Source organism: Erpetoichthys calabaricus, chromosome 6, assembly GCF_900747795.2.
Source record: "Erpetoichthys calabaricus chromosome 6, fErpCal1.3, whole genome shotgun sequence".
NCBI lineage: Eukaryota > Metazoa > Chordata > Cladistia > Polypteriformes > Polypteridae > Erpetoichthys > Erpetoichthys calabaricus.
In genome coordinates, this window is record NC_041399.2 from 188,061,631 (window position 1) to 188,205,809 (window position 144,179).

The 144,179-nt window shown below is 37.6% G+C and overlaps 1 protein-coding gene across 1 annotated transcript; it reads left to right on the top strand.

Moving 5' to 3' along the window:
- Positions 1–53,314: 53,314 nt before the first annotated feature.
- On the top strand, positions 53,315–107,959 carry myl13 (myosin, light chain 13). The gene is made up of 7 exons (XM_028804181.2): positions 53,315–53,489; positions 69,368–69,395; positions 97,493–97,642; positions 105,768–105,941; positions 106,266–106,343; positions 107,422–107,460; positions 107,562–107,959. The coding sequence occupies exons 1-6, from the start codon at positions 53,382–53,384 to the stop codon at positions 107,448–107,450; spliced, it is 567 nt and encodes a 188-aa protein (XP_028660014.1). The 5' UTR covers positions 53,315–53,381; the 3' UTR covers positions 107,451–107,460; positions 107,562–107,959.
- The last annotated feature ends 36,220 nt before the right edge of the window (positions 107,960–144,179 follow it).

Genomic DNA, 144,179 nt, shown 5'->3' on the forward strand with positions numbered 1-144,179 from the left:
GGGCTGGATGCAGATTAACGTCATACCCAGGACAGAGTAATTGCAGGTTAAGGGCCTTGCTCAAGTCAGATAAATTGATGAGTGGCAAACAATGCAGGTATATTTTTTTATTCCTACCACAAAGAAATAAAAAATGGAGCAGGCTTCACAAAAACCACACATAAAATTGCCAGACCAAGTCTGGGCTCACATAAAAGACCTACTCCAGGTAGGCAAGCCTTAAACTAAACAGGCAGGCTTCACACTGCACCAGCCCAAAATGGGCCTTGCCTTTCAAGTCCACAAAGTGTCCTGATATGAAGAGAGGGAGAAAGTGTAAATTTCTAAGCCCAGAACAAAGTTCATTTACAGTTTAATAATTTACTCAAGAATCCCAAAAGGGCACAAGAAAGGCTATTCGTGTGAAAAAGGAACCAAATAGTCTTTCCATAAAATGCAAAAACCTAAAGCAAATATAGTATGTCCAATAGACACAAAAACAGAATTAGAACCCTACATTATAGTAGGGGCCAATAGTAGGCATAAGTGAAATGCTGCAGTTTGCTTTCCTGTGAGTTCAGCAACATTATTTAATAATAATAATAATAAAATAATAATTCATTACATTTATATAGCACTTTTCTCAGTACTCAAAGCACTATCCACACAGGGAGGAACCGGGAAGCGAACCCACAATCTTCCACAGTCTCCTTACTGCAAAGACCTGTGAGGACAATATTTAATTAACATATTAATCTTTATTATTTAATTTTATTATTACTGTTTTCATAATTTTCTCATTATGGTGAGCTAATGTACTCATTAAATGAAAATACTGCAAGGTTTTTTTTTTAAACGCATACGAGGTGCAAACCTGGCTGGAGTAATGAGCAGTGATGTAAGTGATAGAAGGGACGTTCAAAAAGTTTCCAGACTTTTTTAAACTCTATTTATTAAGAATTTCAAAAACAAATGACATAATCTCGTACACAGTCACCTTCGTTTGCAATGCAATTTGCCCAGCGTCGTACCAACTTCTTAATGCCCAATTACTAGTCCTTCCGCCTTCCAATCTTCTTATATAATACGCTACCGTGGCAGTCTGTTTGTCTGTCCAGAATTTTAAATCACCTGTAGCTCGCAAACCGTTTGAGCTATTGACCTGAAATTTGGTACACATATACTACGTGACCTCTACTGTCTGCTTTCAGGGTGATGATTTTTATTACTCTTTTTATTTTTATTTTATTGTAGAATCGACTCTCGGCAGCGGGCAGCAGTGCGGCCATGTGGCGCATGCATACAGGCACCGTTGTCATCTCTACCACCTTTGCTGTCACTTCCCCTACCTTTCCATATCTCAAATCATTTTGGAGGCAGGTAGCTAGAGGCCATCATCGCTACCACCTTTGCCATCACTTCCTGTACCTCTTCATATCTTAAAATATTCTTGAGGCAGATTGAAGACTTAAGTGCCATCTTAAGTGAAAAATTAAGAAAAATGTACTAAGTAATTACAACACAAAAACTGACTTAATCAGTTTTAATGCGAAAAGATGCCGATGGAAGAAGAGAAGAAATGGCCCGCTAGGGTGGAGAAAAGAAGAGCTGCTCAGGAAGCAGCAACCGCATCAACCTCTGAGCAAACAAATGCTAAACGTACAGAGAAAGAGTAGGAAAACTATAAGTCAAGTGTATTCACTGCATGTTATCATGCAGTGCACCGTTACTGGTGAAAATATAAAAGTGTGGAAACTTTTTGAATGTCCCTCATATGATTGCTTGTATACAGTGTAAATTATTCACACGTGTGTCAGGTAGATTGGGCAGCACTGTAAAGTGTGATGTGGAGGACTCTTACAGTATGCATGCATGAAAGTTCTGTGGATGCACGATCAGATAGTGACATTCTCTTCAAACATGGCTGCTACAGCTCTGAGATGTCACACTGCCCTTGCAAGGCATCATTGGGCACTGGAAAAAAAGTTTGCCTAAGCCAGCTGTGTGGGAAATTTTCAGGAAATATTTCACCAAACAAAGCAAATTCAGTGCCACAAACACTTTGTATTTCAGTGATCAACTTTAGTCAATAGCCAGGAAATAATAATAATAATAAGTTACATTTATTGAGCGCCTTTCACAAACCCAAGGTCGCTTTACATACAGAGTAAAAAAAAAAATCCAGGACAATCATCAATCGACAAAGCCAGGATGAGCTTCTCCATTGATACTGATGGGACTGTCCCCTCAGCTGGTGGTCCTGCAAGCTTGGCCTCTACTTTAAGGAAACAGGGGAGATAAAGTAATGAATAAACATAATATAAATAAAAAATGACAATATTTAAAGAAAAGACAGCACAATAACAGAATTCAAAAGTTAATAACAAAGATTATATTTAAATAACAACAAAAACTTGAGGCAGGGCGGCACGGTGGCGCAGTGGTAGCGCTGGTGTCTCGCAGTTAGGAGACCCGGGTTCGCTTCCCGGGTCCTCCCTGCGTGGAGTTTGCATGTTCTCCCCGTGTCTGCGTGGGTTTCCTCCGGGCGCTCCGGTTTCCTCCCACAGTCCAAAGACATGCAGGTTAGGTGGATTGGTGATTCTAACATGGCCCTAGTGTGTGCTTGGTGTTTGTGTGTGTCCTGCGGTGGGTTGGCACCCTGCCCAGGATTGGTTCCCTGCCTTGTGCCCTGTGTTGGCTGGGATTGGTTCCAGCAGACCCCTGTGACCCTGTGTTCGGATTGAGCGGGTTGGAAAATGGATGGATGGATGGAACTTGAGGCAGGGCAGCCACACCAACTGTAACATAACAGTAAGGTTGTGCCAAAATCTTTTAATCTTAAATGGATTTTAAGCAGGGTGATCCAGAAGTTGATGTCAGGGAAAATAGGAGTTAATGAACAAGTCTGGCACCCAAGATCAAGGTGGAAGGTAGAAATATGACAATATACCAGTGTGAGAATTATGAATTTATCAGGAGACTATAAAGATATATACCCACGGCACACCTAGAGCAGATGGATGAAGGTAAAGTAGTGGAAACTGTGAGCACCTTGTAGGGCAGACCAGCTTTATTTGACAAATGGGACAAGAAGACTGTCTCTAATAAGGCAGTCATCCAGGTGTCTAGACAACATGAAATCAAAGGCCACATCTGCCAAGGATTGGTAAGGGTTGAACACAAAGAAACACAGTATGTTGTAGCTGTTGGTTGTCTGATAATCAATTAACTACACAGAAAAATGAACAGAGGAAATGGCTGAGAAAAACAAAACATTTGCCAGGGAGCCATTTGGCTGGATCAAAGGATAGGACCTCTCTCAGTTGAAAAATAAAATACAAGAGTAACTAGATGATTACTGATTAACAAAATGCATATGCCCTCCAGGAGCCCAAACATGGAGGAGTTTTACTGGCCAAGAAGCAGAAACATGAACAGCCGGCAACCAAAAGTTAAGACAAGGAACACAATTCCTGCACTAATAAATACTGCAGGATCTCCAACATGAAGAAACAAATATTTTCAAAATAGGATTACATTTAAAACAACAGAGTTACATTTCTTCTTTCCCACTTCTCGTTTCAAATAGCAGAGCTCCAGAAAGTGTGCCCTTTTATTCTGGTGTCCTTGATCTAATGCAGGTGTATCACAGCATATTATAGTACCAAACAGTTTTTACATGTGTATTTCTCCACATTTTGTTCTGTGACATGCAGATTATGTTTTTGAGGATTATTTCTCATTCAGACTTACTCTGAAATAAGAGTTATTTACTCTAAAATAAGCTTCTTTTTTTACCATCTCGATTTTCATCATTTAATGAAATAGTCAGTGTACTGATGGAAAAGGAATGTTAGTGTAGGATTATAAGGGAAAGGACTGGGAGAAAAGTTGTGGCCAAAGTACAAAGCATAGGTTAATGCTGGGAGTCAAACCAGATCAATATACTAATGCCAAGAGTTTGAAAGAAATGTGCATAATCGCTAGCTGAATTCAATCTCAAATGAGACAGGATTGCATGAGGAGATCATCACACAGTTGTGCTGATGATTGTCGGACATTCCGGCTGAATCCTGGTAGGGCTTCCTATGGCAAACGGTGACACAACTTCAGAAAATAGCCAGCTCCAAAACAAAACAAAACTTCAGCTGAAAATTGAAATGAAAAGTTAATAGTTTTAGGCGGCACGGTGGCGCAGTGGGTAGCGCTGCTGCCTCGCAGTTGGGAGATCTGGGGACCTGGGTTCGCTTCCCGGGTCCTCCCTGCGTGGAGTTTGCATGTTCTCCCCGTGTCTGCGTGGGTTTCCTCCGGGTGCTCCGGTTTCCTCCCACAGTCCAAAGACATGCAGGTTAGGTGGATTGGTGATTCTGAATTGGCCCTAGTGTGTGCTTGGTATTTGTGTGTGTCCTGCGGTGGGTTGGCACCCTGCCCGGGATTGGTTCCTGCCTTGTGCCCGGTGTTGGCTGGGATTGGCTCCAGCAGACCCCCGTGACCCTGTGTTCGGATTCAGCGGGTTGGAAAATGGATGGATGGAGTTAATAGTTTTAAATAAAGCCTTCAATCAGAAAATAAATATCAGAATCCTTATTACCTGGATATGAAAACCCCAGAAGTGGTAAAAGAAAACCTAGGAAAGGCCTTTTAAATGTAGCTTATGAGGATTAAGTGTATCATTACATTCTTTTGTTTTGTATTCATGTACTTATTTAATTATTTCTTCATTTATTTATTTATTTCAGTAACACCTCATGCAACATAGCATACATGTTCAAATAAAAACTGTCATTTTTAACAATTTTATAGCCAAGTTGAGAGGATGAATCGTCAGTGAAGCATCTGTTCAAAGTTGTCGCTGTGGGAGTCTGTGGCAGATATGAATATAAGAAAAAATTGCCCAGAATTAATGTGCGATTATAATTCAAGAAGCTGTGAATTCATCATCTGCATCTAAAGTATCTGCCATAAATGCAGCTCTTGATGGCTGAAGATTTACATCCATTCTACTGCCAATTCACCAGTTAATAAACAATACTCAGTAGACCCCACCTTTTCAATTTGATGGGTGAAATGGCAGTTTTAATTTCAAGGAATATTTCACATTGCTGCAGAATCACTGAAATCAAGAAAAAAATGCACCATATTTACGAGGGCCATTCAAATATAAACAGGAATCTTTGAGCTCTGCTTTATTTATTGAATACAATGAAACGACTTACACACTGTCTTTCTATATAGTCTCCTGCCACTGCAATACACTTGTTCCAATGCTCAGGAAGCTTCTTAATCCCAGAAGAGTACAAGTCTTTTGACTGCATGTTGACCCATTCTTGCACAGCATCAGTAACCTCCTCATTCGACTTGAATTTCTTCCCTCCTAAAAATTCCTTAAATGGACTGAAGAGATGATAGTCCCTCTCTGAATGATTTACACCAATCATACACTCTAGACTGAGAGAGACACTCATCCCCAAACTGTTTTTTAAGTTTCTAATAAATTTCAGATGGAATGACTCCTTTATTTGTCAAAAATTTAATAGCAATGCGCTGCGCAACACTATTGTGTACCTTCTGTTCCGACGTATTGATCACAACTGACAGGAAGGGGGGAAAGAGCAGCTAGCACTACTAATGACAAGTTCATATATGCGTGTGTTTGTCCAATGAGTCAGGTCTACCTTGCACTCTTTATAAGAACAGAGTATGGAAATTCCTGATTATAATTGAACACCCCTCGTATTTAATTTTGTCAAAAATATTTCTCTATGTAAGTTTTCACAAACATGTTAAGGAGACGTTTTAACAAACATTTTAAGTCTCATGGAGCTTTCCATCACTAATGATGGAGACCATTTTCAGTACAACTTTTAAAATGGTCAAAGATGTTTTTAATAAAATTTCCTAGTAAAAATAAAATACCTAAGTTATTTCTTAAGTATACTATAAAATCTGTCATTCTAATCCAACTCTTAATGACACTGACCCTAAAAAGCTGGGCTGTTTTTTCTGCCACAGCAGTATAATATTAAAATATAATATTGATTATATTGTTTTAATACTGAAAATAATTCTGTTATGAAGGGAAGCTAATTCTTCTGAAATATATAAAACAAAAATGTGTAGATCTGGAAAAAATGAATGGAAAAACAGAAACAAATTCTTGTATAATTAACCAAAGCTAGCAATGACAAATCCTCCCTCTAATCTGACATTCAGCATTACCTGTGCTGGGCACAAGAGGATGATCCTGCTATTTAATGAGAGGAAACATAACAGTAGGCTGAGAAGAGAGCTGAATGTGTTCAGGAGTCCTAGGGAGGAAAGGGGATAATAGAGCACTTGAATATAGCATTGAGTCAACTTCAAAGAAGAGAAATAAACTAAGAGAGATTTGTACAACAAAAATGCATCTTTTTAGGCTGATGCATTTAATGGGTTGAATAAGGTGTACTTGCATGTCTGGTATACATTATACATTTTTCTGAAACATAATATTTCTATACCATACAGATTGAAATTATATTTTATGTAAAGTCACACAGTAACTGATGGTTCATCATTTTGAGGCATTTTCTTTAAATGAAGACTAAACTCATTCATCCGTATCAGGCAGCATCAGCAGCTTACATTTTATTGCTAATAACCACAGAAACTTCATTATATTGATTTTGTCTCTTTGCCCAATATTCACATATGTGGCTTTAAACCCAATCAACAGAAATAATTGTCATTGTGGTATTTGATTGAATAGATTATGTGCCAGGTTTAATTCCCATGACTTTATATGTTTACTATTCACTATATGCATTTATTGGAATGCACACTATAAGGGATATGAAAAGAAATGTGCTTTACATTTTATCTCTGTTTGCTGTGTACTTTATTTCTGAGTAGGTTAGGCTAATTTGTAGCAGAAAATCTTTCCAGTGTGAGTGTTTGTGCAAGTGTGAGTAAGTATGCCCAGTGATGGACTAGATCTGTTCCTATTTTGCATCTGATTCTTCTGCGATAAGTCAGCCTCTAAATTGTAATAAAACATGAATTATTTTTTAAATTCATGGCTCAGTCTTAGTACTCAGTGATATGTACATTTTACCCTTAAAAAGTTATGGTTATTTAATGGCATTTTATAGTTCTTTGTCAGGGTGTGTGTGGTTCTACGTAGAATCAGGGTGTGTGGTTCCTCATAGAACCATTGTTTGACAAAGCACCGTTTCATCGTGGGATGGGTTATCTGTGCATGAGACTGGTTCTCTGTGCTTTGAAAAACTTCCTAATATATGGTTAAAACTGAAATGTTTAATGTATGGTAGGCTACCTAGCAGGATAGCAACAGACAAAGAAAACCTCAACATAGCCTTTGTTATTGTATGGAGTAAGAGTCCTTTTAAAATCAGGAATTTCACAAATGTGTTATCATCTACGGTATTTATGGTTATTTACTGTAGGGAGCCTGTTACACATCTAATTAAATAAATGGTTCTTTATAGAACTTTTCATGTGGATTGGTCTTTTGGGAACCAAAAATGGTTCCCCTATGGCACTGCTCTGAAGAACCAAATATAGTTGATGTTCTCAAATATAAAATACAACATTTGGCCTACTGGTAAAATGGGCAATACTTATTTTGCTAAGATTGCAATATTTTTAATTTGTTAGTTACATGTGGTGCAGCTGAAAAAACCATTACACTTAATAAATGTGTAAAATCCTGTGTTCACTTTGTCATTTTGGGGTATTGAATGTTGCCCGACGAGGTAAAAATGAATTTTTATATTTTTAGAATAAGGCTGCAACATCACAAAATGTTAAAAAAATGAAGGGATCTGAATATTTTCTGAAGGTGCTGCATACATTCTGCTGAGTGTAGTTTGAGTGACATCTGTATTACTAACATGACGCTGCATCCTACTCTTGTGGATACTTTTTAAAACTTTCCACGAGTGCTTCTCTGTAGTTCTTTCTGGTTATAATGAATTCTTGGCTAGGTTCTCTTAGACTTTCATTTTGGATTAATTTTGGTCTTTGTCACGTGATTGTTTAAATCCTATCATTTACCTCTGTTTGCCTTTTGGTTTAAGAATTTATCTGCTGTTTTTTTGCCCATGTAGGCTGCCAATTACAATCTGTAAAACAGCTATACTGTATGGCCAATAGTTTGTGGACACCTGACCAAGACAGTCCTATTAAATGATATCATATACTTTTGCATTTTGCTCTGTACTTGTAATATTACTATTGTCCTATTGTATTGTATTGAGGATTACTTGTGTTCTGTTTTGTGTGTTGTATTTATCCTCTTTATTTGACACCCACTGCACACCCAACCTACCTGGAAAGGGGTCTCTTTCTGAAGTGTCTTTCCCAAGGTTTCCCCCATTTATTTTCCCTACAAGGGTTTTTTTTGGGGGGGAGTTTTTTCTTGTCTTATTAGATAGTCAAAGCTGGGGGGCTGTCAAAAGACAGGGCCTGTTAAAGCTTATTGCAGTACACCTTGTGTGATTTTGGGTTCTACAAAAATAGATTATATTGTATTGTGTATATGTCATTGTTGGACATCCTATTCAAAGACCATCAGCAATAATATGGAGTTGCTCCACACCTTTGTGGCTATAACAGACTACAATCTTCTCAGAAGGCTTTCTACAAAATTTTAGAGTGTGTCTGTCAGAATTTGTGCCCATTCAGGCAAATTAGCATTTGTAAGGTCATAAACTTAGGTCGGCAGCATGGTGGCACAGTGGTAGCACTGCTGCCTCACATTAAGGAGACCTGGGTTCGCTTCCCGGGTCCTCCCTACGTGGAGTTTGCATGTTCTCCCCGTGTCTGTGTGGGTTTTCTCCGGGTGCTCCAGTTTCCTCCCACAGTCCAAAGACATGCAGGTTAGGTGGACTGGTGATTCTAAATTGTCCCTAGTCTGTGCTTGGTGTGTGAGTGTGTGTGTGTGTGTGTCCTGCGGTTGGTTGGTGCCCTGCCCGGGATTGGTTCCTGCCTAGCGCCCTGTGTTGGCTGGGATTGGTTCCAGCATACCCCCGTGACCCTGTGTTCAGATTCAGCGAGTTGGAAAATGGATGGATGGGATGGATAAACTTAGGTTAAATGTTTCTTCTCATCCCACGGGTGTTCAGTAGGGTTGAGGCCATGCCTCTGTGCAGACCACGTGAGTTCCTTCACACCAAACTCATCAAAACATGTCATTATGGACAGGGAAATGGAATAGTGCCTTCCCCTAACTGTTGTCACAACATTGGAAGCACACAGTTCTATAAAATGTCTGTGTATGCTGTAGCATTAACAGTACCCTTCATTGGACCCAAGGGGCCTGGCCCAAATCCTGAAAAGCAGCCCCAGGCCATTATCCCTCCTCCATCAAACTTTACACTAGGCACTATGCAGTCCTGAAGTTAGCATTCTCCTGGCATCTGCCAACCCTAGATTGGTACAACAGATTGGAAGATAATGAAGTGTGATCCATCACTCCAGAGAACACGTTTCCACTGTTCAGGAGTTCAAAGGTAATGCTCTTTACACCATTCCATTGTGCATAGTGATCTTAAGCTTGTGTGCAGCTACTCAGCCATGGAAACCCATTTCTTGAAGCTCTTATCTTGTGCTGATGTTGGCAGTTTGGAACTCTTTTGTGAGTGATGCAACAGAGGATGAACAACTTTTACATGCTTTGCGCTTCAGCACTGTGTAATCCCACTCAGTGAGTTTGCATAGTCTTATCACTTCATATCTGAGCTGTTGTGGCTCCTAAAGGCTTCCAGTTCAGAATAATGGCACTTATGCTTGACCAGGCCAGATCTAGCATAGTAAAAATTTCATGTACGGACTTGTGGCAAAATTAGCATCCTCTAACAGTGCCAAGTTTAAAGTCACTGAGCTCTTCAGTGTGACCCATTATACTGCCAATGTTTGTCAATGGAGATTTCCTGGCTATGTGCTTGACTTTGTGCTCATGTTAACAATGGGTGTGGCTGAAATATTAGAACTCATTGATTTAGGGGTATGCTCAAATACTCCTGTATATAAATATAGTGTATTTGATTCTGGAATTTGATTCAGCAATAATCAACGGCTATGATAATAAAAAATGCAAATATATTTGTTTAACTAAGCAGGTATATGATTGCAAAATACACAGGAGGTCCAGTAAACAGTAAAGGTCCATCACAAAAGCAAATGCTATCTTTATCGAACTTTAGAAAAGGCCATCCCAATCTGTTACCACCTAGACGATCCTAGCCTGGGCAGCAATGACCTGCACTGAGTTAGCAAGAAAGACGGGTTTCATAAATTTCAGAACACAGATCTAAAACCACAGGACACTACTAATAATAATAGAGATGGTTTCAGGAATTGGCTTTTGGATTTCTCAAGCAGATGCATCTCGATATTATGCTGGATGAACTTAGGAATACATGATGTGTAAACCAGGATACATGAACTATTTACAAGTTGATGGAAAGTTAAATAGTTTACAAAAATACATAAAAGCAAAAACATAACAATATTCAAAAAACAGTGGTCACACAATGCTTTTATTTTTGGGAAAATATCACCAAACACCTAAAAAAATGAACAGAGAGAGAGTTCTTGAGAAGGACAGATCAAAAAGAAAAAAGAAACACACCAGTTCAAAAAATACTGCTACAAATGAAGAACTGCTCTTATCCATGCTATTGAATCACAGGTTTTGACAGTTATCAGAAATCCAGGGTGATTTCAAAGTTCTTATACTGCTTAAAATGTTAATAACTTGTTTAAAATGTTAATAGCTTTTGTTCTAAAGGAGGTAGGAAACAATCTTCAAACTTCTTCCGAATGATAATTCACATTTTACAGACTTTGACATGGCTAATCAAGGTACATAATTCGCTTTCTCATCTGCTGAAGCCACTTACTATATCAGGCAGATTAGCTGTAAAAATAGAAGGGAAAATTTTAGTATAAATTAATCTCTTTCTTCAAAAGCAAAAAGTGAAAAATTAACATCCTGAAGCAATTCACAGTTTGTTGTTATCTCTCATAGAACAGCATTTAATAATATTTCAAACTGTACTAGGACTTTACTATAACCCTGTATAATGAAAGTAATTAGTATAGTGGCTCTAAGTAATTCCTTTAAATTGAATTCTTCAAGAACACAAAGATGCAAATAGAAACATAACATGCATAGATTTTGCATAAACGTTAGAGTTTTTCCATCACAAAGAAAAATATTTTACCATAAATTACCAAGTAATATGGTAGAGAGTGGTACTTTAAGGATTTTTAAAACTCCTTTTTGGAAAGGATTAGTCAAATAGGATTAGCTAGCTTTGTTGGGTTAAATAGCTTGTTCTCATCAAAATTGCTCAACAGTTGAAAATATTCAAGTAATATTCTTAAATTTTCTTAATCCCATTCAGGGAGAGCAGTGTTGTTCTACAAGAAAGAGTGAGGCAGGAAATAATTTATGATAGGACCAGAACAATAGACATGGACAAGAAAACTGGCAAATATTTGTAAGATTTGTTGAAGTCAAACACCCAGTAATCAAGTCCTTATCGTGAGCAGTATTTCACTGGCAAGGACTTGAATATCAACAACACAATCAAGCGTACAACCTGTTAATCGCTTCGTTTTTATTCTGTAAACTCGGAACAAATACTTAGTTTTCAGTGTAACCTTTATACCCATGAACTTGTGATGTCACAGCTGCTCACTTCCAGGTCGGTAGCTACTGAAACCACTCCACAAAATAGCAGTGCCTGCAAAAAAAACAAAATGGTGCTGAAAAGGCATAAACATAATTCAGCTGAATTAAATAAATTGAACTAAGGAGAACTGTTACCTGAATTGGAATGTACCAAAACCTAAAATAAATCTGAAAACTTCTAACCATGTACTGCAAGAATGCCACAAAAAAAAAATAGAAATTAAAGAACAAATCAAAGCAAGGGCAAGGGTCCATGCCATTTGTATCAGGCACAACTCCATTGTAGGGCCAACTCATGCCCATATCTACAGGGCCAGCAGTCTAATATCAGCTAATAATCTAACATACATGTGTTTGAAGTGAGAAAGGAAACCCAGAGTACCCGGCTGAATGTGTAAACTCCATGTAGAAAAAATAACTAGGTGTGGAATTTGAGTTTAGGACAATTCTATACATCGACTCTTATTCTGTCATTAGCTCACATTATTACTTTCATTTATTTATTCATTAAAGATACACTTAATCAGATATTGACTAGGGTTCATCCTCTTACCCATCATTTTATATACTACCAACCTATGCATTCTAATCATCTTTTTTTAATTTACTATGTAGCACTAATTATGTGGTGGGAATGTGAAAGGAGTGAGAAAAGGAAAGAAGAACACATGTCTACACTGGAGCCACCTCTCCCTAGCAGAAAGCCAGCACAGATGCCAGAGACTGGTATGATGTTTCGAAAAACAAGACAGGCCACATTAAATGTTTATTAAAATTGCATTTGAATGAGCTAAACTAGTTATTGAATGGGATAGACAGAATCCATGAGGAAGCGTCCATCACAAGTATAGTAAAAGTGTTTGGGATATGAAGTGGTGTGTAAGGAAAATGGTGTAATGCCTTTAGTGGAGCCAAAAACTCTCTGTAGACAATACTAAGTCTAATAGCATAGCTGAAAATTGAAATGCAATGAAACAAAAGAAAATCAAACAAGAAAAGTGTCTGCTTTTAAGTAGCAGAATTAAGATAAAATAAGTCAATCTATTCAGGTAAAAGATTCTGCTGCATTAGAATAATCCATAGCACTTACACCAAAGAATGATCTACATGTTACATGTTGTTTTTCTATAAACTATGATTTACTGTTTACTATATACAGTACTTGCTATCCTTATTACATTGCGGTCCTGTAGCAGCCACAATACCTTTGACCAACTCAGAATTTTAGACAATGAAAAAAGCAGACACTGTATATTTAAAGCATACAGTCACATACTCTGTTTGCTTAATCCACTTGTATTCTGTAACAGTACAGTATAAATACATATCACACATGCACGTCAGAGAGTTGCGTTCCAGGCACAGCTGAGGTATGTAATACCATCCCAAAACAAGTGGGGCCTTGTCACCTGCATCCACCTCCACAGCACCAAGACTCTCTTTGCCCTTTCTGGGCCAGGTCCTATAAAGCAAGATACACCCAGAAGGAAGTACAATTCTGCAGCAATATTGAGATAAAGAGACGGCTAGCTCTGCATTTTTGTATTTTTGCAGTGCTAAGAAGACTGTGGAAGATTGTGGGTTCGCTTCCTGTTTCCTCCCTGTGTGGATAGCGCTTTGAGTACTGAGAAAAGCGCTATATAAATGTAATGAATTATTATTATTATTATTATTATTATTGTGGATTTAGTTTGGTTAATTTTTGTTAAAAGAATTGAATGAGATGACTCGGGTGGTGTGCCAACATTTCTTTATATTTATATCTTTATATAAATAAATAGTGACCACCACGGGGCATACCAGTTCCCAAGACACAATTACACAATACAGTTCTGGATTTAAATATTAAGGTGTTGTCTCCTTTTATGCCGGACTCGGTAGTACTTCCGGTGTCACAGTGTCGTACAAAGGAAGCAGTTCCAGGTGAGGCGGAAGCCTTTCAACAAGAATGTAATGTTCCAACACAGCTCTCCCTGGCAGCTCCCAAGAATCCCAACATATATATATATATATATATATATATATATATATATATATATATATATATATATATATATATATATATATATGGAAGCAAAGATATGTAATATGGCTTGATGTAATACAGGGGATTGATGAGGTGGGGTTTGGAGGGTGTTGTTGGTCATGAAGTCTTATTTATTATGTGCATGTCCTTCTTTTCAAGCCTGCATATGCTGGCTTCATGTCCAAATGTCTATTAATGGCATTTTCGTTTGATAGCCATGTTTCAGTCAGTTCACAGACACTTTTAGTATTAGCCTTGAATCCCATTTAAATGTGTGTCCGGTTGAACTTGTATGTGTGTAAATCAGAGACCATGGGTCCTTTCTTCTAACCGCATTGCACTGTTTGTGGCAAGTATTTTTGACGTTTGTCCCACATATAGTGCGGGGCATGAATCATATGGTATGCTGTAAATAGTGTTCTATGTCTCTGCTGCCGATTTCTTGCTTTTAGCAGATACAGTATATATTAATCTCAGTGCATTCAGAAAATATTCAGATCCCTTCACTTTCTACACATTTTATTGTGTTTCATTGTTAATTATAAATGGATATCTTTAAACATGAAATGGCTATATACTGTAACTATTATGTTTGCATGAGCATTACAGGGTAAATTAAAGTTTAATTTTGTTAACTCAATTTAAATTTCATATACATCCACACAAAGAGAATTGTTTTGTGATAGTAAAGATCACAGCTCAGGTACCATGAGAGCTTAGAGTCAAAGAGCACATTAAACCTCAAAGAGAGAAATGACGACATTGTAATGAATTTTAACTGTAGCACGCTAATCATTAAAATTACATCAATTACTTAAGCAGGACTCAGATGAAATAGGAAATTGCCTATTGACATTTCCCAGCAGTATAGATGGATGGCATATTTCAGTTATATTGCAAAATGCAATTAATAAAACATTTCATTTCATATGTCAATATATTGTTTTTTTGTGAATGTACATGGAAACCCCATATTGCATGATAGACAAGAATAATATATTATTAAGACTGTATATTACTTCACTCTGAATTCTATGATATTTTGCACAATACAGTTCATGTCAAAAATCCATTTCTACAAAATTTAACCCTTGTGTGCTTTGACAAATACTGAACAAGTGGAAAAAACCAATGCATTTATTGTTGTTGCAGTTTACGAAACAGTATTAATAAAAATGTTTGTATGCAACCCAATTATTTCCAAACAATTTCATTATTCCTTGTAACTTTTTATTTATAACATGCCAAAGAATTTGAATATTCATATGTGAAGATGGTTACTTCTGAAAGTATAGATTACAGGCGGTTCTAATTAGTGTTTAAAACAAAGAGGAAGACAATATTAAATAAACAAGTGTAAAGAAAAACAATTGTACCCTTATACGTTAGAATCAATGTAAATACTTTTTTTGTGCTATCACATTCAATGAGCAATTTTTTCTACTGGATAGTGTTTGCTTCAGCCAGTGTGAGCCATTTGTTTTGGCTTGCTGAGGATATGTGACTGCCATCTACTGGTCCATCAAATACACTAAAACCATTAATTTAAATTTCCACAAGATAGTTCCTTGTTAATCGTGTTACTCTTGTTTGGAGTAAGTGCATTGATTCATATTGAAAAACAGTACAAAAACAGTTTACTGTATAACTAATGTAACTTCAATTTATAGAATAACTACATTTTATTAAAACATTTACATTGCAAATGATTACGAGAATGGCTGCTTTACAGCTCCAGAAGCCTGAGTCACTCGCTGCCTGTGTAAAGTCTGCACATGTCCCTTTGTTGGTTTGGGGTTTTTTGTGCATACTCCACATTTCCTCCCGTATCTCAAAGACATTCATTTTACGTTACTTGGCAGCTCTAAATTGCTCCCATGAGAGGTCTAAATTTAAATGGAAGGCAATGGTATGCCTTAATATTTTGTTTCATATAGTAATATTTTCTAGTTCTAGTTATGATCTTTTGTGGTTGAGGTTTAAACAACTAGCGAGTGGAAAAATGAAAGCTTTAAAAAGTCTGTGGCTTAAGTATTTCTATTTGAGCTAATGAACTAACATCTCTGTGCACCACATTGAGAAACCAACTTGAATTGCCTATATGTCTAAGTTAGAACTTAATGTGGCAATGTGTGGAATAAAGGACAGTTCTGTTTCAAGGACAATGCTTCTGTTACAAACTGATTCAATAATATTATGGTGTTGCCGATGGAATTTCCACCAGTAAATAGAACTCTCTGTTTCTTCTCAGTTAAAAATAGCAATTTTCCATTTTTTTACCTCATTTAAAGGGTTTATAAAAGACACAATATATCGTATTTTATTTTTTTTTTTGATATTTTTATTTTATTAATTTTCATTGTAATCATTCCATACAAACATTTTATTAATAAGCAGAGCTGGGTGTCATCCAAATGAAAGTGATAATGGTTTTTATGTTTCCAAATCAAAATCATAAATTTTTACAGGAAAATTAATATTTGCAGTTCGGACATTATATTTCATTTCATTTAACAACAATAAAGTGCTATCTTCAGACATATTGAAAGTGATGTCCCAGGCAGAGCAATCCAACAAAGTTTTCAAACCTGTATATTGAAATGCTATGGTCAATTACATCGAGTATCTTCAACTTGATGAGAGGTTGAGTAGAATTTATATAAAGTGGGTTTCTTTTTGTAGTTTGTGATTGCTTTTGAGCCCTTCTACACAGCAGGTGCATCATTGTAAGTAAATTTTTTCTCCAGTTGTGTTTGGGCAGACCACATAGCTTTTGGTGTCTTGGAGCTCACAAGATCCCCATCATGTTAGCCTTCTTCTTAGCTCTGTGTAGAAGCTCTCAGGTCAGTGGTGTTTAACACAGTCTGTTTAACATGTATAGAATATTATTATGATCTGTTCTGTATTTTGAACCGAATGAAAAAAGTCATATTATTGTTTTGCTTTCATTATTTACACAAATGAAATTCCCAGTATTGATCACATGACCACATTTGCTGTGCTTGTGACATGATGTGACATTTGGAATAAATATGGTAAAATTTACACTTTATTCCTCAGTGGATTCAGAAACTCTTGTCTTTATATATAATATGCTACCGTGGCTGTTTGTTTGTCTGTCCAGGATTTTAAATCACCTGTAGCTCTCAAACCGTTTGACCTATTGACCTGAAATTTGGTACACATATACTACGTGACGTCTACTATCTGCTTTCAGGGTGATGATTGGCCTCCAAGGTTATTCCTCTTTTTATTTTTATTTTATTGTAGAATAAACTGTAGGCAGCGGCCAGCATAACGGCCGTGCGGCACATGCGTACGGGTTCCATTCTCATCCCTACCACCTTCACCATTACTTCCCCTACATCTTCATATCTTAAATCATTCTTGAAGCAGATTGAAGACTTTAGTGCCAGCTTAAGTGAAAAATGAAAGAAAACGTGCTAAGTAATTGCAACACAAACAATCAACTTAATCAGTTTTAACACGAAAAGATGCCGACAAAAGAAGAGAAGAAGCAGGCCGCTAGGGTGAAGAACAGAAGAGCTGCTCAGAAAGCAGCAAGCACATCAACCTCTCAGCAAACGAGTGCTGAACGTACAAAGAAATAGGATGAAAATTAGGAATGCTAAAGTCAAGTGTATTCACTGCAGGTTATCGTGCAGTGTGCCGTTACTGGTATGCTATAATGTTAGTTAGCTTTGTTCTAATTAGTCCCTAGTCCCTAGTGATAGATTTATAGCGGCTCAGTGGAACTCAGATTCGCAATATTAAAAAATGACATTGTATTTATTTTAAATGCAGAAACTACACAGCCAGGTTTGATATGCACACCTCCAACAGAGGCACCTTATACTCAGCAAGTGATTCAAAATGTATATTCACAAGAAATACTAATTACAAACATCAGACCTCCTAATAACCTCTAACGATGGTAGGCAATATATAGTTATCACACAAAAAAAACTCTCAATACACAAAACACAGTCCAGGTTACTGAATAAAGTGGACTGTGTGATAGATAGAGGTCTCCGTGACCCCTTGAACCCTCAGACTGTACGTCAGACACCAGATAAAAATCCAAATAATAGTTTTATTATTAATAATAATAATAATAATAATAATTGTGCACAAAGCACCCTCCACTCCACAATACTCATATAACTAATCAATAAACAATAAGCAATCCTCCACTCCCAGACGCGTTGCCACCCTTCCACCCAGCTCAGCTCAACGTCAGGGATTTCCCATAGTCCTTTTATAGTCCTTGATCCGGAAGTGTTTCGCCCTCTCTGTCCACGTGACTAGGAACACTTCCGGGTCATATAAAAAACTCTTCTTCACCCCGGAGGCACGTCGTTTCCTGTCATTTGATCATGACGCACCTCCGGGTTATAGGGCCACGTAAGAGTCCGACAGCCTCCCTACAGCGACTCCTGGTGGCCCCCATGGTATCCAGCAGGGCTGTGCATATCAACTACAGAGTCCATGATGCCCTGCTGGAATTCGGGGCACATCCACGCTGCTGGGAGAGCTGCTCCTGGCAGCCTGGGGGTGAGGGCCGGAGTAGAAAGCCAGCAATCCTTCACAACTGTGATACACTAAAAAAATCTCAAGCCTTTTGAAAAGAAATGATTACCTCATACTACTGTGCTGATGAAAATCCGACACTGACAACAAACAAAAACACCATGAATGAGTAGACGATGAACAAAAAACATTAAGTTCAGAAAAGAACTGTAATCCCCAAGGGTAATGATGTGGTTATAACATAAAAATGGTAAAGGGAAAATGATTTGCTGCAACTGTAAAAAAAAAAAAGACTGAAGAAAAAAAATTGAAGCAGTTTTCACAAAACCAACTTCATCTTTGAATTCTACATTATCACAGCATTCTCACAAAAGTTGAAGGAGTCGGGTAGCTCAGTAATCCCACTTAATACTGGGAGATGTAGTTTCAGTCAGGGAGGGCTGTTACATTCTCCACTCCTGAGCCATTGTGTATGGCTGAACCAAGGATTAAAGTTGGAGATGTTGACAGTATCTACTCGTTGATGAGTGGCAACCCAAATTCAATGGCATACCTTATAGGACCTTTTTATTGTAGTATGGTAGGTGGGTCGAACCATTTTGGAGCCAGTTTAAAGGTAAATTTGTCATTGGAGAAGGGATGTATCCTGATCTAGACTTTCTCCGCAACCATGAATTCAAAAGACTTGCTTTGTTTTTCTGAGCTTGAACATATCAATGTTCTACTGGTTTTTGGTTGCCTGTTTTACTTTTTCTTCCTGCTATTTTGACCATCACGTTAGCTTTTTTGACCACAATTCTTCTCATTCTAATCCTGGTCTTTCTTGCTCACAATAATTCTCAGTCACCTTTGTGTCATAACAATGTCATTGGATCATCTTCCTATTGTGTTAGCCATGCCTTACTTCAAATGTCTAATGCAAGGATCCTTATGTTTGATCCTGGAGGGTCACAGTGGATGCACATTTTTGTTCAAACTTAGAACTCAATTATTGCTGCTTAAGCAGGTATTGCTTAAGCAACATGTTTGTGCTTCATTTTAAGATTCATTTGGATGATATTCTCAGAAAGACAAAATCTACAAAATAAAAAGGACCTGATATTCGCAAGAAAACTGTACAATTACATAACAAATTCTGTTATCAGTAAGTATTTGCTTCTATACTTAAGACAATGTGGTCTTCCAACACCAAACCAATGGACTCCTGCTCTTGCAATATTGTAATGAATTTTTACTTGAACAGGGACCACCAGCTCATTTTTTCAGTGTATGGCAGGTTGGAACAGTTACTGTGCATCAGAAAGAATGCCAGCACAAAGCGTACCTGATCATAACTGCTCTTTCCTTGTTGAATTACTTTTGAAAACTTTTTCTACCTTTACCACAATAATTCACGTTGAAATATTTGCAACTACCCATAAACTCTCCACAGATGAACCATATTCAATGCTAGAAAGTTTGTTCTGCTAGTTTTGCTTCAGACCCACAATGGCAACAAAATTACCACAGCAACAACAAAAAACATTCACAACATAAATATCAATTTTATAATAAAGAAACATTTAACACAGTCAGTCTCTGTCTGAAGATAAACATTTACAGAGATGAATGCATCAGGTAGCTGTGGTGCTCTCCAGGTCCGGCTATTATCCTCTCCAGAGTATGTAGAAGTTAGGAGGGTGGAAAGTTACAAAGGGCTGAAGTTTGAAAGTCCTAGAGTTTGGCAGGTCAGTGTTTTCTCAGAAACACCTTTTCACAGCCTGACAAAAATAATAGTGAAAACAAAATTGATCATAAGTAGAAAAGATAAATAGTGTGGAAGATAGAGGGTGTCACTGAGCCCCAAATCCTGAACACAACTGACATGAACAGTCATGGGTTCAAATATAATGGTTTTTATTTTGTCCTAGTACCTTTATACAGCACTGTATGCACAGGGATTGTGAATCCTTCGTCTTTCTTCTCTTCATCCTAACTTTTCTTCCTCCCCGTAAGTGTTGTCCTCTGCTTCCTGACTCCGACTCCCCAAGTTGAGATGAAGGGCTGTCTTTAATCTAGACCCTAGAAGTACTACTTGTGTTTGAGCAAAGTCCGGAGGAGGTATTTCTGGGCTGGGTGGAAGTGTCATAAAGTAGAGATGGCCGATCACTGTAGCTCCCCCTGGCGACATCCACAACACCCAGCAGAGGTGTCCCACAGGACTACATTTCCCTTGTCAGGAAAGTGGGAGCAGTGAAACATGGATGCTTCCTTCTAGCATGTCCAGGTAAATATATACTCCAATCAGGCTATTTCTCCCGATCCTTTCATCTTTCTGGCCTCCTATTCCAAGGAACCTTGTCGGGGCTACCAGTCCATCACTGTCCTTCCATTCTGGCCTCCCTTTCTGGCAAGCAGCTGCTTTTCTTCCTGGATAAGGATGCTGGATAATCCCATATGACACTCGATAGATAGATAGATAGATAGATAGATAGATAGATAGATAGATAGATAGATAGATAGATAGATAGATAGATAGATAGATAGATAGATAGATAGATAGATAGATAGATAGATAGATAGATGAAAGAATAATATTTCATAATCAGGTTATTACCAAGCTTAGTTACACTTATTTGATTAGCAGATGCTTTTATCCAAAGTGACTTACAAAAGAGGTCAATATATTCGAGTGAACAGTCTGGGGGATGGTTTAGAAACAAGTGTTGAAAGGCAAAGGTACAAAATTAATCATCATAAGACTACTGTAGAGCACAATACAAAATACAAGCTAGGTACAGTTACTAGGTTAGAAAAAATATGACAGATGATTAAGCTTCCTGGCTGCCTACACATGGTACTGGATGGTGTTGAAGGACCCGAGGATTATTGTGAGAAAAGGAGGTGCAAAGACCAGATGATTTGTAAGGACAAAACCATAACATAATCAAAAGGAAAAAGGGTCAATACTAGAAAGAAAACAAATGCAAGAATGTCACAAATATTCAGGGGCAGAATCAAAATGAGTAGTCTTTAAATGATGCCAAGATCATTTATACCAAAACATAACCAAAGTAGTTTTGTTTAGGAGCTGAACTAAATGAAGATTGTTTTTCTCAGACAGAGATTTATCCCCCGAGAGATACTGTACTCTGTGACTGCCATCATATTTATTCCAGAGGTATCAACGACATCACAGGTCATGGCAATTAAGGTCACATGACAGTATTTAAATTGGCATTGCATAAATAAAGAAAAATAAAACAGTAACAAAAATCAACATAATTAAAATAAAATCAAATATAAAAACTAATGATAACATTGGATTCAGCATAATGCAAAGCCCTTATCAAGTGAAAAAAAACATAACCTGATACCTTATAGGTCAGAAAAAAAGAAAAAAGAAAAATCTTAAGAAGCAGCAGTTTCATTCAACATGCAAGTAAGACGTTCACTGTACTTGGTACACGTGCCAATAACATGCCTACTACTACTAATATTTAGTCATTCTAGAGCAAACTCCAGTGTGGGGAATACAGGACCATTTATTGTACAGTTTCAAGATAAACTCATGTGAAACACAAATGATTGGACAGCTACCATTTTGTACACATATAATACAATTTTGATCCACATGTTATTGCTGGAATTGTTTTTTTCTCTCATGGTTTGCAGTCATTATTCAAGAAGAGTATCAGAAAAAAGTGCTCTCACTTTGCGATTGTTTTCAAGATATTGTTTTGTTTTTTACACCTTGGTCAGGATTGGTTGCTGATTAACTCGATTAAGTGCCATCAGTGATGAATTAGTGCTTTTATGCTTTAGTGACCTCTTTTTTCTCTCAATATAAGGTAACATTGTATTTTCAAATCTAGTTTATCCAAATTGTGCTTGTATGGTGGGGAGGCTGAATCCTGTAGCATCAACATCAGTTGCAAGACAAGAATCAGCCCTGCACAGAGTGCTCATCTGTCACAATCCCTTATTATAACAGCAGAATATAGTGTTTGATCCAAATACTGCTATTGCCATTGAATGCAAATGTATCTTTTCTTTATCTCCTGTAGCACTGTACGTCTTTGCTGTCTACATTTAAGTGGCAGAGCTCTCATGTAAAATATATGACAAGAGTCAGCTGTGTGAAGGTTTCCTGAGAGGAACACTTTCATGAGAACAGATCCTATTAAAAGATTCAGCAGACAAGAGTTCCTAAATAGGTATTAGCTGATTAGTAACTGAGTGTTAAGGTCATGGAGATCAGGACAGAGGTAATTGTGACTGGTGAAGTGGAAGCAGAGTTGTGTTAGGAAGCTGTCAGATGAGTGATAAAAGTTGCAACTGAACATTCATAGCCTCTTTTTTTTTGGTAAGTACTGTATGTAATTTTAAGCAAATTTGTCAGCAATGCCAAAAGTATCATGAGTGACAATAGTAAATGACAGGTTTGACCTTTCCACTGTTCTTTGTAAAGTTCATTAATTAACATTCTATTGAAAACATAACCTTTTGGCAGATATGGATTATCACATGAATACAAGTCCTTGGCGCTCATGTCTTTTAAAGACAACCTGACCAAATAAGACCTGAATGAATGAAGGCTAAAAGAGAGATGAAAGGCAGCTGTCAGACAATGTGCATTTTCAATGGAGAATAACTTTTTCATTCATAGCTGAAATGTGATGAATACATTTATGGCATAATTTACACCACTTATGTGTAATAACTGTGTTATGGGGAAGGATGAATGGACTGAGTACTGGCTGTTGCAGGCCTCTTCTGTTTTGAACAATGCAGCAGCATGCTTGTGCTGCAGCTTTTCTTCAATGGCTGAGGTATCTGAGATGCTTCTGATTTTAAATGTACTTTGCTTCTTCATTTAAAACTGAGCAGCTTTGTGTTATTTTCTAAGAATTTGATTGCATAATATTGTCAGTCTGTGTAGCTTATTCTTGATCACTATTCCATTTCGTTTGGATAAGGGACATTCTTTTGTTTTGTCATCATTACTTATGGAAAAGACTAAGGTCAGCTGCAGCAAATGCGTATCTGTAGAGTTCAACTTGTATTGCTATTTTTTCTAAAAAAATTTTTTATGAGAATCTGAACATTAATGACCTTTCAGCACCCTACAAAACTTTAAACTACCAGATGTTTATTTTCTGTACAGTCTCACATTGTAGTATCACTTATATATTGTAAAACATGTGTGACTGGGAGGCAACTTGAAGGATCATCTAATTGCAATTCCACCCTGAGCGATGGCTAGCGCAGTTACCTAATGCTTCTCCTCCCTTTTCTCTTCCAGCCTATCCCAGTCTTACTACTGCCAGTCCCAGTGATGTCACTTCCGGGTTACCAACTTCTGGCCCCACCCCTTCCACTCTGGTTTCTTCTTAAGGGGCAGCTTAAGCTCTGCCATCTTTACCTCAGCTGCTGACTTGACTGTAGTTTGGAAAGACCACTAAACCTTTTTTGCATTTTTCTTTATTTTGCCATCAAATATATGGGGTTTATACATTGTCACCTGTGTTGCCACCGATTAGCTGCCCATGACACTATCGACCGTTGCTCATAGGCAGTTTAGTACCTTCTCTGCTCTGTTTTCCTCCCACAGAGTGCTGGCAGCTGCATACTCATACGCTCTTAACTTCAAGCTGTCTCTCTGTTAAACAGTAAACCTATGGCAAAGAAACACAGCTGCCCTTCATAAACTCTCTCTTAAACAATATTTCAATGTGAAACAAACACACTCTTACCAATCCTTTACAGGATCAGCTGCAGGCTTGCAGGCCTACTGCGTAACGTGTTTCTCACACAAGGTTTAGAACATTTAAAAGATCCAGCCACAACCAATCTAAAATGTCTACCTCCCTGTCCTCTCTCCCTTAGACTGTGTCTGCCCCAGTCGCTGCTCTCTCTCCCTTAGACTGTGTCTGCCCCAGTCGCTGCTTCCGAGTCGCTAAACCCTCTTGATGAAGAAGACTTTGTGTTCTTTTAACCGGGATAGAAGAAATGGATCGTGATATTTGACAGTTGTAACCTGTGTGCTTTCCTGCTGAAGACAATCCCTTTTTGAATAAAGTCTTCTGTTTTCACCTGCCAGTTCAGTAATAAAGATTTTGTACCTTGGAAACCTAGCTCCTTTTTCCGGTCTCCTGTGCAACTCTGTGATCCAAGCTTGACAATATATTTATTCCTGCTGAGATGGGTCAAGGTTCCTAACCTGGCCACAGGGGCAAAATTAATGCAGGGATGGAGGAGACAGTTCAGCAAAACCATACTTTCCCCTGACATGCTAGATGGCAGGATCCTGGGGCTTAGGTAATAGGTAATGCCATACTTGTCAAAGAAGAATCTAAATGTTTCAAGGTACGGTCCATACTTTCTGACCATGAAACTAGAGATTTCACTGTACTTTGTACATATGACAAAAAAGTTGAATGGAAGCTTAGAATTGAATATTGTATAAAATGTTGTTGCTTTGTTTCCTGTTCAGTATTGGCTTTTTCAGTGACAAACTGATTTTAATATTCTTAGGAAATCAATGTACCACCTTAGAGTGTTCAACAAGTAAAGTTGAAGCAAAATATCAGCTTTATTTGTACATATTTTTTCAAGGTTGCAGTTATTTTGTATCTTACAAGATGCTAAACAATTTCTGGATAAAAATAACAACATCCAGGCAGACAAGTGGAAAATGAGCAAACTTGTCTCAGGGAACAGCCAAGCATGGTATACAATGCCTTCAGCAAGTATTCAGACCATGACTTTTTTCACATTTTGTTGTGTTGCTACCTTATGCTAAAATCATTTAAATTACGTTTTTCCCTTTTCAAGCAGCACTCAATACCCTAGCACAGGGGTAGGCAACGTCGGTCCTGGAGTGCCACAGTATGTGCAGGTTTTTGTTCCAACCCAGTTCCTTAACGAGAACTCAATTATTGCTGATGAAGCACATATTGCTTAAGTGACATTTTAATGCTTCATTTTAGTGGTCTCGCTTGTTAAGGTTCTCCAACCTTAATTGCTTATTTCAATCTTAAACTGCTGCATTCAGTGTTTTAATTGCTCCTTATTAGCAATAAGATGTAAAAACAGGGGTAGGCAATGTCGGTCTTGGTGAGCCGCAGTGGCTACAGGTTTTCATTCCAACCCAATTGCTTAATTAGAAACCAATCATTGCCAATCTCAGACCTTATTTAATTTTATGGCTTGTTAGTCTGTGCAATGTAAGGCTTTTATATCGTAGATTTTTTTCCTTTCCAAGGATATCATCCAAATGATTTGAAGCCTAAAACAGATCATTTTCAGTCTGTCACATTTTTCTATTAAGTGTTTTATTAAATCAAACCGTGCATGATGAACACACACAGATGTAATTGGAAAAAAGCTAGCTGGAGAACTGCTGGCTGCTTTGTCTTTTACATCTTATTGCTAATAAGGAGCAATTAAAACACTGAATGCAGCAGTTTAAGATTGAAATAAGCAATTAAGGTTGGAGAACCTTAACAAGCGAGACCACTAAAATGAAGCATTAAAATGTCACTTAAGCAATATGTGCTTCATCAGCAATAATTGAGTTCTCGTTAAGGAAACTGGGTTGGAACAAAAACCTGCACATACTGTGGCACTCCAGGACCGACGTTGCCTACCCCTGCCCTAGCATATCACAAACTGAGTATATGGTGCCATATTGGAGGGATGTGGATCAGCTGGTCAGTTGGTGCACCCTTAACAGTCTTCATTTAAATTCCTTGAAAGCAGCATAAATGATTGTCAATTTTAGGAGATGATCTTCTCCTCCTACACCCCTAGTTACAAATTATATCACTGCCAACAGGGTAGAATCGTTTAAATTTATTGGAATAGCTATCACTAACAATCTGAACTGGGATGAAAACGTAACTGGTCTTTTCAAAAAAGCTCAGCAACGGATGCTTTTTCTCTGTCAAAATAAAAAGTTTATCCATCCATCCATCCATTTTCCAACCCACTGAATCCGAACACAGGGTCACGGGGGTCTGCTGGACCCAATCCCAGCCAACACAGGGCACAAGGCAGGGAACCAATCCCGGGCAGGGTGCCAACCCACCGCAGGACACACACAAACACACCCACACACCAAGCACACACTAGGGCCAATTTAGAATCGCCACTCCACCTAACCTGCATGTCTTTGGACTGTGGGAGGAAACCGGAGCGCCCGGAGGAAAACCCACGCAGACACGGGGAGAACATGCAAACTCCGCGCAGGGAGGACCCCGGGAAGCGAACCCAGGTCCCCAGATCTCCCAACTGCGAGGCAGCAGCGCTACCCACTGCGCCACCGTGCCGCCCATAAAAAGTTTATTCTGTTCTAATAGCTGCTGGTACAGTTTATCAAGATATAATTGAAAGCATCCTTACTTTCTCTATAATAGTCTTGTATGGCAATGCATCTGCTCACTCCAAACACAAACTGCAGCATGTTATATGGACAGTGAAAACGAGTTTAGGAGTGAAACTGGACTCCATTGAGGTCCTGTTTTAATCACAGGTCAGAAAATGATTCGGAAATACAAGCAAAGACTACAATCACCCAGGTTGCCATCTCTTTCAGTTATTACCTTTGAGGAAACATTACTGGCCATTAAAGGCAACAACTACTACACATAGAAACAGCAGCTTTGCTACTTCACTCAGTATGGTTAAGCATAGTTTCTGGATCATCTGCCCTTTACTGAAGTGCAATTCTACTTTACTATATTGTTTTATATATCTATGTTTACTATATATAATGTGGTGGTGGTGTCACATATTATATATTGTGTTGTTTAATTCTACATACCTTATGTGTATGGATGTAACACCAACGGAAACTCAAGTTCAGTTCAGTTCAAAAAAATGTTTGTTGAAGCAGCAATTCTAGCCTGGAGTTTTTCTTGAGTATGGTGCAACAAGCTTCACACATCTTGATTTGGATATTCTTCTCTACTGGTCCTCTTAAGCTCTTTCTTGCTGGATGGAGACCATCAAATGACAGCTACTTTTAGGTCTCTCCAGAGATGTTTGATTGAGTTCAAGCTGTTTGGAAAGACCTCAAGCTGGCCCCCTCAAGAACATTCACAGAGTTAACTCTAAGACACACCTGTGTTGTCTTTGCTTTGTGCCTCAGAGTCATTGTCCTACTGGAACATGAACCTGTGACTTAGTCTGAGGTTCAGAGTTGCTCTGGAGGAGGATTTCATTAAAGATATCTCTGTACTTTGCTCCGTTTAGATTTCCCTGAACCCTGACTAGTCTCCCAGTCCCTACTGCTGAAAAATAACCCACAGCATGATACTGCTACCACTTTGCTTCATTGTTGGAATGGTATTGCACGAGTGTTAAGCAGGGTCTGGTTTCCTCCAGATGTATTGCTTAGAATTGTGGCGCAACAGTGCAATCTTGGTTTCATCAGACCAGATATCTTTTTTGAGCCTTTTGCACTAGGGTATTGTACTTTGTTCGCCATTATGGATGTAGTCAGAAGTCAAGCAAAATAATACCTTTTATTGGCTAACTAAAAAGAATACAATATGCAAGCTTTCGAGGCAACTCAGGCCCCTTCTTCATTCAAGATGTAATCTTGAGCCTTTTGCAAGCTCCAAGCAGGCATTCATTTGCCGTCTGGCCACATTAGTGAAATGTTGCAGTGGAAGTTTATCTGGAGCTCAGCCAGGAAGTTCTTACCATTTGGTTCTTGGTAACCTCTCTTATAAGTTCCATAAGTCTGAGACTTCTTAACTCTTGGACTAGTGGCTGTCTTCAATATTTGTTCCAGTAGCTCAAGATAAAGCACCTCTGAAATAGGTTCTGTATTGAGGTGGACTTCTCAAATTCACCTTTGTTTCCTGAAGACTAATACAAAGATTTGGAACTATCAATTTAAGTACTTTAAACCACTTTCACATATGACTGACTGTTTGTATACTTGTTTATATATTTTTCAATATAACCAGTGCCGTTCCCAGCATATTTTTAACATTTATTATTAAGCAGGTCTACTCTCTTTTGCATAGAAATCAAATATTTGAATGGATAAGGGCGACACGTTGGCGCAGTGGTAGCGCTGCTGCCTCGCAGTTAGGCAGTTCCCGGGTCCTCCCTGCGTGGAGTTTGCATGTTCTCCCCGTGTCTGCGTGGGTTTCCTCCGGGCGTTCCGGTTTCCTCCCACAGTCCAAAGACATGCAGGTTAGGTTGATTGGCGATTCTACATTGGCCCTAATGTGTGCTTGGTGTGTGTGTGTGTGTGTGTGTGTGTCCTGCGGTGGGTTGGCGCCCTGCCCGGGATTAGTTCCCTGCCTTGCGCCCTGTGTTGGCTGGGATTGGCTCCAGCAGACCCCCGCAACCCTATGTTCAGATTCAGTGGGTTGGAAAATGGATGGATGGATGAATGGATAAGATGTAAAATCTAAGCAAATCTGACTGTGGCATAATTACTGGTGTCAAACTTGACGGTGCCAACATTTTAACCTCCTAGGATTTTTACACATTACAGTCTCTAGAGTTTGCCAAGCATGAGGTTATAATCAAAACACATGCATAGAGAATAGACAGAGGGGCATGGCTAGACATAAATTCTCCATGTAACAGATAGCTGGTATATAGAAGGCCATATCTGAATGCACAAAACACTGTCAAGAACTGTCTGCATCCATTTTCTTCTTTGCTTTGGCCAATTCATGTTCACTTGGCACCAGAGCCAAATCTGCCAACACTGTCCACCAAGAAGGAGACTTTGCAATACCCCAATGTTAGTTTCTTTCTGGGTGTACTGTTCATTTCATGGAAGTTTACTTTATTGAACGTACTGTATACCGTGATTTTTTATTTCTACCCAGTTTTCTCAGATGCTTTCCAGAAATCTACTCTAGTTGTGGTTGAACGGTAGATTTTTCATTTCCAAACTTCAAGACAAAACAATCATATCTGAACATCTCCATCAGCATGTCTGGTGATTTTGTGCCCAATTACTTATTAGTCCAACCGCTATTTAGTTTTTGTGTTTCAGTGTTAACCAATGTTACCACTACTAATTTTCAAGTTTTCTTTCTCGCATAATATAACAGTCACTTCCTCTAGTCACACCCCTTCACACACCACACCAGGAACGCATGCGATTTCAAATGAAGATTTAATATATTCTGCACTAGGCAAATAATTGACCACTTTCAGTATAGCTTACACCAAACAACAATTCTAATTTTGTTTGCTTTACCTTTTTAAACTACAATGAGACCAAGATTGGGCTACAAACGACTACAAAGACGAACATAAAAAGTTAATTAAATAGAAAAGAACTTAGGGTAGCTGGAGAGTATTATAACTTAGCATGCTTCACACAGAAATACCTGAAACTGACAATATCAGAAGCTTGTTACAAGCATTACCAATAGTCGTCCAAAATACAGGCTTGTTATTATTTATTATTTATAGAAGATGAATATGTAAAATGATTTTTTTTTCTTTCTTCCACTTTGTTCCCTCTTTCCTTGTCCAATATATGCAACCAGTTTTTCAGGCACACACCAAATGAAGTCCAAACAGCCACAATTTTGTGTCCCTTACTTTTTTTCAGAATTGGCTTAATTTTTTTTTTAATTTTGCAGATATATCCTAATACAGCCATTTAATCCTATATGAAATATTTGTTTAATCCTTTCTGAAATATTAATATTACATTTTATTTATATAGTGCCTTTCCCATGCTCAAGGCACTTCACAGAGTTTAAGAAAGAACGGTATAGCATTGTACAAACCAGATAAATAAATAAAGAAGATTAAGACAGTAAATTCAGAGAAAAAGCCTAACAGACAACATAATTGATGGTCTAGCACACACACATACAGGTTACAGTACATGAGCATGTTGACATAGAGGTAAACTGAGAGAAGGGTAATAAAGTCAAGTAGAGCTAAGAGCCTTCCTGAACAGATGAGTTTTGAGTTGTTTTTTAAAAGAATTCATGGAGTCAGCTGACCTGATTAATTTCAGTAGGTCATTCCAGAGTCTGGGCGCTATACAGCTGAAGGTCCTGTCACCCATGGAGTGTAGTTTAGTGTGGGGCACAACAAGATTGCCAGAATCAGAGGACCTTAGTGGGCGGACAGGCACATAGTGATGGAGAAGGTCACTGATGTAGTTTGGTGCGAGGTTATTTAAGGCTTTGTAGGTTATTAGTAGGATTTTATATTCGATTCTGTAAAATACAGGAAGCCAGTGAAGGCGGAGCAGGATGGGTGTGATGTGCTCGCTGCTGCTGGTTCGAGTAAGGACTCTTGCAGCCGAGTTTTGAATAAGCTGGAGCTGTGATATAAGATTAGAAGGGGCACCTGCCAGTAGGGAATTACAATAATCGAGGCGGGATGTGATAAAAGCATGGAAAAGTTTCTCAGCATTAGAGAAGGAGAGGAAGGAGCAAACAGGTGGTGAAAAGTAAGAAAGTTTCTTAATGTGGTTTATGTGGGCGGAATAAGAAAGGGAGGAATCAAAAATGACACCAAGATTCTTTGCATTAGTGGCAGGTCTGATGAGATCACCGCCAAGATGGACTGGGAAGGAGCTCATTTTATTAAGTTGCACTTTAGTCCCAATTTGCAGGAGTTCAGTTTTGTTGCAATTTAATTTTAAAGAGTTCTGCTCCATCCAGGTATTAATTTCACTAAGGCAGGTTGTGAGCTGAGAGAGCTCTGATGAAGTTCCACTTTTAAAATTGAAATAAAGTGAAGTATCATCTGCATAAAAATGATAACCCAGTCCATAGCTACGAATAATATGGTCAAAGGGAAGCATGTAAATACAGAAGAGAAGAGGGCCGAGGACAGAGCCCTGAGGGACTCCTTGTGTGACTGGTGCTGAGCTGGATCTACTGTTGCCAAGACTAACAAACTCTTGCCTATCAGTCAGATAGGACTTGAACCACTGGAGGGCAGTGCCAGAGATACCCAGCATGTTCTCCATTCTGGACAGTAGGATGTCATGTCTGACCTGAGTGTCAAATGCTGCACTGAGGTCTAATAGAATTAATATGCTGGTTTGTCCAGAGTCTGCTGCCATAAGAAAATCATTGGTTACCCGTAGCAGAGCAGTTTCACAGCTGTGCCGCACCCTGAAACATGACTGAAAGGGTTCCGTCAAATTATTAGAAGTTAAGTAGTTAGTGAGTTGGGAAGCTACAACACGCTCAAGAGCTTTTGACAGAAAAGGTAAGTGGGAAATAGGCCGAAAATTGTTAAGATTGTCAGCATCAAGACCAAACTTTTTAAACATTGGGGTTACAGAAGCAATTTTAAAAGTGAGCAGTACAAACCCAGTGTCGAGGCATGAGTTCATTATTGTTGTAACAGTCGGGATTATGGCATGAAAGCAGGATTTAAGTAGTGTGCTGGGGATGGCGTCCAGTACACAAGTAGTCGGCCTCATCTTACAAAGCAGGTTATTAACAAACGCAGATGTGACTGGTGAGAACTTAGAGAAGGAGCTGGATGGAGTTGGAAAACAGGGAGAGATATAAACAGACAATGTATTTATGTTAGTTGAATTATTTAGATCTTTAATTTTGTTATGGAAAAAGTGGAGGAATTCCTCACAGACTTCAGTAGAAGAGGTAGTTGGGCCAGATGCGGCTTCGATTAGTTTATTTACTACAGAAAACAAAACCCTTGGGTTATCATGGCCACTTTCTATTATTCTGCCATAATGGATGTTCTTGGCAGCAGTTAGTGCTTCTCTGTAAGCTCTTTGGTGGTTAGAGAAAGCCTGCATGTGCACGGTGAGGCCAATCTTACGTGACATTCTCTCAAGGTGTCGGCCAGCCGCTTTCATAGATCACAATTCTGAGTTATACCAAGGAGCTGAACGCTTAAAGGAAACCTCCTTATGTTTTAAAGGAGCTGTTTTATCTAACGCTGGATGAAGGGCTGTTATAGTGGTCAACAAGACTATCTAGTGTTGACGGAATAGCTGAAGACAGTAAAAGATCAGAAATGGATCCAGAAAGGATAGAGGGACAGATATTTTTAATTTCTGTAAGAAATTTGTCGTTTACAGGTAAGAGGAGGGAAAGGCAGTGAGACAGTGAAAAATTCTGCTTGATGGTCAGAGAGTCCCAAATCAGTGCTGTAAATGATGGTAACAGATAGTCCAGAAGTACAGATCAGGTCCAATATATGACCTCCAGAGTGGGTGGGAAAATCAACATGTTGTGTCAAGTTAAAACAGTCCAGTAAGGATAGGAATTCATTTCTCAGTTTAAATGTGGGGGGTGTCAATATGGATGTTGAAATCACCAAGAAGGATAATTCTCTGAGAGTAAGAGCTTAGGTGGGTCAAGAGTTCAATCAGATCGGATAAGAAGGATGCATTGTATTTTGGGGGACGATAAAGAACACCTGATCCTGAGACGGGATCTGATTCTGTTATTAGTTTAAGAGCCAGGCATTCAAAAGACAATGGACAGTCAATTGAGATTCGTTTGATGTTTAAATCTATTCTGACAATTACTGCAAGTCCACCTCCTTGTCTAGAGCTGTGAGGTTCTGTGTGGAAAGTGAATCCAGATAGTGTCACCTCCGTGAGAGACGTAAATTTGTTCTGTTTTTGCCAAAAAAAAAAATTGTTAAAATGTGATAGCACATCATGTTTATAATAATTCTTTGCATTTATATAGCGCTTTTCTTACTACTCAAAGCTCTCAGCAATTGCAGGTTAAGGGCCTTGTTTAAGGGCCCAAAAGAGCAGAGTCTCTTTTGGCATTTACGGGATTTGAACCTGCAACCTTCCAATTACCAGCGCAGATCCCTAACCTCAGAGTCACCACTCTGATTATATTTCAAGAAATGCAAATATCCACCAAACTATGATAAGACATATTTAAATAAATGTTTCACAGTGTGGAAGCAATGTCCATGTGTATATTTTCATATTCATGTTAGTATTAGTCCCCAACAGTACCAAGTTATTCTGTATTTGCTTAATAACTTACAATAAGCTGTCTCAAAAAGACTTGCTGCAGCTTCCTTCATTAAATGTGTAAAGAACTGCACGGATATGAAATCCTTCCTCAGGGCTCCATTATATTAAAGGTAAACCATCAAACCCAAGCTGAGAGTTGGCTAAGCACATGGCAGACTTGAATTAAAAGTAAAAAATGGCTGGTACAGATCACAGGATGGTTGATCAGTATATCACCAGTATTCAGTCATTAAATCAAATGTTTGTTTTACTTTACTTTGTTAAATGTATATTCTGTCTTAGACCTTTTATGTATACCAGCTTTTAATTGATAGATAGACAGACAGACAGACAGACAGACAGACAGACAGACAGACAGACAGACAGACAGACAGACAGACAGACAGACAGATAGATAGATAGATAGATAGATAGATAGATAGATAGATAGATAGATAGATAGATAGATAGATAGATAGATAGATAGATACTTTATTAATCCCAAGGGGAAATTCACAATTGTCCCTTTCTTCAGTCCAGCTACTTCTTCTTATGTTGCTTTTTGTATTGGTAATGAATGATCATTACACTAATCCTTCCTTTGTACCACCAAGCATTAAACTTCTCCCGCAACATCTGTTTTGGCATCCACCCTTACAAACACAATTTCTCCCATTTGATATTAGTACATTAGTACCCATTGCTGAAAGGAAGTGTTGGTACATTCTGTGAGAACTTGTGTTATAACATCAGCTTGTGATAGCATGGCATTGAATAAGGGCAATGAAGTTAATGAGATTAATTGGCAGATGCAGTGCCGTGATTGCCATACTCGTCAGCGGTAATATGCACATAAGGAGCAGACAGATCGTTTTCCCCACAGGGTTCCCGGGCTTAGTATCCAGATCAGATGAGGAACTCAACAAGGTGAAAAGACCTTTGAGTATAGCTGTTACTCCTGCAGAAAGAGATAAATCAGTTTAGGCTGGTAATATTAAAAGGTTATCTTCAGGGCGGCTGCTGCTCAAAGGCACTTGGCACAGCCAACTGGAAGAAGACATAGCATAGCAGAGTGATCATCAGAACTATGAATCAAAAAGAAGAATTGGAATCCTTGCCTGCTACTGCTGTAACATTTACATGGACAAATGGAACAGAAAATAAACAAAAGAATAGCATAAAGCAAACTAAAAAGGAACAATACATTCCAACATTTCTAACCAGAAAGACTCAATGCAATCAGCTCACAATTATTGGAGATAGATCAACCAAATTGTGTAAAACATTGCTATAGTAAGCAAATGACTCCACATCATGTCAATTATAACATGTCTACCCTTCATTGATAGATGTAATTAAACATAGGGCTATCAATTATTTCAAAAGGATTTCTGGTAAGAGCAGATCATAATATGGGTACATTTGAAAGGAATACATCAGCTTTTTAAATAAAATTCCTCATATTTCCTGTGATCTGGTATTTGCAATGCACAATTCTAAAATCATTCATTGTATCACTTAAACCTTTTTCATTTCTTCATTTACTATATAAAATTTTGACTCTTCTTTTCCATGCAGTTTCTTGTTGCTTGATTTTTTTTCTCTTGCCTGTTTTTGTCTTCATTCCTTCTCATGTGAACATTTCCAACAAAGTATACTGTGCCAGATTTCAACTGCTAGCTTGCATTAAGGTAGTCCTTATGATTTGTATTGACTATACATCACTACTACCACTTAGATGATATGGTTCCAGAATCACAATATAGTCACATACATACAGTATTTAACCATGTGCAGTTCTAAGAATTAAATTTGATTGATTACAGGTAGAAAAATGTATAACACGTTTTCTGTTGGGATGAGCTGCTCCGGTCATCCCATGACCCTAAACTGGATTAAGCATGGCTAATAGATTGATGGATCTGTCTTACTCATGCCTGTCACCCAGGCATCACATTAAAATCCTCACCCTTCCCACTTTAAGGAACTCCTGAACCTGGTGAACGGGCCCTCCATTGAGAAGGCGGTGTGTGTGGAATTATTCTTTGACTGACGTCATTGTTGTGATAAAGAAAACTTCAAACTGGCAAGGCTGCAGAGGATGAATTTGACTGACAAAATATGTTAAAATCACTGAATATTGTGGGAGCTTAAGAGGCATCTTCAAAGTTGCATGGAGAGTGTTTTGAGAATTTTACATCAGTTTTAGTGCACCCAAGTTCTACTTGAAAGAGGAAATCACACTCAGCCTTCATGAGCACAGATGAAATTCAAATGTTGACCTGCAGATCCAGAAGGAACAATATGAGTTTTGTCTTGGCTGTGAAACAGAGGACAAAATTCTTCACTCTTGCAAAGACATTTAAAGGATGATGTAAGGCGCTACTGCAGTAGTATATAAATTTATATAAATTTCTAGGATGCTGCTCTGTGCAATATTGTCCAAGTATGTGTTGAGTTAGACTTGTATTAACATACGTGCTATTAAGTCAAGAGTAAATGCAATGTAGACCATGAATTTCTCTAATTGTGAACATAGTACAGTACTATCTTTCTTTCTGTTTTTTGTTTATTATTTTCATTGCCAGAATATTAAGATGCACTCAAAGTTGAATAGTACATAGTTTATGAATGCTGGAGTTAAATCTCTGCTGATTGCTGATAATGATGTCCTCTTGGATACATTACGCTTTGATCTCTGGGACAGTTTACAGCTGAGTGTGATGCAGTTGGAGTGAAAATTAGCATCTCCAAATCTGAGATCATGGTACTCTGCTGGAAAAAAATCACTTATGCCATATATGTTATGTATGGACAACCAAGTGAGATAGCTCAAGTACCAAGGGGTCTTGTTCGTAAGTGATGGTGATTGTAAGATTGACTAACAGATCAGTGCAGTAGCATTGTACCAGACTGAGCTGGCAAAGTGGAAGCTAAGTCCTCTGTGAAATACCACAAATTCTACAACTCCATCTTCTGCTACTATGAGCTCAGAAACTGTGGGCAGTAACCAAAAGAATGGTGCTGCCAGTACAACAACCAATAAGTCCTGGGTTGCTAGACTCACTCTATGATAGGATGAGAAAACATTGGATCAGAGACACTACTTCTCCAAATAAAGTGGAGTCATGTACAGTAGTTTAGTAAGGATGCCCCCGGGTGCCTTCTGCAGGGCATGTATCAGACATAGACCAATGGGATTGGATCTAAGGCAGGCCAAGACCTTCTAAAAAAGATTATACAATATTTCTCAATAAGATGGGATATACCATGGAATTTCCCATTAGCAGCTGGAAAATTTGGCAGTGATGCCACTGCAGTCTGCTCCAGGAAAAATGGATGGAAAGTGATGATGAATTATTTAATTACTAGACATTAAGCCCGTTACAATAATGGGCGCGAGAACAGTAGTGCATAAACATTAGTAGGAACAGTCTATATTAAATGTAAAATAATAATAAAAATAAAATAGAAATGTATATGACAATACAGTGAGTATAATTAATATTACATTTATGTGGCTGTTGATTGATGTGTTGTGTCTGTTTGAAGATCTCTTATCCTGCCTCTCTTTATTTTAGCTTGTTGCTGATGCAGTGATTTTCGTTCATCTGCAGTAAGACTTGCTGTCTTAGCTCTGTGTGTTTTGGCATTTTTCTGACACTCATTTTCCTCTTCTTAAATCGATCTATTTGCTCGTATTTTTCTTTGTCTTTCAGCCTTTCTTTTGTTGATGTTTACTTGCTGAGCTGACCGTTCTTCCAGGAGATGTTGCTTATATAGGATTTGATTGGCTGTGTTTTTTGTCATACTTGACGTGTCCTTTTTTTTTTGGGTGGCATGTTGTTAGTAGATAGTCACAGTAATATAGGCTATACGTCCGTAATATTTTCTCTTACAGTAATACTGGCTTGTATGTGGCTGTAATATGCGTCACTGTATTGTGTGCCTTTAATTTTCTCTCGCAGTAATACTGGTTTGTATTTCCGTAAAATGCCTGTAATTTTCTCTGACAGTAATACTGGCTTTGATGTCCGTAATATGCGTTTAATTTTCTGTCACAACAGTGGGAATCAGCAGAGTCTCCCCAGCAACTGATGTAATGTGTGGCATGCAGCTGATAATCGTGCCTGTGGCATCTCTCCAGCAAGTACTGTGCAGTTCCCCAGCCAAGTATTTTAATCTGTGCTGGCGTGCAGCTGATTATTGTATGTGTGGCGTCTCCCCAGCAACGGATTTTATGTGCGCGAAACTAAATCTACTTTGAAAAGTCATCCTATTGTAATATCATGAAAATTCGTATATTTAGGAAAACCCTTTCAACGACTGACACTTTACACTTTACCGGGCCAAGCTTCTTAATCCCAAATCTGACATCCTCAGAGTGAAAACTTGCACAACAACAAACACTAATCCCACCTCTTTGGGGAAGCTTGTCTCTGCGTCTCAGTACCCGATTGGATTTTTCGTGCCTTATGTTTTAGGTCTTACCTCATTTACCAAAATCCAATTGGATCGGCCGCGTGATATTTTATAGGTCCCGCCCTCTCTGTCTTGTGTGACGCGTCAGGCGGCCTTTGAAGCATCTGCTAGAGGCCGGTGACTCTGCCACTCATTCCGCCCTTCCCTGTACTTCCGCCTTGGCCGCGACTACCCAATCAGCACTCTCCCCAGCAATGATGTCCTTTAATAAAAAGTGCCCCGCACATGCGCACTTCACCAGAAGACACACACACACACGGATACATGGACGCACACAGGGGTTTTATTAAAGAGCATTTTGCACTTCAGCATCTAAAGCTAAAGGATCAGGCTTCATTAAATTTCACATACAATAAAATGAATATTATATGAATAAAAACCACACTTTCTTTTCTTTTTGACAAGAATGGAATTAGTGAGCTGGCCACACAGAACTCTTAGAATTTGTAATTGTCTCCTGATGACTCTATAACCAAGACATTAAAGCAAAATTGTTCACACAAATGTAAGGCACAATGACATTGTGATGTTTGCTGTGCATGTCACGGTTGATATTGCAGTCAGAATGGCGGTGTAATGCATTTGGATTTTTTTTTAATCCTTTGTGCTTGCCAAAAATCCAGGACACTTGACACTATCTTGGGTGACTGAAGAACATATGGAAAATTTCTTGGCAGTAATTTACAGACCGTGTTATTTATTTGATTGACAAGACAAATGATCAGATAAAATGATATGCGCATTCCGTTTCAGTCAGCTTAGAATAGCTTTTTATGACATGAAAATGGCACACCATATATTGTACTGGCTTTGTAAATATTAGTGTGCAAATATAATCAAGTGAAAACACAAAGACTGATTGTTTGATACTTTTCATGTACCGTATCGGTTAACTTAAACTTTCTTTAGGAAAATTAAAATACTCTACAAAATCATTGTTGTTTATAACAGCTGCTGGACTGTGCATTTACATCTAGAATTCTTGAAACAAATCAAATAGAAAAGATTGTAAAATATTCAGCATTATGCATCATTTCAAAAAAAGGTTCATAGAATTTAAGTATTTAAATGCCATTGGCAAATTATATTCTTTTAAAGTTGCTTTGGAATTGATCAAAAGTCTGTCTACCTTAGATATTGTACAGTCATCTTTTCCCGTTTCTTTTAAAACTAACAATTATTTTATTTATACTTTGAAATGCATTTGTCATTCAGGTTATATTCGCTACTCTCATTCACATCCTTAAAACCAATTTTGAAGTACAAGTACTTTGGCAATGCAATAAGTGATCACTTTTTATTGTTAGTTCTGACCCTGCCTTTCTAATGGATGTGGCTCTGTCCACTTAATTGCTTTAGGTTCATTTTGGACCACTGACCTCTTGATTGTATTGTATTGACCCCCCTTCTTTTTGACACCCACTGCACGCCCAACCTACCTGGAAAGGGGTCTCTCTCTCTGAACTGCCTTTCCCAAGGTTTCTTCCATTTTTTCCCTACAAGGGTTTTTTTGAGAGTTTTTCCTTTTCTTCTTAGAGAGTCAAGGCTGGGGGGCTTTCAGGGCCTGTTAAAGCCTATTGCGGCACTTCTTGTGTGATTTTGGGCTATACAAAAGTAAATTGTATTGTATTGAAGAGTTAATGCCCACTGCAAAGAAGAGTATACCGTATAAGTGTGATTAGTTTATTTGTGTCAGTTGTGGCAGGGACATACAGTATCAGTGCTGCATTTCATTTTAGCCAACTGACTTCCATTTCTCTTTATTTCATTCAATCAAAAGATTGCAAATTACAGTAACATTTTTTAAACATTGCAGTTTGGTAGAATAACCTCATATCATTATCTGCCCACTCACTACTATTATTTTATGTAGTTTGGAAGAAATTAATTAAATCTTCATTGCCACCATTTGCCTTATAGAGAAAAAGACAATAAAACGACAACAAAGTCACAACACTTACTGACATAACAGTCAATGCATAATAGCTAAAACATTCTAAATAGATAGAATTGCCTACATTAGATTTGGTAGTGAAACTACTGAGTGTACATTTCACATGTTTACTAATTGAATCATTTCTGATATGAAATATGAAATGGTAGACAGAAGGTTGGTTCAGTGATAAGGGCAGCTGCCTCATAGATCCAGCATTTTGGATTTAAATTCCATGCCCTGTTGTTGTCTGTGTAGAGTTTACACATTCTGTCTGGTCTCTATTTGTTTTCCTCTGAATGCTCCAGTTTTCCTCATATATCCCCAGAGATGTGCAGATTAGTTTAATTGGAAATTCCAAAATTGTGCAGGAGTAAATGTAAATGTGCACGAGTGGTAACATCTTAAAGTAGATTTTGTTTTCAACACAAAACCGCATATGGGATGTAAAAATGACCAAATATATGATTGAATTCAAATTAATTTCAGAATCAAATACCCAGACCCAAAGTGAACTTCCCATGTTTGTCCTCCAGTGTCATTCCATGAGAGCACAAAACCTGAGTAATACTTTAGGATTAATTTTTGAAAGTACTGCAATGAGAGCACATCACAAATAAGCCCTCATATTTTACAAGCATGGGAAGTTCTTTACATCTTAACCTTCTTGGCCTCTTCACTTTCCCCTCACACTGTTAAAACTGCAGCAAGTTGTACAATTGTTCATTTTCCAGCATTAATTTTTCCACTGACAAATCTCTGCACCCAAGTGTTAATTCTTTTCTTTTGCTTCAAGTGCTTTGTAGGCTTAATCTGGCTATCAACACTTGTGCTATGATGAGAATGTAGTCCCTTGTACGTGATAGAAGAGCACTTCTGATGACTCACCAAGCTAGAGTAATACCAAAATGTCCACACATAAAAACTGATGTATTTATTATTTTAAACACAGATGCCAGTGATTATTACCAGGATAACACATATAAGAGGATGCTTTCAGAGTAAACCTTGGAATAAGTTCAAGTGTTAGCAGCACAAAACTCCAGGCCTGCTAGCTGACATTTGAACTTAAACATACATATAAACATTCTCAAACAAACCTTGTCCAGTACTGGATCCTGGGGGTATTGGGGTGCTTTTCGATTTTGGGTTGGAAGGAGTAAAGTCTATCCCAGCAGTATTGGGTGAAAGGCAAGAAACAACCCTGGGAAAAGTGCCAATCTATTACAGGGGCATATCACACACTCACACACATGGGCTATTTTGGAATCAACAGTCAACCTAATATGGTCATCCTTGGAGATATGGGAGGAAAACCAAATAACTCCAAGGAAAACCCATTCAGACACGATGAGAAAAAATACAAACTCAACATGAACAAAATCCAGGCCCAGAATATAAGACTTTTTGTTCCCCTGAGCTCCTGCTATGCAATCTGCATTACTGGGCTTATTTTAAATCATGTATTTTAAATGCTGTAGCATTTACAAGTGAGGGTAGAATACTGAGGGTTGAAAGTGCCATCCACTGCACTACTGTGCTGCCCAGGGCTTAAACAATCCTTGAAAAACAAAAAATTACACCCGCGTCCTAGTGATCATTACAAGAGCCAAAGCTCCAAAGAAGCTTGCAGGTTATCTGTATTATTTCTTAACTGAGAAGGTCTAAGCTTGGGACCTGTTCTACTAGACTTAACCAGTCCTCCATTTTCTCTCTGTTGAACTGGAAGGTTTTACTACCAAGACACCACTGACAATGAAAGGAAATAGGACATCATTCTGGTTTCTGTCTGTCAAAGTGGGTTTCTTTCTTTCTTTCTTTCTTTCTTTCTTTCTTTCTTTCTTTCTTTCTTTCTTTCTTTCTTTCTTTCTTTCTTTCTTTCTTTCTTTCTTTCTTTCTTTCTTTCTTTCTTTCTTTCTTTCTAGGTTGTCCCTTTAGGGACTGTCCTCTGCCATGTGTCATCTTGTCCAAGTACTGTAATATTCTTAAAACTTCTACCAAGTTCTTGTACAGAACGAGAAAACCTACACGTCAACATTTTTATTTAGGTTTTCTGAAATGCTCCTCAAAACGTGAACTACATTAAGGACATATCTAAATATTTAAATTGTATTTTTTTGTTTTCATTTCTTTATTTACCACTTTGCTGTAAGTTCTAATTGGTGTCTGAGGCCTGTCACACACTTGCGCATGGGAGGCAGCTAGAAGGACCAAGAGAAGGTAATTCCATGCCAGGCTAGGTGGTGGCGGGGTGCAGTAAACTTTTCTCTTTTATCTCTGCAGACCAGACACGGGAAATTCTGCCTGATTTCCGGTTCCGGCCTGAGGACGTCACTTCCAGTTCCGGCCCCAAGAACTCACTTCTGGTTCCCAACCCTGATGACGTCATTTCTACCAACCTGCTTTAAAAGCTAGACAACCACCATTTGTATTCAGTTCTGCTTTGGACTCAAATCTGTATACAGCTGTGCAACATATTTGCATTTTGCAGCCAAGAATAAGTATACAGGTGGCTGCCGCAAACCTTTTTCGTGTGTCAAGGCTATTCATTTCACAGGCCGTAGATCTGCTGTTTTTTTCAATGGATACTTCACTATAGTTGAGTAGCACAATGGCACAGTGGATAGTGTCCTGGATTTGAATCCCACTCTGGTAGCTATCTATATGGAGTCTGCATGAGTTTTCCTTCCACCCTGCATAGGAGCCGACTTGTCATTAACACTGTCAGGTCAAAACAGTATAAGCTTCAAGAATGCAACAGAAACAATAACAACAACAATAATAATAATAATCCTTAAACTGGCATAGCATAGGAAACACAAATGTGACACAATAAAATAAATTATCAATACAGCAACAAGGCTTTTATCTTTGATTTAATTCAAAGTATAAGAATTAGGTTTACATTGAAATTTGCATTACAATTCTTCAGATGTTATCTTTTGTTGTTCACCACCACCTGGGACTTGACTAATTACACACTTCCCATTTGCTTCTGGCATGCTAAAACAGTTCTCTATAGTTGGCCTCTTGCTGGAAAAACTGATGTCATACATTGAATGGACAGCAGAAGTGAGTTCTTTGTATGCACAGTGTAAGAGAAAGAGAAGACCACAATAAAGAGTTGGGGTAACCCTGTATAATTAAATGGAATGCAAACAAAGACAAAACAAACAACAAATGCGGAAATGTCTTTACAGGCAGATCTTCCAGACTTAAGTCTTTCTGACAAAAAGAATTAGTACATTTAGCATTCGTTTGCTCAGAGGTTGATGTGCTTGCTGCTTCCTGAGCAGCTCTTCTTTTCTCCACCTTAGCAGCCCACTTCTTTTCTTCTTTCGTCGGTATCTTTTCACATTAAAACTAATTAAGTCAGTGTTTGTGTTGCAATTACTTAGTACGTTTTCTTTCATTTTTCACTTAAGCTGGCACGTAAGTCTTCAATCTGCCTTAAGAATGATTTAAGATATGAAGAGGTATGGAAGTGACAGTGACGGTGGTAGGGAATGAGAATGGCGCCTGAACACATGCACCGCATGGCTGCTGCCGAGAGTTGATTCTACCATAAAATAAAATAAAAATAAAAAGAGGAATAACCTTGGAGGTTAATCATGACCCCAAATGTGGATAGTAGACGTCATGTAGTATATGTGTACCAAATTTCAGGTCAATAGGTCAAACAGTTTATGAGCTACAGGTGATTTAAAATCCTGGACAGACAAATGGACAGCCACGGTAGCATATCCTCTTTAATAAAATCCCTGTGTGCGTCCAGGTGTCAGTGTGTGTGTGTCTTCTGGTGAAGTGCGCATGCGCGGGGCATGGTGCGATGCGCGATATTACTGTCAGAAAAAATTAGAGGCGTTTTACGGAAATACAAACCAGTATTACTGCGAGAGGAAATTAAAGGTACACAATACAGTGACGCATATTACAGCCAAATACAAGCCAGTATTACTGTCAGAGGAGATTAAAGGCATATTACCGACATGCATGCCTGTATTACCGCCAGAGAAAATTAAAGGTATATTACGGATGTACAAGCCAGCGGACGTACAAGACGGTATTACTGTCACAGAAAATTAAAGACACACAATACACGGCGGCAGCCCACGAAGAACGGTCAGCTCAGCAAGTAAACATCAACAAAAGAAAGGCAGAAAGACAAAGAAAAATACGACCAACAAACAGAATGAGGTCAAGGTCCCTTGCCATTTAATATAGACTGTTCCTACTAATGTTTATGCACTACTGTTCTAGCGCCCGTTATTGTAACAGGCTAAATGACTAGTTATATGTAAAGATTGTCACCATTACTATGATCTACATGTTTAATGGTGAATTAAATAGAAAGCTACTGTTTCAAACACCTGTTTACACTTCTGTTATACAGTGAAATGAAAAATTCCTCTGAGATTGTGGAGATTCACCAACTTTATGACTGGGGGAGCATCTGCCTCCAAAGCCCCCCACCTCATGCTACATGACTTTATTGTATAGTGGCATAGCATGTGAACACAATGGCTAGTCATGTATAAGAAGAATCCTATACTTGGACACTCTCTGTATGGAGTTTGCATGTGTTCTCTTTTTTTTTGTGGCCTTTTTCTCTGGGCCCTCCTACATCATAAAGAAAGTCCCTTTTTTGCACCTAATGTTACAAGGCTCATCTGGATTAAGTGTGTTCGAGAATGCTACATGATGTCAGCTTGCTTACAGTAGTTTAGTGTGAGTTTTCTTTTCTGTCTTCTGCTAGGTAATATACAGTATATGGATTGTCCTCTCCAACATATTATTTCTTCATATTTCTTCTTGGTGAATCACATGTATCTTGTTTTACTTGATATTGTTTGCCTTTTCTGTCTTCTTGTTTTTGCCTCTTAATCACTTTTATCATTTAATTTTACCACTTATTAGATCCTTTGCATTCAGAAATCGCCATAAGCAAAGCATGAGCCAGCATTCCTACTGTGAAAGCAGCTTGTGCATCTTTTCAAACAATTTATCCTTACATTTTAAAAAATGTAATATACATTTTGTTCAACTCTTCACTGCTCAAAGTACTTGAGAGATAATGCGATGCAAACTGTGCAGCAATAGCCGTACCAGAGAGTGAACTCAACAGGAAGACATTTTTCTAAAAGAACAGAGATTAGGGGGGCTGAATGGCTAGCTCAAAGACAAAAAGTGACTTTGAAGCTAACCATAGATTGAAATGTAAGTACTTTACTTTAAAAGCAACTAATCAATAATATGTATTTTTAAAAGATGTTGATCTTTTTTAGCATTATCAGTGCACTCACTATTCTTAATTCATATTTGCAATGCTTAGAGAGCAAAAATCTACAGTATTGCCTCAGCTTACATTCTAAGCTATATAGTCTTGTATGTACCATATGTGTTCCTAGCAAATATGTTTCTTAATTATATATTCAGTTTTGTAAATTATAACTTTATGAAGACACATCAGCATACAGCCATGCCTCGAAACAAATTATTTCAAGGAGTTTATTGAGATTTTACTCATTTACCTCCTAATATTATTATCCATGGAGTAGTGTCATTAATAAAGACAAGAACTGACTTTCAGTAACTTTTTCCACAGAGATGGAAATCTGCCCTCCACTCTTATCTTCTTGATGTCTGATTAAATAGTTCATCTCAGCCTCTTTCTATAAAAAGAGAGAAGAAAAAAAAATATTCACAACATGATTGATGTGGAGGATGCAGTTATCTGTCTGCTCCACAAGGCTTATTTTCACCTGGGCAAAGCGGGAAGCACTGTGAGAATTATGTTTTTGATTTCTCCAGTGCTTTCAGTACCATCCAGTCATCCCAGTTAAGGGGTAAACTCAGAGATATGCATGAGCCTATGGTGTCCTGGATAATGGACTATCTGTCAGGCAGACTGCAGTTTGTGAGACTCAACGACTGTGTTTCTGATATGAATATGAGCCACACTGGAGCACCACAAGGAACAGGCCTCTCCTCCCTTCTCTTTACTCTCTACACCTCCAACTCTAAATATAACACCAGGTCTTGTCACTTGCAGAAATTCTCAAATGATTCTGCACTTATATGTGGGGTATTGATAAAGGGGATGAGACAGAATATAGCAGTCTTGGTGCAAAGAGGATTGTCTGCACCTTAACATCAAGAACTGGTTATTGACTTTCACCACACCAAAGAGCCTCTGTGTCTAGTCATTATTCAAAGAGACAATGCAGAGATGAACCACTCTTACCTGTACTTGGGGGTCCACATCAATGACAGGTTGGACTGGTCTCAGCACACAAAGGAACTATATAAGAGAAGAGCAGGATCTTCTTCCTTAGGAGACTGTGTTTCTTTCATATTGGACGTGACATCCTTCACATTGTCTACAACTCTGTGATGGCCAGTGTGATTTTTTACGCTGTGCTGTACTGGGCAGGTAACTTCACTTCAAGAGAGGCCCAGCTAATCAAAAGGGTAGGTTCAATCATGGGGCCCACTCTGGACCCCCTGGAGAGGAAAGGAGAGAATTGAGACAAAAATGAGTGCCATTATGAACAACGCTGCAGATTCTCTCTCAGAAAACACTATCACTGAGGACTTTCAGCCAACAAATTATTCAGTAACACTGTGTCAAGAAACGCTACTGGGTCTCCTTCATGCCAACAGCAGTGTAGCTGCATAACGTCTCACAGTGACTATGACTGCCAAGTAACAAATAAAATTCTATCTCTATATTTTCTCTAAGTATAAGAACAAAATAGACTTAGGTTTGATTCTTGTCCAAACCGTGGTCTGCATACAGTTTCCATGTCCACCCTGTATCTTCTTCCACACTCTAACATGTACATGTCAGGCTAATGCGCAACTCTAATTGCCCTAATGAGTAATTATGGTTGTGTATGTGCATTTGAGAGTGCCAGTCCTGCCCAGGGTGAATGTTTTGGGATAGGCTCAATTATACCCTAACCTTGTAATTAGAATAAGCAGGTTTAGAGACACATATTTACATAAGAGATTTACAAATTAGAAATAAAAAGGGTTTGTTTACATATTTACTTCATTGCCTTCTTTAACTTGCTCTTTGACATTAAGCAAGTCGTTTAACTTACTGTTCCAACTATAAAAATAAATGTATGTGAACAGTTTTACTATGTAAATGAATTTGTAAAGTATCTTGAGATGATTTTCACTATAGAAAAGTGATCTGTAAAATGAAGGTTGATTGTTCTCCATGAAAACATGAGATTAAAATGTTTCCTTGCCATCACTACAAACCACACAAGGTAAGTAACATATAAAAAATATCATTTTTGGGTGAAGTATTTCTTTTAAGTGTATATATGACATAGAACAGTCACCAGCTGAAATCACAATTTTCGCAATGGCTAATCATACTGTGATAATAAAATATACACTGTGGGAGTCTTTTTGTGAACAAGGCGAGCTGATATAATTTCAAGGTTCCCTACAAAGAAGTCAAACTGGGAACAAGTGTTGAAAGGCAACAATGCAGGATGGGCCATTGTGTGATACAAATTGCACCATAGTCTTCCAAGTACAAAACACCTGGGAATTCTTGCAGTAGCAATGGTTTATATGTTATTTAGAAAATGAATTTTTGATTAAGTGAACTTTTGAGATTTGCAAAACTGAGCTCTATTCATGATCTATGGCTTTCAGTTCTAACATAAGACTTTTTGTTCCCCTGAGCTCGTGCTATGCGATCTGCATTACTGGGCTTATTTTAAATCCCGTAGCATTTACAAGTGTCAGAAAGAAATGTGTCAGCCAAAGGAATTAAATTGCAAAAGCCAACACATTTGTGGCATCGTACAGAAATATATTTTATAGCCTGATGGGGTCACCTTTTGAAATTTAGGTTGTGTATTAAATATCAGCAGTCAACGTATACTTGTCTCTCAATAATGATAATCAAATTAACAGTATGTGTGCAAATAAATGAAGATTAAAATTTCAGGAGCAAATATGGAAGTTTAATGTTTGTTCTAATTATGTTGTTGTTGGGGCTGCTGTATTGGTTAACTGTGCTGACTCAAAAGGATTCAGGGGTTCAAAACACACATTTCTTTGCTGTCTGTGCACATTCTACTCATATCTGAGTAGATTTTCTCTCAGTATTCAAGTTCTCCCTACCAGACTCCAAAAGATCTGTCAGTTACGTTGTTTGGTAATTTCAGATTGCCCTTTGTAGGTGTTTGCAGTTGATTGGCACCCTGTGCGAAGTTGATTATTGCCCTGAACCAGATCCCGCTCCAATTGATTCTGATCTGCCCTGAACAGATTTAATCAGGTTTCAGAATCTTAGTTTAGTCACTATCAGATCATTAAGGTCAAGGATTAAGGTAAATAGAAATGATAAACTGCAATAATATACTGTAGGTCAATTATTTCTTGCCCATTACAATCGCTGTTATCAATTCCCATATATACAGCATTACTTTCATAAATCGTGTTTTCCATGCCCATTTTTCTGAATGACCTTTTTATTAGAGTCTTTCTTACCAGTAATGGATACAATGAGATACCAGGCCATCACAGAACACACACCTATTATAGCTTTAGAGAAAGTATTTGACAATGTGAATTTTATTAGAAGAAATCTGAATCTACAGTGACAACCTACCAAAATATGAGAATATTCAAATTCCACCTAGAAGGTAACTCAGTCTGGGAATTAAGTAAGGTGCAAGCACTGTGAGGTAGCAATGGTATGTCTATCACCACACCAGGACATCTTTATATAAATGTTTATTTCAAAGACAAGCCGATAACATGATACCGCAGCTGTTACAAATTTGAAACTCCACTTTATATTCAACATTTCAAAAGATTAACAGCCAATACAGAGGCCTGGGGATTATGCAGCTGCCTTTCACTTCTCTAATTTTATGTTAGTAGTTTTTATGCTTTTATTTATATGAGTATATATTTCACTTTTGTTGGAGCTTCACATATTAGGCACTTGCTTCTTGATCTTTAATACTGCAAAATACATGATAAGGTCACAAGAAACAAACTTAAGTGTACATTAGAAAAACTGAATTATATGGGGGTGATCAAAAAATTTTCATTCTGACCTAATGGTACCAGCATATTTCCTGGGTAGGCCTATGCCCACCCACTTTTCTAACTGACTCACGTTGTTTTGCAGCTGAGCTTTTTAATTAATTTTTTAACAAGTGAATATTATCCTGTTCTGCATGCATAAGTCTCTTGCGGCCCGGTGCAGGAATGAGAGGACACAAAGCGAATGAATAGTTGGGACACCAACTGGGTCATCCTGTTTAATGATGGAAAGTCCAACAAAAATATGTTTCTTGGCTTCAATAAGTCTGCTTGGGCAAAATAAACAACAAAAGTAATTTGGCTCTTTGTTGTGGAAATCAGGGTCATTCACAGTTTGCAAATGATGCCTCCTTCCAGGCAGTTGGGCTCCTTCTTCTTCTTAGGGGCGGGGCCAAATTGCCATCACTGGGTGGTGCTGCGTTGGGAGAAGGAAAAGAAAATGTTAGCAACAGCGCCCCTTCTGACCCAGCGGAATATAACATACCTCAGTTGAACCCATGAGGATACCCTCTGATGTGCAAACATGACACTCTCTTGATTAAAATAGAATTTATAATTATAAAAAATTTGCATTGTTATTTTAATACTGTAAGAGTTAATTTAACTCTTAAAAAGTATTTGTAAAGCATATACAGCATATGGCATATGTTTGCCTAACAAGGTCTAAAATTAAGACTAACTCTAAATTTTACCAATCTAAGCCACTCAAAACATGTGATGTTAACAGGAGGCTATTTACTAGTAACTTACTGAATTTACTGATTGTAAAGATAGGTCCTGTGAAAGAAACATGAACAAGGCAAGGTAAGCGTGAACAATGTCTTGAAAAAAGAAACTCTTTAGGTTCCATGAGCAAAAGGAAATCAACAGAACAGTAAAACGGTTTCAGAGTGTGATGTCGGCACTGAAAATTTTGGTGATGCCCCAATGCCAAGTAAAAAGCGGCCGTTAGTTGTGCTACCAAATATAGAATTGTTTGAGAAGTATGAGGGAAATAGGACTATTGACCTACTGTATGCAAATGTTAAAGATTTTAAAATTATAAAGAACTATTAACATAATGGACATGTTTCGGGGGATATGGGAGGAAAGGGGAAAATCCAAATAGACAAAACCATACAACATCCACAAACGCAGTAACCACATGTGGCATCTGATCTCAGAATGCTATATTTAGGAGACAGCAGTGATACAATCTGAACCATCAGAGAAACAAGATAATTCCACAAAAAACAAAACATGTTTTCTTAATTGTGCCCTGTGTTGGCTGGGATTGGCTCCAGCAGACCCCCGTGACCCTGTGTTCGGATTCAGCGGGTTGGAAAATGGATGGATGGATTGATGTTTTCTTAATTGCTAGTTTTCACACATAAGTAAAATATTGCCATGACAACACCGGAAAGATGGTTTCATCATATGCATATTAGCTGGTAGTTTTCATCATCTTACTCACTCTCTTCATCTGTTTGTGCTCATGCTCTACCACATGCCTTTCCATCTACCACACTGCAATGGCTTCAGCACCCCATCACTCATCTCATTTTTAATGACCCTTCTTTCTTTCTCTTTATCTCTGTCTCTCTCTTTAGTCTTTCTATTTTGCTCTTGTAGCTTTCACAAACCACCATCCTTTGATTCTTATCACCCCTGGATATTTCACCATAGTATTTTTAGTCCCAACTCAAGTCAATGTAGTCCATTTATTTGTAAACTGGCATCTTTCGAGGTTGTTTGGAAGTGTGGGAGACTTCATGCTCTTATTGGAAGGTTGAATCAATAAGCATGATTAACCTCACCAGGAGAACAGGTACTCACCTTAACAGTACAGAGGCTGTTTTGAAGAGTTATCCAATGTTTTCACTTTATAGCCCTCTTACCCAACCTTGGCATGAGAAGCATGTGTTAGTTAGACAGTGTCTTTTGATAAGATATACTGTAGCACTTCAGATCTTATTAGTTATTCACTTAACAAACTCCATTGCATAGCTGTTTAGTTATTGAAGGAATACTCAACACAAAAATTGTTTTTTTTATATTTTACTTACCCCAAGTAGTTAGTAGTGATGGCCAAGAATACATTTTAACCTTGTGTTTTTTTGAACAATGGACATAAAATTTCTGATAGAACAGGAGCCAATGATGACCAGCACTGGAGAATAGCATATAATATCAAAAATGTGCATAAATAATTTCATGTTACATGTGTCACATCATCCAATCATATACTAACAAAATGCAAAATGCAGTATTCGAAAATTGAAACTTTTAAAATGAAACTGTTTCTTGCCATTTTAAAAATAAACTACAAAGAATAAGACATTAGATGTGTATGTGATATTTAAGGTTGTTAGTTAACTCTTATTTTTTGTGTATTATTATTTCTTAAAACTAAAAAATATTGTTCCATGAGAATGCTGTCCTTATCAAAGTGCCACCAGAGGTAATCTCACTGTTGCCTCACTCCATGTGTTGGCCCTGGGTGTGAGCATAAGTGTTATGTATGTGCGTGAATGCAGCAGCAGGTATCGGAAAATAATAATGAAAATGATGATGCCATTTTTGCTTTAAATTAGTTTAAAGACCCATATTCTCAGCTTTAACTATTAACTTCAGATTTATGCTGTTATTCATGGGATAAAGAGCTGACATTAAGTTGCAGACATAGTGCAGAACATACAGTATAATACAGCTGTACGGATCCTTTTTAGGAGACTGGACTTTTTGGAAAAGATTTTTTCAAGTTCCACGAGACGAGAATATTGCCATGATATTTTTAAAAGTCACGCCCTCCTAGCAACCATTTTCAAACAAGACCACAGTACTCTCACCTCTCTGACTTGTGAATGCTTTTGTCAGACACACTTCTTGCGCTCTCAGATCTTATACATTTTAACATTTTCCTCACTTTAAGTTCCCAATTAAATACGACATTTCATGTCCAAATCTTATTGAAGAATGAAAGGTTATCAACAGAAAAAATGAGTACACAGGCAATCCTAGCATCTAGAAAAAAGGAAGTCAAACAAATTTACGCGAAAAATGTTGATTGGTAACACGGCAAAATGGTTAAATGTGTATCAATAGACTATGCTGAAACAGTTGGCGGTGATCGTGCGGAAGATGAAACCAACAACTTATAATATCACAAAGAATATCTACAACTGTTAATACCGTCCGGTCTTCCACCACACGAATTACTGTAGAAAGAAGGATGTATCCAAGAAAGGTAATGTAGTACATCTTCTGCAGATTACATTAGACAACAAAGGAGATCTTGATATGCCATTCGTATTAAAATGTTAACAGTTTCCTGTTAGAATAGCTTTTGCAAAGACAATTAACAAATCTCAGAGCCAAACATTCGAAAAAGTCGTTTTATTTAATAGAGAGAAAGAAACGAAATTCACTCACGGGCAGTTATACGTCACAAATGTAACACTTCACATGAAAATGAAACACTGATTAAATTAGATAGATAGATAGATAGATAGATAGATAGATAGATAGATAGATAGATAGATAGATAGATAGATAGATAGATAGATAGATACTTTATTAATCCCAAGGGGAAATTCACAAATTTGTACATCCACGTCCCCATACGCGAGCAACAGAACTGCAAAGAGGCTAACGCGTAGCGCTCGACAGGGGGTTGGCGATCGAAGTGAGCAGGGGGCAAAACCCCCTAGTTTTCTAATAAGATTCTCAGTTGAAAATATATTGATCAAATAGTGTTGCTGCCTTAGAATACTTGAACTCCACTTTTATTTTCAGCTGCATTGCCTTTTCAGTGCAGTTTGGGCATTTTCCCTGTGTTCATGTGGAATTCCTTTTAGGGAATGCACAGTCCAAAGGCATTCATCCATCCATCCATCCATTATCCAACCCGCTATATCCTAACTACAGGGTCACAGGGGTCTGCTGGAGCCAATCCCAGCCAACACAGGGCCCAAGGCAGGAAACAAACCCTGGGCAGGGTGCCAGCCCACCGCAGGGCACACACACACATCCACACCCCAAGCACACACTAGGGACAATTTAGAATTGCCAATGCACCTAACCTGCATGTCTTTGGACTGTGGGAGGAAACCAGAGTGCCCAGAAGAAACCCACGCAGACATGGAGAGGACATGCAAACTCCACACAGGAAGTGAACCTGGGTCTCCTAACTGCGAGGCAACAGCGCTACCACTGTGCCATCATGCCGCCCCAATATAAAAGATATTAGTTGTGGAAATAAAATGGTAAATGTAAAATTGATTGCAGTTTCATTTAAAGATGATTTGTCATATAGTAAGGAGGTTTTTATAGCAAGTATGTGGGTTTGTGTAACCTATAAAGGTCCTTTTGTATATACTATGCTGTAGAGGTAAAGAAGCAAGAGTATGGCAGTTATTTAAACTGCTTTTAACAGATGGCACACCATGCAAAGCACCATCAAGAGCCATTGTTAAATTAGTGAGTACTGAAACTCTTTGAAAGTCAGTTTATGGCAAAGCAAGCACCAAGTGGTTTTAAATAGCTCAACAAATGTTATCACCTTTTATAGCATTTCCCCATTGTGAGCAAAGGCATGCAGCACTGTTGGCATGGATTAAACCTGAGTGCTTAGTGATAAAGACCACTCGCAGGTCAGCTCCTTTGTCAAGTGTGTACAATAATATTCTTCTTGGAAGTACACACCGGAGCAACCATGGCACCAAAGAAGCCTGAGCCCAAGAAAGAGGAACCTAAGCCAGCACCAAAGCCCCCAGAGCCTGAGCCACCAAAGGAGCCAGAATTTGAACCAAAAAGTGTTCCGGTATGTAAAAACAAAAAATCATCACTTTTATTGTATAATAGATGTATTTGCTAATTTGTTTGTGTATAACTTGTCTTGTATTTATACTCTGCAAGATTATCATTCTGTAACAAAAATGTCATCAAAGACTAAAGCAGGTAGGTAGGTAGGTATTCAAGTAGGTGAATTTTCCTTTATCAGAATTACACAAACATTATTTTTTCATTGTTTAATAAAGAAAAATAATATTTTACAAGGAATACTATTCCTATTAATAATAATAAAAAATACAGTAATGATAGTTGTATTAGTGTGCTCAAAAAAAATAGAGATGTACACACCTAGCAGAAGATTATGTGAGGCATTCTTTTAAAGTATTTCATTGCACTTTTATTTAATTTTTTGTATTGCTGTTTTCAGTTAATTCTAGGGTCCTTTTTGTGATCAGATTTAAATTAATTAAAGACAAAAATAACAACAGGTAAACAATAAACAGTTATAAAGCTTTTGGGGATGATGTGTTCTATAAAAGGTGCTATATAAAATATTGATTAACTGATTAAGTGAATTTTTTAATCATGTCATATGCTGGAGTTCATATTAAGTAGAATTTCTTAAAATATATAAAAATTGCAATGAATAATAAGATAATTGTGCATGGAACTTAGGCATTCAATAATCATGTATTATATAGAGTGCTGTTCAGTGGAATGGTGGGTAGTGCTGCTGAATCATTGATCCATCATCCTGAGTTTAAAATCTCTTGATCCATCATTGGGTGTGGAGAGTTTGCTCGATCCTTCGGTGTATGTGTTCTTTAGTCTGGTTACTTAGTTTTGCCACTTGCATCCCCAGAGATGAGCAGGTAGATTAATTTCAAATTGGCCTCTGTGTAAGTGTAACATTCCCTAACGTTTAAATTACTCTGAATCATAAGCGCTGTCACCAGGCCCTGAAACATAACATAGTTCCTATTCATCCATCCATTATTAAATTTGTTTAGTGTAGTTCTGGACTGTAAGAGCTACAGTACCGCCTATTCCACCAGCACTGGTGAAGGGCAAGATCAGAGAAGCCAACCGCTTGCATTCCACACTCTTGCCACCCACTCACACTCAATTTTGCTTGCTTTTGGTATGTAGAAGGGAAATTGAAAAACTGCTGAAAAAGTAACTGATTGCAAGATCTGAAGAAACTCTTTAGCTGCCAGGCAGCATTGATCGCTGTGCTACGTAACCATGCCAGTCCTGCATACTTCTTAGAAGAAAGATGATTATAGGGTAAGGGTTTCATGACTGGTTGAGAAATCTACTCTCATCCCCCCTGCCATCTTAAAGTGTACAATTCATATGTGGAAAGAAACAGACTGAATTATCTTATGAATAGATTTTCTATTCTAAACCTCACTTCAACACACTTCTTATTTACTGTATAGAGACAATACAGATACATCTACGGCTAATCATGTTTCCTACTTGTACTTATTTGTAAAACCTATCTTTTACTTTGATGTTAACAGTGTGTATGAATGATTGCAAATCAGGAATGCTATCAGTTCATCCTCTTCAATCCTCCTTAGTCCAACAATGGGGTCATCTGAGTGTTTGGGGTAACACAAGGCAGGTACTAGGGTTTGAACCTGAACTAAATATTTATGAAATCATCCAGCCATCTGTCCATATTCCTAACCAATCAATTTTCTGCACCCATTTAATCCAATATATGGTGCACATTTTATTATATACAAAATTAAATCACAATGGATTTAATTTGGCTTTTTTGACATTGATGTCAAAGTGGAAACAAGTCTCTGCAAAGTGGTCTAAATTAATTACAAATATAAAACACAAGCTAATTTTTCTCATAAGTATTCAACCCCTTTAAGTCAGTATTGATCAGGGGCACCTCTGTCAGCCATGATAGTCACACAGCTTTATACAATTGGACACTGCAATTTTTCATCATTCTTCTTTGGAAAACTGGTCGAGCTCTGTCGGGTTGCATGAGTATTGTGAATGAACAGCTTTTTTCATGCCCAACTACTAATTTCAATAAGATTGGGTTCAGGACTCTGACTTAGTCACCACAGAACTTTAATATTTTTGTTTTTAAGTCATTTACGTGTAGCTTTAGCTTTAAGCTTGGGGCTGTTTTCTTGCAGGATACCAAATCTTCTCACAAGGCACAGGTTCTTTACAGCCTGCATCAGGGGTTCTTCTAGGATTTGCCAGTAATTTACTGAATTCATTTTACCCTTCATCCTCACAAGTCTTTCAGGGCCTGCTGCAGAAAGGCATCCCTACAGCATGTTGTTGCCACCACCCTTTTGCATGGTGGAGATGGTGTGTTTTTCGTAATAGTGTTCAATGGCCAAAAAGCTCAATTTTAATCTCATTAGACCATAGCACCTCTTTCAACTGACTTTAGAGTCTCCCATGTGCCTCCTGGCAAAATACAGTTGAGATGCTGTGTGCGATTTTTTAAACAGTAGCATTGACTTTGCCACTCTGAGACTGCACCCAGATAGCTGTTGTTGTATGCACAGTCTTTCGAGTCTCTGTCACCATAGTCTGTAGCTCCTTCAGAGTTATCATACGTTGCTTGGTGGACTCCCTCACTCATCTTCTTCTTGCACGATCACTCCGTTTTTGTAGAGGCATTGCACTAGCAGATTTACAACTGGGCAATACTCCTTCCATTTCTTATTGATTGATTAAATTGGACTACAAGGGATATTCAGTGACTTGGATATTTACTTGTCTCCGTCCCATGACTTGTGCTTTGCAATCACCTTTTCACAGAGTTGCTCAGTGTTCCTTTGCATTCCCTGTGTAAGTTAGGCCATGATACTGACTCAACATAAAATGGGTCTTCTAGATTCTTACAGATGCATTTACACTGCAGTCAAATGAAACCCCCTGACTACAGTGAGTTGATCTCCATTTAACTAATTATGTGACTTCTAAAACCAGCTGGTTGTAACAGTGATGAGTAAAGTAAGTTGCATTAAAGAAGGTGAATATTTATGTGATCAACAATATTATGTTCTGTATTTCTAATTAATTTAGACCACTTTCCACAGATCTGTATTCTTTTTGTCATTAAACAGTCTTTTCTGTTGAGCAATGTCAAAAAGACACATTAAATGCACTGTGATTCAGTATTGTATAACATCCATCCATCCATTATCCAACCCACTATATCCTAACTACAGGGTCACGGGGGTCTGCTGGAGCCAATCCCAGCCAACCCAGGGCGCAAGGCAGGAATCAAACCCCGGGCAGGGCACCAGCCCACCGCAGAAATTGTATAAAAATAAAATGTGAAAACATCCAATGAAGAGAGGATACTTTATATAGACACTGTAAATGTGGTGAAGCTCAAATCTGTAATGGCACTATCATGTACAAAGCCGCAACCAAATCCTCAAATCTGGGTGGGGCATCAGTCCATTGCAACTCACACTCACTCACAGTTTGTGCATTTAAAGGTGCTTCAATAGTCTGATTATTCACAGAAGTTTGATTTTCAAAATGTCATGTAAACCCTGATTCTAAAAAGGAAAATTGAGTTATTGGCCTCTGAGGAACCTGATTATCAAAGGTAGATTTCTCCACGAATAGTCTGACTATGTGGCCATGTAAATCCTTAACTGAGTTACTGTTAAAGATTTTGTAGTATGCACATGACAGTTGCACTCTGCCAGCTTATACATGTATTTGATTTGCACACACTTTCAGCTGCCATGGGCAGAAGTGCCCAAAATACAAATACAAATACAAAATACATTTACAAAGGCAAATGTTAGGGCGATCACCTTATCCTTCTCCTGGCTTAAATAATCTGTTTTAGTATTGCAGAAATAGCCTAAATTTGTGTTGATGAGCTTTACGTAAAGTGCTAAACACCATCATAAGAGCAGCAGGGTAGCATGTTAAAAGTAATATGCGTTAAGTAGTCTGATTCCTTTATAAAACAATGAGAAACCTAACACAAAACATATTTTATTGATGTAATAATACCTGCTGTGAGTACCACAGTGGATGGATAGGCTTCCTGAAGGCTATGGAGGATGACTCATTGCCCAGTAAGGTACGCCATAATAAAGGAAAATGGATGGATTGGCTTTTCAGTTGGTAAGAAACAGGAGGCCAATATCAAGGAAGGACCGGGGAGGCAACAATGTTTGGATCTTTTATCCCCTGATAAGCTGGATGGCAGCATCCGTGGGTTAGGATTCCCATATGGACACCCACAGGGCATGCTGGGACTGGTAGTATGATGGGGCAGCCCTGTTTGGTTCTGTTGGGGCCACCACTTTCAGGGACTTTCGTTTGACCTGGACATGCTTTCAGCAGGTGTTGCCCTAGCACTGGAAGTGTTTCTGGGACATTGATAAAAGAAGCCATTCAACCTTATTCAGTTGAGTGGGAGTCACAAAGCAGAAGACAACAATTGTTTGGAGGAAGAGGAGGAAGACAAAGAAGGAGAAAAAGTCTTCATTGTTGTGGTGTGTTATATGGAAGATTCTAGAAGGACCTGTAAAGGTCTTATAAAGGTACTAGAGGTATATTAGTCACCCACTGTGGCACTCACCATTGGCGACATAATACAACAAATTCAAACCCATTTAATCCGATGCAAGGACACAGTGGGGCAGAGCCTATCCTGGCAACACTGAACATAAGGCAGGGATCAGTTCTGAACAGGCTAGGCCCACTAATGCACACATCTGCACTTGGCCAGTTTAAACGTCACTGGTTACCCTGCACATGTTTGGGAATGTGGGAGGAAAACTGGCATAGTATGCCTTTGAAAACCCAAACAGACATGGGATCTATGCATACTCCACATAGACAATGTGGATGTTTGTACCCAGGAACCTGGGTCTGGGAGGCAGCTTAAACATTGCACCAGAGTGCTGTGCCATTTGACCTATGCCAACATAAATAAATGGCTGAACAAAGAAAGAAAAAAATAAATAATGCCATTTTATTATGCATCTTTTTGTCCTTCCTACCTACCCAGTTTCTCACCTCCTTATCTAATTCACAGTGACAGCAAGCTTACATTTATCCTGTCAGCATCATAAACGAGACAGGAACAAAATTCTGAACATGATACCAATGTTTCTTAGGGTAGATGCAAACGTACCGTATTTGGAAGATACACTGTACTCTCATGCTGGAAAAAAGCAGAGTCTCCTGTTCACCTGTTTGTATGTGTTTAGACTGTTGGAAAAGAGTGAAGGCACTGGAGGAAGCCTCGAAACACTGGCAGAACATGCAAGCTCCACACAGTATACATCCTAGCCCAGACAGAAATCTGAGACCCAAGTACTGTGGGATGATAAAACTACATATTGGCCTACAGTGCTGCTCATCTTGGCAATTACTTAATAAATCAAAGCAAATATGATGGACTACATTCCTGGCAACAATTTTTCATAAAGTTACATGACTTTTTATAATTATAACTAAATTAGAGGTGAAGTATAATTACTGAAGGGTTATTATTGTGATATTAAATAAATTGAGTGATTTAGTTGATGACATCACGTAAGAAAATACAAACTGTGTGGATAAATATTCTATAAACAAAGAAAACCCATAAGTCACTGCTACAAATAAATCCTATAACCGACATATTTAAAGCTTGATGGAAACTGGCTTTAGTGCACTCTACCAGTTTACTTTAGCCAGCCAACTAAAATAACAAAACAGAAGTTTAAAATTCAGTTCATTTACATATCATGTCAATCATATCAATTTATACTAATCAGTACACAGATAAATGGTATGTCCTAATGTCATACCTACATATTAATACATTCTAAAGGTCTCAGAATAGTTAATATGTTAAAAGTCTTTGACACACACATTTATCTCTAAAGAGAAAGTCTTAAAAGGTAAAATATATTCAATTCTAATTATCTCATTGTTCCTTTCATTATTTGTTCAGAGTAAAGAATATCTTTGTTACACAGGAAAGGCAGATCCAGAACACTCATAAATACACATAGAAATAATAAAACACACAAGGACAAATTTTTGGCTTTTTCTGCTACATAAATCAAGTAGTTTGAGCCCAATGACTTCACAGAAATGTTTGAGTGTACAATTTTTACGAAGCCTTCATGGACTCTCCCTGGATTAAAAATTGACCACCCTTTCATCTTCAGACCTTATGGTAGCAAGCCTGCTCACCTAAAGATTTATTTCTTCAACAAAAACAGAAGGGTGGGAAACATCATTGCAACATTTTTAATTGGCCCGGGTCACTCAAAGCCCAAGATACCGCTCAGAGATTCATTAAAAGCACACAAGGAACACACTTTAATGGAAGTGTTATCATGAAAAACTCTGTACTAGAAGGCGCAAACCTTCTTCTATCAATTTATTTTACTCCCTTTTTTAAGAAAGCACTACTTAACTACTGCATAAACACCACTTGTAAAACAGATTTCTTTGAAAACATGTATTGAAAAATTAAGCTAGGAAAGCTTAGGCAAGCTATTTGAATTGCTAATGTGTGCTGTGCTTAATGTTACATAGTATACCCTTTTCACATCACAATCAATTTAAGGATCATTTATTCCCAGATAACTATAACAAAAACTGTCAGAATTAAATATTTCTGTTGTAATCGTGATGACAGGTAGACAACATGGTAACAGTGATGAGTGCTGCTGCCTCACAGCTTCTATAAAGTGGATTCAGATCCTGGCCTGGTCACTGACTGTGTGGGGCTGGCATATTTTTCATTTGTTTAAATGGATTTTTTTTATAATCATTCTAGTTTCTTCCCACAACCCAAACATGCACATTTTAAATCGATTAACATTTTTAAATTGGCTTAGTATTAGTGAACATGGGTTGGCACAGTGTGCAGTGGTTAGGCCTGCTGATTCATGGATCCAGCATCCTGAGTTCAGATCCCACAGCTGCTTACCATCTGTGTGGTGTCTGCACATTCTTTATGTGTCTGCACAGATTTTGCTCTGGGTATGAAGATGTGTGTGTTAGTTTAACTGGCAACTCCATATTAACCATGGGGGAGTATTGATATGTGCTTGATTGATGGTTCCCCATCCATTAATAATTCCTGACTTTCACCTAATGTTGATTGGGCAACACTGCAGACCTCCTGGACCGTGACTGAGTACCCCTGTGTCCTGCTGTTCCAGATCTGCAATTTTTTAAATAATGGATGAGTATATTTTCATTATGTTTTGCTCAGACAAACAAGATTGTAATTGACTATACCAGTAATCTGTCAAATCAAAACATCTATTTCGACAATTTGCCGCAGGCTTTGTTGATTATCTTGTCACTTGGAAACAGAACTTTAAAAGTCAGTCAATCAAAGGTGTGTAATAGCCCAAGTCACAAAACCATATCACGAAACCCAAATCATGAAGCCCACATCACACGTCACGAAGACATGGAAAGAAAGGGGAGAGAAGAAGATGAAACAGTGACAACAAAAAGGCAATGCCAGAAAAGGAGATGGAGAGACATATGACCATTTCATCTGATTGTTAGCGAAAGCTTCTAATGAATAACATTTATTGCAAAACTCACCCTAGGACATTCCAATTCTTGACATTCTTCATAAGCTTTTTCTAAAGATATACAGTATATAGACATTTCTGTCTATATTTTCTTTTATTCTTTCTTCTTCTGGTTATATTATTCTTTAATAAACACCATGTTGCTTTTAAATTTCTATACTTTGTCGATATCTATAGAGTGATTGAAGTGATAAAGTAAATATTAAGAGTACCTGGAGAAGCTGGAAGATTGGCGTATGCTACTAACTGTGGGGTTTATCAGACTGAGGATGAGAGCTCCATCTAAGAGGGAACAGTGCGCTAAAATAAGACATCATTGGTTGATAAATGACCTTTAGCCAAGGATGTTCAGCCTTTGTATGTTTAAATATTGTGATGGAACCAGGGGTGTCAGCAAGCCCCAAACCCCCAAACACAAACACACACAAAGTCCTGGGTTCAAATACAAGTGCCCTCCTCCAGTGGAGTGTTGCCTCTCTTCCTCCCAGCTCCGCCTCCTCTGGATAAGGGAGTACGGTCCCTTTTATTACGGACCCGGGAGTACTTCCCGTGCCAGGATGATTGCATGATGGGAGTACTAGCCCATTATAACAGAGAGCTTGTCTCCCTGCAGTGCCGCCCTTCGGCACCCAGTGTCACCAGCAGGGCTGCTCTTCCGGACTACATCTCCCAGCATGCCTTGCTGGCTTCCCACTGGGGACCGATATCCAGGGTTGCTACTATCTAGTGTGCTGGAGGAGGCAAAGGCCCCCAGAGACATCTTCATTCTTCAGTGGGCTGTCCATGCACCCCTTCGGGTCCTTGTTTTTGGGTTTAATCCACTTCTCCTACCTGGTTGGGATGCCTTTTTGCCAATTAGGTGCTTCCTGTCCAGGTAAGGAATCATCCCCTCTTCTGGCCAGGATGCCCGTCTAGCCCATGTGGCATTTGTAATATATTCTCGGAGACCAAAGTAATATTAAGGTCTAAGATATATCTAAGACACTGTTCATTGTTCGTGCCATTGATAAGCAAGTGTACTGAAATGCTAGGGAGTGACGGGCTGTGTATGCATCATTCATACAACACTTATGTGGTTAGCGTCTGTGTGTATATTGATATATGTGTCTTAATCTTAGAGTGTGAAAGTAGGCCAATCTGGCAATAAACTTAAATAAACTCAGAGTAAAACCGCAATAATACACCCTGGTCAACAATATTTAATGTCGTAGCTTGGTCCACATTTCCACAGGCTAGTATGAGCAGATGTGTATTTTTATATACAGTATATTAGCAAAAAACTTTCATAACTCTGTAGTGTAGATGACAATTATTAAAATCATAAGCCACTCTTTCCTCAGACAAAGACTTGGATCAGAATAGAGTAAACCAAACATGCAGTAATTAAGTAAAAGAGTTCAATTAAAAGCAGTACATTTTCTTAGAAGTAGGTCTGTACTTCCTGACGGTGATGTGCTTGTAGTCATTTAAGTACACTTAAGCAAGAGATGACACAAACTGAAATCTGTTATCAATATTTAAAAACTTATTCATCCTCATAGAAATACTTTTAAAAATTGGCCAGCGTCTTTGTGGAATTAATCAAACATTCACCAGATATTATAATCTGCTAATACAATGAACGTGAGAAGAAAGACTTCAAGAATCATTATGTGCATCAAATTAAAAAGGAACCAGCATCTGCTAGAAAAAAGAAAGAAAATGTGATCCATTAGTTCTCAATTGTGCAGAAAACATGTCAGTGTATTTGATACATTCAGCTCACAACACACCTGTCAACAAAATGGCCTCCCTGGAATTATTTTAGTAATTCCAAGACAGATGTATCATTAAATAGTTGGTTTTTAACAACAATGATTTTTTTTTGCCAATTTTTCTTCTACTAAAATTATTTTGTTGTATTGTAATACTTACTGAATAATCCAACAGGATCTAATGAGATACAATATCTCAACATACAGTACTAAGGAACCTGTTCTGAAAAAAACACAGAGTATCCATTATTACAATACAACATTTCAACTTTAATTAATCGAAATTGGAGAGACAGAGGGCCCATCCTCACAGCATTGGAGACAAGTCAGGAACCAATCCTGGATGTGGTCTTCATTCTATCACAGGGCTCACACACCCACATAGGGCCACACATGTCACACATGGCTGTGGGGATGTGGTAGGAAAAGAGTGCCCAGAGGAAAAAAAAATGCAGACATAAAGAGATTTTGCAGAGTGTCCATTACATTTAATTTTATTGTGAGTGCCACCATTTTGAGGTCCTGTAGTCACAGTGCACTCATTCATTACTAGGGCATAGTTTAAGAGGTTGTACATTGTTGCGTCATGGACACGACATTATGAAAGCCGTCATCTAATTATCTGCATCATCCTAGAGTTCTAGATAAAATCATATACTTCTTAAATATTACCTTATTCCTTGATTATCTTTTGTAAGTCGCTTTGGACAAAAGTGTCTGCCAAGCAAATAAATGTAAATGTTTTACTATGTGTGATTTAGTGTCTTCTAATGTTTTGTAGTTTTCTGATCTTTTGCTATAGTTTTTTTTTTTTTCATTTTTTGTTGGGTCGCCAGTCCGCTTGACCTCCCAGTATTCAACCCATGCTTACTCCGTTTGACTTGGTTCATCTACTGGGCCCATCTTTTTTACTTTATTCATTGTGGCTTACCACCTTCTGGGACTGTATCAAAAGAAATGAAGCATACAATCTTACACTTTATTTCCCTTTATAACTTTTGTTCTTGATTATATTTTTCTTGACCTTTAATTCTATTTTATATTTTGCCTCTTAATGTTTAAATGTCTCACAGTTCTTATAGTGTCTATTACTACCAGTACAAGGTGGATTATTTTGTATGTGCAAATGTAAATGCAAACATAATATGCAGTATGGGAAAATATGCAAATTTAGCACAAATCTAACCCTTGTAGCTGGGTGCAGAAATGACAAGTCACACGAAAGTAAAAGTTTATACGCCAACTGGGTCATCCCATTTAATTAACTGAAACATTCAACAAAATAACGCCTCATTGCTCAATGCATACAAAAAGATTTGGTTCTAGCTGCAGATATAGGGTCTATCAGACAGGAGCTCCGTCTGGCGGGGCGCTCTGGTCTCAAAAGATGCCTACTTTCAGGCAGCCAGGTTTTTTTACAGCTGGTGAACCAGAATGGGCAGGGATAAGTGCTCTCACTGGGTGATTTCTTGGTGCAGTGGGAAGAGAAGGAGAAGAAAATGCTAGCGACAGCTCTCCGGGCCCAGCCCCAGGCCTTGTCCTGGCAGGTTATTACATACCTCGAACAAGCCCAGGAGGAGATCTTCCGATGTACATGTGTGACACCATTTAAAGCATGCATAAGGGTATTGTACTATTTATTGTATATATTTATGGCACACTACACCAACATGCACAGCAGAGCTGATCATTATGCCACCATGCTGCATCCATTATTACAACTGCACAAATATTCTGTTAGGCTGCAATGTCATTTGAACAACTGGGAATACTGAGAAAGAGCAACCAATAAGTGAATTTGAGTCAGTTTTTGAGGAAAGAAGTTGCACAAGATTCTGGCTGTACTGTCACCTTTTTTCACTTTCATAACACTTATCCTGTAATGACAGACCATGGCAGACATTACACAGACAACTGCAAATAATATATTCCTTATATATGTGAACACTGCGCTTCCTTTCAGCTCAAATTTCACCTGGTATGTTGCCTTGATATGGTGCATCAAGTTGAAAAAAATAAAACAAAGAGGATCATAAAGTAACATTTAGATAAAATTGCCTTATATTTCACACTTAATTTCATAGTCATCCATGTCTGGGCACTAAAATCATTGTAAAACTTTCTTTATAGTATTGGATTATATATATAGTTTCTGGCTTAGATACTATTCTTGACATACTGGTACAGTAAATTTTATTTAATGTAACCAGAGTCTAAATGCATGAATATTTACAGTACATCTACAAAGTGGCTTGAATTGACCATGTTAATGAAAGAAAGGGAGAAGAATGTTCAGAAGTGTGATAGATCCATCCATCCATCATCCAACCCTCTATATCCTAACTACAGGGTCATGGGGATCTGGTGGAGCCAATCCCAGCCAACATAGGGCGCAAGGCAGGAAACAAACCCCGGGCAGGGCGCCAGCCCACCGCAGAAGTGTGATAGATGAATTTTAGAATATTAGAACTTTAGAATAATCTAGACAAGGACAGGCCATTCAGCCCAGCAAAGCTTGCCAGTCCTATCCACTTAAATTTTCCAAAATAACACCAAATCCAGTTCTGAAAGTCCCTAAAATCCTACTGTATACTACACTACTCGTCAACTTATTCCATGTGTCTATGGTTCCCTGTGTAAAGAAAAACTTCCTAATGCTTCGGCAAAATTTACCCTTACAGTTTCCAACTGTGTCCACGTGTTTCTGAGGAACTCATTTTAAAAAAGCAGTCTCGATTCAGTGTACTAATTCCCTTAATAATTTTTAACACTTCAGTCATGTCTCCTCCAATGTTCCCTCTAAGGAGTAGCATATAGTGAGCAAAAAACATTGTTTATGAGTGACATTTTGTTTAAGCCAAAAATATATGAGCACCTCGGAGTGAGCGATCGTGCGATAAATATGAGCAACGCCATCGGAATGGGCGATCGTGCGGGAGGTATGAGTGACGCTCTGAATTCATGTGAGCGATCGCTCACGCGCTCAGCTTAGAGGGAACACTCTCCTCTTAATCTTGTTTTGCTTAAACTAAAAAGGCTCAGCTCTTTTAATCTTCCCTCATAATTCATCCCCTGTAGCCCTGGAATAGATGGCCTACCCTTTTTTTCAATCCTTCTAAATTTAAAACAAATAGGTAACATTTTTAGGTGAATGATGTTAGAATGCTAGAAATGGAGTTCATAATGAAAGTATAAATGCACAACATATGAAATAAATCATTACTTTTTCATGTTTCTTGTAATAGACACTTTTTTTACAGCTTTCCCTTAGAATCTCCTATTGCAGATGTTTTCCTCTGTAAAACAAGTGGTAATACAGCTTGTGCTGGAAGTGCTGAGGTGTTCAATGAACTTTACAGAGGACTTGAGGCAGGTATTTATTGACTGTTTATTACTGACACAGTAGCATTACTTCTGCATGTGTAATGTTTATCACCATATTTACTAAAAAAAGAACACACTCAGAGAGTGGTAGTTAAAAAAGTGAAGAGTCGAAGCATGTGCCCCTGTACTTCGCTGTCTAGAAAGCTGCTAAAATAAAATTCAGCAAATGCCTTTGAATGTTTTAAAGTTAAATTTTTTAGTACTGATTTTTTTTCAATTTAATCCAATTCACGGTTGCACAGAGTGTATAAATCAATCTGTCAACATTTTATGTAGAACAAATAACACAGTATCATAAGCCATCATAGAAACAACCTATAATTTAAGGTAACAAACTAAATCATTAAATTCATTCAGTTGCAAGGGAATAACTTGTGAAGAGTCAACACCAGTGAACTTGAAATGATAGTAAGTGGGGGTGGATTGCCAGTGTAAATCATAAGTAAATTAACGTCAGGGTCAGTACTTTTTGTGTAGATGGTGTGAGGAATGGCTCAACCCGGCTGGGATGCCCAAAGGAGGGAAGGATGGGGGAAGGCACTGCCTCCCCCAAAACACTAGATGGCAGCTCCCCTGGAGTGTAGCAGTGCCCCGGATTCCAGCAGGGCAACCTGGGACTTGGAGTTCGTCTTCTCAGCCCTGTTGAGTGCCGTGGGTGCCGCCAGGGGGAGCTGTCAAAGGACCTGGGAACTCATCTATTCCCTATAGTCCAAAAGTATGAGGTAGTCACAATGACAGAAACCCCCAAAGTACTTCTGGGCTGAAGAAAAAAGCCTGTTCTTCATTAGACCCGGAAGTGCTAGCCAGTCACATGGTCGAAAGGACAGAAGCACTTCTGGGTCAAGGACTATATAAAGAACTGCTGTAGACCCAGCAGGCGAGTCGGAGTTGGGAGGTAGGACAGAGCTTGCTGGGAGGTGTAGAGGAGAGAATTATATTGATTTATTGTTTATTTAATTGTTTATGGTGCCTGTGATGCTTGAAAGGCACTTTGAAGAAGAAAAAACAATTAAAAGAACTTCTTTGTGTTATTACCCTGTGTCTGAGTATCTGTCTGTTACGTTAAAAAGGGGCAACAGCGATCCCTGGCGTTTACAATAAATTATTTGCTGCATCTTTCAACTAATTAAAAAATTATGGCCTTATAAACCATGGTCAGCTCAAATAGAAGCAATTAATAAAAAAGATTATCTTGCCTCCTGACTACACCAGATTTCCAGTTAACATTGACTCCTTTGTTGGATTGCTGTAAGCTAAAGACATTTGTAAAATGAAAGTACAGAAGGAGAGAGAAAACTGTGGAAAGGATGTAGGATCTTCGAGCACACTCATACACACCCTCAGCTATACTGACTTACAAAGGGCCAGTTTACACAGCAAAATCACCCGTGTTAAATTAGCACTATCTGTGTACATATAGGTCAACTCTTTATATAGACATATTTTTGGGTTAGCCTCACATTGTAAGAGTTTGTTTAAGACTGGCTATTTTTTGGTGTAGAGTTGCCTATTAACCTGGCACACATGTCTTTACAGAAAGAAAAACCGAAGTATCTTGGAGAAAATATTTTAAATATTGGGATTCATTTCCAATTAATGAAAATAATTTGTTTCCATTTTTTACTTACTTTTCTGTCTTCTGGTCTTTTATTGGTACTAGTGGTTATGCTTGCTGCTGCTCAAGGGATCAGTGGCTTCTAATTTTGTTGGCTCTGGTTTGAACGAAGGACAACACAGGACTCTATGAACTTTGCATCTTCTCTTCAAGTCATAATCAATGATTGGGCAATTCCATATTATCCCTGCATAAGTGTGGTTGTGTAACTGACTTCTGTGATGGTCTGACAGGTGGATTCCCCTGTGATTAAGACGTCTTGTGATGTTCTGTTATACTAAAATGGCCATAATTTACAGTCAGTCAGTCAGTTATTGTCCAACCCGCTATATCCTAACTACAGGGTCACGGGGGTCTGCTGGAGCCAATCTCACCCAACACAGGGCGCAAGGCAGGAACAAATCCCGGGCAAGGTGCCAGCACACAGCAGGGCACACACACACGCACACCCACACACCAAGCACACACTAGGGACAATTTAGGATCGCCAATGCACCATAATTTAAAATGCATTATAATGTCCATCCATTTTCCAACCCGCTGAATCCGAACACAGGGTCACGGGGGTCTGCTGGAGCCAATCCCAGCCAACACAGGGCACAAGGCAAGAACCAATCCTGGGCAGGGTGCCAACCCACCACAGGACACACACACACACACCAAGCACACACTAGGGCCAATTTAGAATCGCCAATCCACCTAACCTGCATGTCTTTGGACTGTGGGAGGAAACCGGAGCACCCGGAGGAAACCCACGCAGACACGGGGAGAACATGCAAACTCCATCCAGGGAGGACCTGGGAAGCGAACCCAGGTCCCCAGGTCTCCCAACTGCGAGGCAGCAGCACTACCCACTGCGCCACCGTGCCGCCCTGTATTATAATGTATAGCAAGATATTATAGTATAATAACAACCTGTGTGGTCTTTCTCAATATTAAATAAGAGCAGAGAAAGGCAACTGAAATAAACAAGAAATATAACTGGAAGAAATATAATTTAAATAATTAAATCAAGGTATCCAGATAGTTTGCATTAATAAAAAAGTAGACAGAGGTGACAAGAAGGAGCCGCTATTTCAGTGTTGTTTCTATTTGTGTGATCTTTAATACGAAACACCTTAAATAACCAAGACCCAGGGCCATCTTAATGTGGGGGCACAATGGGCACTAGGCGGGGGCCATAAGAGCATAGGGGCCCAAGATGTTTCTGATGTCTATGTATGTTTCTGTTTTGCTATTAAAATAGGAGCCCCAGTGCACTACTTTGCCTGGGGGCCTATGATGCTGTTAAGATGTCAAATACGAAGATAATATTTTATCACCCAAAGCCAAGAAAATTTACTCCTACCTTTGGATTCATTTAATAAAAGCTGAAAGGGAAATAACAGCATACAGAATCAATGCAAAAATCCAGTGAAGAAGTAGGACTTGGTTGGAAGGAAAACCCGCCACAACTGCCAACTACCAGGACCAGGCATTTATAATGTGCTGAATACTTTGAAGTTATTTAATCTTTGGAAAGCAACTCTAAAGCACAGCATTAGAAAAGTAATCACTTTTTTTTTCTTTTTAGATTGAATTCACTGCAGAGCAAATTGAAGGTAAGTAGACCCACTATTAACTTGTTTAACCTTTTATGTGCCTTCTAATCACTTTTGATTGAATTAAAAACCAAAATAAATTTGTGTAAATGAATAAAATGGCTCGCCTAGTAGTGCAGTCTCACATTTCCAGGATGTCAGGTTTGAATCCCATGCCAACCTGATTAGTGTCTGTGTGGAGTTTGCACAACCACTCCATGCCAATGTTGCCTTTTCTTTCGCTGCTCTGGTTTTCTTGCACATCCCATAGATTTGCGGGTTAAGTTCATTTACAAAACCTGGTGTCTTGCCAAGGGTTTGTTCCTGCCTTGTGCCAAGTGGTGCTGAAGGCTTCCAGGCCCCTAGAATAAATGAATGGTTTAAGCAAAGTAAATTATTTTTTATATTTTTTCCACCTCTTAAATGGCAGGTGTAACCATTAATATTTACCAGTTATTTTTAGGCAGATAGCTATTTGCTTAAATATTCTTATTTTATTTTGCATCTCATCAATTTGTACCTGCAGAAATACTACTGATTCTAATCAGATGAAGGCATTGTACCTTTATTTAGATATTATTATTTTGTAGCTTCAATGCTTGTTATAGAATCATTTTACATCAAAATTTTTGAAATGCTACAAGATATTACTTAAAATGTTCCCACTTGTTTCTGATTAGACTTATTTTAGACTTTTGTTAGATTTCATGCAGAAAATGGAATATATTTTGTGCCAATAAGAGAAGATGATGCATACTGGAAACTTGACAAAAATCATTAACCTTTGGTAAAAACCTCAAGTTAACACATCTTGTAATTTTCTCACTGCTTTCCTGTTTACATTTTTTTAAATAACTAATACAGCAAAGTTATATTACATATTAGAGTGCCTGTACAATTAGATAACAAGAGATTGAAAAATATCTAATTCATGTATTCAAGAAGTAAGAAACAAATAATCAAAAAGAAGACAGGGAGTATGACGTGAAATGTAATTTCTAAGTTTGTTTCTAATGAGGCAGTTATCATGATCATTTTAGCATGACTGATAAATAATTCATAATTTTGGGAAAAAGAGCAAAGAAAAAATGCTTTCCTGAGAAATGATTCAAATTGCAGTGACTAGTTTTATGTTTATGTTATTTCTTGTTGCCTTGATTTGCAAAGATTAAGGTGAAATATTCGGTAGAAAGGCCATCAGTTTATTTTTAAATAACATCAATCACTGAGAAACTTTAATGTTTCCTTGTAGACATGCTGAAAAAAATGACAAGTAACAAGCCAATTTATCATTTTATTTGGTTCATTTTCATACCGTACATACAGTATATACCTACTGGTTTCTTTATAATCTCTGTGCATTCCATAAGGTTTGTCCCACCATGAATTTTGTTTTATGTGTTGTAAAATTATTGTGCTATATTTATGATTATAATTATCAATTTTTAATTAGCAGGACTGGTGCACCATGTTGCCAACTCATAATGTATTTCCCACCCCAGCACTATGTCTATGATTTTCAGTTGTTTTCCCTTGCATTCTCCATAATGTTACATGCATTTTATCTGGTTATTTCCCATACCATCACACCTACTGACTACTGACATTACCTTGACTTGGCATAAGTGTGAGTGCTTTGGATGCTGCTTAGTGGACTCAGATAATCTGGAATTATGCAATGGAAGATTACTGGAGATTCCTTAACAAAGTCCATCTAATTATCCAGTTTTGTGTCCATTCCAGGGTTTCAGGTTATAAAAAAACAAAACAATATTGAATTGGACACCATTCACCACCCAACCTCAGACATCTTGTAAAATCTTTCTTTCTGATTTTAGGTTTCCCAGTTAGTTGTTACAGCATGTGGGTGGAAAACAATACACACAACCGATCCATCTGTAGAACACAGTGCAGGCACCAAAGCCAAATCTGTCCAGACAATCACTTATTCCACAAAGGAGTTACATATTTTATTCTAAGAACTGTTCATTTTGTTCTAACGTCAGTGTGATGGGGTAACTGTTGTCTGCAGAAATGCAGTTTGTTCAACGCTGTTTGCAAGGTTTATTTAGAAAGACAATCCTATGAAAAGTAAATCCATTGTTACATAACATTTTTTAAACCTGCCTAACCCAGTTCAAGGTCGTGGGGAGCCAGAGCCCATCCCAGTAGCTTGGGGTGGCAGGCAGGAAGTAGGCAGTCCACTGCAGGGCCTAAACATGCAGATACTTTATTCATATTCACCCTGGGACAAATTTGGAATCACCAGTTAACATAAGTTACACATCTGAGAAACTGGAGTAACCTGAAAAAAGGTTACAGACATGGGGAGATCTATTTATGTTGGTATGGAAGAGCATTCAATTATTTTGTATCATTTCCCTCTTAATCATCGTGTTTATCCCCTGAACCTATCCTACAATATTTGTCATCTGAACAGTTGTTTCAATGCTTTAATCTAACACCTGTTCAAATGATTGTAGTTTTAAGCGACTGGGAGAGTAAATTAATCTGGTTTTTGGTGATTAATTGCAAGTGACTTGTTTTACAATTAACCCTATTCTGAGCACTATATTAAAATCATTGATTGTGTGCCAGTTTATATGTAAAGGCAGATGATTATTATATTTCTTACTGTTACCAGATTCACATGATGTCTACTTTTAAAATTAATTAGAATTGAAAATGTGTAATTTGGTATTTTAAACAGCATTGAAATAGAATAGTGTCAATGGCTATGAGTATTAATTGAGTTACTTTTAAGTTAATTATGCAAAAAAAGATGACTCTATATTCTCCACCATGTTATTCCAAATTAAGTTTATTGGGATTGATTTTAGCATATTACATCTGCTATTTAACAGTTAAAGCCCACACTCAGTTAGGTAAAACTGAGCTATCTGGTGGCTGGAAGTGGAAGCACAATTTAGAAATCTCAAGTCAGCCATTAACTTTGTAGAGTTGTTTATATTTGTCATGTTCTAATTTTTACATGTGATGCTTTATTACAGGAGTTAAGGAGCATGAAATACTGTAACTAGGCTAGAAAAAAAATATTTCATTATTTCTTTTTGCATTACCACTGCAACAATATCAAATCATTCTTAATGCGCAGTATAAATGCCTGTTTTTTCTGTCAATTTTCTATAACTATTTTTCACAGTCAGATCCTGATGAATGAGTAATTGAAGGTTTAAACTAAAATTATGAAATTTTTAAATCACAAAACTATCGTATGTTTTAACAAATCTAGTAAGTGCAAAATGATAAGAAAGAGAATTTTAAAGTGTGGGATAAGTGAGAAATTTATACTAATTAATAAAAGGCAAAGCCCTCACTGACTCACTGACTGACTGACTGACTGACTGACTCATCACTAATTTTGCAACTTCCCGTGTAGGTGGAAGGCTGAAATTTGGCAGGCTGATTCCTTACAGCTTACTTACAAAAGTTAGGCAGGTTTCATTTCGAAATTCAACGCGTAATGGTCATAATTGGAACCTCTTTTTTCACAATATACTGTAATGGACGGCAGCTCGATGGCCGTGGGAGGAGGAGTTGAGTGTCACGTCATCACGCCTCCCACGTAATCACGTGAAAAGACTGTGAACGCAGTAGGGACAAATGAAGGAGGGGCCGCAAACAGCGAAGAACAAAAAATTCATTAAACAATTGAGAAGGGAGCGAAACAATAAGAAGCGAGCGAGTGAAGCATACAATAATGTTCATAAGGGAAACAAAGCACGGTGTAAAACGTAAGTTTAAATTAAGTTTATAGAAACGCTCCCGCTGCGGATTGCAATAACATATTCGCGAGATAAAAGTTTAATGAGAAGACACGAGGTATAAACGAACCACATGCCATAGTGCAACGTTAGGGGCAACAGTTTCAACCATTCTATGATCCGCTTCTCGCAACTGAAAGACGGCACATGGCGGATTTTAGCCGACTTGCTGACCGCAACGTTAGGGGCTTCAACTCTGGCGCTGACGATAGAGATTCGATTCCCGAGAGGGGATGCAGTGAGTGTGTATGCCTGATGAGCCCAGAATTAGGGAGAAACACGTGTCGCATACTCTTTGCATTATTTGAAAGTAAACTATTAAAACCATTCTATGATCAGCTTCTGGGAACAGAAAGAGGGCACGTGGCGGATGTAAGGCGACTTCCTGACCAACCACAAGCGTAACCTGGCAGGTAACCATCCATACAGTCAGATTGTGATTCAGAAAACGAATGCCATGAATGTAATTACCACGATCTACATACTGTCAAATAAACGAAACACACGCTGTAGCGTGACAGCTGTGAAAAGCGAGGTTCACAAAAAAACATCCTTAACAAATTGTTATTGGTATATTTTCGATCCGTTTAAAAAGGTTTTATTTTCTTCTTAAAAAATTAAAAGCAGTTCTTCGCCGCAACGAAGCGCGAGAATTTGGCTATATATATCTGCTTCTCACAATTAAAAGAGGGCACGTGGCGGATTTTAGACGACTTCATGACCAAACATAAGTGTTACCTGCCAGGTAGGGTTACCACTTTTAATACAAAAAAATAAGGGACGCATACTGCAGCGGGTGCCACATCCCAGTGCCAACAGTTTGCAGACTCTACTTAAAAGACCCGCCCTCCTCACTGGACAGTTAAAAAGACCAATCAAACTAACGATGACATCAAGTATTACCCAATCAAAAGTAGGAAAGGAGGCATCTTCATAAAATGCATGTGGGATGATTTGCATGAGACGCTGCTTTAAAAAAAATGATTAAAAAAATACGGGACAAATCCCGTCCCGTATTGATTCAAAACGGGACGCGCAATTTCATTCTCAAATACGGGACGATTCCGTATTTTAAAGGACGGGTGGCAACCCTACAGTGCCAGGTAACCACCCATACAATCAGATTGTGATTCAGACTAGGAATGCAATGAATGTAATTACCCCGATCTACATACAAGGCGAAAGTCTTGCAACATTCAAAGATGATGGTTTGGGATAAGTACACCATAGAACATAAAAGAGCTTATGAAGCCTTGAACCGAAAAAAGCAAGATCTCAGAGATCGTAAAAAAAAAAAATAGGAGGTAATGTCGTTTTACTCGCTGTAGATTTTAGTCAAACATTACCAGTTATTTCACGAGGGAGACCAGCAGATGAACTCAACGCGTGTTTAAAATCCATGCTTCTCCCACGCTCGGTTATATGTCGCGTGTTCTTGGGTAGGTGCACCAAAAAATGTATACATTTAAGCATGTAATGGGCAAACAAAAAATGAGGTATACCCGAAGGCATTGCAGTAGTACTTAATGTAACTTTACTTCTTAAATGTTAATGTTTTACTGTTTAATAATTTATACGCTTCTTATATGTTGTTCAAATTCTTTTATCAAAATACCAGTGACAGCGCAATGCACGATAACGTGGAGTGAATACACCATACGCATCCACCCACGGCCGCCCTGGTGTGCGCAGATAGGAGTTGATTCTACAATAAAATAAAATAAAAAGAGTAATACAATCATCACCCATAAAGCGGATAGCAGACGTGACGTACTATATGTGTACCAGATTTCAAGTCAATAGGTGAAACGGTTTGCGAGCTACAGGTGATTTAAAATCCTGGACAGACAAACGAATAGCCACGGTAGCAAATTACAGAAGAAGATTTTACTGTTTAATAATTTATATTTATATGAAATGTGCTTCTTATATATTACTTCATATTCTCATATGATAATGATGTTAATGTTGTTTATATTGATTTCTATGTTATTGAAACTGTGTGTATATGTATGTATATATATATATATATATATATATATATATATATATATATATGTGTGTGTGTATACATATTTATGTGTATATATATATATATATATATATATATATATATATATATATATATATGTGTATGTGTGTATATATATATATATATATATACTAGCAAAATACCCGCGCTTCGCAGCGGAGAAGTAGTGTGTTAAAGAGGTTATGAAAAAGTAAAGGAAACATTTTAAAAATAACGTAACATGATTGTCAATGTAATTGTGTTGTCATTGTTATGAGTGTTGCTGTCATATATATATACATATACATAATATATGTGTTTGTGTATATGTATATATATATATATCTGTATGTGTATATACATATATATATCTGTATGTGTATATATATATATATATATATATATATATATATATATCTGTATGTGTATATATATGTATATATATATGACAGCAACACTCACGAAAGTGCTTTCTTTAACTTGCATCCAGGAGTTTGCAATCATTTCAATATCTTCTTTCACGTTAATTTTAATCTCCTCCTGTCTACAAGTTATGCTGATGAGAATTTTTCTCAGCATTTCCTTGCGATAACACACTTTCAGGGTGCGAATGATGCCCAAATCCAATGGCTGAAGCGCTGCCATGCAATTGGGTGGGAGGAATTCAGCGTGAACATTATCTAAATGTGGAAGCATGTTGTGGGCAGCACAGTTTTCAATCAGAAGCCGAATCATCCTTTTCTTCTTCTTCATATTGTGAGGTTTCTGATCTCTTTTGGGACCCCCCACTCAACGGGATGACATGCCGAAGTGCACTTTGAATAATGTTAACATTTACCCCCCCAACCCGGGTGGAACTGAAGAGTCGCATAGTGTGGGGGAGGAACGATCTCCTCAGTCTGTCAGTGGAGCAGTACATTGACAGCAGTCTGTCGCTGAAGCTGCTCCTCTGTCTGGAGATGATACTGTTCAGTGGATGCAGTGGATTCTCCATGATTGACAGGAGCCTGCTCAGTGCCCGTCACTCTGCCACGGATGTCAAACCTATCCCGAAGTGCGATTGCCCCATCTGTGGAAGATTGTCCGTTGCCGGACAACAGCAGGGCAGGGCAACAGCAGGCTCACAGTGCTGCAGCGAAGTGCCACAGAAGCAAGTCCTAAAAGATTGTTGTCGCTCTGTAAGTTCCTCTCTTGCACCCCAAAACACGAGACTGAGTCTTAGTACTTTAGCAAAACCAGCTTTATTCAGCTTGAAACAGGAACAGCCCGGTTATTTATTGTAGCGGGATCTATCACTCTCCTATACTCAGACACAGCAGTCAGGCAGAGTCATGGCAAGGTTAATGGCCAAGTAATACTGTTCCCTGCATTTACAATGTTCCTTGCATCACCCATTGAGACTCTTCGGCATGTTTTCCCATTGGGGGAAGGTCCCAAGAGAGTTTAGAAACCTCACAACAGTGAATCTGCTTTTTCTTGAATGAGTGGCACACTAATAGGAATGTTTCTTGAATGAGCATCACTGAACCACATAAAAACTACTGTTTCGACGTCTTCAAATGCAGTGTTTGCATACGTTTGCAACCTGAGAGTTTTGTTCTTTTTTTGTTTGGTCTTTCAAGAAAGTTGCCAGTGTTGATGGTGAAATTCTAAATTCACTGACAACATCTTTCAAGTTTGTTTTTTTTTTAATGTCAACTGTCGTTGTTTTTTTCATGTCTGCCATTTCTATTTCAAATGTTGACAAGCAATAAGCAAAAGGTATCACTGAAAACCACAGAAAAAAACAGTACAAGGAAAGTTCAAGGAAAAAAATTTTTTACAATGTTTCTGTTTGGGGATCGTTGTGCACAACTGAGCTGCGATCACAGAGCTAACTGCTCAGTGGAGGATTCATTCAGGCATTTCAAGGTCTTTTGGGCACTTTGTTGTAATGAAAGTATCTGCTGAGTAACAAGATTTCTATAGACTCTCTCATATGGGGAAACTGTCTGGACCATAAAAATACTTCATTGTAATGAAAATTTCGTTGTAAAGATATTTGTTGTAATGGAATTTTACCTGAACTTTCATTAACTTAAGTTATCCTTGCATCCCATAGAAAATCATATCATTAAAATCCTTCCAGTTAATTATATAAATATATTTTGCACCTTTCCTCACTTGTTACATTTTTTATAAGTTGAGCATGATTTCAAATTTAAGGAATATTTGTCTGTGTTTTACATTTTCAGATATCAAAACCAAAAGTGGTCACCAACATAGCAGTGTTATTTTTTTAAATTGTTAAATTGTGCTCTAGTGATCCGCTTATCCTTTCTGCCCTGAAGACCAACAGCAGACCTAGACCTTATGCTGGCATGAACGAAAATAGTTTAACGCTTAACTATTCGCAGCATTTCTCATCTCACAAGTACTTGTGTGATGTACTTTACGCACCAGTGTTAAAATGACTATTTATATGCATGCTGTGAGGTTGTAATATAAAATATTGCAATAACTTTAAATTGTACATGTTTTTAATGTAATTTAATACCATATTACTGACACAGTCTAGGACTATCTGAAAATAAACCTGATCCATATCTCCAGTGCTCATTCATCACCGGTCACACTTTCATCCACTGCAGGATTTGCACATGTATCACATTTCACTTCAGTCGTTGAATGTTCTTTGCAGACAAAGTCACTGCATGAAGAACATCTCATCGTTGTTTTACATACGTAAGTACCCATGTGGTGTACCAAATGCACCATATGGAACTTGTGACTGGGCATCCACTCATAAAACCAACTGGGGGCTCACTGGAGAGAAACCATTGTGACACTGTACTGTACTTGTAGTGAATCAAGCCGAGGAATGATGGCAGATGCTGCTGGTAGATTCAAGTAAAAGGACATTGGACAAAAATAACTGAAATTGGTGTACAAAATTCACCAGCGCAAGCAGTTAAGGGTTAAGAAGACATGAGAGACTTGACTGGAAATTTAAAGCTGACATTTAATACACTAGTAAAGTACAATAAATGATAGACTTCAGCCTATTTTTGTTTCACTGTACAAATGAAGATGCAACTAAAAATGGTCAGAAATCCAAGCAGCAGATATAGAAATGTTATTTGGTTTTGGCACAAGCCCTGGTAATTATTATAATAAGCCAATGTGATGAATTTCTCCTTTAAATATAATGATAGCAGCTGCCCCAATCAATAGGAAAACTACGTACTATATGGCAGCTGAGTGTTTAAGTGTTGGTCATCAGAAAGCAGAAATTTCCCTTGAAAGGCTTGTTGCTCTGGAAACTGCAAAGCACTTTTAAACAATGCTTGTGCTATGCCAAGTGGCCTACCTCTACAAATAGAACCGAGCATATGGCACTGGCACTGCCCTCTTTCACGAGATTGAGCCATGCCAAGGCACGCTTTGACATTCTCTCTGTGGGAGTTCATTAGGCCAGCTTCAGACCATTTTTGTCAAAGCATGGGAGAGTGATTGTATCACAGCACTGAACTAATTATACTCTGCAGATCTTTACATGAATGGTTATCACATGGAAACTCGTTACTATTTTAAGAGCTCTCTGTACTATAGTCTTTTAATAAGACTTTCATTTCCTCAGATAGTCTTATTGTCAGTTATGCTTCATGTATACAACCCATCTGACTTACTGTAATATATTTTATGATAGATTTAATGACAGTTTGTTTGAATTTAAGCATGAAGTTATAATTTTGTTCTTCTCACACTACAGTATTGTCAATTTGCTTGAGGGACCTGCAACACACTATATAAAAGTAAGCACTGCAGCTCTCACTGTGGAAAAAGCTATTTTCTACAATGAGGATAAAAAAATTAAAAAGGAGATGGAAGGCATTTCTAAACTGTATCAAATGATATCCAATGACATCTCCATTCATTTCTTTAGAGCAAATTTCATACAAGAGTACATTTTGTTTCATGTTCAGTCTGCTTTTCTTGGTATCACATCCTACTGAACAGACAAGACCAACCTATCTTGAACCACAGTTTTTAGCTTGTCTTGGCAAATTCCCAGATGCTCTTAGGCCAGCTGAACTTGCACAGACTTTTCTGTCAGCCAGCCAATTCTGCTGCACTTTTCACTGGAAGACGTCAGAGTGCATCCTAATTGTATGTTGAAACTACTTCAACTATTTTCTTTTGGTCCATTGAAACAGCTGTTCTACTAAAAGGTGCTCCTGTATTACTGAACCCCTAAATCTGTCATGGAGAGTAGTCATCCATAAAATAAGATAAAATTCCATTGCAGGGCACCTTCACACACAAAACCATATCAACTCATGCTGTATAAATGTCATTATCAAGAAAGAATTAAATGATGTATATGACTCAACCTCTTAAAACATATCTGATTTGCTTCTGGAATATTTCATTTTTCATTTATCTTATTACAAGCTATTATAAGACATCCTATCAGTTTTAAGGTAGTTATTTTACTTTCTGCTTTGTGAGGTTAACATAGGAGAATTACGATCGAATTTAAAAGCAGTTGAGAAATACAATTTCATGTCTAAGTTACCTGTTAAGGCTCATAGAACTGTTAAATAAAAAAAATTGGTAAAGATAATTTCCATGCTGAAAAAATACATAAAATTACTGACACCTGATTAATGATAAACACTTTCACTAATGTCAAAAAACCTTTACCAATTTTCCTTTTTGCAGGTTCACAGCTCTTCACTTATACTTGTTAATAGCCGTATCCCCTTCTGAATCAATCAATCTTAATTATATATGGCACCTTTCATCATGCTCATTACAAATCCTTTAAAAATCAATTTAGAAAACCATATGAAAGGCAGTTTAAAGATCTGTTAATAATAACATATTTTTATCTTGATATTTTCCAGAATTTACATTTTGTTTGACTTTATTTAGGTTCTTTGAACTATGCTAAGAGTCCAGTTTTTTTTCAATGTGACAGTGAAAAAACTTGTGGTATCAAGAGGGATTACATCTGACAGAAAGCAGATATAGCAACAGCATTTATTGTTTTATTATAATGTTTAGCATGTGGATGATTCCATAAAGACTGTCATAATGTACTCAGTATGAGTCACTTTCAGTTGCTTTTCTGCGGGTACTTTTTTATTCACTTTGACAGGTAAAATACTGTATGTGGACAATGTCCTCAGTCTAAGAGATATCATGAGAATATTGGTGAGACTCCTGCGTCAGGGTTCACACTTACATATACCACCATTCTCTCACCAATATTTGCAAGTAAACAACTGTCCATTACCTCATGCAGAAAATGGAAGTGCAAGGTTTTCCTTTAGTCAGCTATTTCTAGAATAGACACAGTTTGCAAATACTCAGTATTTAGATTTGAAATTTACAGAATTTGCAATTCATGTATTAATGAAGCAGTTACATTTTATTTTGTTCTTTTTTGTACATAATAGAGGCTCCTTAATGTAGTAGTAGTAGTAGCATTGTCAGGTGCGCACAGCACAGTGAAACTCTTCCTTGCATATCAAACCAACATACACACATTACCATTCTCTTGTACTTTGATAAACAATAATGCTTTAAAATGTTTGTTATTTAACACTAGAGTCCCTGAAGCCTATGAAAAACCCATAATCCTGGCCCACCTTAAATCCCTTCGCACCTCTCCATCAGCATCTTTTGTTTTGCAAATGTGTCAATCAGCACAAGCAGCAAGCAGCCTGCTATTCCACCTCCACCGAAGGAGCTGAATCCGTTGCAAAAGTATTTTTATCTGGCAGTGAGGTGCCTGGAGTAGTATAGGATAAATAGTATATTGTTATTTGAAATACATACATTTCATGTGTGTTCCATGTCTACAACAATCTTAAGTGTAGGATGAAAGGAAATGCGAGGCAAGAAATGCTGAACACATACCTAAAGCAGAAACTTTTTCCATGTTATACTAATAATGACGTGAAGTGTACAGTATAATGTGTGAAGACTTTTGTCCAAATATCAAATAAACACGTGCGCTTTTATTCAAGAATATAACCAAAGAAAAAAAAAGCATTTGATTTACATGTTGCTGTCAATGAGTTAAAAACCCAAGCTCAAATGTCAATTGACAAAAAGTTGATATGTATACTTGGATGGTGCAGAGGTAAGAACTGCTGCCTCATCACCAAATCGTTCTGGGTTTGAGTCCAGGCTCTCCGCGTTTTGAGTATTGAGCTGCTATTATTATTAGCATAATATAATAAAAACATAAATTTATTTGAGTCTGTAACACCCGGTGTAAATTTTGGCTACTTGTAAAAGTTAGCACTTTTTTTTATTATTCAGTTTTATTCTGTCAGTGACGTTCATGTGGTACAACAAACTTGCCTCTCTCTCTCTGAGTTGATGCCGTTTATCTACATTCTTTTCACGAGAGCAGCGATGACCACATTTGGTGCTGTGGTTGATGCCTGCTCAGAACTATTTGTTGTTCCGGCAACCAAAGATACAATGTCCCATGACTGCTATCAGACTATCATACAGCATTTGCTCTTTGACAACAAAGACACCTGTGCAGAATGTGTGAGAAAACGACAGGTTTGCTGTGATTTCGAACATCTGGCAATATTTTGTTGAGAGCTGTATTTTGACTTACAACCCAGGGCAAAGACTTCCCGAGTCTGTGGTCATAAAGCTTATGGAGCCATTTCTGGACAAAGGCAGAACCGTAACAACAGACAGCTTCTTCACAGGACTTTCGCTGGCTAATATGGTGCCAAGCAGAGTTTTGTCACGGTGCAGCAGTCTAAGTAAAATGGGACTTCCACCAGCAGCTAAAGTCACTTCAGTACATGAGCAATTCGCCACGCTAGTGCCGTGCTGACGGTGTATGCACCCAAAAAGAAGTCTGTCTGCATTCTCAGTACCATGCACCATAACAGAGTACAGGAAAGATCGAAAAAAAAAAAAAAACATGTTCAAATGACAACTCATGTTTAAATGGCATAACATTTTCAAATAGTGATGTTTTCATGTATGAATGTGTGTGTCCATGTGCAAGAGAGGCAGAGACAGATTTCATTTCATTCAAGTGGTTACTGGAATATACAATAAACACTTTCACAAAGGTATAACGAAACAAATGTGCTTTTATTCAAGAATAAAACTGAAATACAAAAAACTCAAGTGACAACAAGATACCATGCACACATGATTCACCAGCATTTGTGTGTCGGCTTATACACCTTCAGCGATATCTTTTACAAGTAGCAAAACTTTACACCGGCCATTACAGACCAAAATCAAAGGCTTCTTATTTTTTGGGCACATACACCATCAACATGACACTTTTATTCTTGAATAAAAGCGCACATGTTTATTTGATATTTGGAAAAAAGTCTTCACACATTATACTGTACACTTCACGTCATTATTAGTATAACATGGAAAAAGTTTCTGCTTTAGGTATGTGTTCAGCATTTCTTGCCTCGCATTTCCTTTCATCCTACACTTACACAGATCGTTGTAGACACGGAACACACATGAAATGTATGTATTCTAAATAGCAATATATTATTTACCCTATACAACTCCAGTCACCTCACACACAAATAAAGTGACTTGAGCTGGGAGAAGTTTGCAACTGACTTCAGCTCCGTCGGGGGGATAGGATAGCAGGCTGCTTGGTGCTTGTGCTGATAAGACAGATTTGCAAAACAAAAGACGCTGATGAGGAGAGGTACGAAGGAGTTTAAGGTGGTCCGAGATTACAAGTTTTTTGTAGGCTTCAGGGATTCTAGTGTTTATAGAAACATGCATCTTGTTTTATTCCTGTTTCCATACAATGTAAATTGGCCAGATCACTCCTCCTTCCCAAACTCCACGTGTGGGACTAATCAAGTTTGAAAATAGACAAATGATTCAGTTCCAAAAAATTATATCATTTAAAAGCCTTACAGTTGCACCTTGAGTATACACATATTTATCACAAAAAGGCTAATGTCGGGTCTATATTTTTGAGTGGGTGTGCCATTGCACTACCTGCCTGATGTTGGATGGTTGGATTCTGGCTCGTTCCCAGTGCCACTGAGATAAGCAACCCTGAACTAAAATGAACTGACAGCTGAGTGAATGGACTAATGTCAGCTAAGAATCTTTGCTCATTCTGGATCAGGCAGATAATCTTGTGCTTGTTGCAACTCTAGATGAAATGACTCCGTCTCGTTTCTTAGAGAAAAAATCCATTTCAGAAAGAGCTACTGAGAATCAAAAAAGCAGATCAATGTACAGCACTTCATTTTCACAACAAAAGGCCCAAAACTGACCATTTCTGAGTTAATTTAAACAAATACAACAAATACAACTTTGCAACAATAAGTATGGTACATTCCATTTTAATTACGTTTGTACACAGGTTGTACTGTTACATTTCTGTGCCTTTTCAGAACCTTGATCTTTAATGTCTCCAGACAAATCATCACGCCCCGTGAGCTGCTGTGTTCCTAACAACACTCACAATTATTAGCTTCTTTTTCCTTTGGGGGTACCATTGACTCAGCAACTGTAATGAGCCATTGCTTGACAACCTCACCCTTCATAAATTGCTTTCAATGCCTTACTAAAATTGCTTTGATTTTGCTTTTACTTTCATCAGTAAAAATAAACATTTTCAAATTAATAAATTAGCCTTAAACTGGGCTTTCCAAACTGTGGTATGTTTTGCACCATAATGTCTTTTCTCATTTTAAATTTTCTTTATAGCAATTGCCTCATAACAAATAAGGCATAATAATTTCCCTTATAATTTGGAGAGATAAATAAGTCACAGCTCTTGCATGTTTTAAATTTTCAATGTTAAATTTTCTTATGTGCTATGGCAGCCACAAATATAGCTACAAAAAATATGTTAAACACACACTTGGTAGATGGGTCTGATTACAGTGATGAAGACAAACTGACAGTAAGTCAGATAAGTCCATCCATCCATCCATTTTCCAACCCGCTGAATCCGAACACAGGGTCACGGGGGTCTGCTGGAGCCAATCCCAGCCAACACAGGGCACAAGGCAGGAAACAATCCTGGGCAGGGTGCCAACCCACCGCAGGACACACACAAACACACCCACACACCAAGCACACACTAGGGCCAATTTAGAATCGCCAATCCACCTAACCTGCATGTCTTTGGACTGTGGGAGGAAACCGGAGCGCCCGGAGGAAACCCACGCAGACACGGGGAGAACATGCAAACTCCACGCAGGGAGGACCCGGGAAGCGAACCCGGGTCCCCAGGTCTCCCAACTGCGAGGCAGCAGCGCTACCCACTGCGCCACCGTGCCGCCCAAGTCAGATAAGTCTTAACATAAAATCATGTGTAGTAATATTACATTTACAAACTACTGCCTGTAATTTAAAAGTCATTGTATCTTTTTTGTCACAGCTTTAATCCCTGACAACAGGGCTTCTTGTCTGCAATTTGCCTGCTGTGACCATTGTAATTGGTAACATATTCCTAGTGCATTCTAAACTACCATTTTTCTTTTACCGTATAACATATTTTTTATAGATAACTGTACACAAATAAGAAAAACACTAAAATTTATTTTTATAATAATTCATTAAGGTACAGGTTAAAAAACATGATTCCAAACAGACTCCAATGTTACATTATCCAGAAAAACAGCTAGCAGGCCTGAAAGCACCCAACCTTCCTCTGATCTCTAAAGAAGCAGGGCAATTTCTTACTTCAGATAAATGAGCATACCATTATGTACAGCTATAAATAATAATAATAATAACTCATTAAATTTATATAGCGCTTCTCTCAGTACTCGAAGCGCTATCCACACAGGGAGGAACCGGGAAGCAAACCCACAATCTTCCACAGTATCCTTACTGCAAAACAGTAGCACTACCACTGTGCCACCTGTCTTTTGCATGTAAAATGAATACTATAAACAGTTAAACAAACTCATTTTCATTGCATTCATTTTTCCCCACTTCTCATATGTGTGTTCCTGGTGGCATGGTCCAGTTTTATACTCTTCTGTTATTTGTCTGCCATCTGAAGGAAGTACTGAGGTGAAGCGTCTCGGTTAGAAATGTAGAGCAGCACATACAGTAATCGGCATAGAAAGGAACCTTTTCTTCTGAACTACCCTTTCATTATTCTTCAACCTCTGGAGTATTCTGTGCAGTTCTGGTTCCCACTTTACAAAAAAGACACAGTAGCACTTGAAGCTGTACAGAGGAGAGCAGCCAGATATTTCTCAAGACTTAAGGACATGTTGTACTGTGACAAGCTCAGAGAATTAAACCTGTTTATTCTCAAGAAGAAGAGACTGTGTTGGAACTAATCCAGGTCTTGAAAATTCTCAAAGGCTTTGATAAAGTAGATCCAGCCAGTTTGGTTCAATTTGGATAAATTACATAGTCAAGGACGGCAGTGGAAATTAAGGGGAAGTGCATCTAGGGCTGAAGCCAGCATGCACTTCTTTATACAAAGACTTGAGGAAGTCTTGAACAAACTACTGAGTTATTATGTAGTTAAAGCAGAAACCTTGATAACCTTCAAGAAATATGTCAATGAGATATTGGGACAGCTTAGCTATTGATGGACGGAATGGTCTCTTCTCGATTGTCATATTTCTTATTTTCTCTGAACTATTGTGAATCCAACATGATAAAGAACAGTAGATAATGGTGAAAAAGAAAGGTGAAAGGGAATGTCTTTACTGTGCCCCAGGGTTTAGAGCAGGTCCCAGTTTATATTATTTGTACTAATTGGTATAGCAATTAATCTTAATGATAACTGGGTGAAATTCAGACCTATAAAAAAGTGGTAAATAAGTGGACCTACTCAACTCTATCAAAAGCCTCTTGTGCATGCATGGGTGTACGGACATTGGTATCATATACAGCATATTACATTCAGTAAATGGTGAAGATAAATGAAATGGTACCTGCCCTTAGTATACATCATTTAATCTAGTGAAAGAGCAGAATGCAACACTTGTTCTTAATGGTTATGAATGTTTTTCCCCAGCAATTTAGTACTGGTATTTAAGAATTAAATTAGTACTGAATTTGTGATTATCAGTTTAAGGAGTATAATTTTTTTTTTCGTAAGAAATGCAGATTTAGGGGCTTGAGACAGTGTTTCAGTAGTATTATTATTGATAGAACTTTATTTGTTCCCATTTCGAAATTTGGCTGGTTAGGGCACCTTAAAATATTGATAGTTTTAGTGGTAATAATTGTAATGCAGATATTTTTAATCCATCTGAATCTAGAGGTTTTCAACCCTATACTACCTACAATTATTATTATTATTATTATTAATATTAATTTCAACAGAATTAGATGTTGAATTTGCAGATTGTGGGCGGCACGGTGGCGCAGTGGGTAGCGCTGCTGCCTCGCAGTTGGGAGACCTGGGAACCTGGGTTTGCTTCCCGGGTCCTCCCTGCGTGGAGTTTGCATGTTCTCCTCATGTCTGCGTGGGTTTCCTCCGGGCGCTCCGGTTTCCTCCCACAGTCCAAAGACATGCAGGTTAGGTGGATTGGCGATTCTAAATTGGCCCTAGTGTGTGCTTGGTGTGTGGGTGTGTTTGTGTGTGTCCTGCGGTGGGTTGGCACTCTGCCCGGGATTGGTTCCTGCCTTGTGCCCTTTGTTGGCTGGGATTGGCTCCAGCAGACCCCTGTGACCCTGTGTTCGGATTCAGCGGGTTAGATAATGGATGGATTTGGAAATTGTGAATGTCACTTCTGTTAAGGAAACTCTTACGTTATTTTGATCATTCATGAATTCTGATTATCCGTATTATGATTCTGTTTTATTTTTACTGACATTATTTGGCATTACTGTAGGCCTTTCTTTGTCTCCTTTGTAGGAATATGTAGATATCATCTAATTATTAACAGAAATTATATCTAAAGATGTTAATAGAGTCAACCCTCAATGTTTGCCGGGGGGTAACATTTCTAGAAAACAGCATAAAAGTAAAAAATGTAAATGTTAACAGTCTGAACCTGTAGGAAATAGGGGGTTCCCACAACCACAGAAACCATAATCTTTTGCTAGCGATTACTCAAAACACACTTTTCTGTATAGAATTCTTTATAACAAGCATATATTATTTCTGATAATATGCAGTTTTCATGACACAGTAACTGTAAAATAACCATAAAATGCAGAATACAAAACAAAATTGGTAACGTACAAATCATTTTTACTTGCTAGTCTTTCCCAACATTTCTGTGACCTTTTGTGCTAACACCTCACAAAAAAATTGTGGGGGCATAGTGGTGCAGCGGTAATGATGAGCTGGCACCCCATCCAGGGATTGTTCTTACCTCCCCCGTCCAGGGATTGTTCCTGCCTCCTGCAAGATGCTTGCTGGGACACATGTGACCCTGAATGGAATAATTTAATACATCAGTACTGTCTCTGTCAAATGTACCAACCCCCAATTCCTGTCCTTCCGTTTTCTTTCTCTACCAATCACCACCCAATGAGCTCTGTAATAAATGTAAAGCCAGCTGTAAGCTTAGAATGCCAAATCTTCAAAACGTTTATGGAACACTGAAAAATCTTCATTAAACATGTTTATTATGTCATCCATCCAGGGTTGTGGCAAGACCCAGCAAGCATCAAGTGCGAGAGAGGAACAGCTTCAAACAGACTGTGGCATGGCTGAGTGGAATCCATGCAGGTGCTGGTGGCTTTCTTTAGGCAGCATGTGCTATAAATGTCCTCCAGGGCTGGAAGCTGTATCTCTATAATCCTCAATAATAAGACTCAACTTGCCGTAGAGCATTCCGATCAGGTGCTGTGCAGCTATGATACCACACACACATACAATGGTTTGAAATACTCTGAGTTGTACACTGAGAGTAACAACGCTAAAGCAGCTATGGTATTTGGAATAGTTTGTTCATTCCGTGCACCATTATATTGTTACTGAATGATTATAATCAAGTAAATTAAATTTGTAAATGGTATGCAATTAATTGCGACGCTGATGCAAATCTGAAAAAAAGAAAACCACACAGAAACAGTAGCACTGCTTTGACACTGGGTGCCACCAGTTTGCAAAACCAAGCAGAAATGTACGTACGCAGTGGGATAGGCTGCCGTAAGAATGTGCATGGTTTTACATGAAGGTTAGTTTTTATACATCGCAATGTGAGTGTGGAAACGGGCGTGCGTACCATTTTTGTGTCTACACACCGTTTATACAGTACATGAGGCCCCTGTTGTTTTAAAGTTACCTAGGTAAATGACAGTATCTCATCTTCTGGTCCCATTCTTCTGAATCTGCCTTTTCTCTACCATTGCAGAACAGTCAGAATGTCAGAATTGATCTATCCATTGGATTAATTTATTTAATGAGCACTGTAGCAATCCTCTTATGTAATTAGAGTGCTTACTTTTATGTTCTTCTCCTTTTACCATAATGTGAATCCAGTTTATTTAAATAATTACTCATTAGTTTTTGTAGACAAAAGTTCAGCATCCATATAGCATGTAAGTTGTTCCTTAAAAAGATCACAGATCAAGCATTCATTCATTTTCATCCTTGATTTGTAAATAAGGTGTGTAACTGATAACAATTTCCATTTCTTCTCTCTTATATACAGAATGGGATATTTGGCCTCTCATTTACGCCTTGAGAAAACAATCTCAATAACAATGTCTGTTGGTGAGGACACATTTTAAAATGTCATTTGTAAACAAGCTTTTGTGGCAACTCGGGCCCCTTCATCTTGCCTGAAGAAGGGGCCTGAGTTACCTTGAAAGCTTGCAGACTGTAATCTTTTTAGTCAGCCAATAAAAGGTGTCATTTTGCTTGACTTCTCATTATATCCATAACGACTAAAAAAATACAAAAAGCAAAACATTTTGATGAGATACAGCCATTTTATATAGAGCCTGGCTGTGCACTTCACCTCATTTCTTATTTTTCTCCACAGCAACCTTTCAGCCACAGGGGCACAGTTTCTCCAGTGTCTACTTGTCACCTTGAAAATTGCCTCAAAGTGTTGTTATTGACATTATTGAATGTTGATACCAAGATGTAGTCAACAACTAGTCAACAGTCACTGAAAAAAATGTAACAGTTACTCACCGACCTTATGCTTCCATACACCACAAGCTGTATACCTGGAAAAAAAGGGGATGGATGCAGTTTTCTTCACGGTACATGAAGGACTAAAGTTTTTCAGTAATTGACAAGTGTTACTGACACATCTCCAGTATTCAGTGTTAAAAGAGGTAATCTTCCACAATTAGACACACTACCTAATACCAATTAATCTTTAAATACACAGACAAAATGTGCAAACTCCATGTAGTCCCTGACGCTGTGAGGCAGGAATGACAGCTATTGCTTGGCCTATGGTTAAAACATCTGTACCAAACGTAGTAAACTTTAAGCTGATTAAAACTAAATGTATGACTATAACATCTGTTCAGTTCTTGTCACTTGACTGCACAGTACGTGCACACAGAACTTCTCACTACCTGTCACTAGACAGATGAAGCATGTGTGTGCATGATACTTGTGGCAATAGGGAATGTCTTGGCAAAATAATGCAATAATTATTGTGAAATAGGGCAATTAATTTCTTTATTTAGTAGCAGGAATAAGCATTTACATGATTCAGTATATATTCCAGCATTAGGGATGCGACAGGGAAATGTTAGAATTCCACACACGACAGCCACTGGGAGCAGACAAATAAACAGGAAATGTATTCTTACTGCAAGCAAAATAATACCAAGAATCTGTGATAAAATTATCATTTAAAGTTTCCTTTCGTTGTCACAAAGATAGCTCATAAACATGAAAGTCATGTTTAATAAGATAGAAACCTGTGTGGCTTCAAAATGGATGGTAAGTTTTAAGACTCTTATTTTCATGTTTGGACCCTGGGCACCTTCAACCCTATTGTAAAAATGTGAACAGACAAGGTGTTTTTTTAAATTACAAAAAAAAAACAACTTAATTTTAGAATACAGTTTCATATGGCAAATAAATATATAATATGCTTTAGAAGTAATAATTTCAACTTTAACTCAGTGGTTCTCAACCTTTATGATCTTGTGACTCAGTTTTACCTTTTTATGTTCACTGATGACCCACAGGCAGCAAATGAAGAGTGCTTTTGGGGGGTGTAAGGTGACCTTCTTGGTGAAATGAGAACAATTGGAAGAGTGGTGGAGGGGCCGTGGTGAAGCGAAAGTGACTTGTGACCCAACAGCAACCTGCAAATGGCAACCCACAACAAAAAGTGGGTCACAACCCAGTCATTGGGAAAGTCTGAAGGCTGTTTAGGTTTGAATAGCCGGTGAATAATGCAGTGGAGGAGTCAGTTCTACTAAACATAAATGAATTAATTAATTTCTTAGTGTCCCCCATGCAGCATTTCCAATTTTCCAATATGACTAATCTGGAAAACAGATTTTAGATATGTTGTTATGTGTGTTTTTGAAGACAGCTGGCTTATCACTGAAGTCTCAAAGATTTGTGCTCCTTTATTTTAGCAACTCTAAACTGGTCTGGTGACAGAGACTGTTCTTGTTTGCATGAGTGTGTCTTGTTACTGATGGTAGTAGGTTATGCTCTGACACTCCTGAAACATAAACCATACGTTTGAAATATGAAAGAATGGCATCACAGTATACCACTAATCTCATATAGACTGCATTTTTAGGTAAAGTAGGTTAAAGCAAGGAAAAAACATTCATTTTTGATATTTTGAAAGGTTTGTGGCTATGCTAGACTTTTTAAAGAGTGCACCGTTTGAAGTGACTTATTTAACTGATGCTATAAAAAGAGATAAAAGCTCTCCTTCATTTTCAACAATGCACCTGTGTTAATAGAAACTTTAAATACTCAAATTAAACATTTCATAACCAAAGTCTGTTTGCATGGGAACATTGATGTATAAAGGATGCTGCCTAGTCGTCTGTGAGTGTTTGTGTGTGCGTGTGTGGGTGTGTTTGGGGGGGTAGCTTTGCCTTTGTGTGACCCTTTTACTTTAGAATTCTTTAAGTAATTTCTGGACCCTGAAGCTCACATCCGGGATACTTCATGTTGACTGGAACAGCTGCAGGCATATCTTCAGAATGGTATTTTTAAAGCAGTAAAGCAAATGTGTCCTTAATCCTTCTGCTTTCATCTTACATTTGCACTTGACTTTGCTATGTTACAAAAGCTAGCCTTTCAAGCATATGTTTCTTACAAGCAGAATTCACCTCTTGTTGCTTGAGGCAAATGAATAAGAAGAAATCCAAAGATCTGACAAGCACGAAATCTGTCCGAAGACTCCTGGGATGCTTTACTTAAAGTAAACAATTCTTTGATTGCTTACACTTTGGTTCTTTGCCTGACAAAATACATTACACATCCTTCATTGACACACGGTTAGCAGCTTTTTAGAAATACTATAAAATTACATTGTCTCTTCTTTGAAACTGAAGGTTTAAATGTAAAATTATTTTTTCAGTAATCTGAAAAATAAAACAGAACAAATAATGAAACTTTTGCCCGAGTGATAAACATATTTAATGGGTGCACCGGCACCTTATGCAGAGTCTGATCCTGCCTAGATAGACTCTGCTGCCACCAAGCCCTGAAGTGGAATGAGTCAGTTCAGGTAACAGCTGGACACAAGGTTAATGTACTTTATGATTATTATTATTTCACTTTTGGACTTTTTTGTTACATTTCCCAAATTATAGGAATTGTTCTGTGAAGGTGTGCCTGACTAGCAAGACGTCACCATGGTTTAGGGTACATCTGTGTTTGCACAAGACAAGTGTATACTCCAGCAATACTGTAGAAAAGAGAGAGACTAACTGTTATGACTGGTACTCACTATTAATTTTTTTGCATGTTATTCTGAATCTATTTTACTCTTCTTGTTATGCAAATATTTTTCGGTCACACAAGTTACTATGCGGCTTCACTCAGAGATGTGTTGTGCTGATGCCATCTTTGTGACAGGATAAAAGATTGATGCCATACACTTCCTGGTCATCCAAGTTTGTGGCTACATAAACAAAAATCTGTTTGTTGTTACTTATGTTCATTATTGGATTCTTTTCTATCTTCAACTACAAATTTTAATTAGCATTTTGGTTTTGATGAAAGATATTTTTTTTGTAATGGTCTTTTGATTGCTTTTTTTGACGTTTCTTCTCCTGGTCACCTCCATTATTCAATGCTTGCCTCTTTTTGTCAGCAAACATAACACTGACTTACTTGCAGGAAAGAGCAGCTTTGCATGATAATGTGGAAAGGACGTGTAGTGGGGCAAATGATGAGGTGAGGCAAATTTAAAACAATTAGAGTACCAACCAGCTAAAACACCATTTGATTCAAACAAAAAGAAAAGTTCAATGAAAATATGCACTCGATGGAGCTATATTGACAAACCAGTTGCCCTTTAAGTAAGTGACTTGGCATGCACAAAGACTCTCTTCTCCAGTGAGGTCAGGTCCAAATGAGACACCACCTTCTAGGAGTGACTCCCTTTTATACTGGACAGACGGAAGGGGCGGACCCTCTTTGGCTCCATTGCCCACAAGGGACAAAAAGGGATACAAGACTATTAGCGACAGCACCCTCTCTGCTCCTGGGGTGGTATAACATACCTTAGGTGAGTCAGGAAGGCAATCCTCTACCACACATATAAACATTTCTTTTATAATAATCACTATTTAATGTGACAGGTAATTAAACTATTTTTAAATGCAAAGGTACAAACATATTACTGGAATACCCATATATATTTGGGTTCAAAGTTATATAATGTTATTTTTTTCCATCTCATCCCACTGTAAAGCAATTGGCCAATTAGCTGTTGAAAACACATGAGCTTGGATTTGAACTAAGACACGCACAAATTGAATTTCACACCTGCTAAAATAGATTGCTCTCTGCTTTATTTCAAAAAAATATCTTAGCGGTAGGCATAGATTAAGTGGCGTGTAATATTTTCCTTGGTAAAGATTCTCTAAAGCGTTAAAGAAAAAGAAGGCTTGAAATTAGATTAATATTTGTGAATGATTTGTGTTCACTGCACTTTACTAACTGCAACTGCAAAATATTGAGAACAAAACCTATCAAAGCTCTTTTCATTTCTGAGCCTCTTCTCAAATCAAATTACTATCTTGATTTTCATTTCACATAAATACTAGATTTTCATTTTTTCATTTTCTTTCTATAAGCCAATTAAAAAATATGGGTTAAAACACATTTATGAAACACTTAAAGTTAGTCTTATCTTATTTATTGGTGTTGAGCTTTAATAACTTCAATGACTGCATAGAATTAAGCAATAGTACTCCAAAACAGTAGGGCACAACTAGAAGCTTCTTAAAGTTATATCTCTCTATTATAAAAGAAAATCTTGAGACGAGACCAGACAAGACTATTGCTAAGAGATTTTTTAAAGTCCCACCCTCCTCTCAACCATTTGTGGTTAATGGCCCACGCCCATGGTCCTCTCATCTCTTATTCGTGTGAATGCTTTTGTCAGACACATAAGAGAGCTCTCAGCTCTTATAAATGTTTTCGTTTTCCTCAATTTAAGTTCCCAATAAAAGAAGACTTATCTTATTATGTCCAAATCTTATTGAAGACAACAGAAGAAATGAGTACACAGGAAATCCTAGCACCGAGAAACAATGAAGTCAAACGAAAAACACAAATATTGTCGATCGGTTACAAGGCAAATTGGTTAAATACGTATCAATAGACTATTCTGAAACAGTTGGTGGTGATGGTGCGGAAGATGAAAACATCAACTAACAATATCCCGTAGAATATCCACAAACATTAATATCGTCCGGTCTTCCACCGGCCAAATTACTGTTGAAATAATGTTATTCCGTAATTTATGTCTGAGTGATGGGCTATGCAATAGGACAAGATTAGTTGTATTCAAAATTGGTCGAACAATTCTGACATGTAAAATTTTAACAGGCGACAAGAAAGGTAATATAGTACATCTTCCGCGGATAACATTAGACACCAAAGGAGATCTTGATATGCAATTTGTATTAAAACGTTTACAGTTTCCCGTTAGAATAGCTTTTGCTATGACAATTAACAAATCACAGGGACAAACATTCAAAAAAGTCAGTTTATTTATTAGAGAGAAAGAAAAGATATTCACTCACGGGCAGTTATACGTTACGTTGTCACGATGTAACTCCAAACACGGAATCAAAATTCAATGTGATATTGACGAAAAGTTAATTCCAAATATTGTTTTTACTGAAGTTTTACAGTAAATATGTAAGTTTAAAAAGTATTTGCGTATTAACTTCAAAGCCAAACAAAATGAAAACATATAACGCAACGAATACCTCTAACGTAACATGTAACATAATTTTCTATCAGTTTATTATGTTTTACTATTTTTTACTATGGTAATTACTTTCTGTAATGTAAAATAGTTAGGTCTAGTATGCATATGTAATAATTCCCATGGAAATAAACAATGTTTAAATTGTACATCTGCATCCCATAGCGCACACCTGGGGAATGGTGAGCAAAGCAAGCAGAGGGCAGAGCCCCCTAGTTTCATATAAAAATATAGCTGTGGAGGCTTATTTCATTGTCATAATCATTTGTTTGTAATGCTTATTTAAATGATCTTGTTATCAGCACTGTTATAACATTTGTTTGTTATTGTATTCTTGTTGTGTTGTATTTTTGTAGTACATACTGTAAAAGGTACAGCAGAGCAGTGGTTCTCAAGTCCACTCCTTGCGGAAAATGTAGATTTATGTTCTAATCAGTTGTCATTTCTTCCTTTTTATTTTTCTTCCAGAAATACACACAAGTGTGATGCTTACCTTTAAAAATGTAAAATATTTATATTTTTTGCCATACTTTTAAACGCTTCAATCTGTTTTGCCATTGTATTTGTAGTTCAGCATTTCTGTAAATAGTTAGCTTCAATGCAATTACAGGATATTGTTGATTAATGATAAGTGGAACAGACATCAGTGCAAACAACATTCAATTCTAAAAGGACACCAGATACTTCAGAGTCATACTGTACACACTTGCATGCCTATTAGTACAAATTTTGATCAAAAATTTCAATCTTATGTAACATGCATGCTTACTTGATACATTCTAATATAAACTTTGCAAACCAAGTTTGTGATTTCTGGACTCCTAGAAGAGCAGGGGGTATAGTGAAAAGGTAAAAAATAGAGAAGTGTTTAAAATAAAGACAAAAACATTGTCAAAGGTTTGGGTGGGATCCCCCATATACTGTAGCACAAGCAAAGGAAATCAGAACTGCCAAACGAGGAAATGATGGTGCTATATACTGCATAGTAGATTTTGCAGGAAGTGATGTCATAGGTGAAAGGCATTCAGGAACCGGAAGTAACATTATGAAGAGGTGGGACCTTGAAGGGTCGCACCGGAAGTGACATGAAGTGGCAGGTCTTGACGGTTGGAACCGGAAGTGATGCTATGGTGTGGATTCTTCAGTTGTTCTGTCAGGAGAGAGGAAAAGTTAGAGGCAGCGCCAACCCCTGGTTCGGCGGGTAACTGCATCTATTTGAGTCCCAAACACATGTGTGTGACAAGTGTTAACCTTAAGAATTACATACACATCCAGTGCCTAATGCACAGTACATACTACCTTTAAAACGATGAGAAATACTACATTTTAATTTTTAAAGTTTCAAATTTCACATTACACAGTTTGCAATGCCTCACTGCAACACAAGCATTAGAGAATCAAAATGTCACATGCACATTTCAAAGCTATGTTTCAGTGCATGATAGTGGCGTCTCACTTCAAATATCATATTGTGGATATACTGTTTATGTAATTTTGTAAAAGTCTGTTAATTTCTGGATTGATATCAATGCATTGATCACATATGCAATTGCTGGTTAGACATTGTAGCAGGGCAAATGAAGTGGTAGGGAAAAAGCCAAATGCTTGGAGTGCCACTGAGGCAAAACCCTGTTGAAATTGAACAAAAATCAAGAAAAAACAATGAAAAGCATGTGCTTGACTGTACTCTAAGTGAGGGAAAATTTCCTGTTAAGAATTGCTTGGCAGCAAGTTCTTGTCTTGATCTGCACATTAGCAAGGTCAGCACCAAAATGACAGCCTTCTGTAGCACTCTGCTTTTATATTGGGCGGACCAGAAGAGGCGAGGCTTTTTTGGCATTGTTGCCCTCAAGGGGCAAGCTGTGAAGGGAAAATGAAACAAGACTGTTGGCAACAGTGCCCCCTCTCGTCCTGGGGTGGTACTACTTACTTTAGGCAAACCTGGAAGGTGACCATCCTGCTTCAATACCCACTTTGAATGGGATAATAAGCCAACCTGAATAAACCAGCAAAAGAGAGAGAGAGGGAGAGGTGGCAAAAATGGCCGTAGTCTTATCTATATATCCAACTCCCCCTGTATCATTAGAGCATTCCAACAATATTGATTAGAACAGGCCATTCAGTCCAGTTAAGCCTCCAAATAATATTAAGTCGTGTTTGTAAGGACCCAAAGTACTATTATATTTCTGTGAAGAAAAACTTTCTTATATTTGTGCATAATGTCCCTTTAATTAGTTTCAATGTGGTTCCCTGAATTCTTTTTAAATAATGCATTTTAAAATAGATGGTTGAATAATTTTGAACACCTCAGTCATGTCACTTTTTAATTTCTTTTTGCTTAAACTGAAAAGTCCAAATTGTTCAATCTTTCCTCATAACTCATACATTACCTCTTCTGGAATCAGCCAAGTCACTCTTGTCTGGTCTTTATGGTATCTATCACTCTTATGTCTTTTTTTATAATATGGAGGCCAAAACTTCACATAGTACTTCAGACTGGGCCTCACTTTTATAGTGTATAGTTTAAGCATAGCCTCCATTGACTTGTCCTCTACACATTATTTAATTCTATCACCAAAGCCAAAAATAAGCACATTAGGCAGCTGCCTAAATGGCCTTTTCTGTCTGTTTCTTCATTTCTTCAAGCCCAACACCTTCAGCAGCCACCTGCATTGTCTATGACTGGTGCTCTATAAAATAAAAATTGACAGCAATGATATAACTTGTTTTACACATAGAACTATTAAAATTCATATATTCTGTATTCTTCTCAATTGCTTAATGCATTTATAGTTATGACTCTGTCATTCAGATTGTGCTTTCTAAAGGATTTGTTACTTTTTCTTTGAGTGGGTTTGTTGACTATATGTGCAGTTTTGTGACTTGTACTATAATTAATAGCACACTTTGATTAGAAGCAAAAAATATTTTTTCAATAAGAAAACTGTATTTTGTTTTTTTGTTTTTTTTTAGATTTCAAAGAAGCCTTTTCCCTTTTTGACAGAACACCAAACTGCGAAATGAAAATCACTTATGCTCAGTGTGGAGATGTCATGCGTGCCCTTGGCCAAAATCCAACCAATGCTGAGGTTCTCAAAGTTCTGGGGAAGCCAAAGCCTGAAGGTAAAAGAAACTGCCAAGGGAAGCTAACCTAAAATACTATTTACAGCCTGATTCTCTGTAAAGTTTTAATGGTTTTATGAAATCATTGGCATTAGAGGTACTTCCAGAAATTTGATTGCAAGATGGTTAATGGACAGGAGACAATGACTACACATAAGAAGATGAAGATCCATAAAAGGCATTGTCACTGGGGAAGTCTCACAGGAATCTGGGCTAGAAATTATGTGTTTTCTGAATTATATTAAAAATCTGATTACTGAATAGTAAGAAAATCTGTGAAATATGTAGATATCACCAAAATTGGAAAGACAGCAAAGACTGGTAATGAAAACATTATAGAAGAACTGGACAATATTTATATTTACTTTCAGTCTTGGACTGACCTAAAGATATTTAATATTTTTTCACTTTAACAAATTATCAACATCTAAACATTCTATCACATATCCCTAAAAGAATCTACTGAAGAACTTCCATATATGGACCTCCTAACTTTTAGGGGTAATTTTTTTTTCTTTTGTCCCAGGGTTGAATATTATCTATGACAAATGTCACTCTATTTTATGTTCCATGAGCCTCTATAGTATTTAAATTCACATAGTTATGACATACCTATTACATACCTATTTGCCTCATCACTCATAAGCTGAAAGGCACTTTCTGAAAAAAAACAGCTTGAAGTAGTCGAGTGGCTTGTAATCCATAGTGTCCACTAGAACTCTGTGTCATTTGATGAAGTCTAGAAGCCAGCTTGCCACCCATGGATCTATGCTTGTGTAGTCCTCACAGGTGAACGATGCTGTAGGTATGTCAGCTATAGAAGCATGTTCAGCACTACAATAAGTTGGGGAACAATCAGCTGGGAATCAATTACTTGATGCTGGTAGCTGCCTTTTGTTTTCGATCTCCAGAAAACTTGTTTGTCCTCCCAGGCGAAAGTTGCCGTAGGCACGTAAACTGTGTGATCAGCTGGGGTCCGATCAGCTGATGCAGGTACCTGACTTTTGTTTTTCGATGTCCAAATCTCTTGCATCTAAACTGGAGTTCAATAAGTCAGTCCGATTCAGAGATAATACACAACAAATAAACAAACAAACAAATAAATAAAACGGAGGATTTTGCTTTGCGCATTTGCTTCGCTCTCTCACCAGATTCTAGAGGTTGTTTAATCTTGCATATTGAGGGATTCAACGTCAAGTCAGTGATTCTAACAGTCCTCCTAGCAAAGAGAGCCTACCTATAATGCAACAGTGAGTTTTCTGGACATTTACAGCTTTTATTACCCCCTGCCCATCTGCCCTCACCATCCTGTGTTGACCAAATTCGACATCTGCCCTAAAAGAGTTAATGTTTTTCTTTGTTTTCTGCCCTTTGTCCAGTTCACAATATCCTAATCCTTTCCTAACTGACCACTTATGTTAGTGGAATAATTTTCAGGGAGGGTGAGCCATAGTGAAGAATTTTAGAAAACCTGAGTAATCTAGATCAAATGTTTTACTCTTTCCACCATATTACTTTAAATGTAATTACTCAAATGTTTACTATGGTGTTCCAAATCCATAACATTTTAAATACTCCTCTGGAAGTAGGAGTACTAGTATTGACTTCTTAATATGTTGTTCTTATATCTAGACGTGACAACCAATATTCTATTTGGTGTGCTCATTATTGTTCTTTTTTAATTTTTATTGACTATATATATTACAGATTTGAAAGGCATACAGTACTACATCTTAATCACTTTCACATTATCCTCTCCTGTCCATCCAGAGAGTAGAGAATGAAACAATTTATGAATTAATCATTCAAAGATATTGAAATATCCAAAAAGATAAAGTGTTTGTCATAAAAAGGCCATTTTTGTAATGTTATATAAAATAAGACATCAATATCTCACTGTGTTATGGTAGGTGGGTTGGGATACTTTCAGGTAAGCATGATTAGACGACATGCCAGCAAGCTACGGCACATTATAATAATACATTTTTCATTAAGCAATAATGTCCCAGTGAGTGCGTCTTCAATACAGCTGTTTTAGAATTAAGGATAATTGTGGGGCGGCACGGTGGCGCAGTGGTAGCGCTGCTGCCTCGCAGTTAGGAGACCCAGGTTCGATTCCCGGGTCCTCCCTGCATGGAGTTTGCATGTTCTCCCCATGTCTGTGTGGGTTTCCTCCGGGTGCTCCAGTTTCCTCCCACAGTCCAAAGACATGCAGGTTAGGTGGAACTGGCAATTCTAAATTGGCCCTAGTGTGTTTGTGTGTGTCCTGCAGTGGGTTGGCACCCTGCCCGGGATTGATTCCTGAAAAAAAAGGATAATTGTGATCCTATAGTTATCTCCTTTATAAGCAAACATTTTATTCTAATACAGTCTAAGTATGGGACACTCCCAGAGTATGTCTGACTCAATGAAGTAAGTAACTGGGTCTTAAACTGGATATTGATTTGATCAGTTGCTTTAATTTTCGTTTTAGCTTTCTTTGGGCTTTTGTCAATAGGTTCACATACAGTAAAGCATTTTGAACCCCAAAGCTTCTATTTCTGTCATTTGATTTTTTTTTTTTTAGATTTTCAGTGTTAAACATTTTTAGTATTCTCCAATGATGCCATTTTTTGGAATATCTATTGATGGTTGCTTGAACATTGTTAGGCAAGATCAACTGGAAGTGTGTGGTACGTGACAACACAGGGTCAAAAGTATAAAAATCAGTAACATACACTTCCTGATCATCTGAGATTACAGATACTATTACAAAGGCTTGTCAGTACTGTTTTTCTGGCTTTGATTTTCTGGTTAATAATTCTCTGCATGTGTTTTCCTGAACAAGAATTTTGGTTTTAGTGTTTTGGGTTAGACATCATGATTTGCTGACCTTAAAGGCTGATTTATACGTCTGTGTCAAGCCTACACTGTAACTGCACTGTAGCTCACATAGCTTACAGAGTAGCCTGACATGCACCTTCTCAAAAATGTGACTATGTGTCTCATCAACATAAGCTGTACACAGACATCTACAACACCGATTGGCCAGTTTGGTAACATTGTATTTCCTGAAAAGCATAAACATGGAGCAGATCGAGAAAAGACTTGTTGAAGTAGTTAAGAGTGTTTCTTCAATACAGCTGTTAGAAAATTAAGGATAATTTATATTATACCTCATCACAACACTACAAAGACAATCAGTTGGTGGGCAATACATGAAACGAAACATTGGCAAAGAGCAGTTTAGAAGTCGGCCGAATATATGAATAAGTGGAAAAACGTGATGGATAAATATGTCCACCTATGGAAGAAAATGTATAGCAAGAGGAGCTGTGATCCTGATGAGCAGAAACTGGCAATATTTTCTCATTCACTTTTCTTGTGTTCTACACTGACACTTAGTGTTTAGACACATGTATGCAGATCGGCACGACACAGAAATACAAACTGCTTTCGATGATGTAGCTGTCAATTTAGAAGTATAAATCAGCTTTAGGTGTTGAACTTGATCCGCTTTATTTTACTGTCTGAACACCTGATCGTTCCTTAAAACATACACCTTCACCTCTGGGTGGCAGAACAGATATATTTTGGATTATATTGTGACGTGTGAGTCACTGTCTTGCACCACAAAACATGAGGCCGTGTCTCAGTACATTAACAAAACCAGCTTTATTCAACTTGAAACATGAACAGCATGGTTATTTATTGCAGTGGAAGGTACCACTCTCCTATATACAGACATATCAAACGGGCACAGTCGGGGCCAGGTCAGTGGCCAAGTTATACTGTTCCCTGCATTTATAATGTTCCTTGCATCACCCATCGGCGACAGGCGTGTAAAGCATGATCTCAGTCGGCTCGTAATTGTTTCTGAGGTGCTACGCTGCTGCGCTACAAACCTGCGGTTGCCTCTGAGATGGATGAGCAGTCCTCCACAGACACGGCAGTCACTCTTCGGCATGCCATCCCGTTGGAGGGTCCTAAAAGAGTTCAGAAACCTCACAATGTGAATTGAGACAAACTTGTGTGATACAGAATCATGAATTCAGTTATACAAAGTTCCACACATACTGTATTAAGGAAGAGTAGATATTATCCTGGGTTGATTTAACATTCTCTGTTATAATTTATTGTAGAATTATATTTGTGTTGTTTTTTTAGTTTGATGCATTTCTCCATTTAAATAATGGATTGTATATTTTCATTTTGGAATATGTGTACTTTTTGTTCTTTTTTCTGACTCAGCATGTTTGGATGTGTTTTTCATTTCAAAAAAGTTCTTTTTTTTAATTCTGTCTCTCATGTGGTCTAATTTGTTACTCAAATGGATCAATTGTTCGTCTGTTATATTGTTTTGATACTTAAGAAACACAACATGTATACAATTGTTGCTACATGTAGAGCAAACTGATATAAAAGGGTAAAATACTTTTAGTATTATTTTTGTAAACTTACAGTACAGTAAGAAACTTCAAATCTGGCCCAAAGACTATTGGTGTGGAGTTCACAAACCTTCCTTGTTTCTCTGTGAAGTTAGTTTCCTCACACACCAAAGACAAGCATGCTAGGTTGGCTCTGAATTGGCCCAAAGTGTCTGTGTGTGTCAATGGGTACAATAATTGACTCATGGCTCAGCCGGGGTTGATTCCTGCCTTAGACTCAGTGCTTTAGGAAAAGACTTCAGCTCTCTATGGTGGATGGATGATTGTAATTCTGAAGTCATCATAATTATCCTATCTTCTTTCCTTAACAATACATTATTGCTTGATCTATGAAAATGTCTAAAGCAAAACCTTATCTAAACCACAGGAAAATATCATCAATAATTTACCCTACAGTAATTCATACCACCCTTTGAGCACGAGAGCAGCAGGTGATGGTCTAAAACTGATTTGTTTTGTCTTAGGGACCTGAACAGCTTGCCAGCATTTCTGGGTCCACAAGTTATTAAAGGACACTGAAAAACACAAAACAAATATATTTCGAGGGTCTTGCTTTTTTTTTCTATTCTACCTGCTGCTAATGTATGAACTAAGCTATGCCAATCTTATTTTTCTGACACTGAAAAAACTAGTGAGATGCTAAAGGCCAAAATAAAAGTCAAATAAACAAGATCAGTGCAAAATATACAGTATAATGAAAAGCAAAATCTTGATAGTCCTTCCAAAACAACCAGACAGTTGATAAAAATACCTATTTCATACTTAACTGATATTCAGAAATGAATGTTAAATTGGACGTATCTACAAGACACTTTTTATCTAGAAAAATCATCTTACTACAGCATTTTTCTCCAAGTTTTAAAAACAGAGTGTATTTTTACTGGAGTTAAAATGTCTGATACACATCAGAAATCATTCATTAGATACTTATTTACTTTTTGGCCTCCGCATTTATTCAATAAAATATTAAGCTAAAAACGAATGTGCTGCCATGCTTGAAATAGTCCCATGGCCTCAGGCTTTTTGCAGAAAGGCTTATCTTGATACAGAATATTACAAGCTGTGCATAAAGTGTTGCCTTTCTCATTTTTGTAGTTTTTCTGTAAATAACTTGCTTCTTCTGATCAATGAATTTATAAATAGCCAGGGACAGACTTGAACAAGAAGCTTAAACACTGGGATGTTTCCAGGATTAAACACTGATTACTTCAGCCAAAACTGAGATTCTTTGTCTCCATTTTGCTTCTGAACATTGATTTAATTATCAACAAGGTGAGCAATGACTGGATAACTGATCAAAGTTAACAAATCAAAAATTTCTGCTTTATATAAAACTGATTTGTAATTTGATAAACAGAAAGAGAAAAGCAATATGATGAATTCAAATAGAAGCTGCTCACTCTGGTAGTGCAACAGGACTGTTTGCATTTATCATCACTTCTACTCCGTCTGTGCAGGGGCTAGCCCGGCTGCCTCACAGTTCCAGGGTCCTAGGTTTGAATTCAACATCCAGTTGTTGTCCACATGGAGTTTGCATATTCTTCTTATGTCTATATGGGTTTCCCCCCAGTACTTAAATTTCTTAAACTTAAATAAAAACATGTACAGTAGGGTTTGGTTAACTTGCAACTCTATTTTGCCTTCATCTTCCAATACCCATAATGCCACCTCTCTGATCCCCCTTCACTATAGTCTTAGACAGGTAGAATTTCATCTGTCCCATCTGTGCCCAGGGGAATATATGACTTTTTACAGAAGCTCATAGATAAATAAATACGTAAATAAATATGCATGTACATTATGATCTGAGCACACACCAGAATGACTAAAAAAAAGAAAAACTTCTGACAGTCACAGTGAGGCATTATGCAGGTGTATTACTGTTAGTATAAAGGAGCATCCATAACATTTCCTGACACACTACTACTGAATAATTCGTTGGCTGAAAGTCCTAAGTTAGTGTGTCAGAGAGAGGATGTGCGGCATTGTTCAACTTGGCACTCAGTCTTGTTTTTATTCTCTCATTTTCTATTACCTCCAGGGGATCCAGAATGCATCCCATAACCGAGCCTGCCCTTTTATTTAACTTGTTTATTCTGTGGGCCTCTTTTGAAGTGATGTTAGCAGCCCAGCACAACACAGTGTATGTAGAAAATCACACTGGCTATAACAGAGTTGTAGAATATGTGAAAAATGTAATTTCCCAATTGAAATAAATGGGTTTGAGAATGCTATGTTATGTAAATTTCATTCCATATGCAGTGATGGTAAGATGATTAAAGTAACTGTCTGACCATATGTTTATTAGATTAATATTGTCACATGTATCACCATATAGTGAAACTATCGAACAGTGGAAAACTAAATTGTGCAAGGCATTGATCTATTTGCAGGAGAAAAAATATATAATAATTCATCAAAGAGAATAACTAACAACAAATACAGTACTTACAGTTATGGCTAATATTACTGAACACTAGGCAGTATCTTAAGTTGCATGTAATGATAATTTTTAGGACAAAAGCATTAGAAAGTGTGCAGTCCCTTTTATCTGTACAATTTCTGGATCCATTTTGTCCTTGACACAATTGAGGAGAGTAGCCATAACCTAATACAAAAGTTTTCAATATAACTGAAGACAAGCCATTCTATCAGCTAAACCAGTGTTTAGTAACAAGAAGGGGGGTGCCCCTTGGAGAATTGTGACCAAAAGTCCTCCATGGAGATTCACCAACAGTCATACCAGAATAATGTCCATTGCTTAAACAACCCACCACAATGCATCACAAGACACTTCGCAAACTATATGCAACCCTTTCTCATTTTATACAATGGTGAATCATGACCCTGCATGACCCAACAGGGTTTGGGTCATAACCCATACTTTAAGAAATTATGATCTAAACACTCAGTTTCAATTTTAACAGTTACTGTGCTATATCCACAGCTGCTTTCAATTATCATTAAAAGTTACTGCTCACTTGTAGTCCAGTTTGTTTGAAAACTGTAATACAATTCAACTATCAGACAGTGAATGTGGAGGTGGTGCACTGCCACAAATATGTGAGGGTCCATGTCACTGACAGGCTGGACTGGTCTAGTAACACAGAGGAGCTGCCATACATAAGAAAGGGCAGAAGATAATATTTTGATCTTGGGAGACCACTTGTTCAATGTGGGTAGTAGCAGCCTTTTCATGTTCTTTAACTCTGTGATGGCCACTGAGATTTTCAATGGTGTGATGTGTTGAGTAATTTCAGCCAATCGATTATTCAAGAGATGCATGTGAAGAAATGCTAATGGCCCTCCATCATACTGTACCTAAGGCAATATACCTTTATAATGCCACATTGCGATTGCTCTTCAAGTAACTGTAATTCTTTGTGTGTATTTGAAGACGTTTGTTACTGTTTGTTTGTCATATTTCTATCTATCTATCTATCTATCTATCTATCTATCTATCTATCTATCTATCTATCTATCTATCTATCTATCGTTTCTTTAGTTGCACTGCCATCTCCAGGTCTGGCCGTGTTTTAATACTGTATATTACCCACGTAATCAATGAATAGTATTTTATAATTTGTTTGTAAAGCGCGACTTCCAAAAACAGTAAAAATTAAATATTTTGAATAAATTGTACTATAAGTGCTCTTCTACATCTTATGTACTATTCTGTATGTATGTGTTTTTTTTAGAAATGGGGATAAAAATGTTGGATTTTGAAACGTTCCTACCAATGCACCAGCACATATGCAAATCTAAGGATCAGGGAACCTTTGAAGACTTTGTTGAAGGTCTCCGGGTTTTTGACAAAGAAGGAAATGGCACAGTCATGGGTGCTGAGCTTCGCCATGTTTTGGCAACTTTAGGTAAGGAATTCTGCATACATTTTTACTAGACTCACATTTTTATTGAAAATGGATGCAAATGTCTGTCATATTACAAAAAGTTGCAAATTTCATAAATATGAATAAGGTTTTAAGGAAAGCAACTTATTTAATATGAATTTCCCTTACTTTGATCATTTAAAATATATAAATTAAAAAGTAAAAATAGTAAAGTAAGTAAAATAAAGAGTTCTGCTGAGCTTGACCCGTTTTGATCTTTCTGGAACTGTAGTTTTTGCTCATTCTATTTTTATTCTATTGATTCATAAAATGTATCATAAAAAACTGAAATATTTTACAACACAGGCGAAAAAATGAGAGAGGAAGAGGTTGAACAGTTAATGGCTGGGCAAGAAGATGCAAATGGATGCATAAACTATGAAGGTAATAAGTCCTGAGGAAAGTGTATCATTAGTTACTCATGATAATTCTACAGTTAAACATCACTAATGTTTGGTGTTAACTGGTTTCACTTTGTTACCAACACTCTGATTATGAATAATTCTGACCCTGGAATGGTGATGACTTCAACCAGAGGAATACTGGAAAGAACAGTGATGAACTTTGAGCAGTATGTGTAATGTTCCATTCTTGGATACAACAAGCTGAACCTGCTTTAGTTAAATGTGAAATGTCTTTAAATGTAAACATGTGGCACAATTGGGTAGATCTGACCATAATCTGATCCATCTTACTCCCACCCACAATCCTGTTATTAGAAGGTAGTGGTTCTCTTACCATTAACCAAACCAGAGGTTCTTGTAAGTGTGTGAAGAGTCGTTTGTTATAATGTTTATATTTTTCCTTGAGTTATTAAAAGTCTTTAATTTCTTAACTTTTGGACAAATAAAGTATTGTCTATCTCTCTATCTATCTTAAAGTGAAAGACTGTATCATCAAGAATAAAAAAAAACACTAAAATAAGCATTAAACAATAAATAATTCAGAGTAAAGAGTATTAATTTGACAAAAATAGCCTTCAGGTACAATGTGCTTTGTTTGGTTGTATTATATGTGGTGACATGAAAGTAAAGGCAAAGACCGAGTGGCACAGTAAATCCAAGGAAGGCAATTGGTAAGCTAACAGTTAAAAATAAAAATAAGTACAGCACCAGTAAATAAAAGATGGATGGCATTTCCATCATCCTAAAACCAAAAGCAGTAGAATACACAAAAGTAGTGTAGCATAATTCTTAACATTGTTAAATTATGTAACAAACTTCCTGCACTATATTAGGTCACACAGTGAGCTTTTGTGATTATACACTCAGGAGAGTATCGCCTGCCTTTGCATGCTGTTTGGGATGGAGTTTTTTACTCAACATTATTTTATTATTATTTTATTTTAGAATTCAAATACTACAAACTGCATTAAAAAGGAATAGACAGACTTGCCAACAGATCTGTCTATTAAAAAAATGATTAATAAATGACTGTAGTAACCTGTTTTTATTTCTTTCAGCTTTTGTAAAACACATAATGGCTGGTTAAGGAAAGAATGGTAAGGACATTTTTTTGTTGTTTTTGAAAATCTGTTACATTTTTAATGATCCATATTTACAAAATATTTATGTTGAAATATATGCTGCCTTTTTATTTTAGAAATCAGACTCTGAAGACAACTTTTGTTGTACCATCCTGTTGAAGAAGAAATGTTCATCATACTGTAAATATACATCATAAAGGACACATATATAAGTGTTTTGAGAGGAAAAGTGGAAATCATGCAATATTTTTCTAATTGGTAAAATTAGATCTTATGCACTTATAATTTGATTGGAACTCCTTTAAATTTCAGAGGACTTTAATTAAATAAAAGTGTTTCCCAGTTACATCCATTACTTGCCAGTTTGTGTTTTATTTTCAGAGTTACATTATCATTTCTCCTGGGTTCAGTAGGTGTCTAATTTCTTTCTAGTCTTGCTGTACCTGACCAGTCTATTGAAATTCATGAAGTAATGAAAATATATTTTCTTCATTAAATAAAATCAGTTTCATATTTGTTGAATTTTCCTTTTTTATTCTTATGAAAGTATAATTCTCCATAATATTAATATGTAGTACACTAGTGATGTAGCCAGCATTAATCTCACAGTTCCAGTTCTAAAGTGAATACAAAGAAGACCAAGTAAAGAATATGATGGAGTAATTTAAAAAAATCTTGATGCCTCTCTGAGCCTTTATGGACTCTGGTTCATTTTTATGTCTAAATAATAGGGTGACCAGCTCACTTCTTACTGTATATTGTTTCTCAAAGCCTTCATCTCTCTTCCTTCCCTTTATTATCCCAAACCTTTGTATGGCTCACCACTTGGTCTTTATGGACAGCCTTGTTTTTTAAACCACAGACTTGAACTTTGGTGCACAGGTACTTGTGACTATATTGTAACTCAACTTGCTGTCATGAAAGTTTTGGCCTTGGGGATGGCTCAGGGTTGGAATCAGTGACAAGAAGTACCGATGTGCCTCAGTGATATTATGAGAAAACTATGCAAGTTGTATGTATTGTGAAGATTAACATGATTGTGTTTCAATCAAGAAATCTGGAATTTGTAAATGCTGTTGTCCACTGTAATTAGCATCCAAACTTAAGTATATTTTTACCTATTGCATGAATTCTCTTAATACATCTCATGGTTTCTGGGAGCCATAGTCCACACTGGCAGAAGTGGAAAGAAGGCAACAACCACCTGAGGTGGGGGTAATAAATGCCACTTGCTGTAAGCTAAGAACACAATTGGATCTTACTACTTTTCCATCATTCACTTAATTACTCATTTAAATAATATATCTGACAGAGGATCCATTTCTGTACTTTTTTTGTGTTTAATATGTGTTATCTTCTTAATTTTTTTTAGTTTTGAGTAGTTATTACAGCCATGCAATGCTCAAAACAATGTAATAAATTATTATAAAATTCAATCCCATGAAGAAAAATTTGTCATTTTAATGAAACTGTATTATTTAAACATATATTAAAATGTTTAATCAAGTGAACATGGATAAAATGTAAACTACTACTGAAAAAAACACTCACTTGGACTGTAGGTCCACCTAATTTATAAATGAGCTTTATCCATTACAGAGTTGCTGTAGTTCAGTCTAGTCCAAGCAGCCTTGTGTTTAAAGCAGAAACTACTTCTGGATGAGCTGTCAAAATTTGCCAAAGTGTTTTTCACAGTGAATAACACCGGTGACCTCGTTTGACAAATATTTTCAGGGAAATTCAACATGAGTCCGAAAATGCTATCTGTAGTATAACTGTCTAATTTGTTTTGGGTATGCGTGATGTTGTGACCTGCTCAAGCCCGATTTGGAAAAAAAACGCTTGCAGTGTTTTCATTTGAGGGATACATTTGCTAAATGTAATGAGAATATTAGAGGTACTGCCACTGCCAACCAATCTGCAGCTTTGCCATCCCTGTACTTAAATATAATTTTTGTTGTATTCCCCCCTAAATTCTGCAGAATATTGTCAAATGTAGAGTTTTATTTAAACTGTGAAATCATCACACAGAGTTTTTTTCAGCATTGTATATTTAATTAAATTTAACATAGGGCCAATATTTCGAAGTTAAGAAAAAAGTACCAACAAGAATAGCATTTTTATAAATAATCAGAGGAAGAAAGGTTATGAAATAATGAAATGAAATGGAAATCTGGCTCCAGACATTAAAAAAAATCTAATAACGAGTTTGCTGAGCAATTGATTGCCTGATAGAAATGACAAAAAATGGTACATTAGGACAGTGCAACTTAATCAAAGGAAGTAGTTACTCCAGCGGTCAGTGTATTAATAAATTAGACAGCTACAATTGAAGAACAAAGAAGATGAGGCCTAATGACAAAGTAATTATAGCATATGTAGAGGATGGATAAGCTTTTAGGTTTACTACTAATTGGGGCACTGGAAGGCTTTCAGCTCGAGCTTATTAATTGCATAACAGTTGCAAATGTTTTTTGGGTTTTTTTTTTTATCAGCAGAAAGCTAATAAGCCTTTTAAGTTACACTTAAGTATAAATATTTTTGATGTACAGAGAGAATTAGCTTTCATATACCTTGAAATAGTTTTATTGTCAGAGTAATATAATTACCTTAGAAATAGCCAGCACTAGATTCAATATTTATTACTTGTTAATGGAAGCAGTGCTTACCAATAGGTATTTCCAAAGCACAACCTCTTTTCAGTTTATCAGGGCAGATGTTAATGCCAAAGTATTTGTTCATTCTTCGAGTGTCAAAAGTGCAGTGTACTCCATCAGTGATGATACATTTTAAGTTGACCTAAGACTAATTAAATGATGACCAGTTGTTTTGACAGCATCGTGATGCATGCTGTACCATTTCCCCAAATTGCTGATGCCTCTGAGATTGCAACTTTTGGATTCAGTGCTGTTGCATTTTCATTTCTAGGTGTAGTCTTACTTTTTGCCGGCTCTTAGTCTTCATCAATGCTAGAGCCAGATCTTGTTTTCTGACAATATGTTTCACCTTACTCTTTTTTTTATGTTAACTAATATTGTCTAATTTTAATTTATGTTGTTATATTTTTTTATTTACTGTATTTCATTAATGTAAAGCACTTTGAGCTACTTTTTTGTATGAAAATGTGCTATACAAATACATGTTATTATTATTATTATTATTACCAGAGAAGCCAAACACCATTATGACTCAGACATGTGCAGTTTTGACATCTATGTCGCTGTTGACTGCTTCTTAGAATAAAAAAAAAAGAAGTGTTCTACCATTTTAGAAATGAAGTCTCCTCTGCTAAGATATTTATGAGTAATCATTTTGGATACTTCAGTAATATGTTCTAATGGACAAAAATGGATGATGATGCAAACATGCAAAAAATAATGAAAACTAGTGTTGTAAGGGGTAGATTGTTTTTTTAAATCCCACAGTTCAAGGTTGATCAACTCATCTATTCATCCATCTACAGTGACTTCAGAAAGTAATCACGCTCCTTCATTATATTTTTACATAAAATATTTCCTTCATCAAACAACAATCAATACTGCAGAATGACACAACAAAACAGGAATGTATGATTTTATAATAAAAACAACTGATTTATCATATTGACTGAAGTTTTTAGACATTTTGCTCAGTACTTCATTAAAGCAACTTTGGAAGTGATTAGGGCCTGGAGTCTTCTTGGGTATGATGCAACAGGCTTCACACACCGGGATTTAGGGATTGTCTGCCATTCATATCTTCTCAAACTCTGTCTTAATGGAATGCAGATCGTCAGTGGACAGCTGCTTGCAGGTCTCTGCAGCAATGTTCAAGTGGATTCAAGCCACACTTGTGTTTTCTTTTCTTTGTTCTTTGATAATCCTGTTGGAAGGTGAACCTTTGGCACAGTCTGAGGTCCAGAGTGCTCTGGAGCAAGTTTTCATTAAGGATATGTTTGTACTTTGATCTCTTCAGCTTTCACTTCTCTTAACCCTGACTAGTCTCCTAGACCCTGCTGCTGAAAAACAACCCCACAGCATTACGCTACAACCACCACACTTTACTGTAAGAATGGTATTGTGCAGCTGATGAGCGGTACTTTGTTTCCTCCAGATGTAATGCTTAGAATTGAGGCAAAAAGTTCAATCTTGGTTTCACCAGACTAGAGAGTCTTGTTCTTAATAGTCTGAGATTGCTTTAGATGCCACTCTGAAAACTCTATACACTGGCTTTATATGTGTTGCTTGGCCACTTTACCATAAAGCCTAGATTGGTGGAGTGCTGCACTGATTATTATCCTTCTGCAAGGTTTTTCCATCTCCACACAGGTTCTCTAGAGCTCAGCCATAGTGACCATCAAGTTCTTGGTCATTTCTCTTACCAAGGCACTTCTCCCCTTGCCTTATTTTGTCCAGGCATCCATCTCTAGGAAGAGTTGTTGTTGTTCCAAACTAATTCCATTTAAGGATTATGGAGGCCACTATGTTTTTGGGGTCCTTCAGTACTACAGAAATGTTATTGTAGCCTTTCCTCAATACGATCTTGTCTCTAAATCCTGCTGGCAGTTCCTTTGATCTCATGGCTTGGTTTTGCTCTGATAAACATTGGCAACTATGGGACCTTCTACAGACAGGAGTGCACCTTTCCTAATCATCTCCAATCAATTGAATTGACCACATGTGGACTCCAAACAAGGTGTACAAACATCTCAGTGATGATCAATTAAATGACACCACAGGCAAATTTAAAGTGTCTTTGCAAAGGGTCTAAATACTTCTGTCAATATCATATTTCTGTTTTTAATTTTTAATAAATTTGCAAAAATTTCCAAAATCCTGTTTCGCTTTGATATTCTTTGGTTTAATACAGATTTTAAATCATAAAATTACAGAGATGAAAATAAAACCAAGTTAGTGGAGTAGCTCATGGTTCTTTTCCAACCTTCTCCTGGTAATAACTCTGTGAAACAATGAAAGGTGTCCAAAAGAATCAATGAGAAAATGGAAATTGAGCAGACTATTATGTTATGCCCTCTCAGGGTTGGTAGCGAGATCCTGCCCCAAGTGGAGGAGTTCAAGTATCTCGGGGTCTTGTTCACGAGTGAGGGAAGAATGGAGCGTGAGATCGACAGGCGGATCGGTGCGGCATCCGCAGTAATGCGGGCATTGCATCGGTCTGTCGTGGTGAAAAAGGAGCTGAGCCGCAAGGCGAAGCTCTCAATTTACCAGTCGATCTATGTTCCTACCCTCACCTATGGTCATGAGCTATGGGTAGTGACCGAAAGAACGAGATCGCGAATACAAGCGGCTGAAATGAGTTTCCTCCGCAGGGTGTCTGGGCTTTCCCTTAAAGATAGGGTGAGAAGCTCAGTCATCCGGGAGGGGCTCAGAGTAGAGCCGCTGCTCCTCCGCATCGAGAGGAGTCAGATGAGGTGGCTCGGGCATCTGATCAGGATGCCTCCTGGACGCCTCCCTGGTGAGGTGTTCCGGGCACGTCCAACCGGGAGGAGGCCCCGGGGAAGACCCAGGACACGCTGGAGGGACTATGTCTCTCGACTGGCCTGGGAACACCTTGGGATTCTCCCGGAAGAGCTAGAAGAAGTGGCCGGGGAGAGGGAAGTCTGGGCATCTCTGCTCAAGCTGCTGCCCCCGCGACCCGACCTCGGATAAGCGGGAGACAATGGATGGATGGATGGATGGTTATGTTCTTTTGTCAGTCTTCTTTGGATTTTTATTTTTTGTCTCTTTTATATGGTTATGAGTTTTTTTGCATTTATTTCTTCAGTTTTTATGTATGAGAATTTGTTGATATTATTGTTAATCTTTTACAATTTTGGCTGCCATTTTGTTTGCCATTGCTGCTAAAATCTTGTTGATTCACTTCCCTTTCACACTCCATTTACTCAGCTCTCCATGTCAACAAGAAAGATAATGAATAACAGAATGGCATTAATAATATATATTTTGCTGAAATGTCACATGATAATACTGTACATCTAGGGCAGTAGGTATCTGCTAAGAAAGGTTATTTTGATATATGGATTTAATGGAAATATGGTGACATTGTAGAAAAAAGAAAATATGTCATTATTAATGCTCCAGTGAGTGAGACATTCTAACGCACCAGTTCCGCACAGCTATGGAGAATGAGGCATGCTGCTTTATGCAAATGAAAGCCATCTGTAGAAGCAAAGAGAGGGAAGAAAAGTGCAGCAAAGGCTCAAAGAAGACATATTCAGCAAGCACGCTTTACACTATTGCCAGGCATTGTGACTGTGACTATAGACACATTTCTCCTGTTAATTTTAATCTGGACCCTTTTCTGAGAAATGTGTTGCCAAGACAGGTGTTAGTGTTGTCAAACCCTTAAGGAGCAATATTCCTTTCTTCCTTCCTTTCTACACCCCACCCAAAAAAAATAAAAAACTCCCGAACTCAAATACCTGTTTTAGTAGATTTTGCTATTCTGAGCTCACATGTAAAATGTAACATACTTAAAAGGAAACTCAACTACTTTGCTTATCATTACCTCTTGTGAGGTTATATTTGCATAATCTGTGAAGCAAAATTCGGGCAGCTGGACAGAATGCATGTGGTCAAGCGTGCACTTGATCTAATGTGTACAATCATATGTGACAATAAATTTGAGACTAAATAAAATGCTGTATTATCCTTTTTTCAGTACATATCCTTGCCCTTTTGAAAAAGCCAACACTGTTGTCCACGTACATATTGTAATTAAGTTCTCAATACCAATCAGCATCTGCGGTGGGCTGGCAACCTGCCTGGGGTTTGTTTCTTGCCTTGCACCCTGTGTTGGCTGGGATTGGCTCCAGCAGACCCCCATGACCCTGTAGTTAGGATATAGCGGGTTAGATGATGGATGGATGGATACCAATCAGCATTCAGTGTTAAGCACTCTGTCAAGTTAAAAAATAAATTCAAAACAAAAGGGAAGAAAAAAAAATGAACCAATGGAGCCTAACTGTGATGTAACAGAATGAAGATACATTTTTTCGATAACTGATTTAGAGAATGTTTTTCAAGATGAGTTAGAATAATAATAATAATTTATAATAGGGTCCAGATTAAAATTAACAGGAGAAATGTGTCTATAGTAAATACAACAAGTTTAACCAAAATCAAAGATGAGACAAAAAGATGGACACTAACATAAGCGCTGTAATATAGTGAGACAGTGAAATTATTTCCCTAAAGTGGCTAAGAAAAAGAAGAAAAAAAAACACAGCAGTTCCTAACTTTGATTACATTCAGTGTTTGCCAATTCCTTTATTTGAACTTGGTGAGCACTAATGAAATCGTCTGGAGCAGCACTCTGGCTGATGTGAACTGTAGTCCCCACATCACCATTTACCACAAAGTTGCAGATAAGATGAGGGAATAAATATTAAATACATTTTTTTTTGGATCAGTTGTGCTAAACTGACTATGCTCACAGTCACAATGCCTGGCAATAGTGTAAAGCGTGCTTGCTGAATATGTCTTCTTTGAGCCTTTGCTGCACTTTTCTTCCCTCTCTTTGCTTCTACAGATGGCTTTCATTTGCATAAAGCAGCATGCCTCATTCTCCATAGCTGTGCGGAACTGGTGCGTTAGAATGTCTCACTCACTGGAGCATTAATAATGACATATTTTCTTTTTTCTACAATGTCACCATATTTCCATTAAATCCATATATCAAAATAACCTTTCTTAGCAGATACCTACTGCCCTAGATGTACAGTATTATCATGTGACATTTCAGCAAAATATATATTATTAATGCCATTCTGTTATTCATTATCTTTCTTGTTGACATGGAGAGCTGAGTAAATGGAGTGTGAAAGGGAAGTGAATCAACAAGATTTTAGCAGCAATGGCAAACAAAATGGCAGCCAAAATTGTAAAAGATTAACAATAATATCAACAAATTCTCATACATAAAAACTGAAGAAATAAATGCAAAAAAACTCATAACCATATAAAAGAGACAAAAAATAAAAATCCAAAGAAGACTGACAAAAGAACATAACAGTCTGCTCAATTTCCATTTTCTCATTGATTCTTTTGGACACCTTTCATTGTTTCACAGAGTTATTACCAGGAGAAGGTTGGAAAAGAACCATGAGCTACTCCACTAACTTGGTTTTATTTTCATCTCTGTAATTTTATGATTTAAAATCTGTATTAAACCAAAGAATATCAAAGCGAAACAGGATTTTGGAAATTTTTGCAAATTTATTAAAAATTTAAAAACAGAAATATGATATTGACAGAAGTATTTAGACCCTTTGCAAAGACACTTTAAATTTGCCTGTGGTGTCATTTAATTGATCATCACTGAGATGTTTGTACACCTTGTTTGGAGTCCACATGTGGTCAATTCAATTGATTGGAGATGATTAGGAAAGGTGCACTCCTGTCTGTAGAAGGTCCCATAGTTGCCAATGTTTATCAGAGCAAAACCAAGCCAGTATACTATAGTATACTGCAGATGTTCTATCAGATGGTTGTGGCGAGTGCCCTCTTCTACGCAGTGGTGTGCTGGGGAGGCAGCATTAAGAAGAAGGATGCCTCACGCCTGGACAAACTGGTGAGGAAGGCAGGCTCTATTGTTGGCATAGAGCTGGACAGTTTAACATCTGTAGCAGAGCAACGGGCACTCAGCAGGCTCCTATCAATTATGGAGAATCCACTACATCCATTAAACAGTGTCATCTCCAGACAGAGGAGCAGTTTCAGCGACAGACTGCTGTCACTGTCCTGCTCCACTGACAGACTGAGAAGATCATTCCTCCCCCAAACTATGCGACTCTTCAATTCCACCAGAGGGGGTAAACGTTGAACATTATTCAAGTTATTGTCTGTTTTTTACCTGCATTTTTTATTACTCTTTAATTTAATATTTTTTGCTGCTGGAGTATGTGAATTTCCCCCTGGGATTAATAAAGTATCTATCTATCTATCTATCTATCTATCTATCTATCTATCTATCTATCTATCTATCTATCTATCTATCTATCTATCTACTGGAACAGTTGGTGGTGATCGTGCAGAAGAAGAAAACATCAATTTACAATATCCCGAAGAATATCTACAACTGCAATTCCCATGAAAATAACAATCTGTTTAAATCGTACATCTGTGTTCCCATACGCAAGTGGCAGAACTGCAAAGAGGCTAGCATGTAGTGCAGGCCCGGAGGTTGGCGAGCGAATCAAGCACTATATTATACTACTATAATATTGCATTCCCCCACCCCCCCCCCCCCCCATGTGAAAATATGACTGATTGTAAACTTGAAAACAAATTTTTAAATGATCAAAACAAAAACACACATCTGAAGCTGAGCTTAGTTTGGTTTGCTTGCTATTGCTTTTGTTTCACTTCCCATTGTTTTCTATTTTGTATGTTTATTTGGCCTTTATTTAAATTCTTACTGGTTCCATTTTTTAGATCCCCAGTTTCTCTGAGGCAAACTGTTGTTCCCATACACTAGGCCTGGTTCAATTTGTGTATTGCTTTTAATCTATACCCTCCAAAACTTTGTAATGGTTCAAGATTACAAATCAAAGAGTTACATTCACATTACATGATAGAATTGAAGCTATCATATTCAGGGGACGTGGTACAAGGTTAAATTATATTTATAGCCAGAATTCCCATTATTCAATTAATTACTTGTTTGAATTCAAAAGAATACAGTTCTCTGTAAAAATGTGTCTTCCAGTAGCCATCAACACAAGCCAAGGTCAGTTACTTGGAAAAGCAGGAATTGATCTACAGCAAGAATGTTTCAGTCAAGGGCAATTATAGAGTGAGAGTTCAAAAGTAAGCTGCTCCAGTGAATGAATAATATTAGTCTAGAAAAGTACTCGGTTAGTTACGTAGTACTTCTAATAACTCTGATTAACAAGGCATACAGCACAACAGTATTACGAGAATATGCAATTAAAATTAAGTATTTCCTGATATTCACTGCATATACTAGGAAACTAATTACAATAAAGAAGCTGGCAGCCTGATTTGGTTTGGCACATCAGATTTCCACATTTGAGTAGATGGCAGGTGTTGTTTAAGTTAAATATTCTTATGGTGTAAACAGTGACTTTAAATTTAGTTTAAATTTTATTCAGGTGAAATAGTTTCCTGTTGCACTCAAAGGGCTTTATCTGTGGACAGGGAAATTGGCTTTAAGAAAGGTAGCACATAGCCTTGAGACAAAAGAAACCAAGAAATTGTACATGCTGTTCATATCCAGAGGCTAGCAGCAGAATGAGTGATTTAATATTGTAAAACTTGCTTGTCCAAATGTTTTGTCAGTCTCTGCACTTGTCCACCTGGAAGTTTAATATGTGTTTGCAAGTTTGGGTTAATACTGGTCACCTCTGGCTGCAGTAACGCTACAATAATTTTATAAAGGAAGGTTTCCTAACAATAGTTCTAGCCAGTCTTTACCATTAGTAATCTCTTTTTTAAGCAATGCTTGTCAATGGGAACACTCATCCAAAGTACTTGGTATAAAAGTTATTGGTGATGAAGTGCAAGGAGATTAACACACTTAGAGTGACACTGTGAGAAGGTGTTAGGAATTAAACTTATGACCTTGTAGATTCAGAACCCTTAACTGTTAGCCAATGTTGCCTGTTCTCACCTTGGTTTAAAAGTTATGCTTTCTTTTAAGAATTATTAGACTATATATAAATACATGTGTGGGTTCAGATCTCAGTTTGGGAACCATCTACGTGGATTTTGAGCCCTCCTTCCATATCTCAAAGCAATGCAGGTTAGGTTAATAAATGAAGGCAACGTGAGGGGCTTGAGTAAGCTCTGTGATGGACCAACACCCCATGCAGGTTTATATCTTGTCTGCCTTAATACTGCCAATATATGTTTTGGTTTGCTGTAACCTTGTATTTAAATTTAGGGGGTTTGAAAAAAAAAAAACAAAAAACAAAAACAAATGTAACTGTGTATAAAACATTATATTACATGAGGCAAAGCAAAAAATGCTCTATTATTAAACAGAGAATGTTTTTTTTAAATTTGTCAAAAATTTTGATGTGATGGATATGTGACAGGTGTCTGGTCACACTTACAGGTAATCTAACGTAGACACCATTAAAATATCCGACTATGCCACCCAGTTTTATTTAGAGACTGGGAACTCCTGAAATTTACCAATAATAGCACACAGGTTTCTTTAAATTGGGCGGTGAGTTAACACACAATGAAAGACACCACAATAATTTCAGGAAACAGCAACAGTAACTTCTATTACACCAGACAATAATAAGTATATTAAAAAGATAAATGAACATAAACAAAATCTAACAATATCAGGAACAAAATTCCTTTTTTAGAAAGAAAAGCACACAGTCCATACTCTAAAAGTCCATAAAAAACAAGGTTTGGAGGATACAACCTTTAGTGGTGCAGAGTCCAGTTTCGCACTGTGTTACCCCAACACTTAATCGTTCAATTGTCCACGGATGCACTCTGTCCACCTGACACTCATTTCCCAACAGAAGTTGTGTCAAATTGTTGAATCCCTGTCAGCGTCTCTACGTCGTTCCTTTTTTTTTTTTTCCACTCTGGGCTCCTTGTGTTGCTGTGACCTTGGCACGCCTCATTTCTCGTCTGTCAGCTTTGCTTGGTCCTTTCATGCGGCTTCCTTCTCTCGCTGAACCCACATCCGGCGTCTCCTTGTGGAGCTGTCTCTTCCTCCCTGGAAGTGTTGCCGTCCTTGTGCCTCACGTCGTACCAGCCAGGTACCCTCGTCTGCCTACGAGCCCCTGTGCTCTGTCTGAGTGTCTTGCAGTGTTCACAGTGGACCGTCCCTTCCTCTTGCCTTCTCCTACCCAGAAGTTTAAATCTCCTTCAGTCCCTGCCATTATCAGTTCTGGATAATCGGTTTAATCAATGGCACATCTAAATTTCCTGGGTTTAACAATTAATGAAAACACAAGTTAACAAAATGTATTGTTACCAACCATTAAGGAGTATAGATCTGCTGATTAGAAACCAATATTGTCAAACATGTTAATTTCAGGTAAATACAGACATCCTCCAATGAAGGAGTAGTTCTGTTATCACAACTTGGTATTGTTTGTAATCTCAACCAGCCAAAGTGACTCCTTTGCAATACAACAAATACCTACATCCTGCAGACAGCCTTTTAACTTCTCACCCCCCAGTCCCAACAATGGGTGCCTAATGGAACCACCCAGTGCACAAAAAATGTCCCCCTCTGACAGATATGTGATACTAATTTCTTTTTTAAATATTTTATAATAATTCTTTAATAAGCTCGACAAATAGTTAGGCCAATGTATTTTATTTCATTGAATGATAATTTGCATGACATTAAATATACACATTTTGTTAAAACTGCCTACATAAAAAAACATTACACTATATTATACCTCCATTTGAAGAACTTCACTTTAAAAAACACTACTGAAATATGGGGTCTACAGAAAATTATGAAACCTGGTCATAAAAGCACCTAAGACAAATAAAAGTAAGCAAATGATTTACTTTAGTTAGATACACCACACTCAACCCACAGAAAAAGGAATAAACAAAAGCTAAATAATGGGAAGAAGAAAAATAAACCCAGCGGGCTCACTGTGCTTGATGGGTTAGGTTTTGTCTCTTGTGTCAATCCTGTTGGGGAGCATCAATTAACATACTCAAAAATGATCCAGGAAAGAAAACCGATGAAGCAGCAAGGATTGTATTAGAATAATCAATTTGTTTAACAGTGAAGCAGCACCTCCAATATAAAAAATAACACGCACAGATTCGCATACCAGCAAGGCACACATGTCTGTGAGTAATTCAGAAATGAAAAATGTTGCTTGAATAAGTGAATAAATAAAAAACATTGTAAAATCCAGCCATGCTGTCAGAATGTACTTAGATTTAGATATTAGGAGAAAATATGAATTAAAGTGATTGTTACTTTATGTGAAAAGAACAAACAGTGTCTCCATAATGTTTGGGAGAAAGACACAGTTTACCTTGGTTTACCCTTCTGCCCCACAGAATAAAATTACAAACCAAATGATTGGGACGTTATTAAAGTGCACATTGCCTACTTTAATTTAAGGGTATTTGCATACATTTCAGTCTCACCATGCAGAAATGACAAGACTCTTTATACATGGCCCTCTTGTTTTAGGGCACCACCATGTTTGGGACAATTGGCGTACCAGGTGTTTGTGATTCCACAGGTGGGTTTCATTGCTTAATAAAATACCTAGGCTTGCTTCTACCCTTTGAAGTCATATTTGCCATTGTTCAACATGAGGGAAAGAGTTGTGCCAATGAAAGTCAAAGAAGCCATCATTTGGCTGAAAACAAGAATAAAGGAGACATCGATAAAATCTTAGGATGACCTAAATCAACTGCTTGGAATATCATTAAGAATTAAGAACCCACTGTTGAGCTCAGTAATCACAAAGGGACTGCCAGGCCAAGGAAGACCTAAACTGATGATAACAGAAGAATCCTCACTTTGGTAAACAAAAACTTAGAAAAACCTGTGAGACAGATCAGAAAATCAGAAACACTGCATAATGCAAACCGCTAGATAGCCACAAAAACTGGAGGGTCAGATTACAGTATGTGAAAAAGTACTTCAAAGAGCCTGCAGAATTCTGGAAAAAGGTCTTGTGGACAGACAAGACAAAGATGAACCTGTATCAGAGTGACGGCAAGAGCAAAGCGTGGAGATGAAAAGGAAATGCCCAGCATCCAAAGCATACCACCTCATCTGTTAAACATGGTGGTGAGGGTGTTATGGGTTGGGCATGTATGGCTGCCACAGGTACTGGCGCACTTATCTTCATTGATGTTGGAACTGCTGACGGAAGTGGCACAATAAATTCTGAGGTGTACAGAAAGACCTTATGTGGTCAACTTCTAGTAAAGGCCTCCAAACTCTTTGGATGGTGTTTTATCCTACTATAAAATAATGACCGAAAACATACTGCTAAAGCAACACAGGAGTTTTTCAAAGCCAAAAACTCAAATCAGATGTATGTTTTTATTCTATAATAGTAAGAATAACAGAGCCTGTAACAGCTGGTGTAAATTTATGGTACTTGTAAAGGTTAGTGTTTTTTAATTTTTTTTTTAATTCAGTTTAATTCTCTCAGTCACATTCATGCTTGCCCCGATCTGACACTGCTGTTTTCAAATAAAGATGTGCTATAACGGAGGTGAACTCAGATGAGGGCGGGGGTTCTACATCAGAGTAAGAGATCAGAAGCCCTCTCCGCAAGAAACGTCCACTTACATATAAGAACAATGCAGCAGCACCAGGCGTAAAGGCGAAAGATGCCACCATTTGGATGCTGCAACAGGTCTGGCATCATCCTGCCAGTCAGTCTGCCCCACACCTGTCTTTCAAAGAAATAGCTGGGCTTACAGAGCCTGCCAAGGTATCGTGCAAAGCCCTGCTTGTGACTATGTTTTGTGATGGTCTTTATATAAAAACATTTATATGTTACTTATATAAAAGCCAGATCGGATGTTATTTACCTTGATTCATTTACTTATCTTCCTACAGTGTAAAGCCAGAAGTAGACTGCAGCGCTTCCTCTGTTTGATTAACACAGCATGCTGACGCAGTATATGTGTACTGAAGTGGCTTTAGCTGCAGGTGGAAGCGCTTGAGGCACTCTATGCATCTGTGTTTGATCTTATTCAGGAAAAGATCCCTGTTGCCCCACGGGAGAAAGACTTTTCAAGACTGAGGTCATAAAGCTTATGAAACCGTTTCTAGACAAAGGCAGAACCATAACAACAGTTGCATAGAGCTTCCACCTGCAGCTAAAGTCACTTCAGTATTAATTCACATCCACAATCATTCTCAGTCACACACACCCACAACAACAACAACAACATTTATTTATATAGCACATTTTCATACAAAAAGTAGCTCAAAGTGCTTTACATAATGAAGAAAAGAAAAAATAAAAGACAGAATAAGAAATTAAAATAAGACAACATTAATTAACATAGAATAAGAATAAGGTCCGATGGCCAGGGAGGACAGAAAAAACAAAAAAAAAACTCCAGACGGCTGGAGAAAAAAATAAAATCTGTAGGGGTTCCAGGCCACGAGACCGCCCAGTCCCCTCTGGGCATCCTACCTAACATAAATGAAATAATCCTCTTTGTATTTAGGGTTCTCACGGAGTCACTTGATGCTGATGGTCATACAGACTTCTGGCTTTTAATCCATCCATCATTGTTGGAACATCATGGTGCTTTGGGTAGGACACCGGACAAGGAAACAGAAGAGAGAGTAGGGGTTAGTACAGATTTTAGAGCCACCATGAATAGTTATTATAATGAATTGGATATACAGAGTATCAGGATTTAAATTACAGTGAAGTTATGAGAAGGCCATGTTAAAGTAATGTGTTTTCAGCAGTTTTTTAAACTGCTCCACTGTATTAGCCTGGCAAATTCCTACTGGCAGGCTATTCCAGATTTTAGGTGCATAACAGCAGAAGGCCGACCTCACCACTACTTTTAAGTTTTGCTCTTGGAATTCTAAGGAGACACTCAGTTGAGGATCTGAGGTTGCGATTTGGAATATAAGGTGTCAGACATTCCGATATATAAGATAGGGCGAGATTATTTAAGGCTTTATAAACCATAAGCAGAATTTTAAAGTCAATCCTGAAAGACACAGGTAACCAGTGTAGTCCACGTCCACAGTTTCCCAGTCTCAGTCTCGTTCACACACAAGAGCTGACATTGTTATCAAATAAAGAGGTGGTACAACAAAACCAGTTTGTTTGTTATACCACATCCTTATCTGAAAATGTAATCAGATTGAGGGTTGAGGGGTTGTGAGAGGGTGAACGTGAGTGAGAGAATAAAACTGATAAAAAACGCTAACTTTATCAAGTACTATAAATTTACACCGGCTGTTACAGACGCAAATCAAATGTATGTTTTTGTTGTATAATATTAACAATAAGAGCAGCTCACTACTCATAACAGTAAATTTGGGAAGTAGCTAGTGTCGAACCCGCGGCCTCTTGATTGGGAGTCAGCAGTTCTTACCATTGCACTACACAAGCTGTCATATCAACAGCCTACCCTACCCTGCTTTCTTTTTCTTCGGTTATATTTTTGAATAAAAGTGCACTTGTTATACTTGTACCTTTTGTGAAAGTGTTTATTTGATATTTGGACTTCAGGCTTCACAAATTATACACTTCATGTCTACAATTTGTCAATTATTACTAAAACATGAAAACTCATGTACTCTCTCGAGTGAAAGTGGTTGTGTGAGTGTGCTTGGATGTGGTGAAACTCACTGTATTATATGCACCTGCTAGGGCCCATTCTGGTCACCCCATGAATCTGTACTGGAATTTGTTTTATTATTCATAACTGAATAATATATATTAGTAATCTGCTGGGAAGTTTTAGTATTCATTTTTCCTGATACATAGTGCATAAACGACTGTTGAGATGCATGTTGACTTCAGCTCTGTTGATAAAAGCAAGCAAGCAATATGTATATGCATCTCTCAGTCATGTTTAAGCTGCCTTTCACATAGCAATCTTATTTTCTCACAATGCGTTAAGGTCAAAGAGCACTTTCCTTTATTTTTTTGTACTGTTGGCTTCTATTACAGTACCTTCGACACTTGATTATGAAAGAAGTGCTTTAAAGCTTTTCAGAACCTCTTTGATATCTTTAATCTTGAGCTGTAACTAGAGTGAATCTCATTATATAACTCTGCATGGCGTCTCTGAACAGCCAGGATTAACTTTACTGTTGTGTTTACTCCTTTTTGCTAAAACCAGATTATTTATGTATGCAATTGTTTTCATTTACTTGTATCTTCTTATTTTAACTGAAACTAAGCAGACATTATCTTATATACATTTTTACATTGTTTTTCACCAGACTGATTTACAGAAAAAACTGAGAAACTAGGGGCCAGTGAATCCCATTAAAAAATGTATTGCTGATATCATATTTTCCATCTGTCCATCTTTATATTTTCTAAACCTGTTTAATCCAGTTTAGCATCCCCCTTGAAGAGCTGCTAAACCACAGGAGATAATTTAAAATACCCAATTAACGTAACATGCATGTCCTTTGAATATGGGAAGAAAACCAATCTATCTGGTAAAAAAAATACAAACACAATAAGAATGGGCAAGTTCTATACTAACAGGAACTGGGCTGGGATTCAAAGCCATTCGTAGAACATAATTTAATGCAAAGCTGCACCCCAGAGGGGAAGGAAGAATGAGATAGATAGGATAGATAGGGAGGATAAAATATAATAGATAGATAGATAGATAGATAGATAGATAGATAGATAGATAGATAGATAGATAGATAGATAGATAGATAGATAGATAGATAGATTGGCAAGCATGGGACAGGAGACAGTCCCTTACTTTCCATAGATATTGAAATGAAGGAAATATTCCATGGTCACAGGGATGACTGTGAATACCTCGAAACAGACAGGGACTTTGTATTGAACAAAAACTAATTGAAAATGAATGTGTTAGCATGGAGAGAAAGAGATATGGTTTGAACCAGGAGGTCTCAACATTACTGTCTCCAAAAGAGCAAATAGACTTCATGCTAAGAAATATGAGGGAAGGGAGGGATGATTCTGATGTTTATAGTTGTAATGTAAAAGACACAAGTCATATAATTGACTGCCTCAAATAGGACCCTGAGTGGTTGAGGGGTGTATATCAAACCTGCAGTAGAAACAGTTTGGCTGATTAGGTATAAAGGGATTAGTCTGTCCTAGGACGATGTACGTTTGTATGCAGTAATCACTTGTAGAGCATTCCAGAGAGAGGAGTAACGATTATTGAAAAATTCAGCTTATGCTTTTGCCATCCTTGACTGCCTTGTCTAGTTGATATTTTACTTAGCTATACTAGTTGTTTATAACTTTTCAGTTCTTTAGAAACCCTGGTTTATCTTAATTGCATTTGATGACTGTTTTTGTTCAAATACAGATTTCCTGACAAGAACGTAAGAAAACTCAGTCCTTATATTCCTGTAATTCAGTACATACTTCTCTGAACTCCTCCCAGACAGTGGAGTCTTGGCCATCTTGTGGACACACCACAGCCTTATTAGTCCACATATAAACTGGTTATATTTCTATTTTTACATTCGGTTTATAAGTGGGGGCAAGAAGTATCATGGCTTTGTCAGCGTTGCCCAAGAGGGCCCATGAAATGGTATGGTAAGTATCTGAGATAGACATAGCAGTAGTCCAGACATTTTCCTTCTCTAGTGCCAGATTTCATCAGCTGCTTGTATTTGGGATGCTCAGCTATCAAATTAATTATTTAAGTCATCCATGATAATACCTGTGGTGGTCTGGGTATTTTATTCTTATGATTTCTTAATAGATGCATTGCAACAGTAGCATTTGAATGAGATCCATTCAGAATAATGAATGCAAACTCTTTCAACAGATAAAACGGCTCACAATTAATCATCAACAATTATAGATGAGGAGAGCAGCTGTTTCCCAAGACTAACAACTTGAGCTGTGTCCCAAATATTTTTAATAACATAAATTGTATTTTGATACTTTTTGTATTTGGGCTGTTTGTTTTTCATTTAATTCATTCCATTTTTTTTACTGTCACATTGTTTCATTCCCAGAGGCATAATGCTCTTTGGTAGGCCTAGGACCCAGAGCCAATGGTGCATCAGCACACTAAAACTAGTTAACTCGGCAGCATGTATCATTTGACATTCCATAAGAAAAACAATTTAAGCTTAGTGGTGAAAGTAAAAATTAGTTGGCTTTAACACTGTTTGGTTATTTTAACGTCAACTGTCAGACTTCCTTTTCTGGTTTTGATTTCTTAAAGAATTTTCTGATTGGAAGACCACTGATTTTTTATGACCTGATTATTTGGGCCAATGAAACATCATTAATTAAAAACATTTGTTTGAATTATTATGCTTTTTAAGTGCAGTATCTAGTTTATCTCTCTATAAAAGTATTTGGGTCCCCATTGTCACAAACTGTATTTTTTTTCCAAAAGTTAAAAAAAGAAATTGACCTGTTATCTCTTATCTCCCTTCTATAAATAGGTTCTTCTGCCATTTATCAATTTGCACTCAACAGGTGCCACTCCTTAGTTTCTCACAGCTGTTACAGAGTAAAGTGAAATTATTTCCTGCACCCTGAGGTACCTTCTATTCACAGCTCAAAAACATAATGTAATTCCAAGTTGCCCTGTTCAGTTTTGGCATGTGGATGTCATCCTCTGTTCTATGTCAGCCCTACTTAAGAAGAGAAAAAGGGCAGTCTGTGGTATTGTAAAACCTTGGCCACCAATATAAAAGGTCTGCTTCTTCATAAAGGGATACTATCCTTCTGAACTAAATTAATGTGTCATACGTGCTACAGAAGATTTTGTAACTCATAAAACAAGACTTTTAGCTCTATGTGTCTATGTGTTTTGGTGGAGGGACAGGTATCATTGTGTCAAAGAACTGGAGATTCACCACCGCGGGCAATGTATGCATCTACACTACATTTGAATACCATGGAATTACTGTCTCCCATCTAATTCACTTTAACATTGAGCTGAATGTACTGCTTTCTTCCCCCAAGATGACAGTAACCCACTTTTAATCATTGGGCACCTGACCATTCATCTGGACAGTACTCCTGCTACAGACATTCTCATTCTTCTTTCATACTTCAACATAACACGGGTCCATACTCCACCAACTCAAAAGGATTGCAATCTGGTAGACTCTTCTCTCTCATTCAACTGCACTCCCACAAATGCAACTGTCTCTCTATTACACACACCTGATTACTTTTTAATTCAATTCTCTCTGCTTCTTCCTTCTTCTCACTCTTCTTCAGCCACCCACTGTTTTCTCTGAGTGCCACCTCCACTCGCTGTTTCCCACCAGTTTCTCTTTCTTAGTTTCTTCTGCTGTTCTTCATCAAATTGATATATCATTAAAGTATGGTATTTTATTCTGTGCTATTACAGTGAACATGCTACTTCTTATAAATTTTGTTTCTTATTGGGTACTCTGCTTTCCGACAAGGACCTAATTTTGTTTTGACTGTAATCAAAAGATGAGCTCGTCATAGTGGGCTTCAGTCCACACTAAGCAAAGAATCAACCTTTCTCTGAACTGTTGTCACTGGAAATGAAATTGTGTGCCACAAAATGACATGCATCACTTGAATTTTTTCAATCGGTCTATTCATTCTTTTAATTAATGCCTCACCTTGTAAGCACCATTACCACACACTTGACACATACTCTGTAAGGTAAGGTACGTTTTTCTGAACTGTAGTGGAGGCAGCTTTACTGACTTAATCAAGGTCAGACACTTTTCTGTTGAACTTTAGAAAATAAAGTCATTAACCCTACCCTCTGAAGGGTGCAAAGTATCAAAAAAATCTATTTCCCAAAACACTTACTTTACGGACTAATTCCACAGTCTGAAAGCACATTTCACCTTAATGGTGCTTCTTTCATCAAATAAACAACAATGTTGTTTTTATGGTTACACATTTAGTGTTCAGTACCTAAAATGTATGCAGGAGTCTGAACTTTGAGGTGAAAAAAATAAATGGAGCGCATTCACTTAATTTAAGATTCTATGTATGGTGAACCATGTGTCAAATACATTTCCATGAAGGGCTCTTTCAACCAAAGGATAAGAGCAGATGCTGCTTCATATGTTAGCAGGCTTGCTTGGTACAATCCTTCATCAATGGTGTTTACATACTGATTATTTTCTGCAATTTTAAATAAATACTGTGTCTTCCTGTCATGAACTTACTAAAGGATCACTCACAGGAGAAGGACACAACTGTGAAAACCCAATCACAGATTCTACAGAAATAATTGCACTGTAAATATTCCAAAATAATTAAAAGAAGTAAATTGTAAGTGAATAAATATACTTAATTATTAAATACAAAAGACACTGACAATGGAACAAGAAAAACCAAAAAATTAACAATTATAACAATTCTTAATTGGGAAAAAGAACAAAAAGCAGAGTTATTAACTAATTAAAGGGATACTCCACCAAAAATACTTTTTTACAGGGTGCACACAACGTCCATATACCCCTATCTTTGGGAGGATTTTGAAAGCTAAAGGTTGCCTCTTAGGAATCCAAAACATCTGTATGGGTTCCTCCATGATCTGTGCATAGCCGAATGCGCCGCCTAAACTAAACTACATTACCTAAACCATGTAGTTTGTAGTGATGGCTGAGAAAAACTTCAAGTCTCTTGTTTTGACGCAGAATGAGAGGTAAATATGTATGATACAGTATAGCTGAACCCTATGGAAATACAAGCTATACAACTGCAAATTTTTTCAAGGGAATAAAATAACTTTTTATGTTACTCATGTTGCATAATCCACATGTACGTTATCCAGTTGCATGCTCAAGATGTACAAAACGCATGTATTTATCACTAAATTATTATGACAGATACTTCCAGAAAAGGCTGCATTCAATATAAACAAAAAATGCATTAAAATAGTACAGTGGTTTTGCATAGTGGACATGCAGATTATGCAACACGAGTAACACAGGAATTTCCTAATTTTTTTCCATGGACATTTTTCATATTATTTGCTATTGTCTGGCATGGGTCACCATTGGGGTCTGTTATTATCGTAAATGTTTTCATCTCATTCTGCATGAAAACATGACATTACGTTTTTTTCTCAGCCATCACTGCAAACTACATAGGATAAGTCAGATATAATAAAATCACTTTTGGTGTCCATTGACATATTTAAAAAGACTTGCAAAAATTAACATCTTAGAAAAAAGGAAAAAAACCACATCCTAGAAATAAATGGATGGTGTTAAAGAACAAAAACCCCAAATCATAACTCAAAAATGCAATAATTGAAACTCAACTGCTAATTTAAATTACAACTAAATCCAAACTCTAAACCACAATTGCCAGCCAAACACAAATCTGAGCTGAAAACTATAATTTTCTACTAATAAAAATCAAAATGGAAACCAATTAATACAGTAAATAAAGAAACGCTAATTAAAAGAAAAGGGGAAACCCCAATTAACAAACAAGTAAGAAAACGTATGCATGGTGTAACATTCAGGAGCATTCACAGACTTTGTTAGCTGGTATAAAAGTTCAAACATTTTTACATTTTCTAGTCACCTTAAGAGTTACATATACATATATGCATTTTTGTAACATTAAGTCAAATTTAAAAATAACAGTGAAAATAGAATGTAAATACATTTTAGTTGTGTATGTAAAACCATTTTAAAATATTGTGGCTGAAGTTTCTTTCATAGACAGCTGATTCCAACTCAAGTGATGCAAAGCTGCATGTGCTATTGTTATTTGTTGGATGTGACTAATTGCTGCTTTAAATTGTTTTAAATGTAAACTTTGTGACTGTAGATGGCGCTATACCAGCTCTTAACCTGACACAGACAGACACGGGAGGCATACTTATAAAAACAAAGATGCTTTTATTTTTCTTCCCTCATGTGGAACATCTTCCCCATCCCCACAAGCTCATAACACAGTCCAAAGCACAAATCACAATCACCAGGGGCTTCATGTATAACGCCGTGCGTAGAACTCACACTATAACATGGCGTAAGCACAAAAGCGGGATTGTGCGTACGCACAGAAAAATCCAGATGCAGGAATCTGTGCGCACGCATACTTTCACGTTCTTCCACTACATAAATCCCGATTTGCGTGAAAAGTAACGCACGTGCACGTGCCTTCTGTCCCGCCCCAACTCCTCCCAGAATTACGCCTCTTTGAATATGCAAATAAATATAAATAGCCTTCTGTGAAAAGACAATGGGAAAAGCACGGGAGAAAATATAAGAATTTCAGTGAATACCAAGTGGAGGCAAAGGAAAAATGTACTATTTGTTGGTTTAAACAGTGGTATAATCAACAAAAGGAAGCTGATCGAGTGACAGAGTGTCGGAGAAACTCGAAGGCTCAACTTCACAAAGTCGCACAGTGCCCGAAATAAAAAAGAAATCACATATCAAAGTCGCCGTGAAAAAGCGAGTCGTAGCCCACCGTCTGAGTGTCATATGAAAGCTTATTAGGGTACAGACAAAAAAAAGGCACACAGTGGGGAAAAAAGCACGAAATGTCAACTTTAAGCTCGAAATTTCCACTTTAATCACGTAGTTTATTTTGCCATTAAAGTAGAACATCATAAACTTCATCTGAAAATCGATTAATTTACTAGTTTCTCAAATCCCATTGTAACTAAAGTGGCATGTTAAATGCTTTGTTCTGTATTTGATCTTCTGTGTGCTCTATGTGTATGAATCACTACCTGCTTTTTAAACGGGCTTTCTCTTTCTCCGACAGGACACATAATCCATTACATTCGTGATATTACAGCTCTCTGAATAATTAAAATACTGAGATGTATACGTGATATCTTTTTCATGATGATAGGAATGAAAGCATGTTATTAAACATGGGAACACGGTGGCGAAGTGCTTGTTCATGTCTCACGCAAGAGGCTTGCTGCGCCATGCGCGACCTTCAATGAAATAATTTATCACAGCAGTACTGTCTCTTTCAAACGTACTAACCTCCAATTCCTGTCCTTACTTTTCTTTCTCCAAAAATTCAATCGCCACACAATAAGCTATGTAATAGATGTGAAGCCATTTGTAAGCTTAGAACTTCGATTCTTCAAAACTTTTAAGGAACATTGAAATATCTTAGTAGTATGTATTTAATTATTATATCCGTCTATCTTTCCAGTGTCGCGTCAGCACCAGCAAGAATACAGCGCAAGGCAGGAACAATTACTGAACTAGCTAGCGCTGCGGCACCGTGTCCTCACATGTTTAATTATTAACAATACAGATTATTTAAATGAAGTTAAAGTTTTATTTGTATAATATAATCAACATGTTTTGCTGCATTTCGTCTTAGAAATGAATACCGTCATCACATGTAAATACGCGCTTTATAAAGTGGCGCAGGTTGTGCAATATTATAACTGTAGTGCAAGTTTACAGTGGGGTAATTGTACTTATAAGTACAAACAGTTCTACAAGGAGCACTTGATGGACTGATTTAGTGCCTTTAGAGTTCTTGGGATGAAACTGTTTCTAAACCGCGAAGTCCGTACAGGGACTAAAGCGTTTGCTGTGGCTCAGGCAGCGTCTGCTTCATGCTGTGTACCGATAATTCTCTTTCCAATCAGCTGCTGCTGTGATTTCGCACTCAGATACAGTGATATAAATACTCCGTGTGGTGCAGTGAGAGTAATGTGGAAAAAGATGATCTGCCGTGGCAACCCTTAACGGGATCAGCTGAAAGAAGATGCAGTGAGAGTTACAACGCTAAAGCAGTTATGGTATTTGGAATACTATGGCTATTCCCTGAACCATTATATTGCTACAGGTTAATTACAATCAGATGCATTACATTAATAAACAATATGCAGTTAATTTCAGTGTATTTATAAAGCCGAGCCAGGAATGTGGATTTAAGAAAGAAAGGGTGATCACACAGGAACAGTAGCACTGCTTTGACGCTGGGTGCCGCCAGTCTGCAAAACCGGGCGGATAAATTGCGCACGCCAAGGAATGAGTTACCGTGGAAATGTGCGTGGCTTTACGCCAAGTTTAGGTTTTATACATCGCGATTTGAGCGTGGAAAGGTTCATACGCAACATTTCTGTGCATAAGCACCGTTTATACATGAGGCCCCAGGTGTTTGACGACCTATTTCCGGGTGCACTTCCAGGTGTTACACAGGCTCAGGAACAACTGCAGTGCCCCCTGGAGGCACCCCTGGATTCCAACAGGGTTGTAGAGAACTCCATCTCCCATGGAGGCACCACTGCCACCCAGGGGGGCTGCCATCTAGCGTCCCGGGGGAGGTACTGTTCTGACCAGGCTTGCTCCCCAGGTCCATACAGTGAAGAGGCATCCTGCCCGGACAAGAACCCCGGCCATCTGTAACAACTTTTTAAAAGTGCCCAATGGAGTTTTAAAATCAGTGCTGAAGTCCAAAGCTAAAATTGCTGACTTCACCCAAACATCCAAACATGACAGACAGCAAATCATTGTAGCAATTCCCGAAAAAATAATATTGAAATTGAAATATTGAATCATTATAATCTTTTGATAATGCATCCGTGAGGTGTTTTTGAGTGCAATAAAATACAGAGTACAGTACATGCTTAGTTACAGTTACATAAAGTGTCACCGAGCCATCTTTTGCACACAAGTTAGGTTTGTTTCATTTTTACTATTATCTTCACAGACATGAATATGTCACTTACATGGTTTGATTTCAAGGAGCAGGAGAAGTACACTGCTGTGACTGAGATTTGCACAAGGCACTATGTAGCCATGGAAAAGTGGAGGCAGAAGCCAGACTGTTAGCATTTAAAGAGACCTAGCCCTGCATTCTGATACATTAAGGGATAGTACTTACTACAGTAATCCCTCCTCCATCGCGGGGGCTGCGTTCCAGAGCCACCCGCGAAATAAGAAAATCCGCGAAGTAGAAACCATATGTTTATATAGTTATTTTTATATTGTCATGCTTGGGTCACAGATTTGCGCAGAAACACAGGAGGTTGTAGAGAGACAGGAACGTTATACAAACACTGCAAACAAACATTTGTCTCTTTTTCAAAAGTTTAAACTGTGCTCCATGACAAGACAGAGATGACAGTTCCGTCTCACAATTAAAAGAATGCAAACATATCTTCCTCTTCAAAGGAGTGTGTGTCAGGAGCACAGGCTGTCACAGAGATAGAGAGAAAAGCAAACAAATCAATAGGGCTGCTTTTAAGTATGCGAAGCACCGCGGCACAAAGCTGTTGAAGGCGGCAGCTCACACCCCCTCCGTCAGGAGCAGACAAAGAGAGAGAGACAGAGTTTGTTTTTCAATCAAAAATCAATACGTGCCCTTCGAGCTTTTAAGTATGCGAAGCACCGTGCTGCATGTCGTTTCAGGAAGCAGCTGCACAAAAGATAGCAACGTGAAGATAATCTTTCAGCATTTTTAGACAAGCGTCCGTATCGTCTAGGTGTGCGAACAGCCCCCCTGCTCACACCCCCTACGTCAGGATCAGAGAAAGTCAGTGCAAGAGAGACAGAGAAAAGTAAGCTGGGTAGCTTCTCAGCCATCTGCCAATAGCGTCCCTTGTATGAAATCAACTGGGCAAACCAACTGAGGAAGCATGTACCAGAAATTAAAAGACCCATTGTCCGCAGAAACCCGCGAAGCAGTGAAAAATCCGCGATATATATTTAAATATGCTTACATATAAAATCTGCGATGGAGTGAAGCCGCGAAAGGCAAAGCGCGATATAGCGAGGGATTACTGTATATATGATGAGGAAAAAATAATCAATATGAGTACTACTGTATTGAACTAAGCCTTTCATTATTAGAGAAGTCAAAGAAAGCACACACATCTAACATCATATCTTACTTATATGGTAACACTTGTCCATCCAACCTCACCTACAATCTGAACTGCACCATCTTATTTCTTGTGTCATCGTCTCACAATTTAGTCATCAGGAGCAACTGTCAAATGAGTAAAAGAAAAAAATATATAAAAAATATACAAGTTGACGAAACTGCTTTCAAGGTAAAACTGAAACAGTAAACTCATTCGTAGTTGAACTTGGACAGAATATTTCTCTGTTTTAACAACATTTATTTATATAGTACGTTTTCCTACAAACAATGTAGCTCAAAGTGCTTTACAAAATGAAACAAGACGGATGAGATCACAAATTTACCAATGCTTTCTCAATGACAGATTTTTAAATTTCAAAAATGTGTACGCTATGCTGTATTCAAAATAACCATCCATCCATCCATTATCCAACCCGCTATATCCTAAACAGGGTCACGGGGGTCTGCTTGACCCAATCCCAGCCCCGGGCAGGGCGCCAGCCCACCGCAGGGCACACGCACACACATATTAAGCACAATTTAGAATCGCCAATGCACCTAACCAGCATGTCTTTGGACTGTGGGAGGAAACCCACGCAGACACGGGGAGAACATGTAAACTCCATGCAGGGAGGACCCGGGAGGCGAACCCAGGTCCCAAGGTCTCCTAACTGCAAGGCAGCAGCGCTACCCACTGTGCCACCCGTATTCAAAATATCTCAATGAAAATTTAATTGTCTTGACCAATTTCCATGGAGAATAAGTGTACCAAGTTACAAGAAAATTGATGCCTTGGTAGCCAAGTTATTTTCATGTGGAGAGACAGAAAGACAGTCCAATAAGACAGACACAGCTATCACAGCAGGTGCTTTTCATCTTACATGTGAACACACCTAAAAATGAAAGACCCAAAGACAAGGCCTAGTCACAATGATGGCACACTGCCCAATACTGAAATAATATCAAGTACGTTCAGAAAATGGACAGAATGTGACTATCACTGATGCTGAGTCACTATAAGAAAACACGTTGATGTGATTTAATTCTGAATTGTGTGAAAACTCAACTTATGATTATACATTTTGAACGCTAGAGGTCACTGTTTCCCCTTTAAACCCAACAGACAGATATGCAGACACAGGGTAAAAGCACAAAGAAGTTCTTTTAATTCTTTTTCCTTCTTCACAGTGCGTTTCAATCACCACAGCCACCACAAACAATGAAATAAACAATAAATCCACACAATGTTCTTTCCTCCGCACCTCCAAGCAAGCCCTGTCCTACTCCTCCCAACTCCTGCTCGTCTGCTGGGTTAACAGCAGTCCTTTAAATAGTCCTTGACCTGCAAGTGCTTCTGTTCTCCCTCCCACGTGACTTGCCAGCACTTCCGGGTCAGATGGACGACTTGAATTTTTCTTGGGCTATGGATGAGCTTTAACTCCTCCAGTCCTCTTGTAGCATTCCCTGGTGGCATCCATGGCACCCAGCAGGGTAGTGGTATTAAACTACATGTCTCATAGTGCCTCGTGGGAATCCGGGGCACCGTTGCAGTCCAGGGGAGCTGTCATCTAACGTTTTGGGGGAGGCAGTGTCCTTGAAAATCTGCCTTCCCCCATACTTCCATCGCAGGGTGTCCCAGCTGGGTTGAGCTGCCAGCCATCTTTTACAACATTTACTACCTAAAATTTGATTAATTCTATTCAATCTTTTGCTGCGGTGGGCTGGCGCCCTGCCCGCGGTTTGTTTTCTGCCTTGCGCCCTGTGTTGGTTGGATAATGGATGGATGGATATTCAATCTTTTGTTCAATATATTTCAACAACAGTGAGGGTATGGCTGCCTTAAAATTGACCAGATAAGTAGAGTCATTAGTGTATTAATATTATGCATTAAAATTAATATTTATTTAAAAAATTGAAGAAAACAACTGTAATGCATCCTTGTCATGTAAGACAACTAAATACAGTAGATAAAGGTTATTCCCAAGCTGAAATAAAAATCAGAAAAGAAGATTAGGGACACATTGCAGCCTTCATCTTGATCATGTACATCATTCTGAGTAAAGGTTTCTTGAAATAATTCTTCACTGACTTAAACTGAGCTCACCACAGTATAATTGTAATTAATATAGTAAAAATTTTAAAGTACCTTAAATGCAACCTAACCCTCAATCTTCTAACACTGATGTATTTTGTGGCAGTGTCCTATTAATGTTTAACACATTTGACACACTTGAGTATCGAGGCTGTGTTTAACTGTCTGTCTTAACTTTTTAAGGAGCTAAGAAACTTTGGTCTCATCTGCAACCATTATATGCGTTTAAGCCATCAAACTGACAATTGTATTTCTTATTTAGTATGAGAAACTAAATGCTTAAAGTCTAAAGAGCAGATTCTGTCACCTAGGGATTGAGGTGTTTTAACTTCTAAGTCCTTGGTTTACTTTCTTTCTCTTCATCATTCTTTAAGAACTACCCCTGACAGCACTTTCATTATAAATAAAACTAGGTTGACACTGACATACTATTGCTTCATTCATCAATTTTGTCTTATTCTTGGCAGATCTAGTTTAGCTTTCTCCAAATTTCAAGTTGATTCAAATGGGAGTAGCAAACATTGATGCCAACACAAAAATTCTAACTTATATGTTCAAACAATTCATTCGTCAGAAGTCAAATTGTTATCAATGAGATTTAGAAAGAATAGAAGGTCTGCAAGAAGAAGAAAATATGCACATTTTGCAAAACAAAACGGCATTTTGATATTATAAGTAAACAAATTAAAACATCTAAACTTAAAATAAATGTGCACATACTTTTTCATTTCTCTGTTGCAAGAATTGTTAGTATGAAGTGAAATGTGGCCAAAGCCACCGTTGTCAAACCCATTTTTGTTAAGTATCATACATATTATTTTAAAACTAGCCCCACATGCTCTTAATGAGGAAAAGAAAATTCTTCTAAAAGAAAACATAAAATTGGGAAGATGGATTTGCAGCTCATTCTGGCATTTTATAAATTTTAAGTGGGTATAAAAATGGCTGGACATGTTTCCTGCTTCATTTCGGATGCGTCCTACTTACATCTCGCATTCCATCAGTGATTGTCGTATTCATTATTGTGTGGATTTGCTTGGAAGTGAGTATAGTTGTCTTGTAAATGAACACTATGTTCACTCAAACGTACTATGAGAGCTTCTAAATGTCTAACTTCCTTTGATTTCTTGCTAATCCTAAAATTTATTATCTGTATCACACTGGTCTCCATCAAAATCCTCCTGTGCGAACAAATCAGAATACTTTATAGATTTAGGTGTACTGAATCCATTTCTTTAATTGGAATTTCTCTAACCCAAACCATTTTTGCAAGATTCAATTAAAATCCCAGATCAAAAAAAGAAATTTTTAAAAAAATAAGTTATGTTTATTTAATAGTATTTTTTCATGTTTAGCACTTTTTTGGAAGTATATTTTGAGCTGAAAAATGGCAGCCATCTCCATTCTTAATATTAGTTGAGGTGGAAGCAACACATTTTTTGGCTCTCAATGAGTATTTTGTGTTTCTCTTCTTATTGTTTCATAATAATGAGGATTTTGTATTTCGAAGGTTTGAAGAATAACATTTTATTGTCCAGAAGAAAGTTGTTGCACCCTTAATCACAGGAAATAGTGTGACAATGCAAAAAAATATAATTTATATTTTTGAAGCCTAAAATTTAGGTTATACACTAAATTGAGATTTTTTTGTTTACTGAATTATTTGATTATAGTGTCATGTACCATTATTTAAAATAAACCTTTTGCACCTACCTGTAAGGCTCTCCGAAATATAAGGAATAAATATTAAATAAATATATAAATACCAAGAAAATATTAAAATGAATATTCTCAAGAACTAGTATACACAAAAATTTGAAGCTGCACCGTAGTCAATTAAAGACAAGTATCTGCAATCAAAAAGAGAATTTAGATGACAGCGACTGGATTTTAGCTTAGACAATGCCTTCATCAGTAATATTGGATGGTAATCATTTATGGATAAGTATGCAATGAGGAAGAATTTGACAACGTATAACATCTGAATGGGTGCTAAAGTGCAATCTGTGATATACTTTGATAGTTTTTCTTCAATTACATAGCATTAATGATTCTTATTCATATGGTAATGTTACTGTAAAAAACTTTTTCTATGTTGATCTCTTTTAACCTGAGCAAGCACCAACAGTAAAGACAGCTTCTGAAAAAACAGTTAAATAACAGCTACAAGTAATGAATCAAACAAGTAGAAAAAAGGAATTTTTCTTCAGGGAGGAGATGAAGGTTTGGGGACCAGTCAAGAAATTGTTTAATATTGAGAAATTCAGCAAAATAGAGAAAAAGTTCAAATGAAATGATTACAGACATTGTCATCCTTCAGAGTTTTTATCAGGCAAAAATGATCAAAAACAATTGTAACCCCAGCAGTCATCGTGCAAGTTGTCCACTGGTCTGAGGGTAGAAGAATCAAAGCTATTAGTGACCCCGTTTCCCTAGTGGATGTTGTCCTTGTGCTTATCTCAGTAGAGTTGTGTGGATGCTCACTATGCACATGCGCAAAAAATGTGTTGTGCAATTTTCTTTCATTGTATCATTAATGCATTTGTTTTGAAATGAAAGCCTTCATTAATTTCTTGACTTTATAATTAAATATTATATAAAACATTACATTTGCAATTTGATAAAAGGGACAACTACATATGAGGTGTTTGATAACAAACTCATACATTTTGCCTTTTGCATTTAAAGCTGCATAGCTGAGTGTACAGCACATTCGCTATCAATAGCTAGACACAACTGGAACCATAAACAGCATATAAACAATATTTTTCCTTTTTACCAATAGGATTTACTCAATTTAACTTAACTTTTCTACTATTCATCTTTTATCTATCATATCATTATGTACACTCCTCTAAATATTAGTCAATTTGTGAGTGCAGTTTAACTTGTGAACGTTCAATGTTATCAATTTATGAAAAATGTTCATGAACAAAATTCGTATTTTTATTTATTTATTAAAAAAAGCATGAAATGAATGAAACTTTAAAATTTGTACAAAATGAAAACTTTGTAAACAACCATCTTTACATTTCCTCATTTCAAACATAAGTAAAGATGTTGTACATGCATATAATTACAGGAGTGTGAAGTAGGCACAGAAAGAGTCATTTTTTAATAGTGAAATATTGGAAAATCCTTCAGCAACACAGTAAGCACTATTCTGTACTTGCGAAAAAGGTAAGGGAGGAAATAGCATATCAAGTGATTTATAAAGTCAAACTACTACATAGGATATACACTTATTCTAACTATTCAGTACTAAAAAAGCGTGACCTATTACTGAAAATATGAGCGGAGCAGTGGTGCCATTTTAAGAAATAAACCTAATTACATACAAAGATGACATTTAATATTTATGTGTAATTTACCACATGTAGTTTGTAATGATGGCTGAGAAAAAAAAATTATATTATTCTTCGTGTTTTTATGATGAATGGAGAAAAACATTCAGATAAAATGGATGCCTATGGAGTCCCAACACTAAGCAACAGTGAAAAATGTAGAAGATTCCATGAAAAAAATGTTAGTTACTAACATGTGTTCATGTGTTAAAATGTGTTCACATGGGAGCAAGCTTTTGAAATGAAGATGGGATTCTTGACCAATGAGAGAGCTGGGTCTTCAATTCAAAAGCTTGATCTCATTTGAATGTGTTTTCTTTGGGTGCAGATCTGTTTTTTCCAGAAATATTTATTTAACAATATTTTAGTAAAAATGCATGCTCCTTGCCTGTTATGAGAGTACAACTGAGTGACTTGATATGTGGATTATGTGAGGTTTCCTCAAGAATGTTTTTCTGTCTTTTGCTGTGTTTTAGCGTTGGTCTCCATAGAAAACCATTCTATCAGAAAGTTTGTTATCTCGAATCTCTTTGAAAACATGACATTATTTTTTTTCTTAGCCATCACTAGAAACTACATGGAGAAAGCAATATATTACCAAAAAATATTTTATCCAATTAATGAAGAGTAACGCAGTAAAATGCATGAGTTAATTAAAACTTATTTTAATCTTTAATGCATAGATGCATGTAGTCTTAATTAATGACTATTTTTGTTAACTTGACGAGGTGAACAATCTTGCTTGTTATGGCAGGAGGCTTTAAGGCGTACACAGTATTTTAATTGTAAGAGAAAGAAGAGGAGTAGTGATGGAGGAGTATTATCAGAATTTCCATCACTTCATAACAAATTCAAATACTTCTTGTAGAGCATCATCAAAAGCTAACTGAAATACTGTACAGTATAGAAAGTTAAGCTAATAGCTTCAAGAACACTGCATCAAATGTGTTCAGTTCATTTAATTTGTCTTTGCTAACTTGAAGTTACTGTACTGTGCACTCTCATTCATTCTTCCTATCATGATTATAATGTAAGGAGCTGCATGTACAAGATCCTCATTTTCATTTATTTAATATATTTATTTTCTTTATTAGTTATCATTCTGTTTCATTAGAAGCAAATTACAAAATAGTATTTACCTTAAAAATACCTCTTCAAATGCTTCCAAAATCAACCATTTAAGGAATATATTGTATATCAAAATAATTTTTTATTTAAAAGTGGAGAAACCTAAGTGAATTTTGCTCCATTAAATGTGAATATAAATGTCTTTATTTCGCAGAAGACCACTAACATGAACTAGTTGCACTTTTGGTTAAAGTTTATGAAAACAAAACTTAAAAGGAAATTTAGTTCGAATGAGGAAAGCCTAAAAAAGCAAAAACTCTCATTGTAAACATTTTTCCCATGATTTTAGATTTGTCATGCTGAAGAAGTATGTATTCTTATTTATTAAAATAAATGTCTCATTACTTTAGAGCTCTTTGTTGCTTTAGGTCAAGTTATGTTCATTCATATCTGAATTTATAAAATGCCGTTTTTAAAGATGGTAGATGCACTGATGCTGCCATATTGCTTGTTGTGTTAGTGTTGGCTAATGCTTAGGTTGAGGGAATTTCCCATAAATAATGTCTGCACTGAGATGACATCATAAGTAAAGGAAATATTCCTCCCTAACTGTATTTACTAATTTGTGCTCAATTACACACCAATTATTGTGGTTATAACAAAAACCCAGCAGTAAAAAAGCCATTGAGAATTTGGCACTGGCTAGATGCCATTTTCACTGCATGTTATTGTGTGAATTGCACACTTAAAGAAAATCCTATATTTCCTTCTTCGTTGGGGGTACCCTGCAATTTAAATTATGGTGCATGCAGCATATTGAGATCCTTAAAGATTTAAATATTAATTGCTTTTTGCATAATTTGAACAATGGGCGGCACGGTGGCGCAGTGGTAGCGCTGCTGCCTCGCAGTTTGGAGGCCCGGGTTCACTTCCCGGGTCCACCCTGCGTGGAGTTTGCATGTTCTCCCCGTGTCTGCGTGGGTTTCCTCCGGGCACTCCGGTTTCCTCCCACAGTCCAAAGACATGCAGGTTAGGTGGATTGGTGATTCTAAATTGGCCCTAGTGTGTGCTTGGTGTGTGGGTGTGTTTGTGTGTGTCCTGCGGTGGGTTGGCACCCTGCCCGGGATTGGTTCCCTGCCTTGTGCCCTGTGTTGGCTGGGATTGGCTCCAGCAGACCCCCGTGACCCTGTGTTCGGATTCAGCGGGTTGGAAAATGGATGGATGAATAATTTGAACAGCTCTCTTAGGAAATATCCCCAGTATATTTCTTAGGGCAGAATGTAAGTTTTATTCAATGTATTACAGTATATGTCATCTTAGGGCAGCACGGTGGCGCAGGGGCAGCGCTGCTGCCTCGCAGTTAGGATGACCTGGGTTCACTTTCCAGGTCCTCCCTGCATGAATTTTGCATGTTCTCCCCGTGTGTCTACGTGGGGGTTTGTCTCCTGCCTTGCGCCCTGTGTTGGCTGGGATTGGCTCCAGCAGACCCCCGTAACCCTGTAGTTAGGATATAGAGGGTTGGATAATGGATGGATGGATTATATCTCATCTTGTTAAAACTGCAAAATTTTACTCTATGAAAGTAATGCTGTTAACTCATCCTGCAGGTAAATAAGTAATCTTAAAGTTTTAGAAAGTGTACATGCAAATTTAGCAATAAGGTTTTATGGTGATGATGAGAGGTGTATATTGTAGTGGCAGACAGTGCTGACGACCCAGGAGGCTTTGCAGCATGGCACCTAAAATAAGACTAAGAGGATGACCAATCCGGTATGGAAATTTGTTGTCCGCATATTGATCTGGCAAAATTTTACATCGGATGCCTTTCCTGACGTAACCATCCCCATTTATCCAGGCTTGGGACTGGCACAAAGAAACACACTGAATTGTGCATCCCCTGTGGCTGGGTTAGTGGTTTCTAGCTTACACAGAATAATAAAAATATGTAGTGTGGCAAAGACGCTTTATTGGCGCCGACCTGACACAGACTGACACCAGAGGCACAGGTAATATAAACAAACTATTTATTTTTTCTTCAGCCGTGGGGCACATCTTTCCCGTGTCCCACAGGCCCTACACAGTCTCCAAAACACACAAAGAGAAGTCACCCCAAATCACACTCTGTCAAATCCACTACTCCTCCCAGGCAGCTTCGTCCTTCTGCTCCTAACTCTAGCACCCTGAGTAGTGGCTGCAGGCTCCTCTTATAGCCCACCCGGAAGTGCTGCAGGTGCCCGTTGACCTACTTCCGGCTGCACTTCCAGGTGTGGCTGCGCTCTCGCCCAGACGGGCTCATTAAGCCGTGCAGCTCCACCTGCAGAGGCCCCGACGCAACCCAGGGGGGATGCCAACAAAGGTTCTGCAGGGACGTTCCCATTGCTGTTCCCCCGGATCCAGTGACAAAGGGGCATCCTGGCTGGGCATGGGTCCCGGCCATCCACCACAGTAGGCATAAGTTGTTCTAATCCTAACTCTTACATTTTTAATGCTTAGTGAAATACAATATTTACTTTCTCATGTGCTTGTAATACTTTTGTAGTATGTGTAGATTACCAATTTTAAGAATACACTTTTTTATACTAGAGGTATTAAAACTGACAAAATGGACATGCTAGAAATTAGTGTTTGCAACTCACTTTGCACTGAAGGACAACAAACAGTTTGTCAGCTGTAGATGGTTAGTTTGAGAAGGCGAAAGAAATCCAGACAGTTAGCTTTTGCTGTTTCTGCAGCTATTTCTGGCACTTCTGCACCAATAAATGTGTGGGTACAAGAAAGGAGCCAGCAACAGTGGGACTGTTACAGCTGTAGCTCTCCTCCATTGTTGTTTCGCCGCACTACCAGTACTGGCTGATGATGACTCTACTCACGCCATCCATATAGGCAAAAAAACACATGAATTCTGATCTGACTGTTCTCATTTATGTTGCATGGCTACAAATCGGATACATATCTAATCTAAGACTCACTATGAAAGTGACTCAAATCTGATTTGAATTGATCGGATGTCTGAGTTCACACAGCACTGAAAACATTAGACTTGTGTCACAAGTCACTTGAGTCACTTCAGCCTGGAAATTTAGACTAATTTTGTCAGTTCTATTAGTCAGTATACAGTATTGTGTGATTGCAATTACTTTTAATTTGTTCTGGATAAATATTGAATGTCAATCTGAACTTGTTATTGCCAATGTATGTTAATATGTTTTATTATAAAAGTCACTCCTTTATCTTATATTAAATTGTAAACCTGTTATCATTTGATAAACTGTAATCTTCTAAGGAAAAACTAGAGAATATAACCTAAAATATAAATGATCTAATTCATTAATGAATATTTACTTTAAAACTCTGTGCAGCATACTTTATATAGGAAGTTGTTTCAAAAGTAAATCATATTAAAGTTAACTTAAGTACTAGCATTATACAGTAACGTTATGATGAAAGTTTTCTTTATACTGCTTAACCTTTATAAGATAAATTATGTGTTCATTTGTATGCACAGTATACAGTTTCCTTTCTGTTTTGAAAGGAATTGTGGTATTATGTATGGATTTACAGTTATTTTTCATATACTATTACATACTGGATATTAATGCAATATATAATCCCTTAGTTTCATTTAAATAATAGTTTTACAAGTTTTTCAAGTTAACCAATATGTGCTATAGTTAAAAAACAAAGCATATTATTCTCTTTATTATTTAGTCGCTATTGGCAATACGAGTATAAAAAAGCAGAAATACACAATTATTTT

Excerpts from the sequence above, each read along its gene's own strand:
- myl13 (XM_028804181.2), top strand. The coding sequence starts at position 53,382 with ATGGCACCAAAGAAGCCTGAGCCCAAGAAAGAGGAACCTAAGCCAGCA. Across the intron at positions 69,396-97,492 it reads CACTGCAGAGCAAATTGAAG|ATTTCAAAGAAGCCTTTTCC; the intron begins GTAAGTAGACCC and ends GTTTTTTTTTAG. Across the intron at positions 106,344-107,421 it reads TGGATGCATAAACTATGAAG|CTTTTGTAAAACACATAATG; the intron begins GTAATAAGTCCT and ends TATTTCTTTCAG.